This window comes from Trifolium pratense, linkage group LG2 (genome assembly GCF_020283565.1).
Source record: "Trifolium pratense cultivar HEN17-A07 linkage group LG2, ARS_RC_1.1, whole genome shotgun sequence".
Lineage (NCBI taxonomy): Eukaryota > Viridiplantae > Streptophyta > Magnoliopsida > Fabales > Fabaceae > Trifolium > Trifolium pratense.
The window spans coordinates 37,055,159-37,176,032 of record NC_060060.1 but is presented as its reverse complement, the minus strand read 5'-3'; the positions used below and the strand labels follow the sequence as shown (position 1 = coordinate 37,176,032).

Sequence of the window (120,874 nt, the reverse complement as noted above, 5' to 3'; positions counted from 1 at the left end):
TTGATTGACAGGCGAGGGATACATTTATTGAATGAGAGAGAGAGAGAGAGAGAGAATTTAAATTACCTTAATACCCATTAACTTATGTGAAATAATGTGGGGTTTTTAGTCAAAATAGAAAGGGTGCACTATGCTAATACACACCTTCTAAATTTTAGGTGGGTGTGTATTAGCATTACCCATATATATATATATATATATATATATATATATATATATACTCCCTCCGTCCCGATTTATAAGAGAAAAAAAAAAAACACACTTATTAAGAAATGCATTTAATATTCTAAAATCTATCAAAAACATAATTTTGTTTCCAAAAGTACCCCTATTAACTTATTCCATAAAAAAGCAAAATCATTTAATATCCTACTCCTAATTTCTAAGTACCCCTAATAATTAATTGTTTTGGAAAATATAACAAGGGGTATTTTTGGAACTATAAAATTAAATTGGTCAAATTTGAGTATTTTCCCTTATAATTTGGGACAAAAAAAATGGTCTTTTTTCCCTTATAAATCGGGACGGAGGGAGTATTAGTTTTGACATATAAACCTTCGATTAATATCATAAATTTTAGAAATGTGTATAATAAATGTCCATTTATTTATTTTTCAAAAGCTTGGAAATTTTTTGTTGCATTCGACTTACTCTTTTCTTCAAAATCGAAAGACTCTGAATGATATCTATACCTATATAAAAGGAGTTTTGAAAAGATCATGGTTGAATGATGTTCCTGATATGTTATTTTTATGTTTTTTATTGCGAAATTTGGTGAGATATATTTTTATTTGGAGAATACTCCAATTCTCTTCCTTTTTTTCATTAATATTCATAGTTTTATGACTCTGTATATAGAGTTACAAATAAAATAAATTTTAAATTCATATCTTATAAATAACAAACTAATCCTATAAATTCTAAACAATAAATATGCTAAACTGAAAAATAAATCTTAAAACCTAATATTATCTATTTTAAATATAAATCTAAAATATATTTAAATATAAAATCTTGGAAATATATTTAGGTTATTCTCAATAGTTTCTTCTAAGGTGAGCGTTTTTGGGCGGAGGTTGTTGTTGGAAAAATTACCGACTCGTAAAGATCTTGCAAATAAGGGGATAATTGTTAATACACATGAGTTGTGTTGCACATTTTGCTTCTTAGAGATCGAAGACCTTAATCATTTGTTTTTTAATTGTGGTTTCATATTACACGTTTGGTGAAGAACTTACAAGGGGACGGCTGTTGATTTAATCCATCATGAGGAAGGGTGGAGTTTTTTAATCATTTTGATTTGGTGATGAAAGACAAAAATCATGAGAAAGTTCGTCATTTAATTTAGTTGACCACCACATGAAATATATGGAGATCAAGAAAGAATATTATGTTTTGGAGTGATATTATCAATAGTATGTGTATTGAATCAAAATTTAAATTTATGTTTTCAATAAAAAATATTAATTTATGAATAAAGAAAGAATAAAATAAAGATTTTTTTTTCTAAACTACTCATTCATGATTTGGAGGTATTTACCCATCAACCAACGAGAACAAATCATATATATGTGAAATAAAAATTGTTTACAAGTTAGTTGTGGATATCACATGCAAATCTACTTATGTTGTTTGTTCATAGATTGACGGGTAAATATCCAAATTATAAAGAATAAAATAGGCTTCGGGAAGAATAAATAATAGGGTCATGTTAACATGTGCACCAAATGCACATGTTAAAATTCTAAATATAGAAAATTACATTTAATGTTAGAAAAAAAATTAATGTTTAAAAAGTTAAATGCACAAATTTTAATATATTATTTCTACTTTTGCTTTCTTAACATGTGCCTTTGGTGCACATGTTAACATTTTCCTAAATAATATTAAGAAATCGTGCAAGAACTTCTGCCCAACCTCTTTATCTTCTTTTCAAAGGCTGCGATATCATCCACAACACATGACTAAAGTAATATAATCCACTTATGAATCCACATTTTTTTAATTTGGTACAACGAAATCCAATTTCCTATATTATTTTCATTATTATTATTATTTACAATGACAACGGTGGTATAAATAAAACCAAAATTAAAATACAAATAACAAATTGTTTTTTATTTTTTTACGAAAATAACATACAGTTTGATTGCTCCACTCTTATTTTTCTATCATGATTAATTAAATACTTGTAAAAAAACAAAATAAATGGTTTTAATTTAATTTAATAGAAGAGAAATGTCAATGAAGACAATCTCCTCCTCATTGTTGAATCTATACAGTTTTATTGTAATCATACATTTCTTAACCATAAAATATCATAAACCATATCAATCAAGAATTATATATATACACGTGGACATCATCATGTATGATATTTTGAACTCGTTGTCGAAGATCAACTATCACTGTAGTGCTAGAAAGATAGAAAAGTCAAACGCAAATAGTATAAAAGTGAGTTGATTGTTGGAACGTGTTTTTTTCATGTTTAACCACTTTATGTTAAGTGGCTTTGAGAGTTGTAAGTTCAATGGTAAAAGCTTCAACCCTCAATTCTAAGAGTGGGAAAACCTCGGTCAAACTCACACATGCATGTTTTCCTCCTACCCATCCCATATATCATAATACATATAGGTTTAATTAAGTGTCGATCTTCCCTCTTGTGGGTCAGTTAGGAAGTTCACAAACATCTCTTTCTACACATACTGCATGTTAAAATATAAAATAGAGCACATCGAACAAAGTCATGCATTTATTTGAAGTGTGAGAGCTCCCTACGATGAAGGGTGTGTTTTCCAATGGCAAACATCGTCGAAAGGAAACAATGGAATCCTGAGGGGATACATGATTATAGTACCATACTCCACTAGTAATATATATATTGATCTAAACTATCAATAAGTATAGCAAAAGGAAATCTTAAGCATGAGTTGCTTTCAAACACCCAAAAATTGCATTTCTATGGTGATCATGTCAAAATTTACTTCCATATTCGAAATAATTTTACTAAAAATAACACTCGTCAAAACAAGTTGGATTTTAGGAGGACGTTATCCTTCCTAGTTTTATTAAAACTACTCAAGTCAAAAGCCAAAATTGTGTCATGTGCAATATTTAGGAATTAAACTCATGAATAATTGCTTAAGCCATTGTTTGCAAGTTTGAAGGGGAGGTGAGGTGTGGCTTTGGAGGGAGGGAGGGAGGGAGGGAGGGAGGGAGAGAGAATAGATACATCTTTCACAATTTTTGAGAGGGTGTTTATGCAGAGAATGAGTTCGTTTGAATTGTCATATTTTTTAGCTTATGCGAAATAATTCATGTAAATAAATAAGTTTTTATATATTATTATAAGTTTTTCAAGATAGTTTATGAGAAAACAACTTATAAAGGTACAATTTTTGTTAGTGGAAACTTATAAATCACATAAAAATTTATTTATTTGCATAAACTATTTTCATAATCTAAAAAATAAGTCAACTTCAAACCGGTCCAATGTCATAAATCAATGCTTTTGAATTTTGATTAATATATTTTTTATTTTGAGAATATTATAACTGTATAGGTTAAATTTAAAGAATTCATATAAACCTTTCAAGAACTTCCTCCAATATAATTTTTGAGTTCTTCTAAATTAAAAAGGTATTGCTAGATTAAGATCAAAATTTTTGGGTAGTATTTTCCGAATTGGACATTGCTAGATTAAGATCGGATTACTTTTGGTTGATACAATAACATTAAGATATAAACAAAAAAAATGATAATCACTGTGTATGATAGTAACAGTTAATTAATTCTCATTTGATATATCTTAAGTTGTTTAAACTAATTTGATGAATGACATTCATTTAATATTTCAACATGATTTTATATATCTTCAAACAATCTAAATTGATAATAACAAATTCATAATATGTCAACTATATAATATCTTTTTTTTAAAATTGATAATATGTCAACTAAATTTATCTTTCATCAAAACAATAAAATACTTAAGACTTTATACAAAATAATGTTTTTAAACTTAACAACTTGATAACATGTCAACTAAATTTATCTTTCATCAAAACAATAAACTATTCAAAGTTCAATATAACTAATAGTTCAACATGACTACAACATTACAAGTATCAACTATCATATTTTTTATGATTCACAATATTATAGAGTATAATGAAAAATGTCTTATTCATTGTATAAAAGGAGTTCGGCATTTGCACCAACTAAGAATCTACTGATACTCATAACTCAAAAAAAAAATTTAAAATCACCAAAAAAAAGTTGATTAAGATCAAAGTTTTATTGTTTTGAGAATATTATAACTGTATAAATTAAATTTAAAGAATTCATATAAACCTTTCAAGAACTTCCTCCGATATAATTTTTGAGTTCTTCTAAATTAAAAAGGTATTGCTAGATTAAGATCAAAATTTATGGGTAGTATTTTCCGAATTGGACATTGCTAGATTAAGATCGGATTACTTTTGGTTGATACAATAACACTAAGATATAACCAAAAAAAAAATGATAATCACTGTGTATGAAGTAACAGTTAATTAATTCTCATTTGATATATTTTAAGTTGTTTAAACTAATTTGATGAATGACATTCATTTAATATTTCAACAGGATTTTATATATCTTCAAATAATCTAAATTGATAATAACAAATTCATAATATGTCAACTATATAATATCTTTTTTGTTAAAATTGATAATATGTCAACTAAATTTATCTTTCATCAAAACAATAAAATATTCAAAGTTCAATATAACTAATAGTTCAACATGACTACAACATTACAAATATCAACTATCATATTTTTTATGATTCACAATATTATAGAGCATAATGAAAAATGTCTTATTCATTGTACAAAAGGAGTTCAACATTTGCACCAACTAAGAATCTACTGATACTCATAATTCATAAGAAAAAAAATTTAAAAATCACCAAAAAAAAGTTGATTTGAAAAGGTCTGATTTGAAAATACAAAACTTAGACAGCTATCACTGCAATTATACTGCTATTCTTCACGCACGCTTTCCAAAAGATATACATCACCAATTCGAATCAAACATCAACATCATATTCTTTTTTTTTTCTTTTTGATATATTAAATATTAAATGAGAAAAATATTTATGTACTATATAATTAAAAGAACTTTTTTCTCTGACCCATCTACTACTTCAACAACATTTTTATATTATTTACAACAACATACTTTCCCAATCTGAAAGTGACAATCATGGATTTCGAAAACAGGTTTTTTCTTATTCTACCTTCAATTTAATTTATGTTTATATTCTTTCATCGATCTTCAATTAGATTATATGTTTTATTTTATTCATTATCAGTTTATCAAAGTTCAATTTACTAAATTGATTTCATTTTCATAGACAAACAACGATTAATATAGAAGAACTTGAAGATCACTTTAATCCCTCTCGTGAGACTTTAACAACCACGAATCTTCATTACACATACTGGACAGGATATAATTCAAATGCTAGATTAGAATGTGTTCACGTTTTTGAATTCACTATTAATCACCTCAACAAAGCAACTTCAACACAAATTGTAAGTTTATTCCTTTTTTAAGATCTTATAACCATTGAAATATTTCTTTGTTCAATTTCATCATAACATGAAATTTGTTGTATCTTTTGTGATTTATAGACACTGTCATCCTATTTCTCCAATTATATACGTGGATTAGGTTATAGTAATCTCATTCTTCAAGAACCAATGATGACAACTTCCAAAGTTTTTTTATACATTCCAGAAAATGTAGCAAACAAATGCAAAATAATAAGAGGATGGAAGAATTACTGCTATGACAATGAAATTGAACTTGGAGATAGATTAAAATTTGAATTTTTAGTTTTTGGAGTCAATGTATGTAATGTCACCAAAATTTATTTTCAATTTATGCTTCTTTCTACCTATTTATGCACCATGTGTGTATTTCACTTTGACATTTCATGTTCTATGTAACTTTATTTTAGTTTTTATCAAGTATTTTATATGTATTAATCATGTGTAACCCAATATTATCATATTATTACTTATACATATGTCTACAACAGATACAAAACCAAATTAAATAACAATTTCATTGAAAATAAACACATAGAATAATGGATGATTACAATACTTCTAACACAAACAACAACCCTAAATGATTATAATTAGACAGAAATATAAATTCAACATCACAATATAATTACTACTTAATGATTTTTACAACGATTACTAAAATAATGCAAATACAACATCCATTGCTAATATAAATAATAATACTAACCAAGTTACTTCAATAAACCAAACTTCATTTAGTACATTACTTTACCATTTAACCAACAATTTCATTTTCTAAAAGTATCGAGCAATCAATTCATCAGTATCATCAACCAACAATGCCTTGAAGGAAAATTGATACGATAAAAGCAGCGGAATTTTAAAATTTTCCTTTTGTGATCCTTACGAATGGTCATGAATTGTGTTTAGAGTTTTACCGTTTGGTTCGAAAACTCCCTTTAAATCACGAACGGCTATCGAACACTTCGAATCACGAACAAGGTCACGAACAAGAACCTCGAACCGTCATGAACAAGGTCACCACCAAGTCACCAACGAATTTGATCACAAGCGTTAAAGGTATAACGCCTCTAGCCAGTCCACACGAACAACAACCTTCAATGGAGTGCTAGCTCCAATGGTTTGAAGGGTTAGGAGAAAAGAGGCACAAAATAAGGATTAGGGTTTTTCACAAAAACTCTAGAAAGGTGATTAGGGTTTCTCAAGAGAGGAGAGAACAAAGGCTCATGAGAATGAGTAACAAAAGTGTGTAACCCCTTTCTCCTTACCACAAGGGTTCTATTTATAGAACCACTTGCCATGGCAAAATTATACTAAAGCCCTTTTAACTAAATGGGCTATAGTGGGCGCCATTCTCATGTAAATATGTCTAGTACATATTTGCACCCCCTTCTTGCTACATCATACCATATGATGTAATGCTCATTTTAATTACCATAATACCCTTATCATATTTCCTTATTTCTCCAAGGTGCACCGTACCTTACGGTGTTCCAATCTCACTAGATTGTTCTTATGTGTGTGACCCTGTAGGTTTCCGTAACATTGACAATTATAATAAATCACTATTTATTACAATAAACAGTGAGCGGTATCTAGCAACACATCACTGCTACTCAAGTTACGAGAAATTAACATGTGATCTAAACATAACCTCTTGTGATAATATCAGTGTGTATAATTACCCCTTTGCCCTTTATGTCTATATTGAACACAAAACATACTTGGTGTCATCTTTGTCCAGTTCAATATTGGGCCCATGACATTTATCCTGTTATGCAGGATTGGCAAATTCCATCTAGGTCACTACTGTCCCTCAGCATGCTTTGTGAAGTACCCATCAACTGCCTTTATGGTTATCCTGTTACGGACAACGTTAGATCAGCAACAAAGTACTTGACTCCACATCTAGGGTACAAAGTGGTTTCAGGTCTAAGGGCGGTTTACACCATTATCACCATGAGAGTAACTTATGACACTTTGCATAACTTTGCATGTAGTACTCTTATAGCGGGTCAATCCAGTATAAATATTACTCCTAATATTTATACCTACGTCAAGACTTGATAACTCCTTATCCCATGATCCATGAGATGTGATCATCAGTCTATCTTCATAATAGTCTTTATGCTTTAAGGTTATCCCCTTTACCTTAAAGCTCGACTACGGATACTTTAAGAATAGTGTCCTTATGTTTAATATTATCTCATGATTAAGTCACACTTAATTATTAAACGGACTTTCTATTCTAGGGACTTCATTATTTTGCAACCTTACAAATATAATAAAGAAATGCCATATTTATATTCAAACTCCTAAAGCAAATACTATGAAAATAGATTGGCTCTTAGGGCTTACTCCAACAATCTCCCACTAGCACTAAAGCCAATCTAGGTTTCTCTTAATACCTATAGACTTAGTATGCCCATCACGCTTCAACTGCGCAAGAGGCTTTGTTAGTGGATAAGGAACTATTTCCTATGTTGGTATCTTACGTATCTTCCAACGTTCTATTTCGATCTCTATCGAAATATATAAGTGTCTAAGTATATTCATGAATCGTCGGTGAGATCTATTTTCAAGTGTTCTTGCAAGATTAAACTATTACCATCACTAATGTGATTAATGTGACTTGTAACACCGGAAACATATCTTTAGCTCAATCATGAGCCAAATGATCCAATCTTAAATACTCAACTTATTTAACTGAAACAAACATATTACGAAGCTTATCTTATAGCTTTCAATGCTTGTATTCAGCCATGATATACAATACATTGGTATGGAAACTTCCTTCATTATAACTTCCTTATAATGATCCTTCCCATACCTATCTATTTCAAGAAATAGGCCTTAGTTCCTTTAAGGTCCTTAGGGATATTCTTGAAGGTAAGTTAGTGTCAAACACTAATTTCAATTTTGGTACATAGGTTATTCCTAACTCTTTAGGAATTCTTGCCTAAGTGTTTCATCAAGAGTTATTTTCCTAGTCATGTCTCACATGTATAAGAAAAATGTCTTGATGATTAATATGATATCAGATATTATCACTCCCACTAAAACTTTGTATGCACAAGATTTATATTCGTCCTTCATTTGTTTTCCACAAAACTTTCAAAAGGAACAAATATTCAAATTTATTCGATCTAATCAAAGTTAGATAGGTTTGTCCTTGTTAATTTGTTTTCATAAAACTTCATAAAAGGAACAAACAATAATTTAATTTTCTGAGAACTCTATCTAATCAAAATTAGATAGCTACAAGTTATATACCTTTCTAGCATCATTTGGATCAACAAAACCCTTACGTATATGTCCAACGCATATATATGAGGTCATTCCAATTAAGGAATGCAACTTTGTTATCCATCTACCAAAACATGTAGTACAACATTTAGCAGAAGCAATCAAATATTATAAGGTATTCTTAATACCATCCATATCAGTGTTCAAAAAGAATACTCACTTTCATCGTATGAGTCTTACTCATCTTGAAGACATAACCATTATCTACATAAGGTTAGTGTATATGGATTCTGTATGAGATTTCATGGCATTTAGCCACTTCTCATAATCTAGATCGTCTTACGACCTTTTAGAAAGTCAAAGACTCATCTTCCATGAGAATCATATCACATTGCTGAGTCATGATAAAACCATACCTTGTAGCCATATGTGATATGTTAGACTTATCTTGGATTTGTGCAACTTTAAAACAATGGTTCTTCAACAACCTTGAGGAACCGGTTTGCATTCCCTTTTAAATAAATATGTTTTGTGGTACTTGAATTTATTCAAGTTCTATATCACTCCCACTGTCTCTTTTAGAGACACACTCCCACTAGAGGAATGTTTCAAACCTAGCAACAAAACAACCTTTTGTCCTTAAGAGTGATACAGGACCAATATCCCTTTCTTTAGGATATTTCCACTTATTCATTCATTCATTTGGAATTAGATTTATCTAATAAATTTTAATCCAAAATTCTCATAAAGACAAACTTGGTACTCTTACCTCCATATCGCATATGGTGTCTTTATGATCATTTTAAAAGGGAACTAATTGTGGGTGAAGATTAATTATAAGTAAAGAGATTTATAGAAAGAGTCAATATATAATTAAACTATCCTTAAATCATGTCAAACATGATGTGATAAAATAGTTATTATAGTCTTTTAATTAAGTATTTACTGATATGACTCATTCATATAACTTAAATACTTTTGTCGAGTTCTATTTTCTTCATTGTTGAATTTCTTTGACAAATTCAAAGATTTCTAATTGGTGTCATACACCTACCAACATCTAATGATTTTAATCATCAATGTTAATGAAGTAAAATAAACTCAATATACAAAATATGTTTAGTGGTCGACATACATCTCATGTATATTGTTCAAATAGGTCATGCGTTATTTTATTGACACATCGAATATTTGTACTAAACAACAATGCTCTTGATATATTTAAGGTCCAAATCATATTTGGCTCTTATCACGATTGTTATAGATAACCCTATCAAGACCATGGAACCCTAGTCCATTACTTGACTTGGAGTAATAGTATAGAAAACTTTGCTTAAATGATAGGACCATTACTTGTCTTATTATTTAAGGCTACAATTCATATATTGTCAATACAAGATATACAATTGCTACTTTTATTACTAGATGGAATTCAATAACAATTATTGTGTTCCATTTCAAACTCGATTTTAAGTCATTGCATAAGCTCTCATTATCAATGAAACAATTTTTATTCTAGATATGGGTTGACTTAAAATTATAGCCAATGTTCTAATTCTTTAAGCATCTCTATTTTCGAAAAATTGAGATTCAACATCTTGTATCATATACTTTTGATGTAGAAATAGAAATTTTGACTTTCTATAACAATATGTGCATTATTGAAGTCTCACTTCATACTTTTGGTTTGACTCTTCCAAGAACTATTTACGTCATTTTTATTTAATGGTCTAACCATAGCCGTTCTACTTTGACAACCATTTTGTACTATTCAAATAAGAGGAATATAAATCTTATTTATATTATATCTCAAATCTTTGATAGTGCAAATTAATTCTCATTCAACTCAACAAATTCCGGTAGATATTTAAAACAATTTTGTCTATATCTATTCCATTATAATTTGTTAGATTGATCCTATGACCAACCTTTTGATCCATTGAGAAATTTATCATACTCTAAAGTTCTTTCAAAAGGATCTTACTTGAGATTAAATGATCACATCATTTATTATATATTCTATATCTAGACGTCAACTTGATGCTTCTAACAAGTATCCCTTTTCCAATCTAGTTATGGTAGGTTGTTCACAGTTTATAGTTCAAGACTTATAGTTTTCTCGCATTTGAGAACAATTCTCAATTTGTACCAATACAGAAACTCCTTTCTGAAAATCTTGTCCTTCATAAGGACAACTTAATATGTATTGTATTTCGAAATTCTAATTACAAAGATATGTAAGATATTATGACTAAATCATATTTAATTTGGTCTTTAATTAAATACGCTCTCTCACTATTTTACTCAAAACAAATGACCCTCGACATTTGATTCGGAAAATCCCGTTGGAAGATTTTCTAGTGAGAATGAGATCCATATTTCACTTCGTTTTAAGTCAGCGTTGGGCTGATTACACAAAACTTAGTTATTTAGGTAGGAAACTCCTTTCCAATTGTATCTCATACAACTCTCATATCCTTTCTATTGGGTGAATAACACTTATTCTAATCCATCACATGGAATGACCCAATACTTGCTTCTAAAGTCATATAATCTTATTATAATTTCTTTAGTTAAGTTAGACCCATTAAATAGCGATCGGATAAATAAATTACCTCACCGCAACTTATCAATATTGACAATGCACTTCGCGTTGGCAAAACCTACATTGATCGATATTGATCTTGAAGGGCGCTATTCGTTGGAAAGCAATAAAACTTAATATTAATTCCTTTGAGGGCTTTTATAATTAATTTGATCTCACCTTACCACGGCTTACATACAATGACGTCACTCCATACATAACATGCATCAACATACATAATATAATAAAATGAAACAGTTATGGCCCATAGCGCATTTGTTCTCCCAAGCCAATGAGAGAACCTAATCTAACCTAAAACGATCTATACTTCTCCAAGCATGATCTCCAAGGTTGACCTCCATTGTTCTTCTTCTTCATAATATTACATAATAATATAAAAGAATACTCGTTTTACATACGAGGGAGTGGATGAGAAGAGAATATAGAGAATAGAGATAAGGCACGACACGCAGGCCGTATTTAAAAACCAAATGCAATAAAATAAATAAACTAAGGCCATAACCGATCATCAAATATAATAATAACAAACAAACTTTATTATTATTAAAGTCTCATAATTAATTAAATCCGGCGATTGATCAAATCAGGTAAGTTTGATTCAAATATTTAATTCACAATTAAATATTTCGAATCAAAATTTGCTAAAATAAATAACATTATTTTAAAGTAGAATTAAATCTTTTGACAATTCTCCAAATATGGAAAATTATTTAATCAAAACCTTTTTGAATAAAATATTTCCAAAATTGGTAATATTATCTTTTAAAACAATTTTAAAAGATATTTCTAGAGATTTGAAACGATTTCATAATTAAATATATTTGTCAAATATGGAAAATTATTTAATCAAAACCCTTTTGAATAAAATATTTCCAAAATTGATGATATTATCTTTTAAAACAATTTTAAAAGATATTTCTAGAATTTTGAAACGATTTCAAAATTAAATATATTTATCATCTACTTTTCGCATCAACACTTGATACGTTTTGCAAATCCTAATTTTAATGACACAACATTTGTGCAACCCATTCATGCCGTCAAAATTCCTTATGACCAAATTCAATCCAATTGATCAACATGTCATTGTTTCACCATACAAATGTCGGATTCCGAAACAAATGAACACGGCTCGCTTTAATTGAATAACTTTCATAATAATTTTAACGAAATTACTAACGGTATATCACATACACCATTTTTCATTACGGTTACTTATATCATATATAAGTTTATGGCCGTTCTTGATTGTGTAACCTTAGGACAATTAACATATCGCATGCTTCACCATACAAGTGTCGGATTCCGAAGCCGTTTCAATGTTAATTACCCAATTCATACACAAAACTTACATCACATGTAAGTATTGACCGTTCTTGTTCGTGTAACCTTAGGACAATCAACATATCGCATGCTCCACCATACAAGTGTCGGATTCCGGAGCCGTTTCAATGTTAATCATCCAATTTATACACAAACAACCGTCAAATTTTAATTACTCGATTTTAATCTTTTATTAACTGTTTTAATCATATTAAAACTGAATTCATGAATTTAAACAAACATCAATTCATGGTTTCGTAAGTGGCTCTGATACCACTGAAGGAAAATTGATACGATAAAAGCAGCGGAATTTTAAAATTTTCTTTTTGTGATCCTTACGAATGGTCATGAATTGTGTTTAGAGTTTTACCGTTTGGTTCGAAAACTCCCTTTAAATCACGAACGGCTATCGAACACTTCGAATCACGAACAAGGTCACGAACAAGAACCTCGAACCGTCATGAACAAGGTCACCACCAAGTCACCAACGAATTTGATCACAAGCGTTAAAGGTATAACGCCTCTAGCCAGTCCACACGAACAACAACCTTCAATGGAGTGCTAGCTCCAATGGTTTGAAGGGTTAGGAGAAAAGAGGCACAAAATAAGGATTAGGGTTTTTCACAAAAACTCTAGAAAGGTGATTAGGGTTTCTCAAGAGAGGAGAGAACAAAGGCTCATGAGAATGAGTAACAAAAGTGTGTAACCCCTTTCTCCTTACCACAAGGGTTCTATTTATAGAACCACTTGCCATGGCAAAATTATACTAAAGCCCTTTTAACTAAATGGGCTATAGTGGGCGCCATTCTCATGTAAATATGTCTAGTACATATTTGCACCCCCTTCTTGCTACATCATACCATATGATGTAATGCTCATTTTAATTACCATAATACCCTTATCATATTTCCTTATTTCTCCAAGGTGCACCGTACCTTACGGTGTTCCAATCTCACTAGATTGTTCTTATGTGTGTGACCCTGTAGGTTTCCGTAACATTGACAATTATAATAAATCACTATTTATTACAATAAACAGTGAGCGGTATCTAGCAACACATCACTGCTACTCAAGTTACGAGAAATTAACATGTGATCTAAACATAACCTCTTGTGATAATATCAGTGTGTATAATTACCCCTTTGCCCTTTATGTCTATATTGAACACAAAACATACTTGGTGTCATCTTTGTCCAGTTCAATATTGGGCCCATGACATTTATCCTGTTATGCAGGATTGGCAAATTCCATCTAGGTCACTACTGTCCCTCAGCATGCTTTGTGAAGTACCCATTAACTGCCTTTATGGTTATCCTGTTACGGACAACGTTAGATCAGCAACAAAGTACTTGACTCCACATCTAGGGTACAAAGTGGTTTCAGGTCTAAGGGCGGTTTACACCATTATCACCATGAGAGTAACTTATGACACTTTGCATAACTTTGCATGTAGTACTCTTATAGCGGGTCAATCCAGTATAAATATTACTCCTAATATTTATACCTACGTCAAGACTTGATAACTCCTTATCCCATGATCCATGAGATGTGATCATCAGTCTATCTTCATAATAGTCTTTATGCTTTAAGGTTATCCCCTTTACCTTAAAGCTCGACTACGGATACTTTAAGAATAGTGTCCTTATGTTTAATATTATCTCATGATTAAGTCACACTTAATTATTAAACGGACTTTCTATTCTAGGGACTTCATTATTTTGCAACCTTACAAATATAATAAAGAAATGCCATATTTATATTCAAACTCCTAAAGCAAATACTATGAAAATAGATTGGCTCTTAGGGCTTACTCCAACATGCCTCATCCAAGCAGATTTTCTCAACCACAATTATTCTAGAAGTTCTTAAACCCTTGGAAGTAAACCTTAATATATCATTCATCTTAATATCATTCTTCTCAAAAAAAACTTAAGCCAATCCTTTCCTAAATTCAAACTCAAACAAAATCTTAGAAATCCAAATCACTTGCCACTTGAAGAGATCTTGTTACTATTACATAAAAGAAGAAATTAAATTCCATCATGTTCTTCATTATTTTCAACTTTTTTGTACTTTGTTAAAAATTACTTTACATGACTGATTGACTGGTCATGTTTAATTGTGGAGCTCCCTCGTGAACCCCCCGTTGGGGATAATGCCAACAACATAGATACTTCCATTGATCACTATTGCAGTACAAATGGGTAGTGGACTTAGGTTTGCAATCCACTATCTGAGGAATATTCTCTCATCTGATATTATTAGGATTAATGGAATATTTTGTCCTTGGCTCAATTATTGATAAAAAAAAAGTTTTCCTTTGATTTTAAAGAGTCTAGTTAGTTGTGAACTCATATGAAGTATATAAACTTATGATTAAATGATGTCCAATGCTATTTCAAAAAAAAAAAATTGTTAAATAGTCTAGTGACTAGAAATTTCACCTTTAAAGTGAATAAATGTGGGATGATCGGGATTCAAACTCCGACTCCCTGCATATATAATTCAATGTCTTGCCAACTTAGTTAAATTTACAGGACATTTCAATTTTTAATTTATGAGAATATTACTCACATCCTTACCTTATTTTGGACAGGTTAAAAACATTGCTTTAGCTAGTGTATATATACCTAAACTGGTAAAATTATCATGTAGTGTTTGGCTGACACATTCAATTTGAAATCTTACGAAAGTTTAACCAAAACGTGGAATAAAAATATATTTAATCTAAAGTTCATTTGGATTATTCAGAAGAAAAAAAATGGTCGTGTATGATTGAAAGGAATTGATAAAAAAAAAGCACCAAAATCAAAAGTAATTGATAAAAAAATATGGATGGAAATTTGAGAATGTCACTAAGTTCCGTTAGGATTTAATAGTTTTATTTTTTTGTCTTAGGATTTAATAGTTTTAAAATAAAGGGTTTCCTAAAAATATTAAAGTCCAAATTATATTGTTAATTGAAAAGTTGATAATATAGGTTTTCAATTTAATTAATTAGTTCATAATTTTTAATCTATAAAAATACATCTATTCTTTGTGGAAAAAAAAGTATTCTCTAATAATCACTAGTATTACTATTTTGTAAGTCAATGTCTTAGTAGAAATTACATATTTTAGCTTTTTTTTAATGACCAGTGACAAACATATACACAAATGAAAAAAAAGAACACTTGTCGGTATGTTTCAACCCGAAATCCATTATTAGGGACGGAACTATAAGGGGACCAGTAAAGGCGACGATCCCCTCAAATATTTTTTAAAAATATTATATACTAATTAATATGTTCTTATACATTTTAGTTTGTATATTGTCTTTTTGTAAACTTTAAATGTTTTTAGAGGATGTGATGAATATGTGGGATATATATTGAGGGAACTTTCTTCGAATGATAAAGATTTTGGCTTCTTACATTAAAAAAGTAGATAAAGTATTCAAGAAAAATGTCCATCAAAATGCAAAATACATTTCTCCAACTATTCAAAAAGAAATTTTACATGTATTTGTTAAGAAGAAACAAAATGGAATTAGAGAAGTCGAAAAATAAAAAGTTTAGATTACTTGCTAGTGAAGTTCATGTGAATCTATAAGAGAACAAATCGATCTAGTTTTTGTTGGTAAGAATATAATATATTTGTCAAGGAGCGTTTTGTAGATATCGTACATGTGCAAGATCACATATCATCCGATGTTAAGCAATTGATTTATTCAACATTGTCTCATCACAATCTTAACATTCAAAATATTAGCGATCAATGATATGATGGATCTAGTAATATGTGTGTAAAGTTAAATGATTTACAAACTTTGATTCTTCAAGAATGTCTTTATGCATATTATGTTCATTGTATGATTTATTCATCAACTCTATCTTGTTCTTTTTGGATCATCTAAATAAATAGTTGATGCTGATGTAAAACTGCATTTAAGTCTTCTTTTATCGTGATTCCCCCTAACTTCCTTCCCTTCTCATTTCTAAGACCATCTCCAGGTTCCTTCACAAATTTGATTATTTCCAAACTCTATAACTTTAACTTAATTGCTGAGAAACCCAAAAAATTGCTCAAACCCTTTGTTGCTCGCTCAAATTTACTAAATTTAAATTTTTGATATTTAGTAGAAAAACTCATTCAACTACCAGCTTAATACTTTTGAATTAAATGAAGAGTAGTAAGTATTAGGAATGATAATAATTTTTAGGGTCATGCTAAACAGTGCCCCGGGGCATTTATTAAGCATACTAAAAAAGAAAAATACTGTAAAAGATAAAGTTAATGTTCAAAAGATGACTTTTTATGTTTTTAATGAGCTAAATGCACTAGTTTCGAGGCAAAATTTTCATATTAGTATGTTTAACTAGTGTCCCGGGGCCACGGTTTAGCATTTTCCTAGTTTTTATAACTCAAAAATAGTTAATTTTTACTTTTAATATTTTTTTTATCAAGTAGTTCAGTGGCTAGAAATTTCACCTTAAGATGACTAAGTAGGGGTCAGATCTACTATTTCTATCAATTAAGTTAAATTCATGAAGACACTTTTTAGTTTTAATATTAGTGACCAAGGTTTGATATTTTTGTTTATAATAATGACCGGAATATCTCCTATTTTATTATAAGAATCTTCTTTACTTTTCAAAAGTATTCCTATAGTTTTAGATGAATTAGTGCCGATCAATTAATGTCATACTTTAGAAATGTAGGAGCGTGACTTTAATTAGTTCCATTTCTTTTGAGAAATGAACACAACTTATACTTATTTTATCATTTAAAATTAAGGGTCATGTTAACTAGTGTCTCTAGAATACTCAAACAAGTAACTTTTGTATTAAAAAAAAATCATTTTTTTACATTTTTAAGATGTTACACAAATTTTGAAGATAGTTTCACTCTTTTAATTAGTTTTCTTAATGCATCAGAAGTACTAGTTATCATTTTCTTAAAATTAATTTATGTGTATTACTACCTTTCAAATGCTCTCACAACTTATCATAGAACCTGATAAGTTGAGTCTCTTATTGTCTCTTAATACCTAACATATATAGTATAGTTTATACATATTTTTAATGTTAATATATGAATTCTTACTTGCTCCCCTGCCTGCACGATGGAAACAAACATGGTTCATGTTCTCACCTTGACAAACAAAGTGTCATTTATTGTATTTAATTTCATTTTTTTATTTTCTTTGGGCAAGTATCTTCCACTTAAAATGATATATATATCTTTGAAAAGTTGTGGCTGTGCATTATTTCTCTAACATAATAATTAAAGATGGGTGGAGCTGATTCAAGGAATAAAGAAAGAGAGTAGATATGAATAAAGTCGCAAAGTATATAGAAATGCTCAAGATATTATATTTAATTTATGTAGTGAAGAATGAGATGGGAAGAAAAATGCATTGTGATCATTTTGATATAATTCAACCCAATATAATTGAATTGAGTTATTCAATATTTAAATTATTGGTACCAACCAAGTGTAGAAACTTACATGCTTTCTTAAAGGATATGGCATTATTGAATTGATACCATAAAACACTATGTTAGGATGTTGGGCCCTAAGATGATTGCTCCACAAGTAACAACGTGTAGTGGAAGAGTTTCACTAATCCACCATCGTTTATTAGCTTCAAAAAATAATGCACCATCTTTTGTGTAGCTTTGTGGCGTTCGTCAAAACTTTTTTAACGCACTTTTAATGTATTTCTATGATAGCTTAACAAATATTGTGAATATGTTAATTTTAAATATACCTTTTTTATATATAAAATAAAGAAATCAATAACAAAAGTATATTAAAATAGGTGTTTAAAAATCTAGCATTAAATCGGTTTCTATCAAAATATTCAATGTTTGGGAGTTTTGTTCTATAACTAATTCAAATGTGACTATATTTTTGAATTAATACATATTTATATTATATTGATGACATTATTTATTTTTGTAATGATGATGACATTATTGATTTAGAGATACAATGATTGAGTTTAAAGGATATGCACTTTCAGTGTAAATTAATTTTACTCTGCCAATTAATAAGAATAGTTCAACACTCCATGTAATATCAAGAAAGTGAGATTAAATGAGGTGACGTGACGGAAAACATGTTGTAATTGATTAACAGTGTAAAATTATTTTATAATATCACTACATATTTCTTTTTCTCAAAATAATTCTTCTTTAGTTAATTAAAAAACCAAAGCTATAGTCAAAGGTGACAATTGCAGCCCAGCTACACTCACTATCTCGTACCACCATGCCATGTTCTTAATTTTGAGTGTATGATTGATGTGAGAAAATAAATAGGGACAAAGATATGATGGTGTTCCTATAAGTGGCTTGGATTTTGGGACACTTAGATCCAACCACATCCCATCACATATACTAATATGGTGGATTTTGCTGAATCATCTTCCCATTCTAATAGTATACAAGATCCATATTTTTGGAAAACAATAATGGGGTTTCCATTTTCAAACTAAATAATTATTTGACTTCACAATCATTATCTTCCATTATTTCAATAGTAGTACTTAACAAAGAAGACAAGATCGAACATTTTAGCAAGAGAGAGAGAGAGAGAGAGAGAGAGAGAGAGAGAGAGAGAGAGAGAGAGAGAGAGAGAGAGAGAGAGAGAGAGAGACATATCAATTGGTGTTTGTTTCACTCAAGCTTAGCAAGTGGATCTCACTTTCATAAAAGCCCTAAATTTTATAAAGAAAGTAAAGACAACGTATCTAACATGCTCACGGCCTATATATATATTTTTCAGTTGAGCTATAAAGAAAGATTCTATTGGGTAGTGCTAAAAGTTCTAAATAATATTAAAATGTTTTACAAAATTATTTTAAAAGATAAGTAAAATAATCATAATTCGATAATGCTATTTTTTCCACCGACGTTCAACCATATATTATTGAGTTAATCATTGATTCATTCATCAATGAAATTGCCGAAATCAGACATTTTACCCTTTGAAATTTACTACTAGTTAGGTAAAATAGTCCCTAATTTTGAACAACATCAAATATATTTGACCTTTTGTTGATTTGTGATGTTAGGGAGAACGGCGTAGGCGTTGTTACCTGCTTGTATGGTCGATTTTCCGACCACATAAGAAAGTACGTTGATAGGTTATGTTGATTTTCCGACCAGATGAGGGAGGTTATTGTGTAGGTTAATCTAATGTGTTTTAAAGTTCTGGAATGGTTTTGAATCCAAGTTAGGAGAAACATAATGTCTCAAGATTTTTAATTTTTTTTTTACTTATAATGTCTCAAGATTTGTCCATTTAATAAGTTACTTTGCCGGTATTTGTAATTCTATAAAGATGAAAAAAATTAGAAGTCCTAAATTTCATGTACTAAATTGAATTGAATACTTAATAATTTTAGAACAACTAAGAAGGATCTTTGAGTTGTCTTAAAATTGATCAAAGAAAGTTGATGTATTTAGTCTAAATTTTTAACCAAGTACATCAATTTTTTTTGACCAAATTTTCCTTATATTTTGGGACGGAAGGAGTATAACATTAACATCAACGTCACTCAAAATTGATGACTATTTTGCCTTTTTTTATTTAATAATTTGTTAAATACCAAAATTCATCACATCATAAAAACCTATTACTTAAAAAAATAATTCAATATAAATTTATACAAGGTTAAATGTATTTCTGGTCTCTATAAAATGGAATCTTTTCAAGTTTAGTTCTTATTTAATTTTAATTATATTATTAGTCCCTATGAAAAATTTCTTACACATATTTTTAGTCCCTACTAAAATTAAATTTTTTTAATTATCATTAAACTCCTAATTTTTTGAATGGTTTTTATAGGTATGTTTAAAAAATCCTATATAAAGTTTATTTACTAAAATTTAGAAATTGTTAACATTGTATGAATTAAATATGAATTTTTAAAGGACAAAAGTTTAAGATAAAAGTAACGAAAATTATGACCTATAAATTAAATTTTGAACTTGTTTTTTCTTGGAAGAACTTTTTATGATGCTCTAAACATACCTACGAAAAATTATTTAAAATGGACGTTGTCTTTCTAGAGATTAAAAATTTAATAAAATTTAATTAAGAACTAAATTAGAAAGTCACTATTTTATAACAACCAGAAATCATTTAATCTTTCATACAATTTAAATTACTAATTTTCTTTTTCAAGTATAATACTCTATCTTTTACACGTTAGTTATGTGGTATTTCTTAACTTTTTTCTTATATTACTTTAGTAAAAATAGGAACACAATTTCATCAGAAATGTCTTTTAAAGGGTTTGATTTTAAAGGAACTTGTCTTATTTATTTTTCACGGTTGTACACGCATCTATTTGAAAGTAGGAAAACATTCTTATCAATTTTTATTTCTTTGAATAGCACGGCACTACAGAAAGTGAGACATAAAAATGTTTGGTAAGTGTGACAAAACAAAGATTTACTTTTGCCACCGATTAGTCGCGCGTCCTATGTCTTTCCTATTTCCTCTTCCATTATTTAAGTAGAAGACGTTATAAAAAGGAGAAATTGTTGAAAATGTCATCCGCTACTCAATTAGAGGACGTTGTAAAAGTAGGATGTTTCTGGGAGTATTCTCTATTTAAATAGCAGATGAGACTATTTTGATAAATTCGTAGGACGCGCGAAAAATGAAGTAGGGTGACAAAACATGGTGTGTTAACAAATTGGGCTTAACTTTGTAAAAGAGACACGGGCTTAACTTCTCAAAAAATATAAATTGGGCTTAAGGTAGCCCACATAAGGGTTATACTTTCCAAAAAATATCCTCCCACCATACTTAACAATTTTTTTTCTTCAATTCTATCTTTTTTTTATCATTTAACTTACATTGGTCTAATAACCCCCCAATTTAAAACTTCCTCTCCATCAACAACACCTACTCATTCAATCTGTTCTAAAAAAATAGGATTTCCCATAATAAATTTTTGATATTCAATAACCTTTGTTAAAAAATAATTGTAGAAATCAAAACATTATTCTATCCAATCATAAGGTAGATTAGCCACTACTCCCCCAATACAAAAAAAAAAAATTATGCTTAATTTTTATTCATGTCGCAACTTCAAATAGATCATATGTTAATTCTCTTTCTCTGAACATATAAAAAAGGAGGGGTTTGTGCTTCACTCCTTTTTTTTTTTCTTTATCAGGTACACAAAATTTGTGATGAAAAAAATCTGGGGACTAAAACTTGCTGATATACTTTATATAGATTAACAATAAAATTTGATATATTCATAGAGACTAAAAACTTAACTCTCAGAACTAATCCCTGAACGAGATTAGGTGGTTTAATGGGCCGGATACCAATGGTAAAAATAAAGAAACAACTTATTTAGCCCTAAAAAACCATTTATCTAAAAAGTAAAAAAAAAAAAATGAATCCATCTGGTTAAAAAAAATTTAAATTAATTAATTGTACTCTATTTTTTAATAATTATAAAAATTTCCTTGTCAAAAATATAATTATTATAAAAATGTTAGGGGTAGTATTTGCTATTTACTTATTTAGTGTATTTTTTAATTTAAATAAAATTGTCTTTTTATTGTTCCCAATAGATATTTTTTTCCAGTAAAAAATAAAAACACACATACACACTTGAAGTACAGTTTTTTGTTATTATTATTGTTTCAAAATTTGTCTCTTTATTGTTTGTTCCAACTTCTAACACAACAAACACATTTGTTCCTTTTTTCCTGTGTTTTGACCGTTGCTGCTTTTCTCAACGTCTCTCTTTCTTTCTCTCTGATCAAACCTTCATCAACTCCGTTCACTATCTTCTCTTCAGGTACACTTCTCTAACAACCTTCACTTCACTGTTCATCTTCAATTCACTACAACAATGTCACTCTTCGTTACCTTTCTTTTCATACTTTTTTATTTTTTTGGGGATAAACCAAAATTCCCATTTTTAAAGTTCCTTGCTTTGTTAATGTCTTATCATTATAATAGAAGGGGTTTCAGTATTTAGGAATCTCTGTTACTTGAAATTAAAGAAAAGCATCAAACTTTATTAACATTGCTTCAATTCATTTCTTATATATTTTTCCCCCAATTCAATATTTTTATTGATTTTCCATGTTTCTGCAGTAAAAACATTTGTGGGAATTTATAAAAGATTGTTCTTTTGGTTTTCATTGCAAATGCAAGCTTGATATTTAGATAGATTCATATTCTTAGGGTTTGAATTTGAAGTGAAGTAAGAAATGGGATGTTCTCAATCAAAGTTAAATGATGAAGAAGCAGTTAAGATTTGTAAAGATAGAAAAAGATTCATAAAAGAAGCTGTTGAGCATAGAATTCAATTTGCAAATGGACATATAGCTTACATTCAGTCTCTTAAAAGGGTATCTGCTGCTTTGCTTGATTATTTTGAAGGAGATCAGGCACTTCAAATCTCATTGGATTCATTCATTCCTATATCGAAAGATTCGACAGCTCCAACAACAATTGAGTTTGGACCTAATACTATGACTTTGAAAGTGAATTACTTAAGGCCGAGCGGTAATCCACCGATTTCGGTTGAGGAAAAGCCTCCATCGCCGGAAACGGTTCGAGTTGAGTCGTATTCTCCTATACACCGATATGGTGGTGATGGTTTTTTTGGTATGCAGTCCTCGCCTATGAATGCGTCGATTTTCGCTTATTCTCCGAATAACAGGCCTGTTATCCCTCCACCTTCACCTCAATGGGATTCCTTTTGGAATCCGTTTACATCGTTGGATTATTATGGTTATCCTAATGGAAGTAGCCTTGACCAGATTCTTATGGATGATGAAAACCAAGAACTGAGGCACGCCCGAGAAGAAGAAGGAATACCAGACCTGGAACAGGAAGAAGAAGGTTTTTTTGCAAAGAAAAATGTAGCAGAAGAAAAAACCAAAATTGATGCAAACACTTCCAAAGAAGAAGTCACGGTTGAAGATGTTGATGAAGAGAAGGAAGAGAAAGAGGTGCGAACAGATGCTGAAACCAAAACTGCACATGAAATATCAGACTCACAAGTCGATGGCAGTGAGTGTTTTCAAGTATCAAAAGCTCAAACTTCAGGTCATATGGAATCCAGTCATCAAGAAGTGGCAATTGATAATCAAGAAGCTAAGGAAGAAACACCTGGTTTTACTGTTTATGTAAGCCAAAGACCGACAAATATGGCAGAAGTGATAAGGGACCTTGAAGCTCAATTCACGGTTGTTTGCAGTGCAGCCAATGATGTCTCGGCATTGTTAGAGGCCAAGAAAGCTCAATATTCATCCACTTCCAATGAACTTTCAGGTTTGGTGGACGTGTACAATTTATACTTTCAATTTGTCGAAACTTTTTCTTCAACGCTCTTGCATTTCATACTGTTCAGAATTTGTGAGTTAAGCCTCAAGTTTCATGAATAACATTCATTCTAAAAATGCTTATGTACGAAGGAAAACATGAACTTTGAATTGTATACTGAAATAATCTTGCTTTGGTATATCATTTTTCTTTCACTTGTATCTATTTGCAAATTTTTAGGAATATAAGTTTAAATTATATTTATTTTGCAGCATCAAAATTGTTGAATCCAGTAGCTCTTTTTCGCTCAGCTTCTTCTCGCTCGTCCCCGTCAAAAATTATAACAAATTTTTCAAACAATAGGGATGAAGTTTATGATGATCCATCAGACGAAAATTGTGTGTTTTCTGTTAGTCACCAGTCAACATTAGACAGGTTATATGCATGGGAGAAGAAGCTCTATCAGGAAGTCAAGGTATAATATTAAAACCATAATGCCTCTAACTGTATAAAGTATAAACCTTTCTAATGTACTTTTTTGTTCGGTCTGTCGTATTATTATTGTTACAGTCATGGTGCTATTGATTGCACACATTATTAATAATAGGAAACTTAATGCTATGCTACTTTCTTCTTCAACAGTCTGGAACACGTGTTCGACTTGCGTATGAGAAGAAATGTCTGCAACTGAGGAACCATGATATAAAAGGAGAGGAACCCTCTTCTGTGGATAAAATAAGAGCAACCATTAGAGATCTACATACACAGATAACAGTTTCAATACACTCAGTTGAAGCTATTTCCAAGAGAATTGAAACTTTAAGGGATGAAGAGTTGCATCCCCAGCTTCTTGAATTGGTGCTAGGGTATGTATGAAAGTTTATAGTTCCCATGCAGTTTTGTTTTCTAGATGAACATTAAGCAAATTTTCGGTCAAAATATAAAGCATCTTTTTCCCTCAAGTTGGACAATTTAGTCCCTCATATTTGCAAAATAACAATTTAGCCCTTTAAGCTGACAATGGCATACCACAATTTTAAAAGTTCTATGTTTGTCATGATACAACTAGAGACCGTTCAAATCAATATGTAGGTCTTTCATTAGCTTTGATGAATGTTTACTAAAGAGGTATTTTGGTGGAGGGACTAAATTGATTGATGTTTGGTAATTTAAGGGGCTAGCTTGCTATTTCGTAAATTTAAGGGACGAAATTGCTCAACCCTTGCAGTTTCAAGGGCCAAAATTTTCATTTACTCAATTTTTAACACACTGCTAATATTTCATTTTCTTATCATTACTTTTTAGAATAGTTAAGCATTAGGGCCATCAAATTTACACAGCATCTGTTCTAACCCTTGTCTATACAGTATACCCTATAAGACTATATACTATTTTGGTGCAGAATTTATTTATTATGCCCTTCTTACCTTAACAAAACTACACATTCGGTTTGTGATTGTTATACTTCAGCTCTTTTTTTATGATTTCCACATGAACATTTATGTAGCACCGACACTTCAGATTAAGTGTGTCCAGTGTATGATACCAACACATGTGGTTCATTCATTAAGTCCAATGTGTCAGTGTCGTCTATGGTGTCCTTGTCTGTAGTCATAGATATATCACTCTATAACGGCTTGTAATTAGAAATAATAAATATCAAGCTTGCAAATTCTGACATATACAAACTACAGGCTAGCGAAGATGTGGAAAGTGATGGCAGAATGCCATCAGACACAGAAACAAATCATAGAAGAAGCCAACATTCTTCTAGCCGGCAGCATTGATGCCAGAAAACAGTCTGCTGTGTCGATAACTGATCCGCACCAGCTCGCACGCTCAGTCTCCAATCTTGAAACTGAGTTGAGGAACTGGCGAAACACATTCGAGTCATGGATCACTTCTCAAAGATCCTACATTCATGCACTAACTGGCTGGCTTCTCCGATGCATGAGATGCGAGCCTGATGCATCAAAGTTAGTATGCTCTCCTCGAAGCTCTAGCTGCACTCATCCGTTGTTCGGACTTTGTGTTCAGTGGTCAAGGCGTCTAGATTCCGTACAAGAAACAGCGGTGCTTGATGGCATCGACTCATTTGCAGCTGGCTTAGGATCCTTCTATGCACAACAGCTAAGAGAAGATTCTACACAAAATGCAATAGTTGGAAACAATGGGAATATGGAAATGCTGGAAGTTGGTAAAGTAGGAGAAGAAGTGGTGGAGGTTGCTGTTAAGGTACTTTGTGGTGGAATGTCAAATGCTATGAGCTCAATGGCAGAGTTTGCTATTGATTATGCTAAGGGATACAATGAACTTGTTAAACAATGGGAGAATGTTAACTTGCAGCAAAATTGTGAGGCTGCAAAATGAATGAATACAGATGATTTTTACTATTTTTTAGTTAGTTAGTCAGTTAGTTTAGTTTAGCAATGGGGTTAGTGAATATAATTTATTTAAGGGAGGGAAAGGTTTTGTGTTAATCTCTTTCCCTTGGTAGAATTTTATTATTTTCCATTTATTTATTTTTTATAATTAGGAGAAGGGGAAACAAGGAATTTTCATGTAATTCTCAAGACCTTTTTTTTTATTAGTTCCAATTTGGAGGATCTTAAATATTGAAACAAGAGAAAGAAACTCAATTTATTTACATTTTCATTTTTGTTTCATCTTTTCCCTTCTCTCCCTTTCATGTTTCCGTTAAATAGTTATTAAATTACTGAGCAAATACAATTTGATTTTTGAACTTTAACATTTTTGGTTGTTATAAATTAGATATTCTCTGCGTGTAATCAAGTCGGATAAAACTACAATGGACAGAAAAATTATCCCTCATGCTCGAGAGACCATATAGTAACTTTTTTTGAAAGATTTTTTTTTTGATAAAAAAAAAAAACTTCGTGAAATATTAGCTCTTTCACACTCTTAAAAGTTAAATTGCCCACTTTGAAAGAGCTAATCTATCAAAGTGGGCAATTTAACTTTTAAGAATGTGAAATAACATATTTTAAATATTGATGAAGAAATGATGGTAGATATTTCGTATGATTTAATATGCAAATAACTTTTTTTAATCGTGGGATTGAGATTACATACTTTTTTTTTTTCACCACCAGTTTAATCTGATTTGAGGGTCAGTTCTGGCATCAAGTGATTCTAGCCCCTCCCGATCGCATACTTTACTAACTCTTTAAATAAAAGCTAATTGTTCAGTTTGGAAAAATTAAAGACAATAAAAACTTTTTCCCTGAACTTGTTTAAGCCGGCCGCCAAACCCAAAGGTTCACTCAAGACAGGGTTCCTTTCTTTCTTATAACTCGGTAAAATCAACATTTTATTATTCGATGATGAATCGGTTTGATCAACTTATGTATACAAAAACATTGGACCATATGTAAATAGTAATGAATTAATGAATGAACTGAGAAGAAAATAAACAAATCAGTGAATCCTTATTCACTCTTAGGTCCTATAGATCAAAAATCTCCATCAACATCATTTTCTACCTCCACTTCAGTACCATCAAATGTCACCATAAGTGTGAGAAAAACAACAACTGCAACTAACTGTGCTGCCACAAAATAGCTTCCCCTCCTTTTAAAGGTTTTCTCCGCCTCTGATTTCTCCCTTTTCGGTACGCTCTTAGGCTTTGGTCCTAATGAAAAAAATAATAATGATAAATCAAACTTCATGGTTCATGCAGAGTGAATGATACAAGTATACCATAAAGGAAACAACTTCTATATTAATTTTAGTGTTTTAACTTGAAATTTACATACTTTGTATATTTGAATTGATAAAATTTCCATGTGAAGAAATTCTAAGACATAAAAAATCATGGAGATTCTTACTCTTGGTTGATTGACTTCTGGAGCCCGATGGTGACGCATCTGTATGAGGATGTGGACCAGCTTCTATAAGTTCAGACTTACATTTTTGCACATATTTAACTAAATTATCATGTTCCGAAAATTTGACCCGCAATGCTGAAGATTCCTATTGGTACATAAATGAAGCATCCAGAGTTAGCATTTTCTCAAACTAAATCTCAAAGACTCCAAGTGATTATAAACCTAACATGTAATTTAGGTGATGTGAATGCAACAAAGTAGCACGAGAATAAAACTAAAATAAAATCAAAACACATAGTTTAGTAATTCTTGATTGTTTATACTTTCTTTTTTTTCTTTTTTTTGGCGTAAACCGGGTATCCTCTGCGCGCAACTGCAAAGACTAATCCCTCGAGCCTTGTGGGACCCAAATGGGTGCAAACTCTCCCTAAGAGTTTTAACACTACTGCATACTTTGTAGCAAGCATTACTATTCTTTTTTTTTTTTTTTTAAAGATTGAAACTTCTAAACATAATCCTTGATTCCTTAAGATTTCAGAATAATCTTATTCTTATCATTCGTTGAATGACCCAATTTGGCAGACAAGAATTCGGAAACACGCTTCATATACACATATTCTCTAAATGGATTCCCTTGCATCTCTCTTTCACCCAACTATTGGCAAATTTGCTTTATTCCCTCACCCAATAAAGTGCTATAAACAGCATTTATTCACATTCTGAGAATCTGATCAACTTCATGATAATTCCCACTCCCCCAGAGTGTAAGACGTAATCGTAAACTATTTGTCAAACTTAATTTATAGGTAGAGCCTAATCAGCATTAGTGTATATGCACAACTACCTTAAAATAAACATCAGAAAAACAGTTGATTAATATTTGACAGCAACACTTACCGGTAAAGCTTGAAGAACAACAAGTCCATGTGCGAGAAAAATAGCATCCAAGCTTGATGGGCTGCATAAACCGAATAAAGCATAAAGTATGTGAGTACATCACCAATCCAAGATATCAAAGCCGATATTTGCTCTAAAAAATGAAAATGACACCAAAGTATTGCCAACATATGAACATGCTAGTATAACAAAACTAAAGTCCAGAAGATTCACCTGTTCTCGAATAGGTAATTCTTTTCACCTAACAATTTTGATAGAGTATCATAAGCATAGCCTGCCCTGGCATAAATCTGTCCATCACTAAAAGCCATACATAAATACTGTTTCAAAGGGAAAACCACATAAAATGTTTAAACTACAAACTATTGGATTTAGGGCCTATTTGGATTGACTTATTTTTGAGCTTATGCAAAACAACTTATGCAAATAAATAAGCTTTTATGCATTATTATATACTTTTCAAGGTAGTTTATGAGAAAACAACTTATAGAAATACAATTTTTGTTAGTGAAAACTTATAAATTAACATAAAACTTTATTTATTTGCATAAGCTATTTTCATAAGCCGATCCAAACGGGCCCTTAATTCATAAACACCGTCAATGTAAAGATGATTTACCCTTTCAATCAATCATAACCGTTAGATCATTACAAACATTTGAATTTATTCATAACTACTTTTAAAGTCATTCAATTGATTGGTAGTGAGTAAAAATTTATTTGCAAGGAGAAGATAATGAAATTAGTATAATTATAGTATCAAGAAGAAAAAGCAAAAAAATTGAAACTTGACCTCTTCTTGCTTGACTACAGCATTGTCATCAGTTATCCCATGTTTAGATTTCACCCAACGAGCTTTCTTCGAAGACAGAACCTTCCCAATAGGCCAAGGAAGATCAGAATAATATATACTATAAGCAGATGAACCTTCAGATCCAACCCAAAGTTCATAGACAAGTGCATCATGAAGCCAAGTAGTGATAATTGCTTTGATTGATACCCAATCAGGAAGTGAAGAAACTTCACTATCTAAATCAACAACACCAACATCTTTCTTTAAACACTCAATAATCCCTCCATTCTCATTATCATATGCCACATAATCATCACCAACCTCAATGTAAGGAATTTTATCTAAACAAAACACCATAAGCCACAAAAATTAGTATGGAGAAAAATTATATACCCATGAACAAAAAAAGATGAAAAAATCAAACATTATGAGACCCATAAGAATAAAAGAAAGAAAGAGAGAGTAATGAGGTGTGTTGTTACCAGAATGTGGATCGTTTAGGTGAAAATTCAATTGAAAAGGAATTTTAGCGAAATTGAGATAGATGAAAGCAGAGAGACATTGTGGGCAACCGGTTGGAAGATCAAAACAGGGTTTCCTGACAACTAGAGTGTAAACTTCAGCCATGCATGCATCGACAAAGATTATTGTTGTGATGAATGAAACTGAAAAGTGGAAACTTCCTCGTATTGTACTTAGGGTTTATGGTACTGTGTTTGGTTTCTGTTTTGTTTTATTTTTTTATTTTATTTTTTGGTGCATTTTTGTGGTCTTTTATGTAAATGGGTCTATTATTATTATTATTGAAAATTTCTCTTCGCACCCACCCATTTTCTCGCGCACCCCCCAAACTTCCAAAATTGCCCCTGCAATGTTGACTTCGGGGACTACGACTCGAATTTTTTTTGGTTCGGAAAACGTTTTCCGCTCGCTCTTTTTTCGGAAAACGTTTTCCGAACGACTGGGTTTTATACCAGAACGTTACAGCTTTCTCTCATTCACCTAATCACTCCATCTAAAACTCTCACCCAACAAAAATTTTGTTTCCTTCGAATTTTGGCTCAAAATCAAGATTGCAACCTTGCCTAGACGTTTCAATACTCGTGGAGGCTCCAAATCCAGGTAAATTTTAGTTTGAACCGTTGTTTTTTTTGATATCCATGCTATATGTAGACTGTCATTCGTAACCCTTTTCTGACAAAATCGCTCGGAAAACGTTTTCCGAACAAACCTCAAAAACGGTCGGAACGTGTTTTCCGAATGTCTGGGAGTTTGAATTTTCAAATTTGCAGCTACTGTACTATTTTATATGATCATTTTTTATTTCCACATTAATCTAACAATTCATAATGGAATGCCTATTTGTGTTATTCATAATAACAAGATATAAATGTGTTATGTGTAGATATGGATGATGATCACGAGCTTCCAAAAAAGTCGAGGGAGGTTGTACTTGGCTTACGTAAACAAGATCCGGTAGAAGATGCCGAACCCATCAACTGTGCAATTCCAGTCAAATATGAAGCTACTGAGTGTGAAGCACCAGCTATTCACATTGATACAAGTGAGCATTTTGTGCCGGAAGAAACATATAAGGATCGAGATGAGTTGATTAAGTGGGTTAAGGGTCAAGCTGAAAAGTTACATTTTACAGTTGTAACTGTAAGATCGGACCAAGGATTGGTAAGTGGGAAGCCAAGTTTTGTGTTGGGTTGTGAAAGGGGAGGTGCGTACAGACCATCGAACTACAAGGCAAAGAAAAAGGTATCAATCGAAGAGAGGGGATCGAGGAAAATTGGTTGTCCGTTTAGACTCCGTGGTTATTTGCCGAAATCAAAGGAGTGGAATCTTACAATTGTGTCCGGCATTCACAACCATGTGTTGGATAAAGCTTTAGAAGGTCACCTAGTTGCGGGGCGTTTGAAACCCGAAGAGAAGGAGATGGTTGTCGAAATGACCGGAAATCAAATCCCACCTAGAAACATCATGTCTACATTGAAAAAGAGAAATCCAGATAGTGCGACAAGCATCAAGCAATTGTACAATGCCAAGCATAGATTGAAACTTGCAGCTCGGGGGCCAAGGAGTGAAATGCAACAACTTTTGAAATGTTTGGAGGAAAACAACTATTATTTCGAAGTTCGAACAGTTGGTGAGTCTGATACTATTCAAGACCTTTTTTTTGCACATCGTAAATCTATCGAACTGTTCAATACTTTTAGCGATGTTTTGCTTATGGATTCCACATATAAAACCAACCGGTACAAAATGCCATTGTTTGAGATTGTTGGCTGCACATCGACTAATAAGACATTTGGACTTGGTTTTGCTTTTCTAAGTAATGAAAAACATGACAATTTTGTTTGGGCTCTACAACAAGTGCAGCAACTTTTAGTGGACGAAAACAGTGCACCGAAGGTTATTGTGACTGACCGGGATGCCGCATTGATGAGTGCTATTCCCGATGTATTTCCAAATGCAACACCGCTAGTTTGTCGCTTTCATGTTAAGAAAAATGTCTCAGCTAGGTGCAGCGTGCTTTGTAAGATCAAACATGGTGAGGAGGAGAAGCAAGGGGACGTTGTTAAAAACATAATGTCTCAGTTTTACGAAGTGTTGAATTCTCCAACCGAGGAAGCATATTCTGAAGCGGTCATAAAGTTTAGAACCGTATGCGAAAGGTGGCCTAGATTTTATAACTATGTCAAAAAAACGGTTCTAGACACTGATGAAAAGAAAGTTGTGAGCGCGTGGACAAACCGTGTAATGCATTTTGGTAATACTACAACAAACCGAGCTGAGTCATCACATGCTGTGCTAAAAAAATACTTGTTAGATACAAATGGTGATTTTGTCAAGGTTTGGGGAGCAATACATGATATGTTGGTTAACCAACACACTGAGATTCAAGCAACTTTTGGGATCAGTCTGTCGTTACAAGAGCACAGATATGATGATAATCCGATGTACAATTTAGTGGTTTATAAGGTTTCAAGAACTGCATTGGGTTACATTCATGAAGAAGCCAAGAGGGCTGAGGAAGTTGGCATGGATAGCAAAAAGTGTGGTTGTGTGTTACAACGCACCCATGGATTGCCGTGTGCTTGTGTTCTTGCTAAAAAAATTCGCCACAACCGACCTATTAGGCTGGATGAGATTAACAACCATTGGAAGAAGTTGGTTTTCAATGACCGGGAGGATGTTGAACAACAAGTTGATGACTATTCTTGCTTGGCGGAGTGGAACGCTATTCAGGTTCGTCTACAACTAATAAAATTATCAATAAGTATTTATATAATGTGTTAGAATGATAATTACTTATATATTTTTTGTAGGAGCGTTTGAGAACAGTCGATGTCCCCATGAAAATACAAATTAGAGAACAGCTGCGACAGATTGCATTCCCACAGTCTACGTCATTGAAACCTCCGGTTGTGGTTGGAAAGAATAAAGGGGTAAAAAGAAAGGGTGCTTGCGGGGAAAGTTCGATGACTCGGTCTCCTTCCTATTGGGAGCATGTGGAGGTGCAATTTCCGCCTAGCCAATCATCACAAGCAACACCATCGTCTTCCAAACAAAAGGGTGCACGTACCGGTAAAGTTAATCCAATCGAAGATCGACATATTCCATTTCTTGATGCAATGCCATTGTTCATGCATTCGCATATTGAGGATATAGTTGATGTCGATGGTGATGGTTTCTGCGGATTTCGTGTTATTGCTTTGGATACTCGCAACAATCAAGCTGATTATGAGCTAATTAGACTAAACTTGCAAAAGGAGCTAAGTAAGCACAAAGACGAATATTTGACGATATTTGGTTCTATGGAGCGTTATCAATATCTATATGACGCTTTCTTTCCACCGACGAGAAGGTCTAGTCGGCGCATGGCACCTAGAGAAAAGTGGCTAACGTTTCCAGACATGGGGCACATCATTGCCTCATACTTCAACAAGGTAGTAGTGTTGCTGACTAAGAGTGAAAGGTCTGGAGCTAGTGAAACTTTTTTTCCATTGCGAGGCACTCCTCCACAAGACCCGGATTCTAAGATTTTATGTATCGGAGGGGTTCCAGATCATTTTGTATATGTTAAGTTGAAGCAACATTGTCCATTACCTCCGACCTGTAAGACGTGGACTAAGTATTGTACGCAGGAAGCTTCTTCGTGGCAGAGTAGTTTCGTGGATAGACAAGCGGATTTCGTGGCATTGATGGATAATGAAAAAGGCGCTGTTGTTCCGAGACGTAAACTTCAAAAGGGAGACTCTAAAGAATGTCCAATCGATTGCTTGTAGTTTATGTTATTTAGCTTAATTAATGTTTTTTGATTTAGCGCGATTGCGGCGTAGAATGTCACTTTAGGATGTCACTCTAGACTCATTTTGTAAGTGAACACATTTTGAACAAATTTTGTAAAGTAGGTGAACATTGGACATTTTGAACACATTATGTAATATTCGATGTTCGATTTGATTGTCGAAATATTTATTTGTATTGATGTACGTCTGTTTTTGATGATTATAAATGTGGCTTAAACAGGTTATTTGCGAGAAATGCAATATTCAGAGTAGTAGGTACTCCACTACTTGGTTCTGTCCAGCAACTGGTTTTTATGAATAACAGTCCCAGTAATTCGGAAAATATAATCCGATCAAATTGTCTACTCCTAAAAATTCAGTTTCTGCGTTCCGAACTGACCTGTTATACGAAATGCAGAGTTTCTTTCTCCTAATTATAGTTATATTTTACCGTCGAGATCGCACCGACACTTTTAATGGTCGAGAATGCACCGACACTTTTAACGATCGAGATCACACCGACACTTTTAACGGTCGAGATCCCACCGACACTTTTATCGGCCGAGAACCCACCGACACTTTTAACGATCGAGATCACACCGACACTTTTAACGGTCGAGATCCCACCGACACTTTTATCGGCCGAGAACCCACCGACACTTTTAACCAAGGTTTAATATAAATACGTCTATGCGTATTCAGTTCTAAAAAATACATGTTTACAAAATGAATGTTTCAACTCGTCCAATTCCTAATTCTGTACCAAAAGCGCATCAGTTTTCTGTCAAGTTTCGTGGCAATGACCAACCGTTTTACATTGAATTGAATAACACTTTAACAACTCTTCGCTCTCTCAAACACAGGATTGAAGTCATGTATCATTATAAATATGCAAGGCAGATCAAAATCGATAAACTAGCGTATTCGGAGTCATACATCGATCTGGCATCGGACCATGTTGGAGGATACGATGATGCACCACGGAAATACGAGTGGCATGAGTTGAAGAATGATGAAGATGTGGAAGAAATGTTCAACTGCATAGAGATTGATCCAAAATTTCCCCGTATGTATGCTACATTAATAGTTGCAAAATGATGCACATCCCGTTGAACATGTTTTATTTGTATGGGTTTATTTCTATTGTATAAGTTTATTTCCTTAATGTATTGACGTCTGATTTTAATGTATTCGCGATTTAATATAATCAATGTCGTATGGTTTTTGAAGTATCGTAATGTGTTAAATAATAAAAAGTTCAAGATTAAATTTTGTCGGTGTACTTTATAGATGTGTATTTTGGAATTGTTAAAAATTACCGCAATTGTTAAAAATTTCCTTTGCTTCTTCTTTTATTTTAAAACTCCCAGTAATTCGGAAACTATAATCCGAACGAATGTGTAACACCGTTCGGAACGCAGAATCTTTTTTATTTGAGACGTTAAAAAGTTCGGAAAACATTTTCCGAATTCTGGGCACACATGATCAGAACATTCTGACTTATGTTATAACCAAGTTATGTTATATAACTTAATTCAAAAACCTGTAAAACTTCAATAATCCATCCAATAATCAAAGTTAGATGTCCCAAACATAAATTGTGATACACAGGTACGCAAAACACATTATGCAAACGAAATTATATATATCAAAGTTAGATGTCCCAAACATATTACAATCCAATCAAAGTGACTTAACACATTACAAAATTTAAAAGTAAACAAATTAAAATTCAAATACACACAAACTAGTTATCACTGAGTATTAAAGCGTCTTGCAGCATCATGTGGGTCAAATCTTCCTCTACCCGGTAGTCTGCGCCTTGATCGGTACAAAAATGCTGGTTCGACAAACCCAAGCACCCTGTTCACAGTTTCATAAATCGGAGTTCCTGGCAATGCCTCATTTGCTTCAAGTGCGCGTCGTAGCTCAGTTCTGACATTGCGGCATATATCGAAAGTATCGGGAACTGACTGCGATTCTTGTTCCTCTATCAGTACCTCTAAGTTTGCTGGTCTAGGTGGTGCTTCCGGGGCAGCGATCGGACGCATAATCGGATGGGAGACTTTGTAGAACCATGATATATAGCCAGGTACATGATCCCATGCTCTCACAACAGTCGGTCCTCTCATTTCTTCGTCAATCATTCTCATCTCAACTTCTTCCATAAACACTCGATCAATCTGCAACAAACTCATCCCAGCTGGAGCACCCGCAGCAGGGTCTCTTGGAATGCCTTGAACATGACCAAATTGTCGCAGCACACGTTCAGGTAAATGTTTTGCCTTCAATGACCCGCACCTCAACCAACCAGAAAACCAGCAAACATCAATCAAGGGTCTCACATGACGGTGACCATCGTATGGACAAAATTCAAAATCAGAAACCTGCATGTTATCCAAAAATTGCCTATACAGGACAGGATCCCTATGTCCTTGTCCAGTGCTGAAGGTGGCATTACGTGGCATCTCCTCTCTGTAGTTCGGATCTCTACGCCACACAGTCATTTTTGGAAAGTGCATCATTATCCATCCCTACAAACAAAAACAATAAAATTAAATTATTTCGAAAAGTATAATTATGAAAATAGATGACAACCAAAATACTAATTACCTGATAAAAGGACAAGTATCCGGCTACTTGCATACCACCGGCCTTGCACGAATCATCCAAATAGTGCTGCAGATATGTTAAAGCAGCCACACCCCAATTCCACTGATTCACATCCGACAAATCCTGAAAGTAGCTCAAATAAACTACGTCGACGTAGAATTGGCTTTTGTTGCTGAAAATGGTAGTGCACACCAAAAACAGCAAAAAAGCCCTAATACACTGCTGCCTCAACACCGTAATTTCATGCATCGGTCGGTTTTCACTCACAGCTTTGTCAATTTCCTCCCATCTTGTAGTGTACACAAATGCTAGATCTCCATAAGTTATATGCGGACCGTGTGTATCAATAAAAAATTCCCAACATTTGGATTCAGGCACTCCAAGATATGTATTCACAAGTTCAACTCCTTCAGCTCTTGATATCTTTCTGTGGTTCAACAGCTTTCCCTCGATCGGTAGATGTAACAGACATTGGACGTCATCCAATGTGATGCCAACCTCACCTATTGGTATGTGAAAGGTGCTAGTCTCCGAATGCCATCTTTCGGCAAATGCAGTGAGAACCCCGTGGTCTATTATGCTGTAATTGGTCCTCGTTAGCGGCTCTAAGCCGGTTGCTTCTATGGCTCTCCAAAACCAGTCCACATTCCGATCCATTTTTGGAAGGTTGATAACCCTCTTCCCGTTGGTAATGGCCCGCATACTTTTCTTCAAAATCTGAAAATTAATACATAAATTTATATCAAGATATAAAAACAAATAATTATTTAATAAATCATATGCAATTAATAATTTATATACCTTTTCATCACCAGGCTCTGCATTCCATATCGGAATTGCCCTATGCTTGTGGTATTCCGTTAATAAGGAAAAATTACTAGGTCCTCCCGGATAGCCATCCTCTGGTTGCAAATTGGGTGCATGTGGTGGTTGATGTGGTGCTTCATGTGGTGGTTGTTGTTGCATTTGTTGTTCCCGTGGTTCTTCATCTTCATCTTCATCGAGCCAGTCTGCATCATCGGCCAAATATTGACCAACATTTACATTCCCATCCTCAGCTGCATCTACGTCAACATCATCAACTTGTTGTCGCCTTGAACGTGATCGTGTCGCACCTGACCCCCCCGCTTCATTATCATGTGTTCCTTGAGACGGAGGTTGTCCTTGTCTACGACGACCTCTTTTAGCAGGAGGATTGCCGGCAGCAGCCTCTCGTCGAGCAGAAGAATGTGCCTGACTCGGTCTACCAAGCCTGCTTCTTCCAATATTGTGTTCCATATCTAAACAAAAATAAAAACAAAACAAAACACCATGATAAATAATTCAACAATATTTGGTTATTTCCAAACTCAAACATATACATTATGCATTCCATTCTAATTCAGTAGTTTTCACGAATTATATATTGCACACAATTTCAAGCATATGCATTACCAATCTTCATTCACACATTTATACAAACACATAGAGTACGAAATCCAAATCTACAACATATATGCTTGAGTTTATGCTACAAGTCAGCCAAACACTTGTCTTAAAAAACGAATGATCAACAATTTAATCACTTAATAACGAATGAATTTTCATATGAACAATGGATAACAACAAAATTTCGATGCAAATGAAACTTGATGAAAATTGGATGAAATTTGTTGAGGAAAATTGGAATTGGATGACAATTAATAAGAATTCGAGATAACAGTAACTTACTAATTGATCAGAGGTTGATGATATTTGTTGATGTAGATGCAATCTATGCGTTCCTTTTCTCCCTTTGCAACCCTAACCTTTCGCAGAAAATGGAAGAAAATAGAAACTGACAAGAGGTCTTAACGTTCTGGTATAAAACCCAGTTGTTCGGAAAACGTTTTCCGAAAAACGATCGAGCGGAAAACGTTTTCCGAAAAAAGAGCGAGCGGAAAACGTTTTCCGAACCAAAAAAAATTCGAGTCGTATTCCCCGAAGTCAACATTGCAGGGGCAATTTTGGAAGTTTGGGGGGTGCGCGAGAAAATGGGTGGGTGCGAAGAGAAATTTTCATTATTATTATTAATCCAGCCCAAATGAAAATTACAATTTCTAAGTAGGGTTTTATTTTTCGCACCTGCATTTTTGTTAGTTGAGTGCTAGTAAAACATTTTCCACAACACAGTATTCCATTGTTTTAAATCAATAATGTTAATTATACTTTATATATGTACGTAAGATAATTACAGTTGAATGAAAGACAAATGGACAATAAGTTGCGCCGCTATCCCTTTTTGGATGGCAAAATCATTATGAGACCTAGGAGACACCACAATGCTATGCATGACTTTTTTAACTCTTTTCAAAATAGTCACAACCTCTGGTGCTAGAAAACCGAAAGTGTCAAACGCATAAGGTATAAAACACATGCTGATTGTCAGAGCATGCTCTCTCGTGTTTGATCATTTTACTTGAAGCAGCTTTGAGGGTCGTCTGTCCTATAGTAAAATCTTCAGTCGTCAATCCCACAAGTGGAGAAACTCCGGTCAAGTCCACATATGCATGTTTCCCTCCTACCCAACCGTACAACAGAACATCAGCTGGCCTCAATCGAAAATTCACAGGCGCATCTTGTTTTAAATTGACATAGACATTCATTTCAAGTTATTTCAATCAATAAAAGAGGAATTTGTATCTTCTTTTTTTTTCTCTCCAATTCTCTCCCCTTTTTATTTTATGTGTATTTCTCTCTCATCATATCTTCTCTCTCATCATCCTTTGCTTATTTTTTATTTCTCTCCCTTCACACCCACAAAACAAAAATTTGCGCTCATGTGCCACATGAGAGGATCCAAATCCGTTAGAGATTAAATCTGATCAGTACACCTTTCGCTCTTTTTTTGCTATAACCCGGGTATCCTCTGCGCGCAATTGTAGAGACTAATCCATCGAGCCTTGTGGGACCCAAATGAGTGGCAAACTCTCCCTAAGAGTTTTAACACTGTTGCATGCCCAAGCCAGAGATCGAATCCAGGACCTTGGTTAAGCTAGAAGGACCTTTTGCTCTGATACCATGTAAAATATTTTAGGTCGTGCCTTTTCATTGATCAGGTCAATGAATATACCTCACACAAATATATTGTCATGATTCTATTAATTATTTACGATCGATGCTTATATTCATCTTTTCATATTTACATATCTAATAATTTTGACGAAAAAAATACATATGTTGGAGAAAATTAATATTAACTCAAAATATAATGGTACAACAAGTTAGAAACTTAAATGACATATTTGTTACTTAAAAAATTTAAATGACCTAATTATTACGATCTTGAAACTTAAAGAATCTTTGAATGAATTAGCCGGTATAATAACAAAACCTTTGATATACTAACCATTATACTTGGATCGCACGTTCCACGTAATTCGATGTGCTGAGTATGTTTCGTCGCATTAGAATTTTTATTATTGATAATTTATCCCGTGTATGATATTTATAATATTTATGAATATCAATTTGCTCACTACCGCAAAATCCCTTATTATTAATATTTAAAATTCTTTTGCAATAAAAGAATCAAAAAATTATTCAACAAAAACAAAGAAATGATTTTTTGTCAAAGATAATGATATACTCCTTCCGACCTTATTTGTAAGCAAAAGTTATTTTTTAGATTCATTGAACAATTGATATATTTAGCTTAAATATAGACTAGATACCAATGTTTTAAGAACCGGACCGGACCGGCCGGTTCAACCGGGAACCGGACACAGCAGCGGTCCGGGCTAGTGCTGAGAACCGGTAGTCTGCAGAACCGGAAAAAAACCGCTTGAAACCGGTACGAACCGCCCGGAACCGTTCGAACCGGTGAACCGGGGGCGGTTTGAAAAAACCGGCCGGTTCGGAATCTTTTGAAAAGGGTTTTTTTTTTCTTGAATTCCAATTGCGTATGGGTTTTGGGTAAAAATTGAAAGCTTATGAGATGATGATGTTGTTGGCATGAACTAAAGGAAGAGAGTTGGGTCAAGTTGTTGTTTTGTTGATAGCAGCACGAGAGAGAGAGAAGAGAGAAAGGAATTAGCTTCAATTCATTTTTCTTAACTTTGCATGTAATGTGAATGGTTGAGAGAAGAGGTGATTTGGAGTGTTGTTGTTGTTGTCTCGTGGAAGAGAGAAAGAATAGGGAAGGTTACTGATTTTTCCTCTTTTTCTTGTCCTTGTATGTGATTTAATTGGTTGAATTAAAGGTGAGTGGTAAGTGGTGAGGGAGAGGGAAACGTGAGAGAGAAGTTTGGGAGAAAGAAAAATCTTGACAAATGGTTTCTATTATATGACAAATTGGCTTATATTATCTTGACACCCAATTCTTTTATTTTGTTGACCGATTTATATTTGAAAAGAGTTTTTTTTTCCTTCTTATATTACAGTAGTTTCTAATTTGTGTTTTGTTTGTTTTAGGTTTTTAAAGTTTCTATTTTGTTAGTTTGTTTATCACCTGTGAAGTAGAATAATTATTTTGAACCAATTTTAGTAATTTGTTGCTTTGTTTACCAATTTAAAGTTTATTTTCTAAATTTTGTTATGAACATCATGCACTTTAAAACTAAATTTTGTTAATTTGTCAATTTATGTCTAAGTATTTGTTATTCTGTTACTGATAATTTGTTTATTAGCTACCAGATACGAAAATTATATGAACGGTTCATATAAACGGTTCAATAGTGGTTGAACCGGTCTAACCAGTTGAACCATGAACCAGTGACCACACCGGCTCGACCTCCGGTTCGGTTCTTAAAACATTGCTAGATACATTGTTTTTTCAATGAATCTAAAAAATAGTTTTTGCTTATAAATACGGCCGGACGAAGTAGTTAATAATACTTAAAAAATAATTAACCATTTAATTAAAGAAGTTAAAGTCGGTCAACTCCCCGTGTATAATGGTAATTCTAAAAAATTTATCAGCAATAATTTTTTACGCAGCTTCATAAATAATGTGAATTTTGTTGTCAAAAAAACGTGAATTTTAGCCTTAAATGTGATGTGATATTTTGTTATTAAATTCAATATTGGGACAATAATTCACATTTCTAGGCACCATAAAATACTATTTTTAGGGGGAAAAAACTTGCATGGTACTAAATTTACAACAAATGTGAAAGCCATGCAACTCACTATGAATCATGATTAATGATGTTTTCTCCAGACCACTGTGTTTTTTTATACCCTTGAATTTCCAATTTTGCCATTGCAAAAAACTTCGGTTTATAGAAACCGAAGTTTTTTTTTTGCCTTGAAAACAAATTTCGGTTTATAAAAACCGAAATTTACTCTTAATTTGTACTAGAAAAAATTCGGTTTCTGCGAACCAAAGTTTTTTGCAAGGGCAAAATTGAAATATTTGGGGTATAAAAGAATCACGGGTCCTGAGAGAAAACATCATGATTAATTCTGAGTTTAGCATAAACCAAACGTTCATTCTTTTCATAAATGGTATACAAATCATCATGTGATGTATCATTAAGCTGGCTGGTAAAGCAAATCATAAAATCCACTTGAACCTGATCACAAAACTATAACCTGTGAAATTTATAAATCTAAACCATGAAAAGAAGGTACAGCAAGACCAACTATAGATAATATTTAAAATAGAGACAGCTATTTACTCATCACTTGAAAAACTACTTGTAATCTAGAATTGGGTTGCGCACACGTAGGAACCAATTCAAGCAAAAATAAAATTTAAAGATCCATATTTTAAAACACATACAAAATGCTTCAGATGTAATAAATAACATGCAAAACAAATATGCAATACTCTGAGGCAAACACCAAAAACTATCAAAAGCGCCCCTTTCGTTTCCGACCCGTGTATTTGGTATCTAGAGGGACATCATTTCCTCTTCTTCTCATCTGCTCCTTCTTTCTCAGTATCCAATCCTTCCCCTTCCCCTTCCCGCTCTTATCATTCTTTCTCTGTTTCTTCAAGGGTCTATGTCTGTCTGAGAAACGTACCTGCTACATTTTTTTAAACTAGCTATAAGCTCGTGACAAAAAGGATGGGATGGATCTACAAAAGCAATTTATCATCTTATTTTACATTTTCCAAATCTGAAATAAATTTATGGGAATTGATAAATTTATGGGAATTGACACCTCACAACGGAGCTCTCACTTTTACAGGGTAAAGACATCTTAACCGCTGATAAGAAAATTAACAATTTACATGTTAACACATCCATAATTTAAATTATATGCATGTAATAGTAACTTTGATTTTTTTGTTAACAATTGAGATGTCTTACTTTACCATGTCAAGTAAATTTCACTCTTTAGAGGAGCCATATCGAATTTATGAACAGGTAGTGATCTATAAATAGCATGAATTGTGATGAAAGGCATAATTTTAAAGACATTCATTATGCCCATTGGAAATCCCTGGATTGAATATGCAGATGTGGTGAGACTTACCGTCTGATCTTCACGCCCATCAGATAACCCCATTTCATCTTCAGTTTTACCTTTAGACAAGGATGCACCCATTGATTGTTGCCCACATGCGAGAACAATAAACTCTTTTCTCTTCTTAGAACTAACATAAGACAATTGTTCTCCAGTTAGTGAAAAACCATGCTCAATAAGAGGCTATGCAATGAACTATTGTAACTTATACGTGGAAAGAAATGCTAAAAATCAAATCGAGCAAAACACAAATACACAACACTGAACTGTCGTAAGTTATATGTGCATACATTCTAACTAATTTACAGAGAGACAACTTCCCAATTAAAGTAAGTCGCCACCATCATCAAATAGATTACATACAATCTACACTAAAAATAAAATATCACATACATTTCTCTCTTATTTTTATATCCTCAAAGAATGAACAAGAGAGTCTGTAGTATGTTATGTTCTACAATTTCTTTTGCAGCATGAAGAACAGGGCTGTAGAAAAAACATTGAGATGTTATCTGAGTTGTCTTCCAAAGTATCTAAGAAGTATCCCAAATGTATCAGTCATTATTTTTGTTAATGAAAAAAAATGGATGATACTCCTTGGATACATATACAATGTGTTTGTATTAGATACGGGTACAGCGTGGATACTTTAGCAATTTCAGAGTATCTGGCCTTCATAGATTCTGAGAATTAATGTAAGGCAGAAACCAGAAGTGACAGGAGAATAGATGAATGGACACAGAGAACACACTCGAGTTACATGATATTCTTTTACTTTATATCAGCATATGGTAAAATATAACATGAACATTTTTCACTATAATGTTAATCTGTTACATGACTCCATTCACCCATTATTACAACACCTACCAATATACAGGATGCCGATGGATAAAACAAATACTAAAAATGAATAAAAAAATATTTTTCTAGCCAATTATTCTTGATGGAACAGAGAAAACCCCATAGTAAAGCAAGATTAATTCATACCTGTGTGGAAAATCCACCACTATGCCACCAGCAAATCCAGCTTGCATTGCAGCACTCAAAATCAATTCACGCTGGTCATCATTTTCAGGATACACTTGGAAAACTGCTTTAGCGCCATTGGCCAAACATCTGTATAAAGATGTAAAGAAAGCCCTACAAAAGAATATAAATTACATGTAAAAGTGAAATTTTCAAGCATAATCCAATCTTAACATAGATGGTAAAATCAGAGAAATGTGGAAAAAATCAGCAAGTTACTATATGCTTAGAGTTTGAAAAGATTCAACAAACATGTGTATTGAAACAAATAAAAATGGTATGATAAATAAAGAAAGGAACATACTTCAATCTTAACCGAGGGTTGTGTGAAGACCTATCAGCATTACATAACCACTGCATTATTATACAAGCGTCGAACAAATTAGTAATGAAAATGAGACACCCCCAACCAATTTTGGTAGAAAAAGTAGAAAAACATGACTTAATAAGTTAATATCACCCGGTTCATAAAAGGGAAATTGGTTGTTAGTTGTCACAATAATCATTTATTCCATCTTATAGTCCTAACTCGTTCTCATAATCGTTTCTAGTTTGATTTTCTCGGTTATTGAAAGCACACCTGAACGGCAGATATACTGATGGCCCCATCAATAATTCCAGGACGAAGCCCTAAACCCTGAAACCAAAGATACAGTGTAAGATATAACTGTAAGGCAGGTTGCAGAGCATCCATGCTAATTTCATTACATATGGATAAGTTAATCATTGCACATGAACACAATGAAAAAGAAACTCTTAAAGCAATTACTGCATATTAACATTTAACTGACATGAATGAACAGCAGCAAAAACAACAAAAAATCTGAAATCAGGTGACTATTTACCTGACCCATGTCACTAAGTAAAAGGTCACCTTCAACCTCTCGCTCCACTGCAATGTCTACAAGTTAACAATTATAAATAAAGTTACAAACAATGAAAAATAGAAGCTGATCTATTGACACGAGCACTTTTGAGAACTTATGTTATGAAAATAACTTATGACATGTTCATAAGCTTTTTCAGCTTATTTCCATAAGCTTTCCAAGATAGCTTATGAAAACAGCTTATAGCTTATATAAACAGCTTTTTAAACTTTTGTTATAGAAATAGCTTATACGTAAGCACTAAGCACTGATCATGATAAATGCTTACTTGAGCTTATATATACTAACATGAGCACTTGTGAGACTGTCCGGGAGAGAACTAATAAAAACAGCTTATGACATGTTCATAAACTTTTTTAGCTTACTTTCATAAGCTTCTCAATATAGCTTATGAAAACAGCATATCACTTTAACTTTTGTTATAAAAATAGCTTAAACATAAAGTACTGATCATGATACGCGCTTATGCTATACGCTGCAAATTAAGTTATTTATCCAAACAGGGCCTTAAAAATAGATAAAAATGAAAACATACTAAGCATTGATGGTGAAATATCGAGACCAATCCAATGATGACCCTCTTCAGAGAGTGTTTCACCACTGAGTCCAGATCCACAACCTAAACAAAAATATATAATTCACAAATTACAAAGTGCATAAATGAATGAATGAATGAATGAAAAAAGAGTGAAATTAATGAATTGAAGTATATACCAATATCGAGGAGTAATTTGGGAACACCATCTTCAGGTAAAGCGAGTAGTTCCAATGCTCGTTCTGATAGTGAAGCCTGTGATTGTTGAATGTGAAAAATGAGAATTGAATTGATTTTGAAGAAAATTGAAAAGGAGAAAGAAAGAAAGAGAAGAATTGGAACCTGAATATCGATAATACGAGAAGAAGAAGTGTATTTGCGTGCTTCAGTATCGTCGTAGAATATCTCAGGTGGTGCCACCCGCTCTGGTCTAGACGCCATTGCAAAAACCCTAAACCCTAAACTCACGAGTGGAGTTGCCGCGAATAATATCCCAATTTTTTTCCTTTTTTTTTTTTTTGTCTTGCTAACTTGTGCTTGAGAAATTAAAAAATGATAATATTTTTTATTTTAACTTTAAAAGTTGAGTCCATGATTAACTTTTTTTTTAAGCAAAGTCCATGATTAACTTTAAAAAAAAGAGTTTAGTACATGATTTTAAGACTAATATTTTTTTTTTATATAAGATAAGACTAATATCTTTATGTTTATGTTTAGTATTTCATAAATATTTGTATTTTAATAAAATTTGTATGGTCACTCAATTGTATAGATTAAGATTATGTCAACTTTCTATTTAGTACAATTAACAAAATCATTTAAATTTGTGGAAATCAAATAGACATTAAACTCTTCATGTGACACATGTGTCATCTGATTTAAGCGTTACTCTTAACTATACTAGTCAAATTTTAAAAAAAATGTGTTATTCGGCGTTTAGGAACTTTCAAACCTAATAACAATTCTAAAAATAAATAAAAAATATTATGGTTTTTTTAATTATAAAATAAATTTAGGATGTGAAAATGATGTCCTAGTTGAAAGTACAAACAACCATAGATTAGAATTGTTAAAAGATTCAAAACCTATCTTTTATCGCTAAAAGAAACCATTGGAGTCTATTATAATATTTTTTTCCCTTTTATTTATGCATCATCAAGCATAAGTTTTTAAGTCAAAAAAAAAAAAATCAAGCATAAAGTTTTGATTAAAAAGTTAATTAAAGGAGTATATGTATATATGTGTCTTGTTTGACAATTTTATTATACAAAATAGGGTGTTTTAATACTTTTAATTAATTAAATCAATTGAATCATGATGCTAAAAGTAGGCATATTCAACTTCAATCCGAATTTTAAATATTGTATTAGATTATATAAGATTGTCGAACTTTAGTTGTTAAAATAGGTCAATACATTTCGCTTTTGCTTGCTTCATCATTGATATGTTTGAAACAGAAGAAGGGCGGTGCGGAACTTAGGTAGGTGAGTTGAAATTCACACTGTCAAAAAGCTGATTTGTCAAATAAAAAAGTATATATATTAACTGATTGAAACAAAGAAAAACTTTAAATTAGTTCAAACACCTCGGATATATTTTTTTAAAAAGTTACCTTTATTTTTTTTTGAGTTGTTTATCTAAACAACCAATAAAATGTATAAATACCATTTATAAATTTACTTGTGCGGCAAATTTTAAGTATTAGTTGGACCATCAATCTTCAAGGTGTAACATATGAATCACCCAAAAAAAAGCTTATGGAACAGTAATAACTTGCTTGAAATCTCACACACAAAAAATTGCTTCAAATAATGACTTATTATATAGTTGAAATTCAAAATACTCAATTGAAATGAAAAAAAAAAAGTATAATATGAGAAAGCTGTTGTTTTCTAAACGAATTACGTGTGAGGAACAAACTCAGAAACCAAGATTAATTGAATAAACCCAAATTGTTTGGGTCCCAAACAAAGCAACATCTAATATTGAGGACTCCATAAATGAAATCTGCATGTATCATAATGCATACATTGCATGGGTTAATTTCAGGCTAAAATTCCGACACTTTCATGCAATAAGAATTTCATTTCATCTAACTGAATACACCATTTACGGCAACAAAAACAAGCATTTTTATTTCCTCACATATATTTATTCAATTTTCCTATAACTAACTACAAACCTCTAAGTGTAACTATATATATAACATACCTCTAATACCTAAAGTAACAAAAAACGTGTGACACAAACATTATCAAACATGGCATCATCATCATCATCATCATCAAAAGTAACATTGAAAAGTTGTTACTCTGTGAGACCAATGGAACTAACATGGTGTGGTCGATTACCATTATCCGAATGGGATCAAATTGGAATCATAACACACGTTCCAACAATTTACTTTTACCAACCTCCACAAAACTGGCTCACCCCCTCCACTAAAATCGCCACCACTTTGAAAACCTCGTTAAGCAAAGTCCTAGTACCGTTTTATCCACTAGCCGGTCGTTTACAATGGAAAGAAAATGGTCGTTTTGATATCGAGTGCAATGCATTGGGTGTTCAATTCATCGAAGCACAATCCTCGTTAGAGTTATCCGAATTAGGTGACTTTTCACCTACTTCTGAATATTACCCTTATCTTATCCCGCACGTTGATTACACACTCCCAATTCAAGATATTCCGCTAGTTATGGTGCAACTAACGCATTTCAAATGTGGGGGTATTAGCATTAGTTTGTTAGTCTCACATGCTGCTGCTGATGGACAAAGTTCGTTGCATTTCTCTAATGAGTGGGCCCGGCTCGCGCGGGGTGAGCCTTTGAAAATGGCGCCGTTTCTTGATAGAAACGTGTTGCCATCGAAAAAATATTGTAACACCGTTGTTAATGAATGGGAATTTAATCAACAACCGCCATTGTTGTTAGGAAATTCAGATAATTTTGAAGAAAGGAAGAAAAAAACAACTGTGGCTATTCTTAAAGTCAATGTTTTAAAAACCGGACCGGACATCGAACCGGTGATGGTACTGGTTCACTGGTTCATTGGTCGAACCATCGGGTCACTGGTCGAATCGCATGATAAACCGAATTAAACCGGATTAAATCGGTGGAATGAACCGGTCTCTATAATAAAACTGTATAGTTATTAAACCGGATAACTTGGTCTTTAAAAAATATCACCGGATAGAATTATTATTTGTTAAAAAAAAAATAATAGAATTATAAATTAAAAAAGAGTACAGTATTAATTTTTTATTGTTTTTTTGGTACATGAGTGCAGTATTAATTAATGGTTCAAAAAAAAATCTATTAAAAAGGCAACTAAATAGCCAAAACAAAACGATAGGAATCTCAAAATAAAGGCAAATTTTTCAATTTTTTTAAATAATAAAAAAAGAAAAGAAAGAGAGGCAATAAATGAAGAAAGAAAACCCTATTTTGCTAAATGTAAACTTTCAGCGGCGCCTCCCTCCCAACATCAGTTTTTTTCACCTTCTCCTCTCAAACCTTCTACTCCTCCCTGTCATTAGTTTTCTTCTATCTCAATTTCTACAGTTCTGCAGATTCACCTTCTCCTCTCAAACCTTCTGCTCCTCCTTGTCATTAGTTTTCTTTTATCTCAATTTCTACAATTCTGCAGAAAATCTGCATCATTGATGTTGTGTTTGCGGTCTTGCTCATCTCGTTCTTGTGTCACGACTCTCTTTGAGATCTAGTTTACGTTCTTTCTTTCTCAAATTGTCCTGAGATCTAGTTTAATTCTTTCCTTCTCAATTTTTTTTTATTTCTCTAGATCTCCATCTTTTTTCTCGTGATCTCTCTTTTTGAACCAGTGGGAAAAAAAAAAACACAAGCATTTAACCCGGCGGTTTTTTAAAACCGCCGGTTCGCCGGTTTTCTCGGTTTTCCCGGTTTTATCCGGTTCTGGCCGGTTCAATAGCATGTCCGATCCAACTACTGAACCAGACCGCTGACCCTCCGGTTCCCGGTTCAACCGGTTCAACCGACCGGTTCGGTTCGGTTTTTAAAACACTGCTTAAAGTGAGTAAAACACAAGCTGAAAAGTTGAAAAAAACAGCCAATGAGAGTTGGGGGGAACCTAGTAATGGTCGAGGTTATACGAGGTATGAAACATTAACTGGTCATATTTGGAGAAGTGCATGTAAAGCTAGAGGGCATGGAAATGACCAACCAACCGGGCTTGGTGTTTGTGTTGATTGGAGGAGTCGTGTCGAGCCTAATTTACCAAAAGGGTATTTTGGGAATGCAACTTTGGATGTTGTGGCTACTAGTCTTTCAGGTGATTTAATGTCTAAGCCTTTAGGGTATGCTTCAAGTAGGATAAGGGAAGCTATTGAAAAAGTGAATGATGAGTATGTTAGATTGTGGTTTGAGTATTATAAGAAACAAGAAGATTTTACTAAGTTTCAAGATCTTCGTGAGATCTTAGGGAGTGATGAAAAAGGTCCATTTTATGGTAATCCTAATTTAGGTGTGGTTAGTTGGTTAACATTGCCAATTTATGGACTTGATTTTGGGTGGGGGAAAGAGGTTTATATGGGGCCAGGAACACATGATATGGATGGTGATTCTTTGCTTCTTCCTAGTCATGAAGATGATGGATTGTTGGTTGCTATTTGTTTGCAAGAGGTTCATATGGATGAGTTCAAGAGGCATTTTTATGAAGACATTGTGTGATTGTGATCTATGGATGATGGATCGAACGTGGAATGATACACGCAGAAGAAAAAATAAGTTGGATGACTTCTGGAATTTATAAATAACTTAAACAAAATAAGTATGTGAATTTAATTAAATGTATATCAATGTTGGTATAAGGAAACCAATGTTAATTATTTCTTAACCATATATTTGTTGCTTTGTAATTTTGTTTGTTGTCTTAGTGATAAAAGTATAATGTATGAATTGAATTGCTTCCCTACCAGAGATGTGTTTTAAACTTGATAGGTTGTCTTTGGCAAGAAAAAAAAAGTTAGCTTATAGCTTATGTCTTATGGCTTATAAGCTAAAAGATCCTTTTATGTCATTTTACATTTATTAGCTAGTTAAATCGCTAATTTTACCAAACACTTCAATTAGCTTATCAGCCATCAGTCATAAGCTATCAGCCTTCAGCTAGCTACTATTTTTGCCAAACAGAGCCACAATATGTTGGTAAATGAGTTTCAACTTTCTATCGTTTTTCAATGATATCATGTAGTATAATAGACAATAAAATAAAAATGTATAATATTTTTTGTCCATCCGGACTTGGCCCAAGTCCAAAACACGACCTACTAAGGTGTTGAGTTCGGCCCCAATAGCATATTGACTCAAGGTCACAGAAGCTGACACTTATGTGTAGTCAAGAGCAGAATGAATAATTTATTGTCAATCATGACTTTTCAGTCATTTTCCAGACAGTTCGCGAGATTTAGCCTTATATTAATGGTCTTGACCCTATGCTGATGATTATATATACTCTTCACATGCAGAAGGTCTGAATATTCTATTTCTTACTTTGAATCTCCCACTCTACGCAAATAGGCATCAGAGTGTCTTGTAGGTACTTTCCCTTTCACCACCACCGTACTGGAGAGACGTTCCATCGACCACAACCGTTCATCAGGTAAAGATCACCACAAATCTTAGTTCAATCGATAAAATATTGAAATCGTTGGGTCAGACAATGAGGATCAAACCTATCATCTCATGCATACTACCTAAATTTATGGTAAACCAAACCTATTGAGTTTTTATGTATGAGTTTCGTCGATCAAATAATAATACAAGTTTGTGTCTTACTTACACATACTCCCTCCGTCCCAAAATATAAGCAAAAATTGGTCAATGAAAGTTGATGTATTTGGTTTAAAATTTAGTCCAGATACATTCACTTTTGTTGACCTTATTTTGCTTATATTTTGGGACGGAGTAGTATTTTATTTTGGTCGGATATAGAAATGATTGAAATTGCAAATGCACTAATTTTTTGGGCGGTAAGTAAAATGGATTCCCGGTTTTTCTCTGTGTCGCACCCATTCCTCACAATACGGGACTTCACATACATCACCACAATTCTATTCTTTCTCCGCTCATTCGTTTCATTCACTCTTCTCTTCTCCTCTAACTTCCACTTTTTTCAAAATCAATTATTATTAAAATTAAATTTTTCACTACCCCCTCTCACTCGCCAAAATAATAATAATAATTATTATTCTTCCAGAATCAAATCATAGAAACAAACAATAATGTCTAAATTCAAAGAACAAACAACAATGTGGTCATCGTCATTCATGAATTGCTAAAAAGGTAATGTTGAATCCATTTCATCCCCTTTTGTCGCCATTGTCGTTGTTATCACCATTACTATTGTGTTTTTTTTTTTATTGCGTCTAATTGGAATTGAATATTCATCCTCTTTACAAATTATGTTAGTGGAAACAATTATCATTGTTACTTCAGAGCTTGTTTTTCTGGATTGGTTATATGATTTTTGGCTTCGTTACAGGGCAATTGTTTGCTAGATTCAAGCTCGATCACGAAAGACCGAATAATAGAACAACAATATGGGTGTTTCTATGAGAGATTTGGATCCAGCTCTCAAGGGAGCTGGACAAAAAGAGTATCCTTAACAAGTTCTAAATAATGTATTGTGTTTCTTTACAATTTATTATATATATTTTCATTCAAGGTTAATGCTTTATTTAGTTGTGAATGTTTGGTTTCGATTGTATGCTATATACTTTTCAATGCTTTTGCATTGTTATCCTTAATCATATATTAGTGGACTTGAAATATGGCGTATTGAGAATTTTAATCCAGTTCCTATCCCTCAGACGTCTTATGGAAAGTTTTTTACCGGAGACTCGTATATAATCTTGAAGGTAAGACACATGTTCTCGATGAATTTTCATTCGTATAATTCTAGTCTCATTGTTGGTATTCACATTTGCAAGAAACTTGTGTCTTTGTTTATTATTACTTTGTTATATGGAGATTGATATTTTAAAAGAACAAAACTTATATGCAATACTATCATATGCAAAAAGAAAGACCAGTGCTTGAGGGCTCCTACTATAGTATGGGGTCTAGGAAGGATTAGATGTGTACTATCTTATCTAACAACTCTCCCTAATAAGATGGGAGTAACTCTAAATAGTTACACTCATGCATATACATTTCATACCATTACACTACTTAATTTTCAGTATAAGAATAAAGCTATACTACACTGCTAGGAATAAATTGATAGATTTTAGCATGAATTCAGTCAATTTTACAAAAGTTGTTTTCTTGTTGGATAAGATAAAATGATAGGGACCATTCATCCATCTAAAGGTCTATACTAGTGCTAACTCATTTTGTTTCCTATTTTGTAATGGCCTATCCTGGTTGAAGGATTCAATTCAACAAACTAAAATGTTAGCATGTGTATGATTTTTTTCTTCTTCAAATAGTTAGCATTATTCCAATTGCAACTATGGGACTAACACTTACATAAGGGAACACCTGAAGATTAGAGATTTACACCGTCAAGTTCTTTGATTTTCGTCATGTATTAAGAAACACAAGGAAACAGAAATTGTGTTATAAAATAATTCATATAGGAATCTAACTCACCTGGATCAGTTTTACCTTAAATAGGAACTTTTGTTTACCCAGGTTTTTGACTTTTGGGACAAAATGATGGTGGAAATAATGATTTTCTGCATTTACAAAATATACCTTTTTGTCTTAAATATACATGAAGACATTGTTGGCTTCTTTTGACAAGCTTTATTTTTCTCTTGTTGAGAAATATAATTCATTAGATCTTTGGTTCAAATCTCAGCCTCTGCATCACTTATTTAGCCTAAATTCACATTATCTGTTTGTTTTTTGGTTTTTGTGGATAATGTTAATCCACTAGTTTATAGTTTTTCTGATGTTCTTGCACTTCCTTCACAATAGTGTATGCAACAATGTATTTCATTAGTATTAATGTTTTCTTTTTCTCCATCATCTTCATGTAGACAACGGCATCAAAAAGTGGTGCTCTGCGCCACGATATTCATTATTGGCTTGGTAAAGACACCAGTCAAGTAAGTTTTGTTGTTCGTATATTGTCATCCCCTTTCACTTGTTTTCGGTTCAATATAATTTTTCCACTTACTCAATGATGATCATAACTATAAAATAGGACGAAGCTGGTGCCGCAGCCATCAAAACAGTTGAGTTGGATGCAGTTCTAGGAGGACGAGCTGTTCAGTATCGTGAAGTGCAAGGTCATGAAACAGAGAAGTTCTTGTCATATTTCAAACCATGTATCATACCACAAGAAGGTGGCGCTGCCTCTGGTTTTAAGCATGTTGAAGCTGAAGAACATCAGACACGGTTGTTTGTATGCAAAGGGAAACATGTTGTGAACGTAAAAGAGGCAAGTTTGATATTATTCCCCTGCAAATTATTAGTATACACAATTATACATATATCACATGTATATAAACATTAGTTTCTACCTTTTGATTAAATATTTGTGTTGGTTATAGGTTTTGTTAGAATATTTTAGAAAATATCTTATAATAGCTTTGATATAATTAGAGTATCTTAATTTATTTCCTAGGACCAATTTATAATTTTAGAGCATCTGTTAATACTAGATTTTATATTACTTATTGTTATTATGATTTGTTCTTGATTTAGGACCGAGTCTATGTATCTCTTAATTTATTTATTTATTTTTATCTAAATTATCACATCTTCAACAGGTTTCTTTTGCTCGATCTTCTCTCAACCATGATGATATTTTTATTCTGGATACCGAATCAAAAATCTTCCAATTTAATGGTTCCAATTCATGTATTCAAGAAAGGGCTAAAGCATTGGAAGTTGTTCAATATATTAAGGATACCTACCATGATGGCAAATGTGAAGTGGCTTCTATTGGTAAGTTTACAGGTATATTTGAATGTTATAAAGGTCATTGCTTGTATGATTAATTTGATGTTTACACTTGAATTTCCATGAAGAGGATGGAAGGATGATGGCTGACAAAGAAGCTGGAGAATTTTGGGCTTTGTTTGGTGGTTTTGCTCCTCTTCCAAGAAAAACAGTCAGTGATGATGATAAGACAATTGATTCTCATCCTCCAAAGTTGCTTTGGTAATATGTTCTTTCAGTTTCTCCATTGGTATTTTCATTCACATTTACGCTGTCAATATATTCTTTTATTTTTATAGAATAGAAATGATACTTGGACGCATCTCATTATTGTTTGAGTGTGTTTGTAATGCTCCTCTTTTACTATTGTTTTACTTCCCCATTATCTGTAAACTTATGCTGTTTCTCAATGTAAAAATGTTGTAAATACATTATTTTAGTCTGAAGATGTACACAACAATAATTCAAAGGACTTGAAAATAATGATAATTATTGTGACATCTACACTGATGAAATTATATTGAAACATTAGATTCTATAATGCTCTACTTATAATAAAATTATCATTTTCCAGTGTTGAAAAAGGGAAGGCAGAGCCTATTGAAACTGATTCTTTGACAAAGGAATTGCTGGACACCAACAAATGCTATATTGTAGATTGTGGGTTGGAGGTGTTTGTTTGGATGGGAAGAAATACATCTCTCGATGAAAGGAAAAGCGCAAGTGGAGCTACAGATGTAATTTTTTTTCTTTGTTTCTCGGTATTGTTGAGCATTTTTTAGGAGTTTTTAATGATGATTGGATTTCTGCTGGCCAAAAAACAGGAATTAGTCAGTAGCACCAATCGACCAAAATCCCAGATAATCCGCGTGATTGAAGGATTTGAAACAGTGATGTTCAGGTCCAAATTTGATTCTTGGTCTCAAACAGCTAATGTAACAATGTCTGAAGATGGTCGTGGCAAGGTAGCGGGTAAGTTTTAAATAAACTTTGATGTAACTTGCCTGAACATGTTTCTTCAGCATCATTTGACTGACTGTTGGTATCTTATTCTAATATGGTGTCTTGTTTATGACATCTAGCACTTCTTAAACGTCAAGGATTGGATGTTAAGGGCCTCTTGAAAGCTGACCCAGTAAAAGAAGAAGAACCTCAAACTTATATCGATTGCACAGGGCATTTACAGGTACTCAAATATAGTACTTGGATGGATCGATTGTGATTTGAATAGACTTAATTTCCAACATTTTTCTTTTGCTTAATTGTTTGTGTCGTTGACAAGTTTGATACCATAATTGCTCAGGTTTGGCGTGTGAATGGTCAAGAAAAAAATCTTCTTGCAGCCACTGACCAGTCAAAATTTTATAGCGGAGATTGCTACATCTTTCAGTATTCATACCCTGGAGAAGATAGGGAAGAACATCTTATAGGAACATGGATTGGAAATAACAGTGTTGAGGTGAAAGATTCAATATTATTTTATCCCAGTTCTTCTTGAATGTGTGTGTTTACTTTGATTTATTATATGTAAAAATCTCAAAATCTGACAGTAAAATATTCAACCGGAGCTGAAAACTATGCTAGCAAATTACAGCTTATCAATTTCATTACACCATACACAACAATGATAACTGTTTTGGGACCAGAAAGTGTTGAATAAATGCACATGCTCTTTGGTCTTGTTATAAAATTGCATTAACCTGCATTCCTTACAAGCTGTCTTTGTTGAAATTAGGAAGAAAGAGCTTCAGCGCTTTTACAAGCAAGCAAAATGGTTGAGTTAATGAAGTTTATTCCATCCATGGTATTTTTTTTTTTTTTTTTTAAATTGTTATGTTCACTTTGTTGAGAGATTATTTCTGCTCATATCTTATGTCCTTACTGATGTTATCCATGTGGAATTGATTGGAGGCTCGTATTTATGAAGGCAGTGAAACAATTCAATTTCATTCCATCCTTCAAAGCTTGATTGTTTATAAGGTTTGTGGGATTTTGGTAAATAAGAAAAAACTATTTTATAGATATAATTATTTTTTTATTTATTACTGGTCTGTCGTTTATTTCAATTGTTTATCAGGGCGGACTTAGTGATGCATACAAGAATTACATTGCGGAGAAGGAAATTCCAGACGATACGTACAAGGAGGATGGTGTTGCATTATTCCGCATCCAAGGCTCTGGACCGGACAATATGCAAGCTATACAAGTTAACCCAGTATGTCATCTTACTATAGTGGCCATTCTATCCACTCATTTTTCATGGGCAATTTATACTGAGTATAATCACTATTTTCATTTTTATTTTGTCAACCAGGTTGCTTCCTCCATGAATTCCTCTTATTGCTACATACTTCATAATGACTCCATGGCTTTTACTTGGTCTGGAAATCTTACAACTTCAGATGACCAAGAACTCGCTGATAGAATGCTGGATTTAATTAAGGTCTGTTATGTTAAGATACTTACATGTAAAAATTTTAAATAGTCCAAAACAAAAAACACCACAATGATTTTTTGAAGGAAAAAGAAATGATCAACATGTTCTCGTTGAACAATTTAATATGTTTAAGGAAAATATTAAATATGGTTAAGGAAAATATTTGGATAAACTTATTTGACTCTCTTAAGACATAAGCACTTGTATAAGTGTTTGTAAAGATTTGTAAAAATAGCTTATGATATCCCCAAGATAACTTACAAAAACAACTTATACATAAGCTCTCGTATGCTAAGTGCTAATTAAGGCAAATATTATGTAAATATACTGGTTATTGCCAAACTTGCCATTGGATTATATAAAATAGTCTCAGTTGTCTAGGGTTTTGGTTTTGATACCAGCAGGCATTTATCCCAAGCCAAACTACATAGCCCAGAAATTATGGTAACTTTAAAAATATTGTTGTTTATTAATCTACACATATGCTTGCCTATTGTCTGCAGCCGGATTTACCATGCAGACCACATAAGGAAGGTGCGGAATCTGAACAGTTTTGGGAATTGTTAGGAGGAAAAACAGAATATTCCGGTCAAAAGATTGTGAGGGAAGCTGAAAATGATCCCCACCTATTTTCTTGCCATTACTCAGAAGGTAAAGACCAATTTCTTGTTAGCTGGGTAGTTTTATATGTTATTTACCCACCCATACCCGTCTCTTCTTGAAGGAAAATACTGACTGACTTGTTTATGATGGTTTCTTTCCCTGTCTGATTGATCAACATGAAGGAAAATTAAAGGTGTGTCCAGCCACTGATCTGTTTAAATGCATAACTTTTGAATATTGTGAGTTGTGTTGATCCTATGGTATGAAGACAAATGTTTATTTACAGGTGAAAGAGATACACAATTTTTCCCAGGATGATTTGATGACAGAAGATATTTTCGTCTTGGATTGTCACTCTGAAATCTTTGTGTGGGTTGGCCAGCAGGTTGACCTCAAAAAAAGAATGCTAGCTCTACCAATTGGTGAGGTATAAATGGTTTTGCTTTGGCTGGAACTTACAAAAATGGCAGTATATATTTTGAAGATTTTTTCATCAACCTATATTCTTAATCCTTGGTTATATGCTGTCTTTTAATTTTTTTAATGTAGATTTAACTATGACAACATTTTTTATCATTAGAACACCATTAAGCATTTAACTTCAAGCCCTGCAAGAGTTTTTCCTTGGAGGAATTATTTTTTAAAGCTCTTGAGCAATTATTGTCTCAAAATAAGTGCACTCAATGTCTTTTATCCCATATTAGTATTTCTGAAGTCAGGTTCTTAACTTATTCTTTTGGAATTTTACAGAAATTTCTTGAGCGTGATTTTCTTCTAAAAACAATTTCTCCTTTTACTCCAATGTATATTGTCATGGAAGGAAGTGAGCCGCCTTTCTTCACTCGCTTCTTTAAATGGGATTCTGCAAAACCTGCAGTAAGTTTTACTGTGTTGTAGCATAGTTATATGACTTCAAACAGTCTTGAAATTCTGACAATTGAGAATTTCTTTTTACGGTAGATGCTGGGAAACTCATTTCAAAGGAAGCTTGCAATCCTGAAAAATGGGGGTACTCCACCTTTGGTTGTAAGTCATATATTCTTCTATGATGCCTTTACAATCATTCGCCTCTATTTATAATAGCATATAGAATAAATGCTAATTGGTATGGTTTACAAATTCTACTTCTAATCCTCATAATAAATATTAGGATTTGATTATTTGCTTCTAATAATGAGTAGCCCGCTTTTTTAATATTCATTAAAGGGTGGATCTTGGTTTCTGTCGGCATTAGATTAAATTTTCATGATGTACCGTGTGGGTGCTAGCGTAGTGGTGATTGCCTAGCTTTGTTACCTGAAGGGACTGAAAATTGGATTCCTCAGTGAGGAACAAAATATAGTTTATGGAACGTGTCTCAGATGATTCTATTGTTACTCTTTGCTCAACTTATATAGCATTGTAGGGAAAGCACCTGGTCTTCGTATAAAAATTTTGTTTGCAGTATACAGAACCATATTGGTACCAAAAAAAAAACACGAAAGACCTATTTATTCTCGAGTAATGAAAAGTACTAATTTGACCTTCAAAAATTACAATTGCAGCTCAAACTAGTCCTTATTAAGATGGTTTTTAAGGACAAACCAAAGACTAATTTGACCTAACATTTGAGATTTTTGAGAATCAAATTGATACCTATCATTTATCATAGACCAAAGTAGGTCTCAACGTCTGCTTTCAAGGACAAGTCTGGACCTTTACTCTTGATTGTACTTGCATTGATACATTTTCAGAAACCCAAAAGAAGAGCATCTGTATCTTATGGGGGAAGGTCTGGTGGTTTACCAGAGAAATCCCAGCGCTCGCGCAGTATGTCTGTCAGTCCTGACCGTGTTCGTGTGAGAGGAAGATCTCCGGCCTTCAATGCATTGGCAGCTAATTTCGAGAGCTCAAATGTTAGAAACCTTTCAACTCCACCTCCAATGATTAGAAAACTGTACCCAAAATCTGGGACACCAGATTCAGGATCAGTGGCATCTAAATCATCATCCATATCTCACCTTACCTCTACTTTTGAACGACCATCAGCGCGAGACATGTTGATTCCTCGGTCACTTAAAGGTATAGAGTAGATGACTTCATTGAGTTTTTATTTTATGTCGTTAGAATTTGTAAAATGCTTATTCTCTTCTCTGGCCTGCTATGATGCGAAGGAAGTACGGATACTTTCAAATTAAACCGTGGGGCGAATACTGATAACGAAAATTCTACGAGCAGCAGAGGAGAATCTCAACCTATACAGGAAGATAATGAAGATCTTCCAGTTTACCCATATGAACGTGTTAACACAGCTTCTGAAGATCCTATGCCAGACATCGACGTGACTAAACGAGAGGTATACTGTAATGAAAATGTTGTCACCTTGTTTTTTTTTGTTTTTTTTCCTCCAGGTTACATGTTATTATTAAATAATGATTTCATTTTCATTCTGACATGTTTGAACTTGCTGCATGCAGGCTTATCTGTCACCTGAAGAGTTCAATGAGAGACTGGGGATGACTAGAAGTGAATTTTACAAGTTGCCAAAATGGAAACAGAATAAAGTCAAAATGGCTGTTCAGTTGTTCTGAGTCAAATATACTTAACCACATTTTTCTTTGTAGTGGTTTCATGTATAGGATTATTTCTTTGTTCATAGCTGCTTGGTATTAATTTTGTAGGGGCAACAAGGGTTGTTGGTGAGCTTGTCTTTTTGGAGTTCCTTGTTAATCATTTTTTAATTCAAAATATTTTTGGTAAAGCAATTGGGCTTACAATACCAAGGTTGTATTGATAGTTCAGATATGAAGTTTGTACAGCAGAGTGTAAAAGGCACTCAACACATTATTCATTTTGGAAATAAAATATAATTTTTTAAAATTAATCTTCCAAATCCTTTTGTTTCATGTCGACATTTTTCTTGGTTATATATATATATATATATATTGAATGTTTCGGCACTTGGATAGACGGGGATACAGAGTAGTTGCCTCTCGTCAACTTGCTCCCCCGTTTTGCCTCTGGCAATCTGCAGTTTATGGCTCATTTTTTTGTTTCGTTGCAAGGACTGATGTAGCAGAATTACTCCAGAAATAGATAAAATCATTTTCTTGTGTTCTGTTTTGTCTTGGTGCAACTGGTTAAAGGACAAATCAAATTGAACTAACGGTACTGTGCTATTTTGTTAAACATCGCAATACAAATTGTCATAATACAGTTAAGAATCTGAATTAGAAAGCATCATTTTGATCTTTTTTGCATAACACGAGATCATCCTCTAAATCGGTTTACAATGGTAACTTCATTTATAATAGTGACATTGTCTTCACACTATACTGTAATGACTAAATGAGAGGTATATTGTCGGAAAAATTTACTTTTTAGGTTCATAGAATTTTTTATGCATCTAGTCCATATCATGACCAAATAATCAAACTTCTTATAATAAGGATCAGAGGAGTATATAATTATACTTGAGTTTGGAATGATGTCACAGCTCTCTCTTAACTCTGCTGTATCAAATTTTGTTATGATTAGTTATACGCAATGATCCATTTAAATATTTTGCAAATCTTTTCAGAAATATGTATCTGCAGGCAGCTTGTTGCAACGGCAATGAATGGTGAAAGGAATGTATGTGTCTGCCAGCAAGTTTTGTTTTGACCTTTATGACATTTTGATTAAAGTAGCCCACACTTATGGAAAATCGAAATAACTTACACTTAAAGCCTAGCCTAATTCAGCATATTTTCATGTTCCTTGTTCTTACATGCAGTGTATTTGTATCGTTGAAAAATATTTAAAGGACCATTTATAGCAGGCACCACAAGTTGACTTGTAATTCAGGGTATTACTCCATGATAATGTATGTAATGTAAAAAAAGTCACACATGTACAACACAAGTGTATAGATTTTCATCTCTCTCTTTTTTTTTTTTTTTTGTGAAAAAGCAAAAAGAAGATTTATTAAATAAAATAAAAACCCCAAGTACAAGAAGTACTACAAGGTCTAAATACAAAGGAGGTCCTATGAGGCTGCATGACACCAGTCCAAAACCAAAACAAAATTAAGCCAGCACTCCCCTACCTAACACCAGTCCAAAACCAAAACAAAATTAAGCCAGCACTCCCCTACCTAACACCTGCTCTAGCTACAAAAGAATATTAACAATACAAAGCCAGGAGATACTGATAGCAAGGGTTGTACTAAAGGCACGTATGTAAGAAAATCATGACCAAGCATAGCTGCACCCCAAATCTGCATAACTTGCAAAACAGACTAAGCAGATAAACTACTAATACACCCAATATCACCTCATATAGCAAAAGCACATCCAAACTATTGAGCCACAGACCCGAGACAAAATCCAATATCCAAAAATAACCCACACTAAATCATCGGTTGCAGTTGCAGTTGCGGCAAAACAATAAAGCACTAACAATACCAGTTGCAGCAAAAAACGTACATACATTTTGATACAGTATAGATTTTCATCTAATTTTACATATTTGAAGTATAAAACAAAATTACAATAACGCCGTCTGTGGGGATCGAACCCACGACCACGTGGTTAAAAGCCACGCGCTCTACCACTGAGCTAAGACGGCTTGTGTTGTTTGTTTGTTAATCTTTCAAAATTTATTTAATTGTTAATACAGATTTGACAACAATGATGTAAAGCTCTATCTATCAAATTATTGGAGGGCTTCTGTTACTTATAATCCTGTAGTTATTTTGAATTAACTTAATTTCAAGATGTTGACACATACACACACCACATGCATATATATCATGTAAGGCTGCTTGTAATGTTTGTTGACTAAGATATGTGAATATCATTCATTGATTCATTCTAATACAACACAGCTAGCTAGTGGGATGACAATTAATTGTTGATTGAAAACGATGATATTATGAGTTAACCGCAAGTCATGGTGAATTCCATGCATCACCTCGTGCTAGTGCTACCATAATTATTATTACATACATTATTAATTAATAATTAATTGGCATATCTGTTGTTTGTTTGTGCATGCTGGACTGGAATTACAATTACAGGAGCTGTCTTCTAATCCTATTTGTGCCTTCCTTTCTCATCTTTCCATGTGCATGGGGATACAATATATTTATTTATGCTAATGGTTTTTGCTTGTGGGTTTAATTATAATAATATTAGTAATTTGGAACATATTTTTTTCACATTAGTTGATCTAGTCATTGGTTTGAGATAGATTAGCTGACCTGACATTACTCGTTCATTAGACAAGAGTTAAGTTCTCATTTTCTCTCATATTTTCGTTTTATGTTTGCGTTTTTTCCCATAAGTTATTCCGGATTGGCCAATATAGGTCACCGTTGATGCATGGAATTCACTAATGTGATGATCCCTGTGACTCAAGAATAGTATCAAAGTTGGTGGTTTGACAAAAAGGTGACCGACTCCTTAGAGCACACACATCCGTTCTAAAAGACCTAAGCAATTGTGTCGGAGAGACTCCGATAATTGTCATTCTATATGTGTTACTTTATCTACTTTTCAATACCACCATTTTCAAACCAAGCAACATGAGAGCAGATCCTCTCATGTATAAATTTCCTCCAGTTGCATCATAGCCGCACATTTCATTTTTGTGTTTACTGTTCATATCAACAAAAACAAGTTGGATGATTGAGATGTATACTGGACTGCCTCCGGTGAAAAATTAACGGAAGAGGATCCGGTCTCAAGCAACACTATCTCTTTTACTGTTTTGAATTAAAAAATTGTAAAACTAGTTAAGCTGTTTAAATAATCGAAAAATGTGAAATAATATAAAAAATTAAGCAGAATCCATTTAAACCACCAAGTTGAGTGGTACTACTCTCGTCACAAATATAACCAAATATTCCTTTTACAGGTTCATTGAATTACTAATGCATTTGGTTATATTTGAGACGGAAGGAATATAAATATGAATATGCTCTTATACTATCAAAACTAAGTTTATGAAAAGAGAATACTAGTACACCTTTTTCTCCTAGTGAGTTCATAAACTAAATTTGCTTTGGTTGTCATGAACATGCTTATCCATGGTCGTGCTACCTACCATCCCTTATAACATTATTATAAGGAAAATTATAAGCATAACAGTAAACTCTGGCTGCCCAATCAACTCTCAAAACTGATTGTAAACGCATGTAGCTTAGATGCTTCACGCCACATATAATATAATTATTAATTAGAATACTATACTATAGTCTATACTATATCCCATCCAGTTTATAACAATATGACACATATACTTAATAACAATTATCTAACATTAGCCAGACTGTCCATGTAACACACCTTTGTTTTCATTCTCATCAATCAATAATTCTCCAATTATTGTCCTCCAAAAGTGTAACCCTTTTCATTTCTTACTAATTATTTAATTACATGTCAACTACAATATTTTCATTCATTATATAAGCTATCTCAAGTTGGTTTCATGTTAACTAACTATAAATAAGTAGACTCATAAATGTTGCTTAAACAACAATTATAGCAGCTAGCATAACAGAATACTAATTAGTTATGGAAGCTCCAAGCTTTGTTTTCTTGTCCTTGCTTCTTATCCTCACTGCTACAACAACTTCAGCTCAACTTACTCGTGGCTTCTATAACAATGTATGTCCCAATGTCGAACAATTGGTTCGGTCTGCTGTGAATCAGAAGTTTCAACAAACATTTGTGACTGCTCCTGCCACTCTTAGACTCTTCTTCCATGATTGCTTTGTCAGGGTACGCGTGTGTACTAGTTTACTACTCATTAGTACTCTAATTAGAAATTTGTGGCATGTTTATGCTAAATAAGTTACTTGTTAATTTGTAACAGGGTTGTGATGCATCGGTTTTGATTCAATCTCCAAACAATAAGGCAGAGAAGGATCATCCTGATGATATATCACTAGCTGGTGACGGCTTTGACACTGTTGTTAAGGCCAAGGCAGCCGTTGATAGAGACCCTAAATGCCGAAACAAAGTCTCTTGTGCTGATATACTTGCCCTCGCTACTAGAGATGTCGTCAATTTGGTAACTTTCATCTCATCACCTTCTTTTTATTTGTCTGTATATTACTTCATAACGTACGTAGAAGCCTAAAACCAATAATAGTACTAATCTTAGTATTATGCAATAATGCAGGCAGGGGGGCCATTTTATAATGTCGAATTGGGAAGGCGTGATGGAAGAATATCTAATTTGGCTGGTGTTCAACACAATCTTCCTGGCCCTCATTTCAATTTGAATCAACTCAATTCCATGTTTAGCCTCCATGGCCTCTCCCAAACAGATATGATTGCATTATCAGGTACTAAAATATTTAGACCACAGGTCTAGCGCAAGTGGTCGTGCGTAGAGTGTGTGAGTGTTGTAAACCTTATAATACTGAATTTGATTCCAACTGATAAAAAAATATGATATGTTTAGGTGCACATACAATTGGATTCTCTCACTGCGGCCGCTTCTCAAAAAGAATCTACAGATTCAGCCCAAGAACTACAATTGACCCATCATTAAATTTACAATATGCTTTTCAGCTAAGGCAAATGTGTCCATTAAAAGTTGATCCTAGAATTGCCATTAACATGGATCCTGTCTCACCTAAAACGTTTGACAATCAATACTTCAAGAATCTACAGCAAGGAAAAGGACTCTTCACTTCTGATCAAGTGTTGTTTACAGATTCAAGGTCAAAGGCCACAGTCAACTTATTTGCATCAAATGAAAAAGCTTTTGACAGTGCTTTTATTACTGCTATTACTAAGTTGGGAAGGGTTGGTGTTAAAACTGGTAATCAAGGTGAAATTAGGATTGATTGCTCCAGGGTCAACTAGAAAAAGTACTGTTGTTATGGCATCATCGACCGACCGGGATTCTTTGCATTAATAAAAGCACGCAGTTATATCTTATATGCACTAGTCAATGTCAATCTCATCTATTGATTTGAGATTAGACGGTTTAAATTACGTGTTTATAAAATCTGTTTTAAATTATTAGATCATCAGTTAAGATCAGACGGTGGAAATCAGTAACTGCATCATGTAGTTACTGCAGAGTCTATTTCCATCATCATAATTGTTTTTGAGGGTTTATGAGTTTTGTATATTTGGTGATTCATTGTTCTATTAATAATTGATTGAGTTCATTGAGGTATATTCTGTCTTCAAGTTACTACTAAATACTAATGGTAATTTACCATCTATGAAACACCGACACGTACACCGAACACAACATTGACAGATAATGGAACACAACATTGACAGATAATGGATTTTCTATGCAATATGCATAAATATTAAATACATTTAAAGCCGCAGTAGTATTAACCTCAACATTTACAATATCACCAAGTTAGAAAAGGACATGCTAGACATGAAAATAATGTAACAGGTACTACAAATCAAATCAACTATCTATATACACAAATTGCACTTAGGCTTTGTTTGGATAAAAATCTAAATTAAGTGTTTATGCTATAAGCTGTTTTCAAACTGTAAGCTGTTTTCATATAAACTAAGCTGTTTGTATAAGTTCTCTCATACTGTCTCAGGAATATTTACGCTAATATAGATAAACTCAAATATAAGTCAATCCAAACAAAGCCCTCAGTTAGAAATGTGTGTATAAACTTTTCTGTTTTATTACGATAAAGTAGAAACTAATCTAGGAATATGAATGCATGAACCAACTAATTTCAGTGTCCATGTAGAGTTGAAAGGTTACAATTACAAATAAATAAACAAACAAGTTAAACTTAAATTCTATTTAAGCTGTAAGCCTCGAGTAAATTTCGCAGTGTTGCTCCTAATTGGGTTGGTTGTGTCACTGCATTCTCCTAATTGAAGCTGCATATTAGAATTCTTATTAAGCTGGCTACCTCCTATGCTTAGTGTCAAATCCACTTCCATTTCTTCATTAGAACAATCACCAACAGTACTTAATTCACAACTCTGAAATGCAGTAGTATAGGAACTAGTCCCTACCTCACCTTCATCAATGCCAAATGATGATCCAAAAAATGTGCTTTCTATAGCAGGCTTTTCAAGATCAAAACCTCTTGAATTTTTTTTATCTATGTCATTCATTTGATTCCAAAAATTTTGTTTTCTATTTTTTAGCTCATCATTCATCAACATCTTTTGCACACTGTATATTCTGTGTAGTTCTCTTACCTGCAAATTGAATGTCAGGCTGAATTTTGTAATTGTGAAGAATGAGAAGTTCAATGATATGACATGTTCAGGATACCTGATGTTTGAAGATGTCTTCATGCATCTGCATTGTCTTTTTTATGGATTCTATATTATTTCTGCCAAGCATCTTATCCATGATTTGACCTTGTAATTTATTGATTCCAATCCTGTGATATTTATTGGTCAGCCACCTTTTGTTCTGATAATGCTCCCACACATTCACTCCACTCACAGCTAACTTGTTCCTTGCTAGAAGATTTATGGAATATTTAATTTTGGTTCCCATGCCTAAAAACAAAAATTAAAACCATTTATTGCATTCAGCCACTGTACTGTGACTTTAATTTTTATATACTGTCAACAAATCGCAACCAATCATATGTGCAATTTTAGAAATCGTTGTGATTAAAGTCAAATGACGGAGTAAATACCTATACTCTATCAAATTTATGGTTATGTCTTACAGATTAGAAAATCGCTTTCTATTGTTAAAATCCTTTACTGAGTTAATGATAAGACATGTTAATGTTATTCCTTTCTCAAGCTACAATGCGAAGGCGAGGATAAATTTTAGTTTTTCAAAAAACAACGATTAAAAGAAACTGGAAACTCAAATTTAGGAACTGTTGAGATCCAAACTAGTAGTACGTATTAGGTAACCAGTTATACCTGATAACCTATGAAGCACCGACACATATATGGATATCGGACACAACACGGACATTCTTGATATGCTGACATTATTCTGATAGATACTTTAACTGCCCTTTATAGTGCATAGATGGAAGCAATATAAATAGGAAAGTTTCTGGCTGCTTTGTGAGGTAATTTGTCAAAACAAAGAACTCCACTTTAGTAATCAAAAGTGGAGAAAGAGAGAGAGAGAGAGAGGGGACCAAGATAATTTGTAATTGAAATGTTCAAAAGTAAACATTGCCTGTATTAAACGAGCTGGTTCAACCGGTTCAATCAGATCGACTGCAGTTCAACCTCAGGAGTTTGGGATCAAAACAATCAGCGAACTGACCAATTTCCAGTTCAACCGGTTGAATCGACTGGTTTTGTCTAGTTTTTTAAAACGATGACATGAAAATTGAATCAGGATGTAATGTAACATGAACAATAGATATAGAATAGTAAAAGCAACTACGATGTGGTCCTGTGACTATATGATGAGAGCACAACAGCAGCAGCAGTACCATGCAGTACTAGCCATATGGCCATTAACAGCAGTACTTACTTCATCTTCAAATCTGGCCTCAGAAAATCCAACCCAACAGAAGAAGGTGAGGCCTAATTATGTGGGGCATCATAGTGAAAATATTTATGAGGGGTGTCATATGTAAGGTTTTTGTTAGGTATTAAAATTAATGTAATTTTTTTACTCAAATTGGATGATCAAAATGTGCAGCAGGTTAACTTGTGTTTATGTTATTCTTGAGAAATTTTAATTTGATGTATCACCATAGATTATCAACACTTCACAAATGCAACATATATATTCGGAAACTCCACATAAACACACACACACAAAAAAAATCTATATACATTAGGAATATTCTATAACTAATTCAAGTTAATGGAAAGAAAAAAACTATGAAGTTTATGTCTAATACCTGTAATAAGAAGTAGAAGAATTGCAGCATTCTCTGGTGAAGATCATTGAACATATTCTTCCTAACTCATGCCACCATTTTTACACATAAGTCCAATACTAATATTATTACAATTGGTCAATTCTTTCATGATTCACCTTGATAGACAAAAAGGATGGATCAACCAAACAACATGGAGAATCCTGAGAAAGATATCTCATAGAATATAACAGTAAGTATAAGAAGCACTCAAGCCTTTACTAAGAAACAACAAAGAAAAGAGCTTAAATTTAAAAGTACTATAATCATAGGATTAATAATTCAGGCTTGACAGGCTGTGTAGGAAGGATGCAAGAAAAAGATGCTAGTGACTTTGCAATGTGTCTATATATGTGTGAGTGACTATATGATATTTAGATAAAGAAAGAGATGTATCATGTATGTATGCTCATATTTAACATGTGTTTAGTACAGTTGATTTTAATTTTTTTGGATATATTGTATTGAAGATGCTTCACTGTAATAATGTGGGAAAGGATAGATAGGGACCACAAAGTTGTACATATAATAAAAAGAAAACAAAATGACAGTCCTAATATTGAACCAATGTAGGACAGGGAACAGGATATTCCAGACAAAGTTTTCAGACTAGATAGATCAATATATGAAAGTTACTGCTTTTTTATCTAAATTTTAGTTGTTTTTGGAAATTCAACAATTGGAATTTGATTGTTTCCGTACATGTAAAACAGTCCTTTGTTTGTTTTGTTTGAGATTTCATCAGAATACCAATGTCAATGTATGCTGTCATATAATGATATTCAACATCTGGCAGCAGTAAAAATTTGGTAGTTACTATTTCATTCTACATATACTGGATGGTGATACAATTAAATGATCACAAGTTGTGTTGAGAGGATCTATGATTATGCCATGTTTTTGATCCTTTGCCATTGGATAGATTCTCAACAAAATTCTTCCTTTACCTCAAATGAAAAGACAAATGATATTTTGAAACAAAATTTTGGGATTAAATTCGACAACAAATTAGATGGTTAGTTAGAACAGTCCAAAACTAATCACGATTTTCAATTGTACATTTGAACACAACTTATGAAAGTCATAGATAAAAGAATGTATATATAGTTAAACGAAACTAATCGTTAGTTAGTCCAGTCCAGTAATGATTGACGCTAGACTAGATGAGAAGGACCGTAGTTTGATCCCCGCAACTGTGATAGGGAGGAACCTGAAACTACTTGATAGTACTGGTTTTTGAATGTTTGTTTTGCAAAGTTGAAATAAACCATAGTTTTGGAGATAGAGAGAGATAAAATGGGAGACAAAAAGTATACAGAAAGCAGGTGTAGATGATTAAAGAACAAGTCCTAGATTTCAACTTGCAATACTGTTTTGTTGAGATGAGGAAATGCACGCTTTGTAGCCTTACTAAGGCACAAGCCGTAAAGAAGGTAGACCCACTCATTCCGTGCATGCTCATTTAACATTCACTTCACTTCATTTTTTTCATTACTATATTCATCAATCATCCTCATCCAAACTCATAAGATTCTTTTCTCACCATATAAATCCAAATGAGGACATAGTCACTCTCTCATCACATTAAACCTTATCATCCCCTAATTGCTGTTTGTTTTTATCCCTTCAATTAGTTCATGATTCTTATAGCTTTAAGTCTTATCAGTTTCTAAATTAAACACTTAACACTATAGGTGTGATCATTATCATATCTAAAACAGTTCCCTGTCAGTGTCTGCCTTGTACTATTCCCACCATCAATACTTAAATCTAATTAGAACATGGTTTATAAAAGAAATCAACAATAGTACTACCTATTAACTAATTAAAAGGTGCTTAATCATCTTCCAATTACAAGATGCACTAATTTTATTTTCTCAAAAATACTCCTACATAATTAAAAGACAGACAATTTATCTCTCAAAGTGAAAGATAATTATAGAAAGAAAATAGTTATTGAACACACATAAATTTTAACCAATAAAAAAATAGAGTATACTAGGAAATGGCTCGAAGAAATGTCTAACACCACTTGAGACATATGGTTCTCTCCGAAGAAAATTGCTTCTTTCTTTTTTTATCGAGTAGCCTAGTGGCTAAGTGGGAGTACCAGAGTTTGAACCCTGCATATATATTGCATACAATTTTCCTACCAGCTGAGTTATGCTCACGGTGACAAAGAAAATTGCTTTGTCTCCTATCCATTTTGGAACACAAACCACCTCTCCTACTTTTAGAAACATAGGTACACGTATATATGCATTCTGAAAATTTAATCACTGTTGCAAACTTGTCTTTCAAAAATAAACTTAAGTTTTAATCTATCAAAAAAGAAAAATTCAAAATAATTGAGTTTTCGATGTTAGAGATAAATGTGCATTGGAGTGACTTTGCTTATGCTGATAAAGCACTCAGAGACAATTTCATTGTGGTATTTAGTAGTAGTAGAAATCAGTGCTCATGCTTTAAGATTATATAGCTCAAAATACCAAATCAATTGGTCACATGTTTGATCTTCCATTCCTATAAACAGATATATAACACAACACTCTCTTCAATATAGTATAAAAGAGCTTTTTGTACTGCTAGCTAGCATTAGTAGGCTAGTAGTCATCATCATCATCCTCGACATTTCTTGATCCGAAGAATCTCCTCACAACAGCAGCAGCGGCACCAAAAAACATAAACAGAAGTATAGTATCAAATCCACCTCCAACGCCTACTGCTACACTGGGACCTGGTGCAAAGAAAGAAAATGGAGACCATCCCCACCCACCACCATAGTATGGCACACCACCGTACCCATATCCACCACCTAGTGGAGGCGCCACCCGTGGATTTATATATATGTTGGTCCTGTCGTACAAATAGGAAAATTTCAGAAATAAGATTCCAACAAAACGAGACAGGTGAAACATTATGTCTTCTTTTAGTTGTACAAGTGATCATATAATATATGGTTACTGAAGTAAATTTATAATGGACATTTCTTTTCTTCGGTATGATCTCTAATGATATATGGCAATTATATGATTTTTTTGAAGAAGCTAAATTAGCCCACTCAAATTGGTACCAGAGAGAATCGAACCTCAGACCTCAAGAGGAGCACACTCCCAGGTCCCAAGCCAATACCAATGCACCAACCCAAGTGGGTTTATGGCAATTATATGTTAACTACAAAAAAATAGTCCTAAGTATATAATTTAGTTGACGAGGTAAGAGACACAGAAGAAGTTTTTAAGTAGGTTATAGAGTTCAAAGTTCAAACATTAACAACTAACATAATCAATATAAAGTTGCAAAAAAGAACAGAAAAGATGTAAACATTTCTATTTGATATGTATTGGAAATTAAGAAGACTCGCATTGGTGAAAACATGGAAAATTAAGGGGTTTGAGTCCATTGATTCGAACTTTGGACCATTGTACCTCCCACACTTAAGAACACCAACTAGGCTACTACGTTACCGCACTTCATTGGACTTGTGCAGTAATCCATATGGTATTAGAGTCTAGTTCACTAGCCCTTAAAACATACTAAAAAGAACAAAAGTTTGAACTTTGTATTAAGATCTGAGACTAAACCATAAAAAAAAAGAAGGGTACAAAAGTAGTCGCATGACCCTACCCCGTTGACGATAAATGCAAAAGGAAACAAAGACTAATAACCAAATCACAAACAGTTAAAATAAAAAATAGAGAGCCCGTTTGGACTTGAGAGGAAGTGTTGGAAATTAAGAAGTCCCAGAAAGGTAGGAACAAGGAAAGCTAAGGTGTTTATAAGTGATGGAGAGTTTGAGTCCATCGGTATGAACTTTTGGACCGTTGGACCTCTTGCACTTAAGAACACCAACTAGCCTACTAAATTACCCCACTCCATTGGGTATGTGCAATAATTCATCAGATGGACAATCCTAGAAGGAAAATGCCAACTACTACCGGTGCATGAAAAAGTCCCTATCAGAGCAATCAGAAATTTGCATCAAGGAGGAGTGTTGGAGATGTGATGCAAATTTGTAAAGAAAGTAGGCTAAACACTTATCTAGCATGTGGCAAATGTACTACTGATAATCAAATCAAATTTAAAAATGTTATGAAAATCCTACAAACATGTATTTCTAGAACAATCTCCAAAACCTATAAATGAGCAACATTGAAATGAAAGTGAGTATGAATTTGTTGAGTAGCTAAAAGAGATATATATATATATATATATATATATATATATATATATATATACCTTGAATTGTTATTATTGTTAATTCTTGGTGAGGAGGGGCGAGGAGCAGATGATCTAAAGGACTGACCACCAATTCTGCCACCAGTTTTGGCAGCTAATGCATCATCAACATTTACTGATATTGATCCAAACGTTAACACCCCAGCAGCTACTGCAATCATTGCTAATTTTCCTAACTTATTCTTCTCATTCTTCTTCCTATATAATACATAAACATAACATATAGTTCATTAATTAAGTAAATATCCACAAAACAAAACAAAACAAAGCAATAATTATGAACTTAACAAACAACTACCTTAATGGAGTTGGAGTTGGAGTTGGAGATTGTTGTTGGTCATGATTGTGTTGTTGTGGCTGTGAACAACTGCAATGGACCACTACGGTCTTCCTTATCCTGAAATTTGGTTTAAGTAAGGTTGGTGAAGGGATGACGAAGCTAATGCTAGCTGCCATCAAAACAAACACCTTTGTTTGATGATGATGATGATTGTTCTTACTAGATGGCTGTTGAGGATATATATATATATATATATATATATATATATATATATATATATATATATATATATATATATATATATCTTCCTCAAAGACAACCTTTTTCCTGGTTCTCCAGCTACCACGCGGCACAATTACCATTTAGTTTACATTTTGTTGCTATTTCTAAGTACACCCCACTCTGGTCTTAAACGCATTTAACAATAAATTGGAATGTGCTAAAATTGGGCCTTAGCGTAGGCTTTCAAAACTCTTGAATGGGCTAAAATTGGCCCCTTCATGATGGCCTTCAGTTCAGATTCAATTTTTCTCAACCCACCCCCTTGTTTCTTTTCTATCACCCATTTTTGCCCTTGGTTAAAAACTTCGGAACGCGTTTTCCAAATTTTTTTGCCTTAGAAAAAACTTCGGAATGCATTTTCCGAATTTTCCTGAATTTGAACAAAAAAAAAACTTTGGGGGATGAAAAGAGAAAAATTCCTTCAGATTGGCTTACCCATTGCCTACATAAAAACTTGTACTTCTAGTCCATTGAAACATGATAATTTCTTTTGGCATCCCTGAGTGTTCTTGCGAGCTTCCTGAAAGTACCAAATGGGCACGGTCCTCTCCGTCGTCCTCTTCATCCTTTACATTTTTCTCTTATTTTTTATTTGAGATGTTATTTGACAACATTTTGTTGTCGCATATGTAGATACAATTTTGTCCAAATCACAGTGATGTGTTTATATAAAATTTTATATCCAAATAAGATCACTAATTTATTCACTTGCATCTCTCTCCCTTTATTTTCTTTGGGAGAGGATTTAAAGTGATTAAAACAAACTAGAGGACTTTTTGAGCTAATTAAGAATTTAAATCCAAATTTAAAAGTTAATTTTTGTTAGTTTCTATAGTTAGTTTAACCGACAAATCTCTGCATGTCCAAAACCAAACTACATTTGAAATATTCTCTTTAAATTTTAAAATATAAAATCTCTTCATTGTAGTGGAGATAATTAATCACATAAATAATTTTTTTTTTGTCAAGTAGTTTAGTGGCTAGAAATTACACTTTGTGAACTCTAACCCTATATATATATAATGCAATATCTCTGCCAACCGATAGCTCATGGGACAATAACTGATAGCTCATGGGACAATAACTATTTTTCTTTTTCTTGATTTCTCCCCCAAATAAGTACAAAAAATATAATCAACAGATTACAACAACAAAAAAAATACCATAGTTTAATTTCTTGGACAGCATATCTTGAATTTAAAATAGTTAATGGCTAGTGGAAATGCAATTAATTAAGAGTACATAATTAATACTAATATAAAATATAAATCAATCAACATGTCTCTGCAATCAAACATTGAAGAACATTCACCTGCATATGCAAACATTTTATATAACTTTCTAATTCATTAACAACTTGTTCATCACAAATTTCTTCTCCACCAGGTATCAAACTCATCAAGTTCTTCATCTTCTCCTCATCTTCTTTATCTTCTCTAACTAAATCCTTTTCCATTCCCAAATTGTAAGACTCAAACTTATTATTATCACCCTCAGTTGTAGCTACATTGTTGATATGTTCCCTTTGAAGCTTGACTTTAAGACCATTACTCCATGCAAAACCTTGTGCTGACAAAACCATTGCCATTTCCACTTCATACTTAACATTTTTGCAAATATCATTATGATCTTTTGAAGAACTAGTATTTTCCTTTATCTTCATCAATGCTGAAACTAAATAGCTTAAATAGTTTCTAGCAAAAATAGATTGCACTATTTTGTTTGGTTCCATAGAGTAAACACGTCTTCTTTTATTTTGTTGTTGTGCCTCCATTAATTTAATCAAGTAATTGAAAAATTTGTGAAGAAAATTTTGTGACAAAGGAATAGAGAAAAGAGAACAAAGATTTGTGAGAAAAATATTGAAAGTGGTCAATTTATTTAGATTGGCACATGGAATCACATGTTTAATGTTACTTTTTCACAACTATACCATGTGGCCACTAGAAAACAAAGAACATTAGAACCCTACACACTATAAATGATATCACATGATTCAACCTCTTTAAGGGGTAATCTTTCACTTTGCTCTTCATGAGTCTTCCCTACTTTTATAGTACCTTTTTTCCTTCATTTCAAATCAACCAGCTCATTCGATACTCCTACTCATTTTCCACTCACACATGGTATGTGTGATAGATATGAATGAAAGGTTCACAATTAGTGACCCCAATTTGTTCAATTGATATAGCTTTTCAAATGAACTAAATATGTGGAATGTTAGAACTTGTTAATCATCCACTCACAATTAATCATTTGATGATAAAATTAACCTATGGATCAGATTAGATGATCCAGTAGTCCGAATATTGGTGATAAAAAAATAGTTATTAATATAGATCAGATACATTAGTTATTTAATAAATTTGAAAAGTAAATTTTGTCTATAATATTAGTTGTGATGGAAAGAAATATCAAATTTTGATGTGAAATTATCATACTAACTTTCCATAATTAAGTATTACAACTAATAACAAGAAAGTTAGTGCACATATATATAAATTAGAGCTGGGTATACGGACCAAGGTCTGCGGGCCGACCCGTTTAACCCGCAGCCCGCACGGACTTAAGACCAATTTTTTTTGGCCCGTTTACATTTTTGCCCGTGTGGGTTGGACCGTTAAAACCGCGGGTTATGCGGGTTAAATCCGCGGGTTCGCGGGTTAGCCAGTGGCCCGCCTGCTTTTTTTTATATAATTAATTATAAAATTTATCAGATATAAATAACTTGGTCCATGTCCAAATTCAACTTTTTTAACAGCAAAAAAAAAAAAAGACTTAGTCTAAACCCTAATTATAAAAAGCAACAACACACTCCAATTTTAATCAAGTAGACAACAACACAAAACATCAGGTTTCACTATCTTTTACTTTGTCTTAGCTGTATATACATTTGCTAGTATTTAAAAGATACATGTCCAAATGGGTAGTTATTTTTCTTGGGGGTATTTTCCGTTATTATATTTTGAATAATTTGGTTACCTTGATGTGATTTAGTTAAGTTTAATCTGTTAATCTTTTTATGCTTTTTTGGGTACATGTAGAAAGTTTTTCTCACTAAAATGGACGGTAAAAATATGACGATAAAAATCAGTTGAATTTAATTTTAGTTGCATTACTTACAAAGAGAAGATAGATAAACTCAATGATATCACAAACTTTATTTATTTTTATTTGTTAGTTACAATTTATATGTTATAACATAAAATTATTAATAATATATTTTTTTAAGCTTTCATTATATCAATATTTTACTAATTTAGTTTATTTTTTGAAAAAAAATGATTTTTTATTTTTTTTGGTAATAGTCCGCGGGTTAACCGTTTAACCCGCGGGCTTATGCGAACCGGACTCGGACTTAATATTATAACTCGTTTATATTTGCCGACGGGCTTGTTCGCCCCGTTTAATATGCGGGTTTATGCGGGGCGGGTTAAACGGGGCGGGTTAAACGGGGCGGGCTAGCCCGCATACCCAGCTCTAATATAAATAGATTGATTGATAGGGATAGATACAAACTTGAAACTCCAAATTGAAACGTCCCTACTAGATTTAATATGATGATTAGAAAGCAATGTTGATAAAACTAGGAATGGTGTAATTAAGGTCAAAATCTTTGTCTTTATTGAAGAAAAAAAGAGTTCACGTTGTAGCTAACTAGATAACCGACCAAATCTTTGACCTTCTTTAGTGCTAATATGTAGGAGTACTAAATAATCACTTGTCTTACTGTGGTAAGTGTGACTTAAGTTTCATAAAAGTGGATGCTGAGCATTTTATATGTGAGATATACATAAACTTAACATTTAAAGTTTTGGTTAATGTATGGTGTCTAACTCACTTGTATGGTTGTTCTTAAATCCAATGAAAATGATCCTCTGGCTACCCCATCATGACCCAACAAATATTTTATTCCATTTTTTTTTTTTGTTGAAAGCTATACCATTTTATGTATTGGTTATTCCAAAAAGAAACATAAAATATACTTCAACCGACTATAAATATAAGCACATTTTACAATTTTCACTTTTATTAAAAAAAGTTAGTAGTATAACAAATATGTCTATTTTTTTTTTTGGTACAAACAAATATGTCTTTTATGTACGCCTAATATAATATTTGTATGTGTGTAGATTATTTTGACTTCACTTATTGGTATATTAATTTGAAAATAGACTTATTTAACGATAAAAAACTATTAAAGATGAGTAAAAGAAGATGAAAGTTAAGCTATGTTTGGCAAGATTTAGTAGGGAGTAAAAATTATTAAAGATGATGAAATTGAAAGATTTAGTAGAAGAAGACAACACTAAACTAAAACATTAAGTGGTTAAGTTCGTCTTATGATGGATCGTTCGAAGAATCCGAATTCGATTCCTGATGGCAATAATTATTCCTGATGTAAATTTATTTATCGCCTGAAATTACAATAAGTTTACCTAATTATACATTGGTCCCGTTTGCATTAGCTTATTTTTGAGCTTATGCAAACATCTTATGCAGTTTTTATGTATTATTATAAGTTTGTCAAGGTAGTTTATGATGAAATAGCTTATAAAAATACAATTTTTACTATTGTGAACTTGTAAAATAGCACAAAACCTAATTTATATTGCATAATTATTTGCATAAGCTCAAAAATAAGCAAATCCAAACGGGCTCATTATCATACCTAATTTTACTAACCGCTAGTAACTGTTAATCCGAAAGTGAAAATTGGGTTTTAGACTTTGGACGACCCCTGCTCCTCATCCAGGAAAGTTTGCTTGGTGCATAATCTATCTCTGGATCACTTCTCCTCAAATAAATTATTCAAATGGGGTTCAAAACAAGTATCAATGAATTTGTTTTTTCTATTTTGATCCTCTTAATAATCCCAACACTAATAGCTGCAGAATGCACATGTGATGAAGATAGAAACAAAGCCAAAGCCCTAGTTTACATCCCACTTCTTGGAAAAATGATAACTGCTGCATTAAACCCTGAAATCATCAAAGCCTTTGCGGCCGGAGTCATATTATCTACCACTTTCATTCATGTTCCGTTTACGGTTTTTGTGGCTATATGCACCACTATGAGGACTCTTATGGCTATTTTGCCTCGAGTCTCCAATTCCAGCCCCCTTGCACAGGTTCGGTGTCTTCCAGGAAGCTCTTGCACGGCTCACAACTCAAGACGAGTTTGATTACAATTGTCCCGGTTTGGCTGATCAAAACCCGGATGAATTGGAGGAAAGCGGTGTGCCATGGTTGTATGCTTCTATTTCTGAATCAGACATTGAAGAGTGGCCTAAACTTACTGAATACTTCAGACGATATCGAGAGCTGGAAAATGAGGATTGAGGACTATTTGATTCATAATTAATAACTTATCAATTGTTGGTAGAATTGGAAAACAATGATAAGAAATCATTTCGAGTTGGTTGGGAGTGTGGTCAATGCTTTAGCTTGCATGTGGCATGCCATGTTGAGGAGCTTGGGGCTCACCTTTATCTTATCTCAAGGTGGTTTATATACACATCATTATGTGGTCAGGTGGATCAATTTTTTATGCCATTACTCCATGCAAGACCATTGCCATGTTCACTTCATACTTAACATTTTTGCTGATATTGTTGCGATCTTTTGCAGAACTATTATTTTCCTTTATCTTCATCAATGCTGGAACTAAATAACTTAAATAGTTTCCATAACTTTCAATAACCATAATTAGGTACAAGTAATAACAAGAAAATTAGTATATATATATATATATATATATATATATTGATAGGGATAGACACAAACACTCATATATAGTACAATACTTAAAGCTCCAAATTGAAACGTCCCCACTAGATTTAATGTGATGATTAGAAAGCAATGTTGATAAAACTAGGAGTAGTGTGCAATGAACATGAAGTGATGAATTTCAAAATTCCAGCACAAGAGATGGAATTTATTTTGGGAATTCCAACTATCTTCTTAGACATCACCAACTAACCATTTAAGATCCAATTAATCCAAAGTAGCTCATATGTTCCCTTAATTTAACTTTGGGACACCCTTAATTTTATTCTTATTTTTTGTTTCTCATATGTTCCATCCATAGTAGATAATGTCATTCAAGACACTATCGGACTTCGAACTTAGGTTCGCTACAAGAGTCTAACTTGGTCCGCAAGTCATTAAAACCATACAAAACCAGTTTATTCACCCACCTTAAAAAATTCCAATATCGACATCATCTGATGTCTGCCATCTAAATGTGGCATACAATAATTAAAATGAGGAAGCCCCCAAAACCATATGAAAAACAAGCATGGGAAAATCAAGGACTGAAACTAGAGAGCTTAAAGAAAATATAAGGAAAATGAAGTTAAAAGAAGGCAAATACTATCCATTTAGGCAGAACTTAAAAGTACACAGGAAAAAACTAAGCTAATATATCATCAAATGGTTCACATTCTCCTCTCCAATTCCTGGTAAGCCCTAAAGTAGTAGTTATAGGCCTTCTCTTTATTGCTTTCATTCACTTATCATCATGTTCAACTTTGGCCATTTTCTGGTATCTACAATTTTAGAGAGCTTCTTACACGGTGTAGTGCTGCTGGATAGTATCAATGTCCAAACCTTTCAGCTTCACCACAGATTCAACATGTCCTTTGAGTGTGTGAAGCTCACGAAGCCTGTAAGCAATAAGCATAGATGGAATCGAATCAATATATGTACTAATGATGATGATTATATACATCTGTAATCTCAGAATTGAAAGACTCAAGTAAGCAACGGTATGTATGAATATTTACCTTGCAACTTCGGCTCTTCTCTTTGCCTGCTCAGCAATCTCGGACAGTTCTCTGTAACTGCTCTTCTCATTGAAAATGCCAGAAGCTTCTGGTGGTTGAAGTCCATGTAGAGTCCTCTGAGCAAGTGCCCACTGAGCTTCCCTCTCTTCTTTTCCATAGTCTTTCTTGGTGGTGAACGCAGTCTGTCACGCATTGTAAAACAACCGATCCATGAATATCTTTGTTCCACATTTTAAGAAACACAAAAAGAGTTGGTTAGTTAATGAATGAACCAATACCTTGTTTTCTAGCATATTCATCCAAGCCTTGCCACTCAATATGTAGCGGATGGCAAACTTCATCACATCAAGGGGAATATAGAAGACAACACTGTAGAGCCAAATTACTCCTGCCCAACCCCAACCAATTCCTTGTACCTTTGCGAATCCCCAGTTAGCATATACTGCTATTAATGTAGCAATCTGCAAGACACATTGTTCAAAACATTATTATTCTATCACCGTCACCCATTCCTCACACAGGAAAATATTGAAGAATCATCATTCCTTACCAGTTGAGCAATGAGGAAAGCAATAACTAATAGAGCTCCGGGGCGTTCAAGAAACGACCAACCACGGGAACGAGTCACAAAGATCAGAGCCTGGCTAACAATACTGACTTGTAGATACAAAGCAGACATCATTTCATCATGATTCAAGTGTCTAACTCCAAATTTGTCCTGCAAAAATAATCAAGGAGTATTTATATATTTGATCCAAATCAAGAAATTGAATATAGACAGGCCAGTTTCACATTTTCTTACAGGGAAGAATTTGTTTTCTTTCATTGCCCAGAAGAAGATTACAGTCATCAGGGCTAAATACCCTCCAAGAACAATCCCAGTAGCAAATATCTCCTTTAGTTTCCAGCTATCAGGCAATGGAGATGGCACCACCCTATCTTTGGAAATTGTCATGATTGTTCCTACAATAGTATACAGATTATTATGTCAGACAAATAATTATAAATCAGCACAATCATGAAGGGAATTCCGTGTCATATTCAACGAAATATTTGCAAAGGGATTTACCATCATTAAGAATGGCAATAATCAAGACCATGAAAGGAGAGAAGTCAAACTTCCAGATCAATGCAATGAACATGAAGCCAAACTGCATTCGAGGGGGAAAGAAGAATGAAAACCCAAACTGATAAATATATTCTTTAACTAGAATTCTTGTCACAATGAATTTAAATACAGGCACAAAATATATATATTCTTGTCACTTACCACTATACGAATAGTGATAGATACTGCATAGATCTGCAATGCAAGGAAAAGAATAGCAACAAAGTTAATTTGGAAAATACAAAACCAAAATATACTATATTGTTTATGAAGATATCAGACAGCAACCAACCGTGTAGTTTTTCATTCTTTGGAAAATAGCTCTACTGGTTAAGACTGCACTGATGATAACACTCAATCCAGGTTCTGTCAAGACAATATCAGAAGCACCCCTTGCAGCATCCGTAGCATCAGCAACAGCAATACCAATGTCAGCCCTTTTCAAAGCTGGAGCATCGTTGACACCATCACCGGTCATTCCACAAATGTGCTTCCTTTCTTGCAACTTCTTTACAATTTCATATTTGTGCTCTGTGGTTATAAGTAAGATATGGTAAGCAGAGAAATAGAAAGTAACAAGAACAAAAGGGGGGGAAAAACATAAGTTATCATGGTGAAATGGTCGAGCATGAACCTGGAAATACTCCAGCAAATCCATCTGCCTTCTCGATCAGCTCTTCAACTGGAATTGCGGCAATATTTGCATCTTTGTCTTGACCAAGCAAGGTAGAAGATGGATACATGTTAGTTCCCATCCCAAGTCTTCGGCCAGTCTCCTTTGCTATGGCAAGTTGATCACCTTAAAAACAAAACAAAAGTCTGGATATTAACTCAAGGAAGCTTGATAACAAAATACCATTACATATAAAGTCGGTCTTTAGAGGGAAAAAACTGAGGGAACGGGAGGGGAATGGATTAGAGTAATTACCAGTAATCATTTTAACATTGACACCAAGATGAAGTGCTCTGCGAATAGTTTCAGCACTGTCATGCCTAGGTGGGTCAAAAAGTGACAGCAAACCAACAAACTGCCAAGGAGCACCGGGGCTTTCTTTAGTTTTCTCAGGAACTTCCTGCAGAAGCAGAACAGGATACCAAGGGGATCAGTGAAAAGAAATAAAAATTTCAAGACAAACTTCAAACATGAATACTAGATATAAAATACCTGTCTAGAAACAGCAAGAGAACGAAGACCTCTCTCTGCAAACTTGTCAATAATAGCATGGATGTTCCTCTTTGTATCTTCCCTAAGTTTACACAGCTCCATGATCTGTTCACCACATAAATACATTCAGATTGATACATAACTAAAAATCATATCTCACAAGTATTAAAAAAATATAAGCATGAGCTTACCTGCTCTGGAGCACCTTTGCTTGCCCGGTGCCAATTCCCATTGCCATCAATGTAAGTCAAGGCAGTTCTCTTATCAACGGGGTTGAAGGGTAAAAAGTGGACTTCTCTTACCCCAGCCCTTGCCTGCACGGGGCAAATATTTGTTCAAGATAATCAGTCATGTTGACATTTTTCAAACAAACCAAACTATAGCAATTGATACAATTTTATAGAGAAGTTACCTCTTTTGGGTCAGCTAGAGTTCCAACAATGGCGGCATCTATTGCATCCTGGTTTTCAATCCTGGAAGCCCTTGCAGCAAGAAGCATAACATGTTCCTTGTCCACACCCTTTTCAAAGACCTCAATCAAGTTCTTGTCAACACTCAACTTGTTAAGTGTGAGTGTACCCGTCTTGTCACTGCAAAGTACATCCATACCAGCCATTTCTTCAATAGCAGTCATACGTTTGGTAATAGCTCCTTGTTGAGAAAGCCTGTGTGAACCAATGGCCATTGTTACGGACAACACCGTGGGCATGGCGATGGGAATTCCTCCGATCAAAAGGACCAAAAGGTTGTCAATTCCGTCTCTGTACTTTCGGTGTTGAATAGGGTACATGACTATGATCTCAGCCAACATACCAACTGCAATGGAACAGATACAGAAGTTTCCAATTGCTGTAAGCACCTTCTGGAAATGTCCAACTTGGTTGGTGTTGTCCACAAGATGAGCTGCTTTCCCGAAAAAAGTGTGGACACCAGTTGCAATGACAACAGCTTCAATTTCACCTTGTTTACAAGTTGAGCCAGAGTAAACTTCTTGCCCAGGATGTTTAGTCACAGGAAGTGATTCTCCAGTCAAAGCAGACTGATCAATCTTTAAAGGATCACCTTCGAGAAGACGAGCATCAGCTGGAACAATATCACCTAGCTTGATGCTAATGATATCTCCAGGGACTAGAATTGCAGCTTCTTGCTCACTCCATTTACCATCCCTAAGAACCTGCAAACACGTGGCATTTTCGAGTCAGTCCTCAATAGCATATAACCATGGAGCAAAACAATGAATGCGAATTTCATAACCATTTAGTTTTGTTTTTCAACAAATGACATATATATAACACCTCTCACATTTTTCTAATGATTTGATCGCAACACTTGAAAACCATTCATTAAAATACACAATGTCTTAAAAACATGAAACATTATAGGCCTTGTTGGCTGCACAGATATTTATCAACCGATTCATATATGCATCCTTAGTTACTTCGTGCAGAACCCAGACACAGAATTAAATGTATTACCTTTGTCTTGGGAGCAAGACCAGCCATAAGAGCCGCAGCGGCATTACCCGCATTGTTTTCCTCTATAAAACTGATGGTAGAGTTGATCACCAACAAGCAAACAATACCGACAAAATCCTGCCAATCCGGGGGCTTCCCGTCACCATTTGCAAGACCAATTGCCATCAAAGCGGCAGCCTCCATAACCCATGACAGAGGATTCCACATGAACCCAAGAAACTTGAGAAGTTTGCTCTCCTGTATTATTAATCAGCAATTGCATTTAGTAATTGAATATTTTTGACATGTTAGCAATTAATTTAAGCATCATAATGAAATGAACCTTTTTCTCCTCTAGCTTGTTTGGTCCAAATATTTCGAGCCGATGGGCTCCTTCCTCCGAGGACAAACCTTCTTTGGTACATTTCAGTTGCTCGAAAACTTCCTCGACAGGGATACGTTCCTGCAAATTAACAAATGGTATTCGAAAACGCAATTACTTCCGACATTCCAATGAATGACACAACCAATAGCATATCCCACCACAAGAAATGATGTTGCAAATTGAGTCACTACATGATTACAACTAAGCAATTATTTGTTCCTTTTTCTCTCTCAAAGCTTCATGAATGCAATTTTTTATTTCTTATGTTCATTTATTTATCTTGTGTATGTCATCATTGGTTTCGATTTCAGACAGACATTTATGAAAAAATATTTATTAGGAGAGACCGGCTTTTAACAAAATATTTAACATAGTAATAATTACCGCGAAAAGTTAACGTGGAAGCTAAATCGAAGCCTCTAGTTCGCCACGCATTTAACATAATAATAATTACCGCGAAAACAAACACGGTTTCGACAGTAAATCAATCATAAAAGGTAATAAATCAATCAATCAATGAATTAATTTCAACTTCCTTAAATAATAATTATGGAAAATTAATCAAACAGATTCATTTCATTTGTATTTAATGTCAAAAAAAGAAGAAAATAAATATATTTTGAATACTAGTAATAATTAAAAGTGTGAAGATTACAACCGTTGAATGAAAAAGATAAATGCAAGTAGTGGTGGCTCACGTAGATGAGACTCCAACCAATCACAAAAAGCGTTGACTAACGCGCTGAACACCGCCCAAAACTAACAAACAAACAGTGCCTTATGTCAGAGGAGACACCACAACTAGCATCCCATGTGTGACACCTTGCACTAGTTGCTTTCATATCTTAGGATCCGTTTGGTTACATTAATATTATCATAAAAAAAGTTAATCATTCTAGTATTATTTTTCCAACAAATAACATGAAGAGTACAGTAACAAATTGACCAAACAAACTAGGAACACTCAATTGACATACTACCAAACAATGAATTCATACCCTTTAATGCAAATAAATATATATATATATATATTTTAATACCAAATTGAGGTTTTGTTAGTGTAAAATAGTTTTATACGATCACCCAATAAAAAAACACTAATTATCATGTCATACAACTAAGTTTATCATCTATCTTTAATTTAACGGAATACAAGATATTCATCAGATGTCAATATAAAACTATTTTATATTGTCGGTGAATCTTCAATTTAGTCTGCCAAATTTACATTGAGAAAATAACAGTGTTTATAGGAAATTGTACTAGTGGTTGGTTGAGGACAAATAAAAAGTGCTTATTGAAAATTGGGGTTGAGGGCAAAATGGTCAAATAAAAAAGTGAAAAAAGGGTATGGACCATCTGGTGTGTCAGAAATCAGGATCGTTAAATCATAAATGTGTGAGTTACAATGAAAACCGTTTGTATCAGTTAAGGGAAAAAAAAACCAGAAAAATAAAAATAAAAAAAGTACTACGGAAGAGTACTTAAAAAATTCCATACTGCCAAACAAGGCGCAGACAGAGAAAGAGACAGATTGATTAGACATGGTAGAAAATATAATAGGTACACATCTAGACAAATAAGAAAGTTAAAAAATTAAATTAAATATATTAAAAATTAAAAATAATTAAATAATTGAAAAATGTAACCTTACTGTGTCAATCACGTTTAGATCCACTGATTCGTTGGAGGAAAAAATTAAAAATAATTAAAAAAATAATAAAATAAGATAAAAGTTCATCAGTTTGGTATCAATAATAGTATCACAGAAATTTTCATTTTTTTTTCTGTATAGTTGTGAAAAATGATTTCATAATCAAACCCAGTTTCATTTCAGACCATGCAAACTTTAATCTAAATCAAGAACCCTTTGATTTATGTTAAAAAATTGATTAATTATAAAAAAACAAAAATTAAGGCTAAAAAGTTGCTAATACAAAAAGATAACAAAATTCGTTACTACCCTTTTGTGCATGAACAATTCCACATACAAATCAAAGCGAATTGAAATCTTTGAATCAGGTTTACGATAATTGACTTGAAGTCAATCCAAGAATCATAAGTAAAAAAAAAAAAAAAAAATCAAAACTTTATATAGATTTAAGCAGATAAATAAGTATAATAAGAAATGATTAAGAAAATAAAAAAGATGGGTTAGTGAAAATTATACCAGATCAACCGTTTCATTCTTGATTTCCTCAAGAGAAATGGAATCTTTTCCAGCCATGGATGGTTGTTTGTTTGTGGTTCAGAGATTGTGGGGTGTGATGAAATTACAGAGGAAAAGGGTTCATGAAAGGATTTGGGATATGGAGGATGGGAAAATGAGAGAAGAGAGGAGGATTGTGAGAGCTGCGCAAGAGTCTCTTTTTATACTAAGAAAATGGAAAGAGAGAGTGTGTAATGATGTTGACTATGATGGATGGATACATTGGACTTTCACCACTTTTTTTATTTTTATTAACCCCCTCATTAGGTTTCTTTTTCCACAACAACCCCCCTTGTTATTTTTTTCTTCTTTTGACCAGATTCTTACTAGTTTTGTTTTTGGATTTTTGAATGAGAATCCTTTGTTAGTTTGTTGAATTGAATAGTGCTGTTTTTTATTTTAGGGTTTTGTTATGTGAAACGCACGCGAGCTGATTAGTCTGACGTAATGGTTGGTCAAATTTTAGCGCGCGCGAGACTCGTTTGAATCTTCCGTTAAACTTCTATTCTCGTGTTTTGATGCATGCATTTATTATGTCATGAATTTTTAGAGTTGTAACTCAGGTTTTAAAGTGGATGTGTGTTTCTATGGTGTCATCGTCGTAAAAGTAAAAGCATACAGTTAATGAGTTACAGTTAACGTTTAACTAGTTAGAAGTATTCGAATTTACTTATTTTTTGGTATATATAATATGTGACCTAGGAAAAAAACTAGGGTTAGGAATCGATGACAGATGAGATGCAAAGGTCTCTGAGTTTGAAGTGTGGATAACAGTTGCGGAGCATCTCAAGGGACAGAAGGTGGACACAGTCAAAAACACGTTGACTAAGATTTCATAATAATAGTAAGTTTTTTGAAAATAAAGGTCAAGATCAACGATATAAATGGAGCTTTAACTTTGATGCGCGCTTGATGTGGTGCCGTCGTAAAAAAAAGTATACACTTAATGGGTTACAACTCAGATTTAACTATTGAAGATATTCTAGTTTAATTAACAATTAGTTTATATAATATTTTATCTGGACAAAACAAATACTACGGTTACGAATCCATGAAAAATTAAAGGAGATGCTAATATTTGTGATTTTGAAGTGAATAAAGCAGTTTCAGAGAATCTTAATTGGGCATGAGGTGGACAGAATCGAACAAACATTTGCTTAAATTTTATAACAATAGTAATATTTCGAAACTTAAGCTCAAGATCAAAGATAATAAATAGAGCTTTAACATGGATGCGCGTTTGTGTGGTGTCGTCGTAAAAGAAAAAACACACAGTTAATGAGTTACAATTAAGGTTAGAAGTATTCGAATTTACTTATTCGAATTTACTTATTTATTGGTATATATAATATGTGACCTAGAAAGAAAAAAAACTAGGGTTAGGAATCGATGACAGATGAGATACAAAGGTCTCTGAGTTTGAAGTGCAGAGAGCAATTGCGGAGCATCTCAACGGACAGAAGGTGGACACAGTCAAAAAAACGTTGGCTAAGATTTCATAATGATAGTAAGTTTTTTGAAAATAAAGGTCAAGATCAACGATATAAATGGAGCTTTAACTTTGATGTGTGCTTGATGTAGTGACATCGTAAAAGAAAATATACAGTTAATAAGTTACAACTAAGATTTAATTGTTGAAGATATTCTAGTTTAATTAACGATTAGTATATATAATATTTTATTTGGACAAAAAAAATAATAGGGTTAGGATTCGATGAAAAATTAAATGAGATGCTAACATTTGTGATTTTGAAGTGTAAAAAGCAGTTTTAGAGAATCTCAATTGGGCATGCGGTGGACAGAATCGAACAAACATTTGCTAAAATTTTATAACAATAGTAATATTTTGAAAATGAAGCTCAAGATCAAAGATAATAAATAGAGCTTTAACATGGATGTGTGTTTGTGTGGTGTCATCATAAAAGAAAAAGCATATAGTTAATGAGTTGGTAGGGACATCGTACTATACGTGCAGGAGCCCGGGTTCGAACCCGAAACACTCCATTTATTCATCTTTAAGGTGGATTTCCTAGCCACTACGCTACTTGACAAAAAAAAGAGCATATAGTTAATGAGTTACAGTTAAGGTTTAACTGGTTAGAAGTTTTCGAATTTACATATTTATTGATATATATAATATGTGACTTGAAGAAAAAAAACTAGGGTTAGGAATCGACGACATATGAGATGCAAAGGTCTATGAGTTTGAAGTATGGAGAGTAGTTGCAAAACATCTCAACGGACAGAAGGTGGACACAGTAAAAAAAAAAATGTTGGCTACGATTTCATAATAATGGTAAGTTTTTAAAAAAATAAAGGTCTAAATGGAGCTGCTTTTACTTTGATGCGCGCTTGATGTGGTGACATCGTAAAAAAAAGTATACACTAAATGAGTTACAACTAAGATTTCACTGTTGAAGATATTCTAGTTTAATTATCGATTATTATACATAATATTTTATCTGGACACAACAAATACCAAGATTAGGAATAGATTACAAATTAAATGTCATGCTAACATTTGTGCTTTTGAAGTGCAGAAAGCAAGCTTCTGAGAATCTTAATTGGGTAGGCAGTGGATAGAATCAAACAAATATTTGCCAAAATTTTATAACAATAGAGTAATATTTTGAAAATAAAAATCAAGATCAAAGATAATAAATAGAGCTTTAGCATGGATGTGTGTTTGGTGTGGTGTCATTGTAAATATGTAAATATTTTTCACGGGTTAAATCTTAGTTTTAAATGACTAATATATATATATATATATATATAATGATTTAAAACTAAGGTTTAACCCGTAAAATATAACTTTAACTTTTGATTTGTATATATAATTCGGAGTAGTCGATCTTAGGAAAAATACTAGGTTAGGAATCGATGTCAAATGAGATAGAATGTTAAGGTTTATAAGTTTGAAGTGTGGAGAGTAGTGGCAGTCGGCAGAGCATCTCAAAGGGCACGCAATGCACACATACAATTTTTTTTTTAACAAGCCAAAATGAGATATATTAACTGAATCAGCCACTCTGACACAAAACGTACCGATGTAGACTACAAAAGTGCACACATACAATTGAACAAACATTTGCTAAAATTTGATAATAATTAATAGCGATTTTTTAATATAAACCTAAAAATCAACTATAATAAATGTGCACGGAAATACCTCGCGTGTTTTACAACTTGTTGAAAAATTGAAATATATTTATTACCTTTAGGCTTTGTTTGGATGAGAAAGGAAAGTCGAAGGAAAGAAAGTGAGAGGAAAGAATGATGAAGGAATGAATGTGAGTAGAAAGTGAATGGAAAGTGAGATAATTGTTTAGTTGTTTGGTTTGAGTGAAAGTAAATAGAAAGTGAGAGAAAAGAAAAATTTGAATTTAGTGAATGACACAAATACCCCTATATTAAAATCAAAGTTGTATTAATTTCTAAGTATAAATATATTGAAATTTATTTATACAATATTATAGTATTACTGTAATTATAATAAAACAAAAAAAAAATGTAATTATAATATATTAATATATTTGCATACAAATATATGGTAAATGATGATAATTATAAGATGATAGTAAAATGTTACAAACAAATAGGCGTGTGAAGCAAAATAGCACGTGGATTCTCAAAACCAAGGGCAATATTGTCCTTTTGCCAAATAACATCACCCCTCAACACTTTCTTTTCTTCCCAGTTTTGGGCGGAAAGCTTCGTAAGCGTGGGCCCCACCAAAATATGCCTTTCTTTCCTCTCTGTCAAGGATTCCAAACGAGGGAATGATATTGGTATTTATGTTTTCTCTCCTTCCACAATCAATCCTTCCACTCTCCCTTGAACCAAACAGACTGTTAACGTAGTAATAAACTACTTTTTTTTGTTTTACAGTGTAGTACTCCCTCCGTCCCTTAATATAAGTCTCCATTGGGGTTTTTCACGTATATTAAGAAAAGTTGGTAGTGTAATAAATGTGTACCTTTTGGGTATTACAATTACTAAATTGTCCTTGGTGAAAAAATAGATTTGTATTTGACTTTTCGGATTTCAATGGGAAGTAGGGTTATGTTTGAAAAAGTAATAATAAATGTGTTTAGGGAATTGAAAATAGACTTATATTTAGGGACAAATTTTATCTTTGAAAGGGTGCTTATAATTAGGGACGGAGGGAGTACTAAACTACTATTGGCCTGTTCAGAATGTTAATTTTGTCAAACTTAACCACCTGTGGTGGTCTGCGTGATAGAATAGTCGTGAAATTTTATATTCTATAAGTGGCATTGAAGAAAACGAAAGCGTCATCAAAAAGTTGAAGTTACCCGCGTCTGCTTTATACATATGTCTATAACTTCATATTAGTGTCACACGAGACAGATGCTATATAGCATCTGCAAGACGCAACTGTTTAACTTCAGGCATTTAAACGTCAACCTCGACTTAGACGCTAAACTGACACTAACTGCCTTGTTGCATCTGTTTTTGGCTATTTAGTATCTTCTTTTGCAATGCTACAAAGCTCTTTTGTAGTGTTCGATCGTATATTATAGATGAGATTAGTCTAAATAAATGGTTGGTCATATTTCCACACGTTGGATCACACTCAACTTTATCAATGACATAAAATTTATTTAAACCTAATCTTATTCAAAAATAAAATCACATTTTGCATTATTTTATTGTATTTTTTTAGTCAAAAAAAATTGTCAACGGTAAAAAAAAGTTTAATGTAAAGTTATTTTACACATACGTACAATAATATACTGATACATCATGTATCGTGTTAAAAAATACATGATGTGTCATATTCATTAAATGATGTGACAACAATTATTGAATGTACGTGTAAAGAAAATTACATAATAGTATACAATAATTAAACTAAAAAAAATTACTCCGTACTTTAGTCAACATACAGTTAATTTTTGACAAAATATCACACATGAATTTCCGTGTTTCTAAGCATTCCTGCTTTGCGTCATAAGAAGAAAAAAAAAATATATTCCTGCCATGAATTAGTGGTTGGTATAATACTGTTTTTTTTTTCGGCAATACTGTTTGTTTTAAAATAAGTGTTTTATTGTACCAAAAAATAATAAAAAATAAAAAGTGTTTTATACATTTTTTATTCATTGGATTAATTAAAAAATATAATGATATTTTTAAAAGTTATAAAAATTTTAATAAATTAATATTATTTATTATTGGCCTACATTTAATTAATTAGAACAGAAATAAAATAATAATGTTATATTAAAAAAGTGTGAATAACATTCATTTTTTATTTTATTTATTATTTATTTTTTCTTTCACCACCAGTTTAATCTGGTTCGGGGGTCAGTTTTAGCATCAAATGGTTTCAGCTCCTCCGAATTGCAGTTGCGGGGGATCGAACCGTCATTTTATTTATTACTTTATGTATTCAATATTTATTTAATTTGACCAAATGCATATAATAGTTTTTAAATATGTTTGTATTTAATTTTTTGCTTTATACTTTCTGTCAACGGTCAATAAAATTGTATTTCAGTCAACATATAGAATTTTTTTGACAAAACATCATAATAAATTTTTCGAGCATTGTATCTTTTACTCTCTTTTTTTGGTGAGTTTTGTATCTTTTACCTTTATTAGTGAAATGGAGTCCTAGCTAATTTAATTATACCAAGATTGATATGTCTAAACTCTAAAACTAGGTAGGAATTGGACCACTAAGTCACTAACCATGTCACGGGGTTCTTGAGAGCTTTGAAACATCAATATTGTTTTCAGGTCTTTTAATCTCTAAATTTACAATCTTGTTCATGTTTTTTAAGCAACCTAATATTCAAAGGTGGGTTAAAAGGACATCACAACCTAATTGTGGTTGTGGTTGTGTTGCTTTTTTGGCTCCCTTGTTGAGCTTTTCTTGTTGTTTCTGTTGCTAGCTCCTATATGCCTCTTTTTGTATTCTGACTTTTTCTCACCAAACACTACTTGTGTTTAGGTGGAGTTTTTTCAATAAATTTATTGCAGTTTCAAAAAAAAAAAAGGACATCACAACAATATTAATTTACAATCTTTAGACCATGGTGGACAAAATGACACGATGATCCACCCTAGTATTTCCCTACACTTTTTAATATTCAAAACAAGTTATAGTGACAAGTGTTTTTTGTTTTTTGACAAACTGTTCATATGCTATAATATTGCCAAAATAAGCGTTTAAAACCAAAATAAATTAGTGATTTATCCCTATAAAATATATTTTAAAATATTAAAAAATATATAATTCACACTCTAGGTACTAGCTTAGCTAAAGAGTCTAGTTTTGTACTCCCTCCGTCCCAAAAAAAATGACCCATTTTGAATATATGCACTATTCATATATATTGTTTTGACCATATTTTTCTACTAATAAATAAAAATAAATATTAACATATAAGATGTTGTTAGATTCGTCTCGATGAGTATTTTCAAAATATCAATTTTTTATAATTTTTACTATTATACAATTAAAGATATTAGTCGCCAAAGTTATGCATTGGCATGCGTGTTTCGGTCAACTGGGTCATTCTTTTTGGGACGGAGGGAGTAATCTAAAGTATTGAATTCAAATTCCCAATATTTAAATATGGTACTTATGTGGTTGTTCTTGCTCCAAAGAGAATGATTTTATGAGTTCGTCTCACAGCTCAATAGTGGTATCAGAGCCGATTGTTTAAAAAAATGTTCGACTGACTTCTTATGTCGACCTTGAGGAAAAATTTGTTGTGTAGAAAGTGTAAATTAGAAATTCCATATTGTTCGAAAAGTGATAGTTTAACAACATATAAATGATATGACTTCTAATAGAATAATTATTGAGATAAAAATGTATTTTTAATAATCGTTCTAAAAATGAGTTTGAAAAATAAGAGAGAATTTGATTGCTTAAAAATATGACAAGTAGAAGATGACTAAAGTTTTATAGAATACATAGATTGATAGATGAGCCAAATGTCATAGATCCTTCAATCTTCACTTTTCTAATAAATAAAATGAAGGATATGAAAGTTATTGTCAACAAAAAAAAAAAAAAAGAAGGATAGTTCAGGCAGTATAAATAATTTTTAAATGATTTAGACTTTGGTATAGGAAATAATGTACCTTTTATTTTTTCTGACTAAAGGAAATAATGTATCTAAAAACGCATATAATTCAACTCCACATGTTATTCAATAAAATTGTCCCTTTAAAGTAGTGGAGGGTCAAGGATTCCAACATGGTTGAAGCTAATCAAGCATGACATGTTACAGCAAAGACATATACCTTTTTCATGGTGACTATAAAATGTAATTTTTTTATATATATGTCCTGCATAAATGTACACATATACATAATATATATGGTACAAGTAATAACTCTGTCAAACTCAATCTTAGTTGTTTTGGTCGGGTATGAATGTATATGTGTGTTTTCAAATAGGAAAAATCATGGGCATTCAACCCTTGATTTAATTTAATTTAAGTCAATTGGCACAAATTAAATCAAAAGTTTAAATACTTTCCACCGGCGTAAAACATGATAAAAAATGTTGCACAAACAAATATAACAAAAAATGTATATGTATTTTGCCTAAACTCTTTGTACTTAGATTCATTAATTAGGATTTTTAATTTGTCATTCATTTCTATATATGTAGTTTTCAAAATTTTCAAAATGTTAGAGCGTTTCGAAAGAGCTGGGAAGGAGTTGTGGCTTATGCGTGGGATTATATGTCGCCACCAGGTCGGTGCCAAAGCACACGCCCCTTTAAAGATGTTATTGTTGTGGTGCCCCCGCTCGCAACTCTCTCTCCCGTAGTTATAACTGTTCTTGTCGGGGTTATTAGATGGAAAAGATATGTCACACCTGGGCCAGGCTAAAAATGAGGAGTCTTCCCTTTTCGGGGTTAGACTCTATAGAACCAGAACAATAAATTGATTGACTGTGGTCAAGTGAACTGATCAACGAGAAAGAGGCCATACTCACTACAAACGAATACACCACAAGATCGAACTGCACTCATGCCTCTCCCACATCAAGTTGACCGACCCCTATCTTTCCTATGGAACCTACTTTGAGTTTTATACTCTACAAATAAGTAGCATCTTCAATGTTGTATTATATTTCGTAACTTATATATATTTTGCTTCAATTGTAAGAAATATAATGTACTCCCTCCGTCCCAAAATATAAGGAAAAATTGGTCAAAGAAACTTGATGTATTTGATTAAGAATTTGGACTAAATACATCATATATTAAGGATTATAGAGTACTTTATTGCAACTCAACAATAATGTCAATACCGTATGGTATTTAAGTTATCTTTTATATTATAAGCTTGTATACACAAGCAAATTATAAACCCTAATTTATTTTCTCTGTTTTCCCTCCATTTTATCTTGCAATTTTTATTAAAAAATAATACAATTTTGTCTTGACTATGATTCGAACCCGCAACCCTTCAATGCAAAGCAATATTTCCAACCATTATGGCAAGTATATCAATTGTGATTAAAATTATGTGCAATAATTGATAAGCATCATCAATTTTAAAAGTATATCATATCAAAATTATTGTTGACTATATTATTCATCATGAAATATTTTTATGTCTTTCCTGATCAATGATTTTTTTTCTACCGGATCATAAATTTAGAAAATAATTATCATGTGAGATTTGGAAAGTTATTATCAAACTCAATTCTGCTAAATTAATTTTTTTTTGCAATACAACCAAACACAACCATAGTAATGTCATTAATCACATTCATTATTTTGATTTTAACATTGCAGATTTAATATTAACTGATGATCAATTGATACAATATGCACTAACAGACCAATTGTGATTTAAATTATGTCCACAAAGTGTTAAGCTCCATCATCTTTCATAGGAAAGATTTCATACGACAATTAAGCACCATCAATTTTCATTGCACAATTTAAACAATTAAAAATCGATAATCTCTTATATTATAAGCTTGCTAACATAAGCTAACCCTAAACCAAATTTTTTCCCCTCTCATTTTCTCTTTCTTTTTATTGCAGCTTTATATTAAAAAAATACATATTTGTCATCGAACCTGCATCCCTTACTTACAATAAAACCTTTCAACCGCTAAAACATGTGCTTCAATTATGAAAGAATTTAGGAATCCTAATATGTTAACCCTGTTTTCAATAAATTTGAACGGCGGAATTAATCACAATTTTTATTTATTTATGGATGTCTACTTAAGTTTATGTTCTTGATTATGTCTTTAATTTTTTTTTAACCTTTAATTATCATCAATTTTTTAACCTTTAGTTATCAGCATTTTTTTTTTAATAAGTAAACAAAATGATGGGGTTCCAAAATTATTTAAAAAATATAAAAAATATAAAATAAGCACATAAACAAATATAGAATAATTAGTCCATGAAATTTCCTATACTACTCTTATTGAAAATGCTCTTAGAATTTTTGTATTTTATTTTTTATTGTTACATATTACACCTAATTAGACCCATGCACCGCATGGGTCAAAGTTCTAGTTTTTATAAATTTTATGATACTCATTTATCACAATATTAAGTTCCTCCAATAAAAAAACTAAAGAATAAATATATTATTCTATAAAAATGCACTTATAAACAACCGACTAATCTGAACCGTACGATACTCATACATTGTCCAAATATCACCCAAATCACAAGCATTTACTGTACTTTACTATAGAAATAACAAATTTTGACTTCACAATCCATCTCAATAAGTTTTTTTGGAATGTGCTAAATAAGCTTCTAACTAATAGCATTTCCACCATTACTCCTCTAATCAAACACTAAATACAATCTCAGAGTCAATGCAGAGATTCACTACTCCTTTGCCAGCTATAAACAAATCGGCAACAAAAGTACTACAACTCTACAAGAGAAATCACATATCACTCCCATTATTATCTTTAATTAGTGTGTCACACATGAATTGTCAACTATTCCTAGTTGCACCATTTGTATTCAATTTCACATACCCTCTAGATTAACATATAGTATTTTAATGACATGAGTTGCTAAATTGAGAGTACACCTAAAGAGTGTCACATCATACCATTAGATATGTGGCAATCAATCTCATTGTTTATACACCATTTATCAAAATTCAACTCCAAATACATGGGATTAAAAAAAGTCAACCATGCTTCCCGTGAGTTTAACTCAATTGGTAGGGACATCATACTATATGTATAGGAGCCCGAGTTCGAACTCACGACACTCCACTTGTTTACCTTTAAGGTGGATTTTCTAACCACTAGACTACTTCACAAAAAAAAAGTCAACCATTTTAAAATTGAGAGGTTCAAAATTGTATATTTAAAAGTTGACATATAAAAATTGCAAATAAGGCAAAATAAAGAGAAAAAAAATTGAATTGAAGAGAGACTACTTCTGCTCCCTTTTATAAGAAATATTTTGAAAAAATTACACAAACTAAGGAAACACATTTAAATTACTCTTTATTCAACTAACTTACTTATTTTAAAATTCCATCTCATAATAAATAATGACATAAGTGAAATTGAACATTGAAAACATTTAAAAATTGGTCAAAGTTTCTTATAAAAAGAACCAAATTTTTTAATACCGTTATAAATGTAAATTTATTTCATGTATACTCTTATTAAATTACTCTTTATTCAACTAACTTACTTATTTTTAAATTATATCTCATAATAAATAAGGACATAAGTGAAATTGAACATTGATAACATTTAAAAATTGATCAAAATTTCTTATAAAACGAACCAAATTTTTTTCCAAAGTATTCCTTATAAAAAGGATCGAAGGGAATACTTACCGACTCACAACTAGGGTTGGGAACAGGCCAGACCTTGATAGGCCTGAGCCTGGCCTACGATTTTTCTTCAGATCTGAGCCTGGCCTACGGCCTATCAAATGTTATTTATTTTGGCCTGGGCCTTTTTAAAGTCTGACCTGACCTTGTAGCCTATTTAAAAGTCCGTGTTACATAAAGATCTCTGTATAGTCTTTTTAAATAGGCTAAACAGGCCTTAAAAGCCTATTTCACATTTAAATTTTTATAATTTCTTCAACATTAAGAAAAAGCTAATAAAATGATTAGCACAATAATTAAAAGTTAATAAAATAACAAATATGATTAAATAATATTATATTTTTTCTTTGGAAAAAAAATATAAATAATAATAATTAAATATAAACAGGTCGGCTTATGAAGCTTTGTAGGTTTTTTTAGAAGCATGAGCCTGACCTATTTATGTAAACAGACTTTTTTCAAAGTCTAAGTCTGACATTTTTAATAAACAGGCCAGACCAGACTTACACAGGCCAAGCCGAAGGCACCTATAAGCCGCCTGGCCTATTCTCAACCCTGCTTGCAACATAGAAAGTTGCAAAATCTTATCTAGTAGAAAAATCTCCGAAATGAGCGCATGAAATAACGCTACAAATGTAACAAAGAAACAGTTATTATTAGTTGGATTGCACAACACACTAACATGCAAGCATGTGAGGGAGGTATATGCAATTAATTATTATTGTCTATATTATAAATCTTATATTACAAGAAAGTCATTATAGGCACTCACGGCTAAGGTAGGTACTACATTATATGTGTATCATTGTACATACTTGTGTGCTGTCCCTGCCTTTTAAAGAAATTGATTGATTCTAAATATATAGTATATGAGAAGTTTGGTGATTTGAAAGGAGGAATAATATAGGGTTTAGAAATTAATATAAGGTGTTGTGAGCTTCAATTATTCCTTCTACTAATTAATAATAGAGGTTAATTTATCTTCATCTTTATGCCATCTTCTTTTTTCTATTATGTTCCCTCTTAGCACATCTTGTACTTAGTGTTATTGTTTAATAACTTCATTTAGACTATGCAAAAGAAAACAACTATGCTTTGGTTTGGTAGTGTATTTTATTATTTTATAAAGAAAATTTAGGAGTAGGGAATGATGCATCGGTCCAAGACACGAAAGATAAGATTCTTAGAGTACTCACAAAGGTAATTACATTTATCTCCTCCAAGAATACTAGTGGAGTTCAAACTTCAAACTCATGATCTCCCATATCTAAAACCTATCTTTTACACGTGTATTTAATCTAATTAAATCATAAAAGAATATAACTACAAAACATAATGAGGCAAAAAAACTCTTCTTACATCATTGATAATAAACAAGTCAGGAGCCGGAAGATCATCATAATTAAGGATAACTCCGCTAAAAGAAGAAGAGCGCCTTGCTAGCCAACAAATCAACACACCGGTTAGCTTCCCTATAAATACGATGGATAGAAGTTATCAAACTAAACTACTAGAGAAAAGATATGACCCTTGAAGAAGAGTTTGTGAAAGAACATTTGAAGAATGATCAATACTTCACTATGTCTACAACAACTTTAGAATCTAACTCAAACTATCTAAACTCCAAACCATTAGACTAAACCTATTGGTTTCGATCAATAACTTTAAATTGCTCATATACTAACATTTTTATTAGTCTTCCTTTAAAAATTATATCTATGGATCGTCATCTCTTTGAAAATTAAAGTTCAACTTTCATTCAGGTACAGCACTACAGCTCTTCTTCTTCTAATGAGACATAATTATCAGATTAATTAATCCTCAAGTCAAGGATGGCTCTGTTTTTTTGTTGTTCAAAAGGATAGCTATGTAATAATACAGCAATTTTAAAATTCATAAGATTAGTAGTGTAAGTTAAAGTAAAGTTCTCTTTGAGTAATTTAATTTATTTTTGTACTACATCTATTTCTTATCCTTATTAATAAACCTATATTGTCATTTTCATCTGTAAACATCTAATTTTTAGTCAAAAATTAAATCTATAAACATCTAATTTATTTACTATATCGCTGTCCTTCAATTCTTCTTTAGTATTTTAAGTTAAACAATACTAGTATTAATTAGAAACTAGAAACTATAAAACAAATTAGTAGTACTAATCAGTAGTAGTATACATTCTTAAAAGATAAATGTATATAATAAAAAGAAGCTTATATTCATATGTAAAACTATTTTTATAGATACTATGTTGTATTTCCATACCGCGGTAAATCGTATTTTGTGACGCCGTTTCGGCATTAATGTTATCGGGATTTTTCAAAGTCAATTGCTTCTACTTTTATTTACAAATTTTAAATTCTAAAAGCTTTTTAGATTAAGGTACATCCTCTTAATGCTCCTAAAACAAAGAAGTTCATTAGTACCCGCCAAAGGTCTATCGGATCAAATGCAACACTGATGGGGTTGTGCTTGGTTGTCCAGGTTTTGGCTGCGTGCTTGGATTTTCAGGCTTAGCATAGTCCCCCGAGTTATTTTGTATTTTTTTTTCTCTTTTTAATATATTTGAGTTAGCTTTTTTTTTTGTAAGAACGTCACATTATATATGCAAAAGCTGAAACTGAATCTTGAACACTTCAGTTACTCATGTTAAGGAGTGAAATTCTAGTCACTAGTTTAGACAAAACATTATTAAAAAAAAAATAGTTTAGACAAAACAAATAAATAAATGATTTTTTAAAACATTTTAAATATAAGTATTTAAAAATGTAAATAACATTTAACAAAATAGAACCAAGTTTATTTGGAGTCCGTTTGACCTTCATATTTTTAATTATTTTTGGTTTTTTATTCCTTTACGGTAGTTTTATTGTGAGGGCAAAATTTGTTTTAGTGGTCCAAATGCAATCAAGTGTGTCCCTACAACTCCACATGAATGGACCAGCAATTTGCAATTGGTGAGTATCCTTTGAATCTCCATTTTTATTTTCTTTTTCCATTTTTTAATCTCAAAAGTCAAATCCAAATACGCAACCATATCTATTGGGTGCGAGTACCAAGCAAATTGTGAGTTTTCATATAGGATAAATTTTCATGTTAGACGGATTTTGTCTAATATGCACAAGTTTCTGAAGTAGTGTATGATGTATAAGTAGTGAATAATATTATATTTTTTTTGGTCTTTAATATAAAAGGAAATTTGTTTTTTAGATTCATTGAGAATCTATATTATAGGCTAGATACATTAGATTCTTAATTAATCTAAAAAACAAACTTCCTCTTATTAAGGACCAAAGGGAGTAATAAATACAAATTTTATAAAATTCATTGTTGGATTGAAAATTAATATCATATAGATCATTCATTATTTTATTTTTTTAAAATTAAAAATCATTTGATATGTTATTTAGATCAAACAAAATTAACGGTTTATCAACTTTTATAAAATAATATATAGACTTGTTGAGACTAGTTCATATGGAGATTCCATTTGGTCTAACTCCATTGCAACAACAAAATTTTGTGATGACCTTGTTTAATTTAGACCTTTTTATAACATAAAAAATTATCACTACTTTAATCTTAAAGTATGTTTGAATAAGATAATTTGTAACTCATTTGACAAATTAATCAAATGAGAACAAACATGTACATAATTGCATCGGATTTGTTCCAAATTTTCCAACCCTTAAAATTGATGTTTCTACAATTAAGACTTATTGTGAAATAATTGGAAAAAAAAAAAACCTCTTAAAAATAATCTTTTCTCCTTTTATAGTGAAAAACTATTTGAAACAAACAATGTTGTCTCTAGCTTTAGAACTTAACTTAAGGAAAGCTTTATTATTCCCAACAAAATTAAAGAATGAAAAAGAAAGGAAAACCTAAAAGGGCATATTGCCCCTAAAAAACAAAGCACATCCAATAGTTAGGAATTTTATGGTGATTGTATATGCACTCATTTCTTTTTCTACACACACCTATCAATCCCTCCATTGGAGTCATGTCATTGCCCTCTTTTGATTTTGGAAGATTCCAACATTACTGTATGGAACTATACATGGTTATAATTTAGGATATATCAAAAGAAATTGAGACCAAACAAAAGTAGTAGTAGTAGTTGTTGAAGATAATTGGTTTTCTTATTTTCTATGAACTTGATACTTTGAATATCAACATTTTTGAAAAATTTACGGAAAGTGAGAAAGCAAATAGCATCTACTTTTCCAAGTGGCCTTATTCCTCTCATTTTTTTCTAAAGTCTAATAATGACATTTATTTAATTTTTTTATTAACCAATAATGCCATTTAGATAATCCACTACTCAAATCCATATTCCTTTTTCTACTTTCCACTTGGCCACTCAATATTTTGTATGAAGCAATGCCAAAACCCATGATCAATATTATTCATTCATTGAAGCACAACTAAATACAACTAGCTATTGTTGTGGATACATGGGTCCACAAGATTTTCAACCTTAGGAATAATTGTGGTAATGTGTCAAAATGGTAGGAGTATATGTGATTATTGATCAATCCAATCATAAATTCAACGGACGTACAATGACATTATAAGCATATGAAAGGATTGCCATCTAATTATAGTCAAAAGAAAAATTAATTAAAATCCACTATAAAAAAGAATCAATACTACAATTTAACTCTTTTTTTTTTTTTTTACATTGATCTTCCATTATGACGGCTAAGTCACTTTTCTTTCTTTCATTACTTTTTGCACCTTGCGGAAACTCGTGCGAAAAAACTTAATGGACTATATAAGGTGTAGACAAATTTAGACAATTATATTTAACGACTTTTGAAGAATTTAACATGTAGTCTTATAATTTAGTAAACAAATAGGTTGTAGTATTATAGAAAATTATAATCAAACGTGATGATATTTTTGAAAATTAATTTCTTGGTGGTTGGATAAAAAACATTACCAGGAGAATTACAAAAAATATTAGGTGGGGGTGGTAAGAGAAATGGGAAAGGATTAGAGTTAAGGTGGGTGAGAAGATGACATATGATAAAATTTGACCACCGGTCACACGTGCATGATTATGTGGACTTTATGCCAAGAAGACATTTCAAAACTTAACCGACGATGTTGGTTGAGTCGAGTGTAGGACTAATCAAATGTAGTAATTTGAAATATTTGAGGTAAAATTCGAATTTCATATCAAGTTTGCTAATTATACCGTCACCAAAAATATTTTACATCAAATTAATCGTTAATTGGTTCAATAATGATTAATGTTGCATTTAGTAGAGAAGATCACAGTTCCATCATCCGTAACTATAATCTGGAGGGAACTGAAATTACTTGATATCATAACTGGATTTCGAACCAGATTAAAGAGTCCAATGGACATTGATGGTGATAGAAAACAAATATATATATCATTGTTGTTGTCATCATCATCATGGTATATATTTGATTCATCTTAGTCAAAAGAAAAAATTAAAGTCAATATATTTTGATCAATATGAACTGAACTCGTCCTATAAAATTTTATGGTGGCTCGATGATTCATGTGAAAGAGAATCTAGCTAGGGGAGGTTTTTAACACTTTTTTTTTTGGTAGAAGGTTTTTAACACATTTTATTTGACCAAATATGATTATATAACTCGGGCCTTTCTTGAGTCATGTATTACTTGAGTGAATGGATTAATTCATAGTGGAAAATCAAGTTCATATTGATCAAAATATATTGACTTTAATTTGAGGAAAAAAATAAAAGCATACAGGCATTGGTAAAAATAGTCTTTTATTTTAATGAATTGATCAATACTCTCCAAAATTTTAAAATATCATTTCAACTTTAATTTGTTTTGTCTTTTTGAAACAATTTGTTAACTTCTCTTTACAGAGGCCGTGTCTTAACGAATTTGGATTTTTTCATTCATTCTTTTCTATATCTCACTTCTTCCTCTCTATCTTTCTCTTAACACTTCTCATTATTATTTTTAAACTTTTATTGGAGGGAGATATTGAAATTGAGAGAGGGGAGGGGGGGAGAAAAAAGATGTAGAAAAGATTGAAGGAGAAAATCCAATTTCATGTCGTGACACCCAGAGGTGTCAGTCACTTCTATGTTGATCTAATATCCTTAATTTGTGTAATGCAAAACAATCAATACACAATTCTGACCGTTAATATATTTAATTATATATTATAAAAAATTGATATTTAGAAAATAACATTCATTAAGATAAATCTAAAAGTATCTCATATATGCTAATATTTATCTTTAGACTTAAATGCATTTTTGGTCCTCCTATTTAAAAAAAAAAAATGAAGTTTTAGTCCCCATATTTTAAAAACCAGCTTTTTAGTCCCCCGATTTCAATTTTTTTGAGTTTTGATCCCCCGTCTCATTTTGAGACTAATTTGGCTGATGTGTCATTATAAGTAATGATGTGGCAATGTTCAGCTGGCCAAATGTGTATTTTTGGGTATTAATTACTAAATTGTCCTTAGTGAAAAATTGTATTTATAGTTGATTTTTCATATTCTAATGCAAAGCAGGATTATGTTTGGAAATATAATAATAAATGTGTCTAGAAAGTAGAAACTTAAAGAGCTTATATTTCAGAAAAAAAATTGATGTTTGAAAGAGTGCTTATAATTAAAGACGAAAATAATATTTAATACTTCATATGTCCCTTATTATAGGAACCTTTTACAAAAATCACGGATATTAAGAAAAGTTGTTGGAGAAATAAATTTGTTTGAAATGTGTGTAATTATTACTAGAATACCCTTTGTCTTATATGCATTCATTATTGACTTTTCATATTCCAAGACTTCCAAAACAACATTGATCAACAAAAAAGGGGCAAAATGAGGGAACCTATTTTTTGCAGGGTAAACAGAAAAGAAAAAAAAAACTTGGAGCACACGCTTTTGGGAAGGTTTTTTTTTTAAGCGTTTTGGAAAGGGTTTATGGGCCAGCATATGGATCAAGCTACATCAATTTTTTTTTTTGAGCAATCAAATCTTTTTGGTTCAGAGACGAGTGGTTTTAATTCAATATTTAAGTTTGTTATTATATTAAGTTAGAAAATTTATTTAGAATAAAATATCTAAAAATTTGTTATAAAATAGTATGAGTGAAACTATTGTGTTGTTTCTTGTAAAATTTGTTAAATCAATAAATTTGTTTTATTGTGTTATTTGAAGATTCTATTTTTAAAAAATAAAGATTCTGTTTTTTAATTCAAAAAGATTTGAAAATAAATCTTTAAAATCTTTATTTTGGAAAATTATGTTTTTTTAATTCAAAAAAAATTTGAAAATAAATCTTTTTTTTTTTTGACAAATTTGAAAATAATGACAAAGATAGCTTTTATAAGTGTAGTGCAAACCTCAACTCTCAAGCTAGCTTTTGTGGTTGAGTATAGGCCTCTCAAATTCTAATATGGTATCAGAGTCTATCTTAGATCCACTTGTTGTTTGTTGTGGAGACCTCCCATATTTGAGCCACTCGTTGTTGTTGATCTCACGTTCCAGCTTGTTTAGTTCTGGACGTGAGGGAGTGTGTTAGAAGTCCCACATTGGCTAGAGATATGGCAAAGATAGCATTTATAAGTGTAGTGCAAACCTCAACTCTCAAGCTAGCTTTTGTGGTTGAGTATATGCCTCTCAAATTCTAATATAGTGTGTGTGGTAGGTTGAGTTATGGGGTTTTGCATGCTCTAGAGGTAGCTTGTGAATGAAGATTTCATAACATATTGATCGAATATGATTAAAAAATTGTGACATAGCTTGATCATAATGTATACAAATTAAATTCTGTATATAAAATATATTGACAGAAGATCTCAAACACAATTTGGAAAATTATGTAAACACTTCTAAGGTAGTGAAGTACAATTCATATTTAAAATCTGATATAACTTCAACATGTACATTTACACTGTCTACCTATAGATAGTTTTAGTTGAAGCAAGTGTTGTTCATAAACGATTTCGGCAAGTATGGGGTAATACCGTAATAGCATATAACCGTCCAATTCGTATGCATCATGCATGCAGAAGATAATGAAGATATATGAGACTATCAGGAAAAAACCACGGATAGGTAAAAACAGAAAACCATCCTATCAGAAATAACCCTTCATTTACAATTGCAATTAAAACCAATTATAAACTCAAAGCTAGCTTGTGACAAAAGCAGCACCATTTAAGTAAAACTAGGTCTCGAATCACAATGCGGCTGCATTCTCATCTAACTAAAGGAATGAGTAAGTACTCTGCGTAAAATAGCTGCAATGAGAAACAAGATATCAATACAAGCTCATGTTCTACTTTATATGTGAAAAAGACAGGATTTAGTGCAAACAATTTGGACAAAAAATCATGTTCATTTGTGTTCTGCCCTTTGAACATTGTTCATTAGTTTAGTCATAGAAATTCATTTTCAGAAATTAACTTCAATGTAACTAATGTACCCTATCTTTTGCATTTCAATTGGCATTTGGAAGTCATGGGAAATTAAACAATCATTATTTCTAAAAAAAGGGAATAATCAGATAGCCATTTCTCTTGAATTACAATATTGATAATGAACTCAAATGATAAGTAGTAGGTGATTACCTTCCAGATAAACATGTAGAAGGATGTTATGGAAGCTTTGCTTCTCAAATCTACAGATTTGGCACGATAGAAAAGAACTGAAGCAAGTATAGCATGTCCCAGACCCTAACACATTGGCAAAGAATAAAGTTCAAAATTGCTGGAATGTTTAAATTTTAAAACAAGTTTACAATCACTTAACATCGACCTGCAAAATAATAGAGACCTGAGCTTTATCCTGAAACAATGCCTCCTTTAAAGATTAATAGTTGTTCGATTGGAATATTATGCAACGGAAACAGCTTTTCTAGGGATATATTTCCTTAGTAGACACAGTATAATATTTGTCGTATTGCAAGCTGATGATGTTAAATAAAAGGTGAAGACTAGGGTGAAGGTGGTTCACCATGAACCATCAATTATGATTTTTAAATATACTTTTATTTTATTAAACAGTTTTATATCAAAATAATATTTTTAAGAGTTTGCCCCCTTCTAGAGGATGTATGTTTCTCCTTCCGTATTAATGGAGATGGTATGATGCTGAAACTAAAGTCATTTTGCATCAGGATGGGCATGCTCGGATTTAGCCGTTTCACCTTTTCATTGAACCTGAATAGTCTGGTGTTCTTGTGTTTTTAGATTGCAAAGTGGGTGAAACAAACAACAATGGTGAAACTCACGCCTTCTTTGATGAAACCCTTGATACCCAATTTGAGTTTTGCAAGAAAGTTTATAACTTTGAAAGAATCAATGGAATTGAGGTGGTGGGTGGAGTTGATTTGTTGGAGAATTTTCCAGGAAAATTTTGCACGAGACAGGGAACATATTGGAGGGTGTGTAACTGGATAGATGGAATCAAACTAATGGGATGGCAGAAACCAGTTCAGTACCTTTGGGGTGGAGATTATACTGGAAAAAGAGAACTATCAAAATTTGATATTAGCTACCCAATTTACAGAAAATGCAGCATTGAAAGGGAGGCAACTTTGCTAATGATGATATTAACCACCAAATATTCATTAAAAATGCAGAATGAGAAGGAAGCCAAATCTATGGATGAACTCACTATTCTAGAACTTGTTGAAAAGTATAGTTTTATTCTTTCAGATTTAAAGGAGGCGAAAGGAATGCTCAAAATAATACAATTATATTGGTATTGATGTGAAGGATGTGTTACAAAAGATAGTGCTGTTTATGTTAATACTAGACTTCTATTTCCAATTGATAAAGAAACAAATCACGATCTATAAGGAATAAAAATCAATCCTAAGAAATAATCTAAATTACCTAAGATACATCGCGCCTGCAAATGCAATCTAGGATTTGTGAAAGTAACAAACATATTACCCTTGCTTATAAATAAATGAAAAGAAGAAACAAGCATATTACCGTGACAACTTTACTCCATAGGCAAGAAGATGTTGCTCCCACTACAAGGGCAACTCCATAAGCCAATTGAAGAAGGGTAACGCAAATCCAGAATACCTGGCATAAATTAGTTAGGGACAACCATGGAATATAGGAGGGCACAATCAACTATGTTGAGATGTTGCATTTGAAGAACATACCCGCTTTTGACCTAAACGTACTGAAAAAGATTGGATGCCAAATATTTTATCTCCTTCAATGTCGGGTATATCCTATATTAATTTAGTAAAAAGGTTTGTGTTAGGTACGCATATTGAACCAAAAGTTTCATGTTTAATCACAATATGTCAATATCACATACATAAAGAAACTAGAAGCCTTTACCTTGAACAATGCTATAACTACAGAGAAGAAGCTCATGAATGCAGTTGCAAAGATCAGTGGTCTGGAAAAGATAGCTGGCCTCTTGAACACAAAAGTCTGCTCATAGTTAAATGAATTAGCAACTGAAAATATCGGATTTCACAGATAGATTTGATGGATTCAAAGTTATGCCATACTGGCCAGACACCATGCTGTCCACAGTACCATTGTTAAAATGCATATGTTCCTTTAAACTTTTTCCCTTTCATCTCTCTCACTATAATTAATATTCCTGTTGAAGGGTTATTAGAGAATATGAGCCTTCCCAGCCCTATACGGTGAAAATATATTACTACCTCTGCCCCTATATGTAAGACCCTGTTTTAAAATTGTGTTGTCCCTTCTTATAAGACCCTCTTCTAATTACAAGGTGCATTAATTATTTTTTCACAAAAAAATGCCCCTACTTAAATGGAGAGAATTTAAAAGACATCATTTTTCTCTCTTAATAATTAAAGGATAATTTTGGAAAGAAAATGTATATTATTGACAAATTTACTATAAAACAACTTTTCTTAATTTTTGTGTTTTTGTCAACGAGGTCTTATATATAGCGATGGAGGTAGTAATACATCCAGATAGTTAAATCATGTGATAAATATTTAGTATACAAGTTAAATCATGTTCATCTAGGACTAGAAGCATCCAAAAAAGAAAAATAAACTATAGTATAAACCTGAATATGAAGGAAAAATGCAAGTTGAACTATAACTGCACGAACAGAAAGAATGCACATCGCGGCGAGCACTGCAAATCTCTTCCATCTCAACCAGGGCACCTGAAAATTTTTGAAAGACAAAAAGTACTAAAATTCGGCTATGACTATCAAATAACTCTTCAAAATGAGGCTTTCTTTTTTAATGTCTTTCTTAAAGATATAAGTGGATGCATGTATTGTCCATGCTACAAGCCCAAACGGCTTTCACACGTGAAGGAGCGTAGCAGAGAAGTAAATAAAATCATTCTCGTGTCTTCACCTAATAACTTAAACATTTGGGATAGTTAGTTCACAACAGTCATTAAAACATGATGTTTTTTCAGCCTACGAAGCTCAAACATGGGAAGAGAAAAATCTGTGTCGGATAGTACATGTGGCGATAACTTTAGAAGTGCTCAATAACCAGTAAAGTTGCAACTAAATTTTTTATTTGAACCAAACCTATGTCCTATTAATTCATCAAGAATTTACAACTTGAATTAAGTGTGATATTGTGTAAATATGAATCTCATTTTACGATAAACAATCTATTGTTACACAATATCATCTCTTGCATCCCACATTTAACTGAAATAGTTTTCTTCGTACAAGAAAAGTAAAAGAAATAGATGTTATTTGACATTTGTCACTATGAAATTTAGCAATGCAAGTACTGTGTTGAGTCCTGAACAAGTATGTTACTGCTCATGTAGATTTTTAAAAATGAAGACATTGTATCATAATTTTACATAATTATGCCTTAAAAATATGAAAGCAGAAAGAAAGTTTAGATGCTGTCAAAAAAACTCACATTGATTGAATAAGCCGTCCCTAGCACAAAACTGATGAAAAGAGCCCAAAACAATGGCCGTGAACCTACAACCCAGCCAAGCCAAAAACTCTGTAAAAGAGAACAAAATAGTAAGTCTCTTTCTACTCCATCAGTGTAGCTCATCTTACGAAATATCACTGAAAAATGGGATGAATCTGTATGGCACCAGAATCGCAGAAGATACAACAATAATGGCACCAGTTGAAATGGAATATTCTCCAGATGCCAATGGAAGATATGGTTTGTTTATCTGCAGTAAAAACATGATGCACAGATCAAGACACCATATGGTAGTTGCTTATCCAAAAAAAAACACCATATGGTAGTTGCTTATCCAAAAAAAACACACCATATGGTAGTTGCTCAGAAAAAATGTACGCTATAAAAGTATGCATATTTTCTGGACCACGTAATCAGAGGCTACAATATTGGAGAAGCTTGATAAATCCGCATATAAACCAGAGTTTGGTTGTAAAAATCATATAAACTGCTCAAATTGTTGCTTATGAGCAAATACTCTTGCATACACATAGTTTGTGTATGGTTTTGAATATCTGTCGATACTCTTGCATTTCTACCGATCAAATATTTTGTAGAACTGTACCTTTTTCATACTAATGGAATCTTACTCTAAATCTACTTTAGTCTCTAAAATAATATTGAATCGTGATTTAATTTTTTTTTTAAGTTAGTTAAGGAAGTTGTATTTGGTGAATCAAATTAGCGTTCTTTTTCGTTAGTTCATTACTTCACAATGTATCTATTTCGACATAAACAAGAAGGCATCAGATTCTAGGAAAAGCCAAATATCCATCCTATCCGACTTTGGATAAGCTAGACAACATCTCTGCCAGCATAGTATTTTTTTATACAGGAAAATTCAGAAACCCAAAGGATGCAAAATCAACTTATTGAAGAACACTGGTTGTATATTTCAAATAGTAACTTTCATACCTTGTCTATTTCAACATCGGACAACTGATTCAAACCTACGATATAGATATTCATAAACAGGGCGGCTACTACAGCCTGAAACGTAATAAAACCAAAAAAAATAATGAAGTTAGGGGCAAGAGAGCGATAATATAAGTTTAACCTTTAAAGAGAAATAACGATTTGGGGTCTCACCTCCAACACACCTGTAAAAAATAATGGGGATATATCTGGTAATTTGTCTACTGCAAGGAGTGACACAGAAATTATGCTTAATGCCTGCCAAAACACAGATATAGTCAGCCCTTTGAAAACATTCAGAATATTACAATTATCCACATAAGTGATTTCTAAAAATGAATTGTATTAAGTTTGGACCATAACACTTGACGATTAGTCCCGAGAGTAAATCTGGAAGGATAAAAACAACTTAACTGTGCCAATAACCGTATGTGGCCTGGAAAACCTGTAGAAAGCATCCAGGGAGCTTTTGACAACATCCAAAATGTTTTTTTCAGATTCAAAAGATTGTTCAGGGGCTGCTTTCACAGCAAATTTTCTATTGCATTCTTGATATTTAGACTGTCCTTCAACGCCTTCACAATAATGATTTAAACTTGGCTGCCAGAATCTCAAAATATTACACTCATTTTGAATTTTTCGTTTGTGTCTTGAAGCTTTTGGTGCACAAGAACCTATAGCGCCAAATTTTAAATGTTAGTATCAGAGACCAATAGACCATGTAGAACGGGGAGAAAAATCTTGTTCTAAATAATCAAAGCTAAAGAAATGTCTGCAGAGAAAGAACGTTACAATCAACATCTAAATTTCTGGAAAGTAAGACTCAAAGAGGCTTTGGCGTGCCGCGTAGGGGAAGTGTGGCAATAGAGTGAGTTACACTTGAAGAAGAACATTTTGGAAATTCCAGTTTGAGTCCCATATTGACTGGATATGGGCTAAACGAAAACAATATAAAAACAAAGACCCGCTAACGCCTAAAAGTTTTAGGTGAAGACGTAACGTAATACAAAGTTCACTCCTTATGGTCTATTGACTTTACCATGTTTGCAGAGCCAGATTGGGGGGCATACTAATGTGGTGACTCACAATTATGACCATGCCTTAAAGTTTTGGGTGTAATATTCAACTGTGGTATATTGTTTTGTCCTAATATCACGAATCACTTGGTTTTCATGTTCCACCAGACCCCAACAAAGTGTATATGCTATATGCATGTTGATAACATAATGCTTTGAATCATGACAACTGCAAAGTTAGGTTATACATTCACAAAACATGTTCCCATAACTTGTGTCTCTCTTTGATGGGAAGATTTTTAATGCACCCTTGCTTCAAGAAATAATCAAAATCAACATTTCCTGTTACCTTACTTCACTATACTGATTGGAAAAAAAAAAAAAATTACTCTTCGTTCAATTTATCAGATTTCAAAGTATGGATGCAATCTATGATTTCCCTAAAAATTATGTCAATATAATTAATAAAGTCAAAGTAGAAGGGTAATTATCATTTATAAGGATTAGCAATGGTAGCTGCCTAATTTTTTTTGAAGAACCTAAATTAGTCCACCCAAATTGGCACCAGAGAGAATCGAACCTGAAAGTCTGAGACCTTAAGGAGGAGCACACTCTCATGTCCCAAGCCAATACCACCAGACCAACCCAAGTGGGTTTGGTAGCTGCCTAATTACTTAATTAACATATCAATCCAACCCTAAATAAGCCCTTTTCCCAAAGCTATTTCATTCCAAAGGTTGAGCCAACACAATCAAATAGCTCAATAATAATAACAACAACAAAAAAATGAGAATAAAAAATAAAATAAAATAAAATAAAATAAAATAAAAAGAGGGGAAAATATATAAAATAAGAAAAATGTGAGACATACTTGCAATGGAATAGTAATTATTGGTTGTACAATGTTTACTCCGCCGCAGATTCCCACCTGCAACTTGCAACAGTTAAATTTTAGTCAGCAGATATTTTATTTATAAAAAAAACAAAATAGAGTGAAATCGAAGAAGAAGGTTGTTTCATTTCATACTACTAGTAGTGGTGATGAATGAATATGAGCATGACTTAGGAAAAGTTCCAACAAGCAATGAATCCATGGAAACTGAACACAGCAACTATTTCTTCTCTTCAGAAATGAATAGCATGCACTCACCTGCGAAATATGAAAACAGAATTTGTATTATTTTTCAGCATTGTCGTTGTCGATTTCAAGTTACAGACAAAAAAATTAGGCTGTTACAGGTGTCATCGGAATTCGGAAATCATAGTACTTATTTACCAGATTCGATTCGCTTTCTCCTCCGCTAACATAACATTGTACTGGACTCAGTGACTCACTCCTGTTGTGTTGTATTATTATTATTGTTGCTACTACTGGCATTTACTTTATTTAGTACATATACATACCCATTTTCCTCTTTTACCTAGTCAACTACTCATCCTTTTCATAAACATTTCACTTCTCCGTAGTACAGTAAAAATTTATTTTTTAGATTTATTGAATAACGATATATTATATTTTAGATATATATATTATTCAATGAATCTGAAAAGTAAACTTTTATTTATAATTGAGGTCGGCTGGAGTAATAAATTGTTGTAAATGGTATGGTGGTGGTGAGGTGTCAGATGTTTCAAGTTCGATCCTCATTTAAAAAAATATTGTATATAAATATAAATCACTTTTAAATTATTAGATTAGATATAGCAATTAATTTGTTGGTAAAATATATTCTTCGTCCTTACAAAATGTTCGATATATAGATATGTTAAAGTTCATATTATATTTAAGAAAATGTAAAAATTAAACAAAAAAATTTGTAGTGATGAAAACAAGTTATTTTTTTTATAGAGACGGAAACCAAAATTCAATAATTTAATAGGGACGAAAAACATATTTTAATTTAATTTGTGTATTAAATTGCTATTTTAAAAAACTATGTTAGAGAGGAAAAAAGTTTGGAAAATCTAAAAAAAAACTTTTTAGGATTGCATTGTTCCCAATCAATTTTTTATTTATTTTAGAGTGAGTAGGGTAGCTCAACTGGTTTTAGCTAAGGGTTAAAGGAATGGACCAAATGAATTTGTCGTTTAAAAAAAAAATTAGTTTGAATTTTGATGGATTTGTAATACATATTTTAATTTTAAAGTACTTTATGAATTTTTAAGATTTCAAATGACTAGATTTCAAATGACTTTAACAATAAAACACAGACACGATATGATATTGTATCTGATACAACGATATGTTTTTAAAAGAGGGAGCGACAACACCACGACACCCGTGTCTCGCACGGATTTTTTTACTAGTTAATAAGGGAAAAGTTTAATTCATGTCCTGAAAAGTTAAACAATCATAAGATAAAATTGTCATAACGGTGGCGTATCAATGTATCGAATACGATTTTAAAAGTTATTTTGGCATATCGATGCTTTAGAAGACACTAATAATTTTTTGAACGAGATGCTGACACGTTAGCATCCTACAGTGTCCAAATTTCATAGTTACTCCCTCCAACCTTAAATATAAGTAAGTTTTCATTTTTTAGATTTATTGGATAACTATTATATGTGATTTATAATTAAAGTCAAATACATCGATTATTCAATAAATCTCAAAAGTGAAAATTTACTAAGGCGGATGGGTCTAACCTTTGTTTTCTTATTGTGAATCCCTATTTGATCACTATACTGAAATAGTTACTAATTACGTATTTCATAAGAATTCATTTTTCTAACTAATTGATTGGAAGAAGAGAAAAAGGGACAAGTCACAAGTGAGAAAGCAACGAGAGAAGTTGCTGAGAAAGGCTTCATTTCTCCTCATTGGAGGAGGATAGTAGAAATTGAGACGACAGATTAAAACAAATTTGTGTTTTTTTTCTTTTTATGGTTGTAGCTGAAGCCCGAATACAGTGAAACAACTATGATGGTGGAATATGGGATGGAACATAGATGAACGAGACACGGCATTGTTTGTATGAGGCGAGTACAGCCACATAAAGTATGCTAAAAATGGTGTTTTCTTGATGGTGAAGCCTGGGATGGAGGAAAGAGATTTGTTTTTAGACAAATGATAAATAGTGTTTCTGGGGTACTCTTTAAGCACTTAAATAGTAAGTTTTTTTATAAAATTTTTATGAAAATGCGAAAAGTCAACGTATTGAAAATTGTAATATTTAATTTTTTGAATAAAAAATTTCTTTTAATAGAATATTTAAAGAATGTCACGAAAACACTCGTTAGCAAGAGCTTGTTTTTATACTACGATGTTCTCGTTAGCGTTAAACTTACGTTTGTTAGTAAGAAAAATATGGGTAATGTAATAGTCTAATAGAGTTAAAGTAAAATATGCACCCTTTATATTTGGACAAAAAACCCAAAGATTCTTTTTAAAAAGTTATACGATGAAATGGTTATAGAGTAAAATAATTTTTTAAGTATTATTAAAACTAATTTTTTTGGTGTTGAAACAGTTGATGTTGAATTATTAGTGAACTCATTTAATATTATTCGTTTTGTCTGAATTTTTTATGGTCTAAAAGCTATTTATATAATAAAGGTCTGTTTGGTGCACAGAATAGCATAGTGACATGATAAGATATAAAACAGGATAAAGATATGATAGGATAACAACAGGATAACAGTTATACTCAGTCAGTGGCGGAATCAGAAAATCAAATTCGGGTGGGCCGCTAAAAAAATATAATATATTAATTAAATATAAAAATTATATTTCATACAAAAATTTAAGTCATAATAAACACAAATTTGATTATAAGAAATTAATATCATGGCCTAAATAATATACGACGTGTGTCAAGTAACTTAAAATTACCAATGATTTACTTTAAAGTTTAAACTAATACTTGCACAAAATTGATCATTAAAAAAATTATATTTTATTATATTACACAGTATATTTAAAAGAGAATTATTTTTTAATTGAAAATAGTTGCACTTTTTTTAGAAAAAAATTAGAAATTGTCTATTTTTGTATTGATATATATCGATGAAAAAAAAAACTATCTTTGATTAAGTGGCTTGAGGTAAAGTTTTGGTCTCCAAATGCATGAACTTCAAATCGTTAAACATGATTTTTATAAATAAAAAACACTAAAATGCAAAAATGTTTGGGCAAGGAGTGTTGAACCAATGACCTCCACACAAATAATTGTACTCACAACCATTATGACACGCCTTGAATCTTGATATATTTATGTCTAAAGAAATACATATAATTTATACGCATAATTTTATAAATACATCAAGGGTATTTTAATAGTTTCACATTTTTTGGGGGTGGGCCATGGCCCTGCCCAGCCCCACCCTAGGTCCGCTAGTGTACTCAGTTATCATATCCTGTGTTTGGTGCACACAGGATGACAAACATGATAACTATTATATTTTGTTTTTGATAGCTCATAATAAAATGATGAGATATATAACATATTTAAATGACAAAATTACTCTTGTAAAACAATTGTTATTTTTTTAAAATTATTTTGTAATACTTTGAATTTTATAAATAAAAAATATAAATAAGTAATAAAATAACTTTATATAATTTCAAATAAAAATCATGAGAAAATAATCAAGTTTAATTTTTTATATGAATCATGATCAAATAAATAACTCAATAATATATACATGTTATATAAGCCAAATAAATACATGATATATCTCATACGTAAATAATAAAACTACTATTGCAAAAGAATTATATTTAATTTTTTATAAAATTTAAATTAATATCGCTATTTGTCAATTTTTTAATAATCATTTTACTTTAAAATATTGTAATTTTAGTAAAATTTTGATTTTTTAGAATATGTAAATTACAAAATTACCTCTGTGAGAAAATCACATATATATTTATAAATTAATTATTTTATTATGTATATTTTATTAATTTTATTTTATGTATTTTAAAATATATTTTATAAACTAAATCAGTAATTTTTTTTCTTCTTATCATATCCTGCTGGTAACCCAGCTCAAATTCAGGATAAAAATTATAACTAGAGAGACAGGATAGGATAAGCTTCATGATTAACTTATCGTATCCTGCTGTACCACCAAACACTAGACTACGGCAGGATATGATACAGTTATCATATCATGTCTCTTATCTTGTGCACCAAACGGGCCCTAAGGGTTATTAATATGATATGATACAGTTATCATATCATGTCTCTTATTTTGTGGGACCTATATTTTCACTAATATATTAATATGATGCCTATTTTATAATAATTTTTACGAGACTATATTTATACTCATATATTAATACGGAGACCTAAGATTTTTTGGTGATGGTTTTACCATTATTTTTTTTTCTATTTTTTTAACCAAATATTATATCCTTTTTATTTTTAACTATTTCATGTTACCGAGGAGCGGCAACGCCGCGACTCCCGTGCGGACACACGGATCTCCTGCTAGTTTTGTATTAAAAATTATCCATTTTATCATATAAAAAAACTACTTAATTATGCATTTGTTAGTGTAGTAGTAATTTTGTATTGTGCATTTTATTTTTAAAAAATTTAAAATTATTTGTTCAAAGACATAATTACTGTATTGTGTTTGATTTCAAAATTGTTCCTAAGATTGGTTAAGTTAGGAGCCTAGGAACTTTTTATCCTCACTGAAAACCACGAGACAACTTTTTATTCTCTACACAAAATGTCTAAAATATCAAAATAATATTTTATTTATCAAATATCATACAAAGACAAAATTTATTCAAAAACTTAAACTTTATCCTATACAATTATGTATAATACTTATATTTTCCATTTGTCAAAAAAAAAAATACTTATATTTTCCAGACCAAACAACCGGCTATTAATATATGTGTGGACATGATGACCATATTATAAATAGACCTTACAAACAAAATTTGGAAGTAATGGTGGAAGTTTATTGAAATATTTAAATGTAGATGCCTTTATTATGAGATGGAAAAGCAAAAAAGTAAAAACAAAAAAGTACAGTACTAAAAAGCTTTAATAATAGTAATAAAACGCAGTAAATAAAAGTGGAGTTGAAAGAAAGAAAGGAATTGGAAAACAACCAAAGTACAGTACACACAAACACAACATAAACAAAACATTCCAACTACATCTTCCACTCTTCTTCGTTCAACTCTTGTTCTTGTTTCTCTCATTTCTCATTCTCCAACCAAATCTCTGCGTTTCTCATTTCTTCTTCTTCTTCTTCTTCTTCTACGCCAATGTCTCTCAACACCGAATCTACTCCTCCGCCGCCGGTCATCGGTAAAATTGGACCTTACACTGTTTTCATGACACCGCCTTCAACTCCAAAACCCTCTTCTAACTCAATTCCTCTTCATTCACCAACAACCATCAACAACAACAATGCTAAGATCGCTCCTCCTCCACCTCAGATTCATAACCCTCTTCCCAATTCTTCCAAAAAAACCCTTTCTTCAGATACTTCATTTCTCGGTTTTTTCAAGAACGCTGTTGACAAGGTTCAAACCGGTATGTAATTACTTTACTCTTTCTCTAGTACTAGTTTAGATTATTTGAATTTTGAAAATGAGTAGTTGAAAAGTGTGATTGTGAAGACTGAATGAAGAGTGAGTGACAGACTCATCTTTTCTATTTTTAGAATTTTTATTACTTAGATTTGATTAACTAAATATAGAAGATTTAGCTTAACAATTATTTTAATGCATGACTTAGTTTGTTGGGAATTTTTTTATTGATTTATTTTTGGGTAGTTTGATTCAGTTTTTTTATTAATTAATAATTATATCTTGTTTATTTGGCTAATTAATTGACAGCTCACTCAAGTTTGGATGACCATTTGGCTCGTTGGTTTGGGTTGAATCAGTCAAAGTATCAATGGGCTCTTGATGATTATTATGAGACCAAGGGAACGGTGAGCTTTTAATTTCCATAAGTACTAATTAACAAGTGTATGTTTTACAGTACCATGTTGCAATGCTTGAACAATTGTACTTTCATAAAGAATGTTTAACTGGTTAAAAAAGTGGATATCACTGTTGTCCTTTTTTTGGTAAAAATGTACCAAAATGAAAATTTCATCTAATAATTGAAGTTGGGGTTATTATAGAGTTGGAGTTATGTTCATAAGTAAAAGAGGATTAGGGATTGTGTACAGGTTTTTTGCACTGACTTGTTGATATAGGTCGTGTTTGGGTAAACAACTTAATTAAGCGCTTATCATATAAGTGCTTATGTATTAGCTATTTCTATCACAAAAATAAAGTCAATCCGTTTTCATATGAGCCACATGTTGTTTTCATAAACTATCATGAGTTTATGAAAATAAGCTGAAAACAACTTATGAACATGTTATAAGTTGTTTTCAAATAACTCAATCCAAACTGGTCAGTCATAATGACATAAGTAAGCCTTCAAAGTTAAGTCTGCCCTTGGTCACATGCTTTATTTGTAAGTTACCCTGAAAGCTATGACTTAAAGCTAAAGAACATGTTAATTAAGGGCATTTCCTCCTGGTGCTTTGAAATCAAGTTAGTCATTATTATCATTGTTGTATTTATTGGGCCAATTGATTTTTAAGTAAGCGAGTCTTATCAAACTAGAAAGGATGTGCTCAGTTTCAATTTTAACAACCAGAGATGATAAGGATTAGTGAATGACAATAAAAGTTAGTAGAGCGAAGAGGAGTTTGAGGCAGACAATAGGTTCACCTTTTGTGGTTACTTCTCAGCATTTAGGTACTTTACGACATCAATTTGTCACGATTCACGGATTCCATTGTGAAATCTTCTCTCAACTTATCTTTGCACTAGTCTGTTGGTCTTCCAGAGCAATGTGTAAACACTAATGTTGTGTAATTATGCAGTGATATGGGAGCTTGGCCATTCTAGAAAGTTAGATTATGGTTTTGGTTTGCAGTATTTTATTCTACTGCTAAACGGATTACTATCCAGTGTCCATGGTCAATTTTCTGTGTGTGTGCGAGCATGCAAGAGTTTAGAAGTTTATCTAACAAATCACCTTAGATGTGAAATGTGATGTATTCTCCTTGCATCATTACCATAACAATAAATTATGACAAAAGTATGCATATTACATACATTTGATTTGGTGTGTGTTAGCTTTATTCAGTGTAAAGTTTGATCTGATTGTAGGAAAAAGGAGATCAAAAAGTGAAAGAAATGTCAAGCAAAGTACAGAGTGTTTGATTTGCCTAGTTCTGATGGTAATATTACCTTCGCTTTGCATTACATTACATAATATCTTTGACATGTTTGAACTTTGAAGGACTCGTTTGACATGGCAATTGGTATTGTTACGCAGGATTTAATCAAAAGTGGGATGTGAAGACTCTTACTTTGAGTATATTTATACCTTCGTATTTACATGTGGAGTAGAAAGAATTCCTCTGATATGTTCAAGAGTTATTTGTTCTACAACCATTGATCTTCTGATTCAACGTTTTATTCTTGTATTGTATCGTGTTGTAGTTTCAGTAGTGTTTTTTATTTTCCTTGCCTTGGAGCTGTTTTTGTATTCGTACTTGGTTAAGGAAAAATATTGATAGTTGCTTTCTCATGATGATGGCAACGTTATCTCGAAAACATTTTGTATGGCTTCTGAATTCCTATATATAGTAATATAGGAGAATATCAAAGGATCTGGTTTGGATCATCCGATAATATGACTATATCTAGTCTACCTTTAAAAATTGGGTCCGGATTGTATGCAAGTCAAAACTGCATTCAGTCGGTGGCCATCTGAATAAGATCAGATTGAGAAAAATCAAATTTTATATTTGTATTTAGATATAACAATATATTGGTTTGAGTGGAACGCCAAGTCCTTGAACAAAATTTCTGGATGAAAAATATACGGTCAAGAGGGTGGATATTTTCCAGAAGCGGAACCAGGCCTTCTGAGGGGGGTTCAACTGACACCCTGTTTTTTTTTTTTTTTTTTTTTTGCACCATTAGCTCAAGAATGAAATTGAGTAATAAACAACATTGTAGATAAATGGAATATACTTGAATCCCTTAACCATTTAGTTTAGAGTCCGATTACTAAATTAAGTGTGCATGGAAAAATATTTATTGGGAGAAATCCATCGTCCATCCCTTATATTAAAAATCATACAAAAAACGCAGACACTTGATAACAATAAAGTGAAAAAGCCTAAAGGAAAAATTGAAACCTCTCAGTCATGGGTTGAATTGGTTCAAGTACAGTTTGCAGAGTAGGGATGTTGCAATAAAGATAATAAATATGAAGAAAAATGGTTGCACAAGACTTTCATTTAATTGAGTTTCAATTTTTTCAGAACCATTGATTTTAATTAAAGCCACATTCATGGACCATGAGTGTAGGAAGCCACAATATTAGTTGATAAATGATGTCACCTCAACGTAAATTAAAATACTCCATCAGAAAGAAGACTACAAAATCACAAACAAACATATAAGACGTCAATATTACTAAAAAAAATTAATTAGCGGAGACAAACAATGTACAATCGTACTACTAAAATCTGAAAGGACAAAGTCTTGAGTGAACACGATTATTGTGCGTTTAAACGGTTAAAAAGTAATAGATTGGACATGATAACTTCTATTGCACTGTGTTAGATTTTAAAACTGTTCATAGTAGTGGACAAACTGAGAGGTAAGGGACAATACAAAAACTGAAATTCTTGTACCCGATAGAATCACAGGACAACTTTTTGTCCTCTGCACAAGTTGTCTAAAATACCAAAATAACCTTTTGTCTACCAAACATCGTACAACACAAAGTTTTTTCAATACCTTAAATGTTTGTCCTGTTCTGTTTTGTATTGTTCTGTCCAGTACTTATATTTTGCAGATCAAACAAACTCGATCTCATCATTTGGAATGAACACGCATACTTGAGAAAAGATAAAAAGAAAAAATAACTAAATGATATATATTTTTATGTATTTCTTTAAATTAAATGATTGAATTATTCAACTAAATCAAGATTTTACCAATTAGAATTTTACTACAAATAGGAGGTGCGGAAACTAAATCTATAAGGTGGTGATAA

At 32.4% G+C, this 120,874-nt stretch overlaps 16 protein-coding genes and 1 non-coding gene across 21 annotated transcripts; 8 read left to right on the top strand and 9 right to left on the bottom strand.

Moving 5' to 3' along the window:
- The first annotated feature begins 22,453 nt into the window (after window positions 1-22,453).
- LOC123911126 (protein ALTERED PHOSPHATE STARVATION RESPONSE 1-like) lies at window positions 22,454-26,724 on the top strand. 2 transcript variants are annotated; one of them, XM_045962479.1, is made up of 5 exons: window positions 22,454-22,591; window positions 22,894-24,078; window positions 24,342-24,544; window positions 24,712-24,935; window positions 25,764-26,724. In XM_045962479.1, exons 2-5 carry the CDS (start codon window positions 23,010-23,012, stop codon window positions 26,437-26,439), a joined length of 2,172 nt encoding a protein of 723 aa, XP_045818435.1. In that variant the 5' UTR covers window positions 22,454-22,591; window positions 22,894-23,009; the 3' UTR covers window positions 26,440-26,724. The 2 variants fall into 2 exon arrangements, with proteins under 2 accessions (XP_045818435.1, XP_045818436.1); XM_045962480.1 differs by having other exon boundaries at window positions 22,590-24,078.
- A 659-nt stretch (window positions 26,725-27,383) lies between these two features.
- Window positions 27,384-30,332, bottom strand: LOC123911154 (mitochondrial outer membrane import complex protein METAXIN-like). The gene is made up of 6 exons (XM_045962510.1): window positions 30,090-30,332; window positions 29,608-29,948; window positions 29,028-29,104; window positions 28,815-28,875; window positions 27,918-28,062; window positions 27,384-27,721 (listed from the first exon to the last, which is right to left on the bottom strand). Exons 1-6 carry the CDS (start codon window positions 30,232-30,234, stop codon window positions 27,543-27,545), a joined length of 948 nt encoding a protein of 315 aa, XP_045818466.1. The 5' UTR covers window positions 30,235-30,332; the 3' UTR covers window positions 27,384-27,542.
- Window positions 30,333-31,014: 682 nt separating this feature from the next.
- On the top strand, window positions 31,015-31,763 carry LOC123904659. Its single transcript, XM_045954293.1, has 2 exons — window positions 31,015-31,646; window positions 31,757-31,763. The coding sequence occupies exons 1-2, from the start codon at window positions 31,015-31,017 to the stop codon at window positions 31,761-31,763; spliced, it is 639 nt and encodes a 212-aa protein (XP_045810249.1).
- LOC123909167 (PKS-NRPS hybrid synthetase cheA-like) lies at window positions 31,732-33,909 on the top strand. The gene is made up of 2 exons (XM_045959943.1): window positions 31,732-32,862; window positions 32,943-33,909. Exons 1-2 carry the CDS (start codon window positions 31,843-31,845, stop codon window positions 33,900-33,902), a joined length of 1,980 nt encoding a protein of 659 aa, XP_045815899.1. The 5' UTR covers window positions 31,732-31,842; the 3' UTR covers window positions 33,903-33,909.
- Window positions 33,910-35,532: 1,623 nt separating this feature from the next.
- On the bottom strand, window positions 35,533-38,551 carry LOC123908790 (protein MAIN-LIKE 1-like). The gene is made up of 4 exons (XM_045959520.1): window positions 38,229-38,551; window positions 37,320-37,798; window positions 36,519-37,235; window positions 35,533-36,439 (listed from the first exon to the last, which is right to left on the bottom strand). The coding sequence occupies exons 2-4, from the start codon at window positions 37,794-37,796 to the stop codon at window positions 35,660-35,662; spliced, it is 1,974 nt and encodes a 657-aa protein (XP_045815476.1). The 5' UTR covers window positions 37,797-37,798; window positions 38,229-38,551; the 3' UTR covers window positions 35,533-35,659.
- A 3,502-nt stretch (window positions 38,552-42,053) lies between these two features.
- LOC123909656 (18S rRNA (guanine-N(7))-methyltransferase RID2) lies at window positions 42,054-45,937 on the bottom strand. Of its 2 annotated transcripts, none has more exons than XM_045960530.1 (9): window positions 45,747-45,937; window positions 45,584-45,659; window positions 45,405-45,488; window positions 44,828-44,883; window positions 44,563-44,619; window positions 44,287-44,336; window positions 43,944-44,096; window positions 42,963-43,083; window positions 42,054-42,509 (listed from the first exon to the last, which is right to left on the bottom strand). In XM_045960530.1, the coding sequence occupies exons 1-9, from the start codon at window positions 45,843-45,845 to the stop codon at window positions 42,333-42,335; spliced, it is 873 nt and encodes a 290-aa protein (XP_045816486.1). In that variant the 5' UTR covers window positions 45,846-45,937; the 3' UTR covers window positions 42,054-42,332. The 2 variants fall into 2 exon arrangements, with proteins under 2 accessions (XP_045816486.1, XP_045816487.1); XM_045960531.1 differs by having other exon boundaries at window positions 42,054-42,506.
- A 1,686-nt stretch (window positions 45,938-47,623) lies between these two features.
- On the top strand, window positions 47,624-50,351 carry LOC123908679 (spermidine hydroxycinnamoyl transferase). Its single transcript, XM_045959392.1, has 2 exons — window positions 47,624-48,390; window positions 49,451-50,351. Exons 1-2 carry the CDS (start codon window positions 47,665-47,667, stop codon window positions 50,105-50,107), a joined length of 1,383 nt encoding a protein of 460 aa, XP_045815348.1. The 5' UTR covers window positions 47,624-47,664; the 3' UTR covers window positions 50,108-50,351.
- A 1,069-nt stretch (window positions 50,352-51,420) lies between these two features.
- LOC123911093 (villin-4-like) lies at window positions 51,421-60,201 on the top strand. Its single transcript, XM_045962439.1, has 23 exons — window positions 51,421-51,721; window positions 51,921-52,034; window positions 52,197-52,296; window positions 53,425-53,493; window positions 53,592-53,828; window positions 54,160-54,337; window positions 54,421-54,553; window positions 54,906-55,068; window positions 55,156-55,303; window positions 55,414-55,517; window positions 55,635-55,790; window positions 56,067-56,135; window positions 56,243-56,311; window positions 56,409-56,546; window positions 56,646-56,774; window positions 57,272-57,419; window positions 57,554-57,564; window positions 57,658-57,798; window positions 58,122-58,247; window positions 58,332-58,397; window positions 59,105-59,432; window positions 59,525-59,706; window positions 59,828-60,201. The coding sequence occupies exons 2-23, from the start codon at window positions 51,979-51,981 to the stop codon at window positions 59,939-59,941; spliced, it is 2,865 nt and encodes a 954-aa protein (XP_045818395.1). The 5' UTR covers window positions 51,421-51,721; window positions 51,921-51,978; the 3' UTR covers window positions 59,942-60,201.
- Window positions 60,202-61,886: 1,685 nt separating this feature from the next.
- Window positions 61,887-61,958, bottom strand: TRNAK-UUU. Its single transcript has one exon. It is a non-coding gene; the product is annotated as a tRNA-Lys (tRNA).
- Window positions 61,959-63,645: 1,687 nt separating this feature from the next.
- Window positions 63,646-65,528, top strand: LOC123908833 (peroxidase 16). Its single transcript, XM_045959559.1, has 4 exons — window positions 63,646-64,114; window positions 64,209-64,406; window positions 64,518-64,683; window positions 64,803-65,528. Exons 1-4 carry the CDS (start codon window positions 63,908-63,910, stop codon window positions 65,207-65,209), a joined length of 978 nt encoding a protein of 325 aa, XP_045815515.1. The 5' UTR covers window positions 63,646-63,907; the 3' UTR covers window positions 65,210-65,528.
- Window positions 65,529-65,993: 465 nt separating this feature from the next.
- On the bottom strand, window positions 65,994-68,578 carry LOC123908832. Its single transcript, XM_045959558.1, has 4 exons — window positions 68,185-68,578; window positions 67,238-67,821; window positions 66,624-66,856; window positions 65,994-66,547 (listed from the first exon to the last, which is right to left on the bottom strand). The coding sequence occupies exons 2-4, from the start codon at window positions 67,290-67,292 to the stop codon at window positions 66,137-66,139; spliced, it is 699 nt and encodes a 232-aa protein (XP_045815514.1). The 5' UTR covers window positions 67,293-67,821; window positions 68,185-68,578; the 3' UTR covers window positions 65,994-66,136.
- A 2,066-nt stretch (window positions 68,579-70,644) lies between these two features.
- LOC123910079 lies at window positions 70,645-73,098 on the bottom strand. Its single transcript, XM_045961119.1, has 4 exons — window positions 73,026-73,098; window positions 72,740-72,971; window positions 72,442-72,639; window positions 70,645-71,058 (listed from the first exon to the last, which is right to left on the bottom strand). Exons 1-4 carry the CDS (start codon window positions 73,081-73,083, stop codon window positions 70,806-70,808), a joined length of 741 nt encoding a protein of 246 aa, XP_045817075.1. The 5' UTR covers window positions 73,084-73,098; the 3' UTR covers window positions 70,645-70,805.
- Window positions 73,099-74,231: 1,133 nt separating this feature from the next.
- Window positions 74,232-74,891, bottom strand: LOC123908997 (transcription factor bHLH146-like). Its single transcript, XM_045959764.1, has one exon. The coding sequence runs from the start codon at window positions 74,775-74,777 to the stop codon at window positions 74,277-74,279; it is 501 nt and encodes a 166-aa protein (XP_045815720.1). The 5' UTR covers window positions 74,778-74,891; the 3' UTR covers window positions 74,232-74,276.
- A 2,928-nt stretch (window positions 74,892-77,819) lies between these two features.
- LOC123904657 lies at window positions 77,820-78,345 on the top strand. The gene is made up of 2 exons (XM_045954292.1): window positions 77,820-78,053; window positions 78,151-78,345. Exons 1-2 carry the CDS (start codon window positions 77,820-77,822, stop codon window positions 78,343-78,345), a joined length of 429 nt encoding a protein of 142 aa, XP_045810248.1.
- Window positions 78,346-79,169: 824 nt separating this feature from the next.
- On the bottom strand, window positions 79,170-86,538 carry LOC123907399 (plasma membrane ATPase 4). Its single transcript, XM_045957660.1, has 16 exons — window positions 86,073-86,538; window positions 83,861-83,980; window positions 83,539-83,775; window positions 82,476-83,237; window positions 82,255-82,377; window positions 82,064-82,168; window positions 81,827-81,971; window positions 81,533-81,697; window positions 81,191-81,429; window positions 81,061-81,093; window positions 80,860-80,941; window positions 80,593-80,753; window positions 80,341-80,508; window positions 80,069-80,251; window positions 79,791-79,972; window positions 79,170-79,670 (listed from the first exon to the last, which is right to left on the bottom strand). The coding sequence occupies exons 1-16, from the start codon at window positions 86,127-86,129 to the stop codon at window positions 79,574-79,576; spliced, it is 2,859 nt and encodes a 952-aa protein (XP_045813616.1). The 5' UTR covers window positions 86,130-86,538; the 3' UTR covers window positions 79,170-79,573.
- Window positions 86,539-104,928: 18,390 nt separating this feature from the next.
- On the bottom strand, window positions 104,929-112,242 carry LOC123908106 (homogentisate phytyltransferase 1, chloroplastic). Of its 3 annotated transcripts, XR_006809556.1 has the most exons (15): window positions 112,096-112,225; window positions 111,847-111,969; window positions 111,691-111,753; window positions 110,218-110,477; window positions 109,978-110,061; window positions 109,804-109,878; window positions 109,016-109,099; window positions 108,829-108,918; window positions 107,997-108,098; window positions 107,282-107,377; window positions 107,098-107,169; window positions 106,919-107,014; window positions 105,548-105,652; window positions 105,108-105,217; window positions 104,929-105,045 (listed from the first exon to the last, which is right to left on the bottom strand). XR_006809556.1 is itself a non-coding variant. In XM_045958637.1 (14 exons), the coding sequence occupies exons 2-14, from the start codon at window positions 111,911-111,913 to the stop codon at window positions 105,176-105,178; spliced, it is 1,230 nt and encodes a 409-aa protein (XP_045814593.1). In that variant the 5' UTR covers window positions 111,914-111,969; window positions 112,096-112,242; the 3' UTR covers window positions 105,011-105,175. The 3 variants fall into 3 exon arrangements, 2 of the variants coding, with proteins under 2 accessions (XP_045814593.1, XP_045814592.1); XM_045958637.1 differs by having other exon boundaries at window positions 105,011-105,217; window positions 111,691-111,747; window positions 112,096-112,242; XM_045958636.1 differs by having other exon boundaries at window positions 105,011-105,217.
- Window positions 112,243-116,891: 4,649 nt separating this feature from the next.
- Window positions 116,892-119,427, top strand: LOC123910854. Its single transcript, XM_045962138.1, has 4 exons — window positions 116,892-117,325; window positions 117,631-117,728; window positions 118,969-119,039; window positions 119,138-119,427. The coding sequence occupies exons 1-3, from the start codon at window positions 117,055-117,057 to the stop codon at window positions 119,020-119,022; spliced, it is 423 nt and encodes a 140-aa protein (XP_045818094.1). The 5' UTR covers window positions 116,892-117,054; the 3' UTR covers window positions 119,023-119,039; window positions 119,138-119,427.
- The last annotated feature ends 1,447 nt before the right edge of the window (window positions 119,428-120,874 follow it).

What these genes read in the sequence shown, in the direction of transcription:
- LOC123908833 (XM_045959559.1), top strand. Translation starts at nt 63,908, where the DNA reads ATGGAAGCTCCAAGCTTTGTTTTCTTGTCCTTGCTTCTTATCCTCACT. An exon ending in TCCATGATTGCTTTGTCAGG is followed by an intron (nt 64,115 to 64,208) that starts GTACGCGTGTGT and finishes AATTTGTAACAG; the next exon opens with GGTTGTGATGCATCGGTTTT. An exon ending in AGATATGATTGCATTATCAG is followed by an intron (nt 64,684 to 64,802) that starts GTACTAAAATAT and finishes TGATATGTTTAG; the next exon opens with GTGCACATACAATTGGATTC.
- LOC123908106 (XM_045958636.1), bottom strand. Translation starts at nt 111,913, where the DNA reads ATGGATTCATTGCTTGTTGGAACTTTTCCTAAGTCATGCTCATATTCA. An exon ending in ATTCATCACCACTACTAGTA is followed by an intron (nt 111,754 to 111,846) that starts GTATGAAATGAA and finishes AACTGTTGCAAG; the next exon opens with TTGCAGGTGGGAATCTGCGG. An exon ending in TACGTTTAGGTCAAAAGCGG is followed by an intron (nt 107,015 to 107,097) that starts GTATGTTCTTCA and finishes AATTTATGCCAG; the next exon opens with GTATTCTGGATTTGCGTTAC.
- LOC123911093 (XM_045962439.1), top strand. Translation starts at nt 51,979, where the DNA reads ATGGGTGTTTCTATGAGAGATTTGGATCCAGCTCTCAAGGGAGCTGGA. An exon ending in TAGCTCTACCAATTGGTGAG is followed by an intron (nt 57,799 to 58,121) that starts GTATAAATGGTT and finishes GGAATTTTACAG; the next exon opens with AAATTTCTTGAGCGTGATTT. An exon ending in TCGACGTGACTAAACGAGAG is followed by an intron (nt 59,707 to 59,827) that starts GTATACTGTAAT and finishes TGCTGCATGCAG; the next exon opens with GCTTATCTGTCACCTGAAGA.
- LOC123909167 (XM_045959943.1), top strand. Translation starts at nt 31,843, where the DNA reads ATGGATTCCACATATAAAACCAACCGGTACAAAATGCCATTGTTTGAG. An exon ending in CGGAGTGGAACGCTATTCAG is followed by an intron (nt 32,863 to 32,942) that starts GTTCGTCTACAA and finishes TATTTTTTGTAG; the next exon opens with GAGCGTTTGAGAACAGTCGA.
- LOC123911154 (XM_045962510.1), bottom strand. Translation starts at nt 30,234, where the DNA reads ATGGCTGAAGTTTACACTCTAGTTGTCAGGAAACCCTGTTTTGATCTT. An exon ending in AATTACCTATTCGAGAACAG is followed by an intron (nt 28,876 to 29,027) that starts GTGAATCTTCTG and finishes CGGTTTATGCAG; the next exon opens with CCCATCAAGCTTGGATGCTA. An exon ending in CAGAAGTCAATCAACCAAGA is followed by an intron (nt 27,722 to 27,917) that starts GTAAGAATCTCC and finishes TTTTTTCATTAG; the next exon opens with GACCAAAGCCTAAGAGCGTA.
- LOC123908997 (XM_045959764.1), bottom strand. Translation starts at nt 74,777, where the DNA reads ATGGAGGCACAACAACAAAATAAAAGAAGACGTGTTTACTCTATGGAA.
- LOC123909656 (XM_045960530.1), bottom strand. Translation starts at nt 45,845, where the DNA reads ATGGCGTCTAGACCAGAGCGGGTGGCACCACCTGAGATATTCTACGAC. An exon ending in TCAGTATATCTGCCGTTCAG is followed by an intron (nt 44,337 to 44,562) that starts GTGTGCTTTCAA and finishes ATAATAATGCAG; the next exon opens with TGGTTATGTAATGCTGATAG. An exon ending in ATGGGCGTGAAGATCAGACG is followed by an intron (nt 42,510 to 42,962) that starts GTAAGTCTCACC and finishes AAAAAAATGTAG; the next exon opens with CAGGTACGTTTCTCAGACAG.
- LOC123908679 (XM_045959392.1), top strand. Translation starts at nt 47,665, where the DNA reads ATGGCATCATCATCATCATCATCATCAAAAGTAACATTGAAAAGTTGT. An exon ending in CAACTGTGGCTATTCTTAAA is followed by an intron (nt 48,391 to 49,450) that starts GTCAATGTTTTA and finishes ACACTGCTTAAA; the next exon opens with GTGAGTAAAACACAAGCTGA.
- LOC123911126 (XM_045962479.1), top strand. Translation starts at nt 23,010, where the DNA reads ATGGGATGTTCTCAATCAAAGTTAAATGATGAAGAAGCAGTTAAGATT. An exon ending in CACTTCCAATGAACTTTCAG is followed by an intron (nt 24,079 to 24,341) that starts GTTTGGTGGACG and finishes TTTATTTTGCAG; the next exon opens with CATCAAAATTGTTGAATCCA. An exon ending in AGCTCTATCAGGAAGTCAAG is followed by an intron (nt 24,545 to 24,711) that starts GTATAATATTAA and finishes CTTCTTCAACAG; the next exon opens with TCTGGAACACGTGTTCGACT.
- LOC123910854 (XM_045962138.1), top strand. Translation starts at nt 117,055, where the DNA reads ATGTCTCTCAACACCGAATCTACTCCTCCGCCGCCGGTCATCGGTAAA. An exon ending in TGTTGACAAGGTTCAAACCG is followed by an intron (nt 117,326 to 117,630) that starts GTATGTAATTAC and finishes ATTAATTGACAG; the next exon opens with CTCACTCAAGTTTGGATGAC. An exon ending in ATTATGAGACCAAGGGAACG is followed by an intron (nt 117,729 to 118,968) that starts GTGAGCTTTTAA and finishes ATCTGATTGTAG; the next exon opens with GAAAAAGGAGATCAAAAAGT.
- LOC123908832 (XM_045959558.1), bottom strand. Translation starts at nt 67,292, where the DNA reads ATGTCCGTGTTGTGTCCGATATCCATATATGTGTCGGTGCTTCATAGG. An exon ending in GGTGCTTCATAGGTTATCAG is followed by an intron (nt 66,857 to 67,237) that starts GTATAACTGGTT and finishes TTTTGTTTTTAG; the next exon opens with GCATGGGAACCAAAATTAAA. An exon ending in AAGACATCTTCAAACATCAG is followed by an intron (nt 66,548 to 66,623) that starts GTATCCTGAACA and finishes TTCAATTTGCAG; the next exon opens with GTAAGAGAACTACACAGAAT.
- LOC123910079 (XM_045961119.1), bottom strand. Translation starts at nt 73,083, where the DNA reads ATGGTAATTGTGCCGCGTGGTAGCTGGAGAACCAGGAAAAAGGTTGTC. An exon ending in AAAGGTTGTCTTTGAGGAAG is followed by an intron (nt 72,972 to 73,025) that starts ATATATATATAT and finishes ATATATATATAT; the next exon opens with ATATATATATATATCCTCAA. An exon ending in AACAATAATAACAATTCAAG is followed by an intron (nt 71,059 to 72,441) that starts GTATATATATAT and finishes TTTGTACGACAG; the next exon opens with GACCAACATATATATAAATC.
- LOC123908790 (XM_045959520.1), bottom strand. Translation starts at nt 37,796, where the DNA reads ATGGAACACAATATTGGAAGAAGCAGGCTTGGTAGACCGAGTCAGGCA. An exon ending in CAGAGCCTGGTGATGAAAAG is followed by an intron (nt 37,236 to 37,319) that starts GTATATAAATTA and finishes ATTAATTTTCAG; the next exon opens with ATTTTGAAGAAAAGTATGCG. An exon ending in GATACTTGTCCTTTTATCAG is followed by an intron (nt 36,440 to 36,518) that starts GTAATTAGTATT and finishes TTTTGTTTGTAG; the next exon opens with GGATGGATAATGATGCACTT.
- LOC123904659 (XM_045954293.1), top strand. Translation starts at nt 31,015, where the DNA reads ATGGATGATGATCACGAGCTTCCAAAAAAGTCGAGGGAGGTTGTACTT.
- LOC123904657 (XM_045954292.1), top strand. Translation starts at nt 77,820, where the DNA reads ATGGGGTTCAAAACAAGTATCAATGAATTTGTTTTTTCTATTTTGATC. An exon ending in TCATTCATGTTCCGTTTACG is followed by an intron (nt 78,054 to 78,150) that starts GTTTTTGTGGCT and finishes GGTGTCTTCCAG; the next exon opens with GAAGCTCTTGCACGGCTCAC.
- LOC123907399 (XM_045957660.1), bottom strand. Translation starts at nt 86,129, where the DNA reads ATGGCTGGAAAAGATTCCATTTCTCTTGAGGAAATCAAGAATGAAACG. An exon ending in CTCTTGCTGTTTCTAGACAG is followed by an intron (nt 81,972 to 82,063) that starts GTATTTTATATC and finishes CTGCTTCTGCAG; the next exon opens with GAAGTTCCTGAGAAAACTAA. An exon ending in AAGAAAACAAATTCTTCCCT is followed by an intron (nt 80,509 to 80,592) that starts GTAAGAAAATGT and finishes TTATTTTTGCAG; the next exon opens with GACAAATTTGGAGTTAGACA.